Genomic DNA, 144179 nt, shown 5'->3' on the forward strand with positions numbered 1-144179 from the left:
GGAAGAAAGAAAAGAAAAGAAGCCCTTAGCATCCTTTGTCCTGGGGGAGTTGTTGTTCCAGCCCGGAGAGCATTGGAACTAACCTTCTCTTTCTGTGGACACTGGCAGACAAGGTGCCCAGGCAGTACTGGGAACAGATTAGAACACAGACAAGCCAAAAGCTCATTGGAATGAGCAAATGGCAGAGCTTCAGCACATTACACATTACATACTGGGGTCCAAGACCCCCAGTGGGTGCCTGGAACTAGAAAGCTGGATAGTACTGAACCCTCTATGTGTATATTCCATGTTTTTTCCTATACATACATACCTACGGTAAAGTTTACTTTATAAATTAGGCCAAATGCTGTGGTGCACATTGGTAATTCCAGTACTTGGGAGGCTGAGACAGGAAGATTTGGGGTTTGAAGCCAGCCTCAGTAACTTGGGGAGCACTTTAGAAACTTAGTGAGACTCTAAACCAGCAGTGCACAGGATGACCCAGTGAAGAATGCTCTTGAGACTTTATTTCTGATCTCAAAGAGGTGAAAGGGGAGAAAGCAAAAGACCCAGCCTCAGTTTTTAATCTTACTTTTATTGGCGAAGGTATACAAAGTTTAAATTGTCTTTCTTTGAAAAAGAACAAGGGAGTTATGTACCATTTTTAGTAAAGAATTTCAAACACGTCAGTAGCTGGTTATACAAGTTGATCTATAACTCAAAGCTAGAATACCAAGAAACCAAGATAATTTTCTGTTATGCTTGGGGAAAATATTTGCAGCAAGAGCAGAAGTTGATGTCTTCAGACCCAAAGCCAATATTCCAGCTCTCATATACATCCCCAGCTCTATTTTATTTTACTTTTTGTTTTGAAACAGGGCCTTGCTAAGTTTCTGACAGTCTCACTAAATTGTCGAGGCTGGCTTTGAACCTGCAATCCTCCTGTTTCAGCCTCCTAATCACTGGGATTATACATGTGCACCAACGTGCCCGGCTTGGTTTAGGTATTTTCTCTAGCGCTGGTTTTGAAGACATAAATTCCTTCAGTTTCTGTTTGTCATGGAAGCTTCTTATTTCTCAATCTAATTTGATAGAAAGTTTTGCTGGGTAGGTTTACTGATGCACTGGAATTGCACATCACAGTGAGGTTCAGAGTGACAGATGCACGCGTGCACACACGACAGAGTTCTCTTTTGCCCCAGTATTCTTCTCTCTTTGGAGCACTTATCTTCCTACTCAGAAGGGATGCTTTTGTGGCACACTCTGTGTCCTCCCTGTTTTAGAAGGTTCCCTTGCCATCCTCTTTCTTCACTCAGCTGGAACACAGACGCAAATTAACTTCAGAAAGAGATCCTGAGAGGTAAGTGTTCTGCCTCGTGGCTCGTGTGAAATGCCCATGCTCCGCACTCGCAGCTGGTGGATAGGTTGGTTGGGTATGTAAATTTGTTTCAAATTCTCTTTCTCCCAAACTGAAAGAACTCTATGCTCTTGTCGCAGCCAGGGATGTTAATGAGAATGTGGCTTGTCAATTTGCATTCCTCTGTAGGTGGCCTAATTTTTCTCTCTGGAAGTTTTGAGAAACTTTTTTTAGAGTTCTAAAATCTTATGAAGCTGTGTCTAAGTGGGTTATTTTCCCCATTTAGCTTAGTTGGTACTTACAGAGAAAACTGTGAGTGGTAGTGCATGCCTGAAATCCCAGTGTTTGGGAGGCTGGGAAAGGAGAGCAGGTTCAAGGCCAGTCCTGGCAATGTAGCCAGACTCTCAACAACTTAGCGAGACCCTGTTTCCAAATAAAAAAAAATAAAAAGGGCTGGGGTATAGCTCAGAGGTAGAATGCCCCTAGTACTGAAAAAAGAGAGAGAGAAAGAAAGAAAAGGGAAGAAAAGAAAAGAAAAGAAAAGAAAGAAAGAAAGAAAGAAAGAAAGAAAGAAAGAGTTCCCCTATAGCCACCCTGCTCCTCAACATCTAGTGGGCTTCAGTACCCCATTGCCACGACTTGGTGGATCGACATGACAGTACTCACTGTCACACCCTGGAGGCCAGAGGTGTGGACGCAGTTCCACAGGCCACAACTGCAGGGTCTAGGGGAGAATCCCTCCTCGACTCTTCCAGCTTCGGTGGCTGCTTGCTTCCTCCCCAGCTCCAACTGTTGCCTCCAAGGGCACCTCACCTTATCCTTGTCTCCAGGTGGTCAATCTCCTTCCTCTCAAAAAGAAATATGTAGATGAACTTGCAGTGAGGGCCCACCTGGAAAACCTAGACTAATTCCTGTGCGAAGACCATTGATCTAGTCACACGGCAAGACCCTGCTTGTGTTTCACATAACATTTACAGGTTCCAGGGATTAGGCCCTGATATCTCAGGAGAGGGGACATTTTCTAGCCTACTACACAGGTGAAGACACCCTTCTTGCTCTCCTCCCTCCTCCTCTTCCTCCTCCTCCAGCTCCTGGGCATCAAACCCAGAGCCTGGCACATCCTAAGCAAGTGCTCTACCACTTAGCTACATTCCCAGCCCTTGCCCTGTGTTCTTTTGTTTTTAATTCTGAAACAGGGTCTCACTAAGTCACTGAGGGTCTTACTAAATTGCGGGAGCTGGCCTTGAACCTGCAATCCTCCTGTCTCAGCCTCCCAAGCACAAGGATTACAGGCATGCACCACCATGCCCGATTTTGCTCTATGTTCTTAAGGCATGGTTCTAAACATGTCATTTTGGACCAGTAAAATAGTCTTTCGCTCCTTCCAGCTTGTCATTAAAAGTCATCGACCTTATATGAAGAATCTTTCTTCTCTGCCTCTCCCAGAAGCACAGTAGCTCCAGAGGGAGCTAGACCCTGGTTCTGTAGTTTCAGCAGTAGCTCGGGTTGCTGTTTGGGGGGCACATTTCCAAAATATTACTTAATTGTGGATGCATTCTAGCACTATTTCCCAAAATTACACTTTCCAGACACCTCTAATTCAGGAGATTGAGTGATGTCTGGGAATGAACTTTTTTTTCTTTTGGAAACACTGACTCCATCTACAAAGTCCTGAACCAAAAACCCTGGAAATTGAGCTTTCCCTTTCCTGCCTGCTGTGTGTCACTGTTACAGGACTGAATTTTTTATTGTAAGGGTGGGGAAGACAAAAAAGAGCAACCCTGAAAAGTCAACCGCCCTTTCTGTACAGTATCCACTGAAAGGGTCGCTAGCGGGAAAACTTCCAGTTCCGAATGAAACAGTCTGAGGTCTGCTGGGACTTGGCAGGCTTGCGGCTGTCATTAGCTGGGACCTCGTGGGGCCGATGGAGCCCGGCGGGTCCGAGGCTTTTTCGCAGGAGGAGCAGCTTCCGCGAGGAGCGGGGCGGCGCCACTGCAGACGGTGGCCTCGGGTGGGTGGGGAGAGGCTCAGCAGCCCCCCGCGGTAAGTGGCGGCCGCAGCACAGTGCGGGGGCAGGGGGTGAGGACTCGTAGGTATATTTATTCTGGCCGGAGAGCGGGATGCGGGGCTACTCCGGGCTACCGGGGGAACCATCCCGAGTCTGAGCAGGCTTGTTCTTCAGAGAGGACTAAGAACCCAGCACTCGAGTCTGGCCAGGTGAGGGCAGCCGTGGTGCGGTGAACCCGACGCCCTGAAAACCGTGGGGGAGTGTGGAAGTTCCTTTGGGTGCGGAGCGCCGAGTTGGCCTCGGCCGGGAACACTCCAGCTCAGCCCGGGGGTGATGGGGAGGGGGTCAGGTTTAACCCTGGGCTGATGGGGTCTTAGACTCAGCCGGAGGTGATGGGGGCTTAGTTCAGGGTGACGCGGGACGCAGGTTCAGGTTCGGCCGGAGGTGACGGGGGAGCAGCCTCACGCTCGGCTCGAGCTCATGGGGACACAGACCCAGGGTCAGCCCGGCCGGGTGCGCGCTCCGAGCTCCGGTAGGAAGGAGCCGGCAGCCTCGGCGAGCAGCGCTGAGCTGGGGAGACCACAAAGCCCTGCGGTAGGAGGAGCCTCGGGTTGGCCCGCCCACAGAAGGCCCCGCCCCCCTCTCCGCCCGGCCAATCCGCAGAGCCTTTCTCCCCCTCTATTTTCTCCTGTACGAGCTCGAAAGCCGGTGTGAACAGCCTTAAACTCTCTGCAGAGTGCCGGATTCACGCTCTCCAGTAATGCGTGGAGATGCGCCCCGCACGCAGCGCCCCCACCGGGCGAATGCAGATGCAGAAGCCTGGAGTTTGTGGGCGGCAGCAAGGGGCGGACACTGGAAATAGCGGCCTGGGTTGACTCGGGTTACTTCTTGCCAAGAGGCAAACCTGGGGGACTTACGTACTGCACCCACTCAGGCGGCCTGGAATCTCCTATGATCAGGGGAAATGGTTTGTTCAGGGATTGCTCTGCTTCTGTAAAAATGTGGTTATTGATGTGGCATTTATCACAGGTGACTCCGTTTACGTGTTGGTTGGTCCACCGGGGTCCAGTGCAGGATCTCAGTTCAAAACAATGACCTTCCGCGACTCTGTTTAGCAATTCTTTATATCCACCTAGAGACCTGTGTATTTTGCTCCCCTCTAAAAGATACTTGGTTGGGCAGGGAGTGAAAAATCGTTTCCATTGCTGAGTTTCCGCCTCCTTGGTCTGCAGATCTGCGGTGTTCACCGCATGCCTCGCTCCTGGTTGGCAGGTTACCTTTCTTTAGCTTTTTGGCTGTATCAGCTGCCTGTGCTTTAGGGTCAAGCATTGCTTCTCATGGACATGCTTAAGAAAGTTGAAAAAGGACATGCTTAACAAAGCTGAAAAAAAGATACGATCGATCAGTGCATTTGGTGTCAGAAAAGTCAGAAATCTGCCTCCTATATCTTGCATAAATGGACAGGAATATAAGAATGAATTCAAAACATTTCTTAAAGGTCTCTTTTTTAACACGGCAGTTGGAAAGTATCCCCTTGCTTTCCTTTTGACATTATAAAGGCTTTTTTTGTTTAAGGGATCCATATTTTATAGGAGCTGCCAAGGATATTTTCTTTAGTTGAAGTATAGCTCATTTGCTAACCTGAATTCCTTGACATAGAGACCAGGATTATTTATTGCTTTGTTGTTTTCAGGGTAAGCAAACTCTTAGCATTTAAAATTGTTGCTTTTCAAGGATTTACTGTTTTCTGACTATAGTTTTCTAGCAGAGTATAGGTTAAGTAAAGTATGAATTTCTGAGCAGAAAAAATAAATTCACTTAACTGTATTGTTGTTGCTGTCCTGAGGATTGAACCCAGGGACATTCTATCTACCAGACTTTTTTACTTTTTACTTTTAAACAGAGTCCCTCTGAGTTGCTGAGTCTTGCTAAGTTGCTGAAGCTGGCCTTGAACCTGTGATCCTTTTGTCTGGGCCTCCTACACACTGGGATTACAGGTGTATGCCACCACACCTTGCTGTCCTCCAACTTTATACTTAATCCAGATCAAATGCTTAATGGCAAATATTTTTTTAAGTAAAATTAGTTTACTTAGGATTATATGTTTGAAATGTTCTTTCTGATTTTCTGTATTATGTTTTAATAGAGTTGGTATGTTTTGGAGTTTTTCCCTTTGAGAAAAAAGATAATATGAATGATATGTGGTGCCTAGTTTTGGGGCCAGCATTCATTGTGTGTGCCTACATTGATAAGTAAGAGAGCAGATCGAGGAATATAAAATGTCTCCGTCCTTTACCACTGCACTTCTTAGGGGGAGGCTTATACTTAAGGGTTGAGATAGTCCACTCCCCCCCCATTGTTCCCATCAGCCCAGAGCTCAGCCAGGCCATGGTCAGAAAACACACACACATACCACACTTAGGGGAGACAGAGCCTTTTTATGATGTCTAAAAGAGCACCACCGTGGGCCTTTTGGAGCTCCTCCAAGGACCCAGGTTAGGATCCCTGGTCTCACTGGGAAGAGGTCAACTGCCACCGCCCGCCCTCGGCATATACCATATACGAGCGTGACAAATGCTTGTATCACTGGCAAGGTCCAAGGAGGCCACGCCCCGAGGAAGGAGGCGTCATCTCTGGCAGAAATACTCCCTGCTCTTAGATTTCTACTCTAAAAAGCTCCAATGATGTAAAACAGGATCCCAAGAATCAGGACTGTGGGAGAAACTGAGTCCGTGGAAAATTTTCTAGTAATTTGTCTAAGCCTCTAAACACCCTCGACTTTGCTCAAAGATGTAAATCTAGTCAGAATTCAGATACTGTGGAAGCATCCCAACTACCGCAATTACAAATGCAGAATTCCTCCCTATCTTTGACCTTCATTCTAATCATTACAATAGAGCCAAGGGTTAGAGGGAATCTTGACCTTTGCACCTAGTGATAGCACTGCCTGGAGACAGGGTGACACCACCTGGTTAAAATAGCTATGACAGAACAAAAGACATATAATAAAAACTTCATGTTGTTTTTTAGGCCCTGTCTACTAAAATATATTTTAAGTGTTTAATAGGGTGAAGCGTTCAGATGGTATTGCAGACAAAATCCAGCAGACATTCATCGAAATCCTCTAAATCACCATAAACGTACACGATTTCCCTACACCAACTACATGTATGAAAGCTGGAATCTCAGACTTCGTCCCCCATTCAGCTCAAAGGAGGTTGCTAGATAGAGAAGGACATTGGACTAAGCCCTAGGAATAAAAGTTCCAAAAGGGTTAAAGAAAACTCTTAAAAACTGGATTCTTCAAGGGATTTTGGGTGTGATTTTTGTTCTTCTGGAATTTGCCCACTAAAAGCCTCTGCAGCTGCAAGGCCAGAGGGGCTGACTCAGAGCACAAGACCCACCTGTAGGGTCATGGGATTGATTTCAATCGCAAGGACCTGTGATGTCACAGGCCTTACTTTTGTCTGGGAGTATAGCCCAGAGGTAGAAAGCCTCTGCGTTCTACCCCAAGTACCACCAATAAATAAATAGATAAATAAACCATTATGATATCTAATTCCAGAATATTCTCATGACTCCAAAATGAAACACATGCTCCTTAGTCACTCCCATGTAGCTCTCCTGCCCCCAAGCCCTGGACTACCAGCCTACCAGCTGACTTTTAACCTAGAGCAGCACGTGAGCCCTGCCCCTCCCTCCCTCCCTCCCTCCCTCCCTCCCTCCCTCCCTTCCTCCCTCCCTCTCTCTCCCTCTCCCTCACTCCCCCCCTTTCCTCCTCCCCCCCCTTTGCTTTTTTTACTTCCAGTAGGTTGGATCCGGAGTCTGGATCAGAGTGGAGCTGGATTTTGGGGCACTCCTGTACCAGAGGGGCTGTGAACTAAAACAGCACAATGTCCAGCGGGACATGGCAGCCACCAAAGCATCGGATGGATCTTCTGAATGGTCCTGGTCCACCTCTGTGGAGAGAGGTCGGAGAGAGAGTCAAGCTGGGTAGGAGCGAGTTGGAGTGAGAACAAGAATCTAGCCTACGATGTGAGCCCTGGTGCGTCTAAGTCTAGACTGCAGGAGGAACAGTGGAACAGGGATTTTGCGTTGTTCTAGTAGTAGACAAATGTAAAATAATCCTATTATTTTAGTGAAAGCCAAGAAGAAAAGGGAAGGAAGGAGAGAGGGAGGGAGGGGAGGGAGGGAGGAGAGGAAGGAAGGAAGGAATATATTGCAAATAAGTTTGGGTTGAAGGCATCACTTCACATTAGATTCTTTGATCTTTTTAAAATGAAGGGTCCGAGAATCGCCCACCAACCCAAATAACGAAGGACTCACAAGAGATGTAAAATGCAAGTGAGGTTTATTGTGCTGCAGCTCTGTCCCGGCTAGCCAGGGGTCGAGACCCAGACACTATGGTCGAGTTTCCACCCAGGGCTCACTCCACAGTCTGGATTTATAGCCCCAGGAGGGAGTGGTTACAACGTCAGAGCCCACCAAAAGTCTGAGCCCGCCAACCTTAGAATACAACCAATCAGATACAAGGACAAACAAGTACAACCAATAATTTTAAAACATGCATCCACACACATCAGAGCCTGCTAAAGACTGCTTATCTCCCTTATGGTATGTGTTCGTTCCCTAGGGCTGCCTTTCCCACCCACCTTGGCTGGGCCAGGCTTATCTCTGCACTGAGGACTCTGCCTGGAGAGCAGATTAGCATGGCCTTGATGGCTGATCTGGCTCAGAGATATGGGGATCTGGGCCCATGTTCAAAGACCTTGGCCGGCAAGCTGGAGATTAGAGGCTTTGACCTGGTGGGTCCCTTGCCCTGGTCCTTGAATCCTGCAACCTGGGCAGCTGGGCTTATGGATCTTCATTCTGTTTCTAATCCTACCTTACTTCTATATCTTACCTCTATATTCTAATATCTTATTTCTAATCCTAATATGGGAGAAGACTTCTCTAGTTAACTTCTCATGCTGGGGAGGGGGGGAGCGCTCCTTCCAGCCTGCTTTCCAGCACCCCTACAAAAAGAGTAATGTTTTTCTACCCGTTTAGCTTAGAGTGGTTCTTCAGGCTTAATAATAGCAGATGGAAACCTGGCTTAGAAAAACTTTGTGAAGAGAGAAAAACAGAAATTAGCTTTGATTTCCCAGAATTCCTAAAGTTTCTCTTGCTTTTTACTGAGGGGTATCTGTTGTGGTACCATGTACCTGGTAGAGCCCGTGGTGTAGCAACCACCGTAACCCAAACTCTAACACTAACTCTACCCTAAACCTAACCATAACCCTACCCCTACCCCTGACCCTGACCCTAACCCCAACCCTAAATCCTAACACTCTAATTCTAACCCCAAAACTAAGCCTAACATCAACCCGAGCCACACACCCTAATCCCTAACCCTAACATTACCTTAATCCCAACCCACTCCTAATTTTTCCCCTAAATTTTTGCAGGTCTGGGGATGGAACCCAGGGGCATTTGACCTCCAAGCTATACCCCCAGCCCAATTTTTTATTCTTTATTTTGAAAGTTTATTGCTGAGTTGCAGAGGGCCTCACTAAGTAGCTGAGGCTGTCCGTGAATCCCATCCCTAATTTCTACCTCTACCCTGACCTTAACTTTCACTAACCTCACAGAGCAGATCAGTGGCTCCTTTTTCCTTCCTCCAGAATGAATCTTGTTCCTCCTCAGATTTGATGCCTCCATCTTTGAGGTCTTGCCCAATCAACGAAGATGGCACCACCCTCTGGTGGCTTTCAGGTCTCTGTGCCTCTGCCGTGGATGCCACAGGTTCAGGACAAGGCATGCTGAGCCCTCTGGTAGTGGTTGGAACTAACTGCTGGATGCCACAACTTCAGTGAATATGGGCCCCCTCCTGTCTCTCCTGTGAAGAAAAAAATTCAGTATGGCATAAAGTAAAAAGGCCAAAATTCTAGAAATTCAGATTCAAGTGAAACACATTGCCATTGTCTTCCCAAAATTGTGATAGAATATTCAGAAGCCATATCAAATGAAAGAGATGTATATAAAAACCAAACCTAGCCAGGCATGGTGGCACACACATGTAATCCCAGTGCATGGGAGGCTGAGAGAGGAGGATCACAGTTCGCAGACAGCCTCTGCTACTTAGTGAGGCCCTTTGCAAGTCAATGAGATCCTGTTTCAAAATAAAGAATAAAAAAAAAATAGGGCTGGGGGTATAGCTTGGAGGTAGAAAGCCCCTGGGTTCCATCTCTAATAACAGAAATAAAAGAACCAAACCTAAGAAGTCTTTTATTAAAATATGAATACATGTCACTACAGTAACTCAAGATTTCATAGTGATATTTGTAAATAGAAATAATGTAAGGGGGCATTTAAAGCCAGTTTCCTGCAGAAAACAGGGAAAGTAGAGAAACACTAGTGGCAAAAAATGATTAAAAAGAATAAACCAAGCTGGACACAGTGGCCCACGTTTGAAATCTCAGTACTTGGGAGGCTGAGACAGGAGGATCTCTAGACAGGAGGATCTTAGCTACTGAGTGAGGCCTTCTACAGCTTATTGAGATTTTGTTTCAAATAAAGAATAAAGCCTGGCATTGTGGCACACGCTTGTAATTCCAGCATTTGGGAGGCTGAGACAGGAGGATCATGGTTCACAGATAGCCTCAGCTATTTAGTGAGACCCTCCGCAACTTAGTGAGACCCTGTTTTAAAATAAACCCTATTTAAAAATAAAGAATAAAATATAGGGCAGGGGGTGTAGCTTGGAGGTCGAATGCCCCTGGGTTTCAGCCCCAGACCCACAAGAAAAAAAGGCTGGGAACTGTGTATGGTGTCCCATGCTTATAATCCCAGCATTTGGGAGGCTGAGACAGGAAGATCGTGGTTCAAGGACAGCCTCAGCTACTTAGTGATGCCTTCTGCAACTCAGTAAGACCTTGTTTCAAAATAAAGAATTAAAAAATAGGACTGGAGGTGTCACTTGTAGGTAGAATGCCCCTGGGTTCCATCCCCAGTATTGCAAAATAAATAAGGAAAAAAGAGAGAGAGAAAGAAAGAAAGAAAGAATAAATAGACTGAGTGTTTAGTTCAGAGGTAGAATGCACCTGTTTTTTATCCCCAGTACCACAAAAAATAAAAATAAAAAATAGAAACGGGTTGTGGTGGCACATGCTTGTAACCCAGCATTTGGGAAGCTGAGACAGGAGGATCGAGGGTCACAGAAAGCCTCAGCTACTTAGTGAGGCCCTTTGCAACTCTGAGACCCTGTTTCAAAAGAAAGAATTAAAATAGGGCTGGGGTGTAGCTTGGAGGTAGAATGCCCCTGGGCTCCATCCCCAATACTGCAAAGCTTGTAATTCCCGTAATTCCCGCGCTTGGGAGGCAGAGACAGGAGGATGGTGTAGGTTCAAAGCCAGCCTCAGCTACTTAGTGAGGCTCTCAGCAACTCAGTGAGACCCTGTTTCCAAATAAAATATAAAATAGGTCTGGGAGTATAGCCCAGAGGTAGAAAGCCTCTGGGTTCCACCCCCAGTACCCCCCCAAATTAATTAATTAATTAATTAATAATAAAATGGGGCTAGGATGTCACTTGGAGTTTGAATGCCCCTCAAGCCAATTCCAAATACCATACACAAAATAATAAATAAAATATAAAACCAACAAATTATTAAAACATGCACACCTCCCTCTTCAGCTCTGCAACACAAACAGAAGGCTTTTTCCTCATACTTCCCATGTTTTTCTCAACTTTTCCACACCTGCCACCCTTTACTCCAGAAGCTGCTGCGCATCGTGCCGGTATTGGGAACTGTCTTCAAAATGTATTTGAAAATAGCTTTGGTATTAGAAAGTAAGAGCTTGGGTGCATGCAGGCATTCAGACAGGGGAGGAAACTTGTAGAGTTCCAGGAACCAAGGTTGATTAGCAAGAAAATAGAGGGAGCCCAGGGCCTTTGCATTTCAGAGATGACTTCTAGCAGACAGGCTAAGATGTGGGAGGAGGGCACAAGCCTTCAAAAGATACCTGACTTAGATAATCAGGGATACTAACACATTTTGGGGTCTTAAAGATTTGAGCTTACACCTATAGGAAGATTTCTGGTCAGACAAGATGTAAGATAGTGAATCCCCACATCAAAAGACTTGCCCCAGAGAAGAGGCGGGTCTAGTTGGGTCAGAAAAGTATTGGTTGAGCAAGATAAAGGATAATGTATCTTTATAAAAACTGTTCTGAGCTGGGCGTGGTGGCGCACGCTTGTAATCCCCATGCTTGGGAGGCGGAGACAGGGATTGCGCAGGATCAAAGCCAGCCTTGCTGGCTTAAAAGACCCTGTTTCCAAATAAATAAATAAATATGTATATGTATATATATATGTATATGTATATGTATATATGAATGAAAGGTCTGGGAGTGTAGCCCAGAGGTAGAAGGGTTTCCAGGAACCACAGTACACCAAAATAAAAAATAAAATAAAATAAACCCTGTTCTGAGAGACAAGCGTTGTGGCGCACATTTGTAATCCCAGCACTTGGGAAGCAGAGACTAGAGGATAGCAGTTCGCAGACGGCCTCAGCTACTTAGAGAGGCCCTTCTCAACTCAAAAAATATAAAGACTAAAAAGATAGGACCAGAGGTGTAGCTCAGAGGTAGCATGTCCTTGGGTTCCATCCTCAGTACTGAAAAAAAAAAAAAAAGTTACTCTACTACATCCTCCCTTTGGGTGTAGTGCTTTAATCTAATTTCTGTTCCTTCTTTTTGCCTTTGTAATAATAAAATTGCTTAAGCTTACAGCAAAAGAGTTCTGGCTATTCTTTTTTTTTTTTTTTTTTGTGGGTCTGGGGTTGAAACCCAGAGGCGTCTGACATCCGAGCTACACCCCCTGCTCAATTTTCTTTATTCTTTATTTTGAAACAGAGTCTCACTGAGTTGCGGAGGACCTCACTAAGTAGCTGAGGGTTGTCCGCAAACCGCGATCCTCGGGTCTCAGCCTCCCAAATACTGGGATTACCAGCGCGCGCCACCATGCCTGGCTGGCTGTTCTTTTCTAAGATAGCTAAGAACAAGAACCCGTGGCTACTCTCACACCGGTACAGTTTCGCCATACCACCATAACCGCATGTCCCTAGACTGCTCTTGAGGGTACAACAAGTGTCCTGAAACTGGGCTGGTCCTCAGAAGAAAGCCATGGTCCTAAGAAGAACGTTCCAGTTATAAGCAAGATATCCTCGTGTTAAAACAGAACTTACAATGTGAAAAAGGAAGTTCCAGTTCAGAGAAAGAAGTTCCAGTGTTAAGGGAACAGATATGGTCCCCAAAGGAAAGTTTGGTGCTGAGAAAGAAGTTCCAGTTCAGAGAAAGAAGTTCTGGGGATAAGAAGAAATTTACTTAACTTGTTAGGGAAAACATTCTAATCCAGAGAATGAAGCTCAGGGAAAAAATAAAGGTCCAGTGTTAAGAAAAAAATGTTCTAATCTTAAGAAGGAAGTTCTGGTCCTAAGAAAGAGGTTCCAGGCCTATGAAAGAAGTTCCCATAACCCCTGGAAGCTGCACCTGAGGACTCTGAGTAGCATAGCTTGGATTTGTCTCCAAAGGCCTTTCCATAGAATCACAGCTTTCCCGAAGGTCATGTGGGTTGGCACTAATTCTGTAGGCCTTCCTGTAGAACTGCCAAGAAGTGGTACCCAAGGTCTGTGGGTAGTACAGTCTTGTTTTCCTTCCACAGCCTCACCATAAGGCCCCAGAGGACCCTAGGGAATGCAGTCTCATTCTGCTTATGAAAGCCTGACCACAAGGGCCCTCAAGGCTGCCCGTGACTCTGGCTCTACTTCTGCAGGCATTTTCACAAAACACTCTAGGAGCTGACCCCTATGCAACCTGTGAGAAGCATAATCTGCTGCAGCCCCCGCAGCCCTATCCATGGATTTCCCTGGGAGATACAAGCCCAGGACTGTGCATGCTGTGGTCTGGCACTACTCTGGTAGGCCTCACTGCTGAGGACCCTGGAAAAACCCCAGAGGACTCTGGGTGTTGTAGTCTGGCTCTACTTCATGACCCTCACTGCACCGGCTCCAGGGAGAGGCCCTGGGGGACTCTGGGCAGTGTAGTCTGGCTATACTTCGTGGCCCTCAACACAGGGGCCCCTGGGAGCAGCCTCAGAGAACTCTGGGTAGTGCAGTCTAGCTCTACTTCTTGGCCATCACTGCAGAGGACACTGGGAGGGGCCCCAGAGGACTATGGGCAGTGAGCCTGGCTCTACATCTTGGCCCACAAAACAGAGGCACCTAGGAGGAGAAATGTAGTACCGTGGGCACCAGCCAAAGTCCTAACCCTAAGGCTAACACCTAAACCCAACCCTAACTGTAACCCTTAACCCTACCATTAAAACCTAACCTCTAACCCCTAGCCCTAACCTCTAACCCTAACAACCCAACCTTGACACTAACCCTAACCCCTAACTCTTAACTCTAACCCTATCCCCTAACCTTCTAACCCTAACCCTACCCCAACCCTAACTCTAACCCTTAATCATAACACTAATTCTAACCCCCAAACTAAGCCTAATCCCAATTCTAACCAGTGACCCTAACCCCTAACTCTAACCCGTCCCCTTCCCCCTAACCCTAAGCTAAACCACATCCCTAACTTCTACCTCTACCCTTACCCTATCCTTTCACTAACCTCAGAGAGCAGATGAGCGGCTCCTTTTTCAGTACTCTGGAATAAACCTTGGTCCTCCTTGGACTGGGTGCCTCCATCTTTGAGGTCTTGTCCAATCAAGGAAGATGATGCCGCCCTCTGGTGGCTTCCAAGTCTCTGTGCCTCTGCTGTGGATGCCACAGGTTCAGGACAAGGCGTGCTGAGCCCTCTGGTGGCCGTTGGAGCTCAGTGCTGGTGCTACAGATTCAGTGTACATGCACTCCCTCATGCCTTCCTGGGAACCAAACAAGTTCATTACTGTATATAGTGCAGAGGCCAAAATTCTAGGAATTCAAATTCAAATGACGCACACTGTCATTGTTTTCCCACAATTGTGACAGAATGTTGAGAAGCCATATCAAAAGAAGATGTATATTAAAACTAAACATACATGCCGGGCGTGGTGGCGCACGCTTGTAATCCCCGCACTTGGGAGGCTGAGACAGAAGGATCGCACAGGTTCAAAGCCAGCCTCAGCTACTTAGTGAGGCTCTCAGCAACTTAGTGAGACCCTGTTTCCAAATAAAATATAAAATAGGTCTGGGAGTAAAGCCCAGAGGTAGAAAGCCTCTGGGTTCCATCCCCAGCACCACACACAAAAAACTAAACATACAAAACCTTTTGTTAAAGTTATTGAGCAATGCCAGGCATGGTGGAGCATGCTTGTAATCCTAGTATTTGGGAGGCTGAGACAGGAAGATTGCAGTTTTCAGACAGCCTCAGCTATTACTTAGTGAGGCCCTTTGCTACTCAGTGAGACTCTGTTTCAAAATGAAGAATAAAAATAGGGTTAGGGGTATAGCTCAGAGGTAGAATGCCCCCAGGTTCCATCTCAAATACTGCAAAAATAAATAAATAAATAAATAAATAAATAAATAAATGTAAAGATTTTCCTGCAGAAAATAGGAAAATTAGAGAAACACTAGTTGCAGCATGATGATTAAAAAGAATAAGCCAAGTCAGGCATGGTGGCACATGGCTGTAATCCCAGTATTTGGGAGGCTGAGACAGGAAGATCTAAGGTTTGAGACCAGTTTAGTAACTTAGCACTGTTTCAAAATAGAAAATAAAGTAGGTGGGGAGGGGTGTAGCTCATAGGTAGAATATTGCTGGGTTCAATCCCCAATACAACAAAATAAGTTAAAATAGATAAAATGAGAAACCATTTGCATTATTACAAATGATGACTTCAAATATATTTAAAATATAAAATGCCAGGTGTGGTGGTGCATGCTTGTAATCCCAGTACTTGGGAGGCTGAGACAGGAAGATTGCAGGTTCGTGGCCACCCTCAGCTACTTAGTGAAACCCTTTGCAACTTAGTGAGACCCTGTTTCAAAATAAAGAATGAAAAATAGGTCTGGGGGTGTCACACAGGGGTAGAATGCCCCTGAGTTCAATTTCCAGTACCGAAAAAAAAATTATATGTGTGTGTGTGTGTATTTGCTGAAAGTTAAATGATCTAATAATTCTAATATGAAAAGGAAATTTAAATGTCTAATTTCTAGCAGAGAAAATATAATATCCCCTATTGATTCACTTTAGTATTAGAAAATAGTTTTAGTATTGCAGCACATATATATCATCAGTTAGCATAGTAAGAAATGGATTATGTACAAGAAACAATGGTGCATTGTTGTCTTTTCTCTAACAGAGGACAAAGAAACTAAGGAACAAGAAATCCAGAGAGATTGCACACCACAGAAAGCCACGAAGGGAATGAGAACCGCATGATGCTTTCTGTGGTGAGTAGCCTCCAGCTCACTGACATCTTGTTATAAAAGAAAAACAACTTTTGTTAGAGGTGCATGCCTATAATCCCAGTGCTTGGGAGGCTGAGACAGGAGGATCACAGGTTCAAGCCAGCCTCAGCAACTTAATGAGGCCCTATTTTAAAATAAAAATAAAAAAGGGCTGGAGGTATAACTTGGAGGTAGAATGTCCCTGGGTTCAATCCCCAGTACAGGAGGAAAGGAAAGGAAGATACCTTTTAAGATAAAATACCCAAATTATAGTGATGAAATGAGGATAAGTGCTTTTTTGGATATATAAGTTATTCTAACATTATAAACTCCCATGTGCAGGCTTTGGGAAATTCTTTAGAAACCTTAATTATCACTTTCAACAATAGTCACAGTTTGCTAATAAATTTGATTTAGTTTTATTGTTACTCCTATTATAAGTTCCTTTATTATTCTTATACAGATTTTACTTTTTTAAAATATCAGTTTAATACCATAGAATTATAATTTGTTATATTAGATAAAGTCGGGAAAACCAAAATGCTACTTAAAAAGGATAGAACTAGGTTGAATGTAAAATTTCTTAACATAATTAACAAATGAGCAAGATGTGCAGTGTACACCTATAATCCCGGTACTCAAGAGGCTGAGACAGGAGGATGGTTCGAGGCCAGCCTCAGCAATTTAATAAGACCCTGTTGTTTCAAAATAAAACAAGAAAAAAATAAAACAAGAGAATTGGTAGCTCTGACATAGAATGCTCCTGGGTTCATTCCCAAGTACCACACAAGAAAAGAAATAATCAACACAAATGTTTCATGTATTTATGACTGGCCCTCTGTTTTCTTTAGAGCCGAGCAAGAAGGGCCTTTAAATGAGCCCAACAGCCCATCGCACATCTTACCCTGAACACCTACAATGTTCTATCACAGGCTCAGTGCTGGCCCAGCATGACCTGTGGCCCTAAACACCCACTCATTCAGGACACAGTTCAGCAAGGGAGGGATTACCACATCAATTGACCTGCTTTCTCAAAACACAAGACACCTCCACAGAAAGGCCATGAGCCCATGTCCACGCAGACACATTCAAATAGAGGACAATTTTGCGGGGAAGAAGCACTTAGGAAAGAATGGACTTCACTGACCCACCAAATGCTTACATTTGGCTAGCACGAATGCAGTGATCCAATTAAAACGCTGATATGAAGCCAGGCATGGTGTCACATGCATGTAATCCCAGTGCTTGGGAGGCTGAGATAGGATGATCACAGGTTCACAGCCAGCCTCAGACACTTAGTGACACACTCTGCAATTTAGTGAGACTGTGTTTCAAAATAAATAATTTTTTGGGCGTGTGTGTGTGTGTGTGTATGTGTGTGTGAGAGAGAGAGAGAGAGAGAGACAGACAGACAGACAGACATAGAAAGAGAAAACAGGTTCTTGAGCTGAGGTAGCTGAGAATCTCACTACATTACTGAGGCAGTAACCTGTGATCCTCCTGTCTCAGCTCTCCCACTCCCAAATACTGGGATTACAGGTGTGTGCCACCACACCTAGTTTTATTTTTAAATCGGTATGTATGTAAGAACCAAATATAACATCAATGTTGTTGTTACAGCAGTAGTTATATGCAAATTTTCATTATAATAAAATAACTAGTGGTTTTGCTGAATGAAGGCAAAATAATGTAATGTGTGCTTTTTTTGGGGGGGGCAGGTACTGGGGATGAAATATTCTACCACAGAGCTACACCCTGGTCCTATTTTTTACTTTTTTATTTTTTGAAACAGGGTCTTACCAAGTTACAAAGGACCTTGCTAAGTAGCTGAAGTTGTCAGTGAACCGCAATCCTTCAGTCTCCACCTCCTGAATGCTAGGATTACAAGCGTGTACCACCACACCCAGCCTCTGTGCATTTATTTTATTAGACATCCTAAATTATCACATAATCATCAAAACATCCAGACACATATAACTGTAATCCCATTTAATAATCTTGACATTTTGCCAATTTTTATCTTAGGAAAAGTAGAGCCAGGGTCATTCACCTCTGAGCTACACCTTTAGCACCCCCTTTTTTATTTTTTATTTTGAAACAGTTTCTCACTAAATAGCTGAGGCTAGCCAGATTTTTGCAAGTCCAGCCACGGTGGTGGTATACACCTATAAATCCAGCCGATATGCCCCCTCTGTATCTTTCCCCAAGCTCTGAACAGATTAGAAATAGGTCTAAATTGCTTTCATGGTGTGGTTGTAAACACCAAGGACCTTCTTTTTTGTGTGTGTGGTGCTGGGAATACCAGGGGCATTCAACCTCTGGGCTACACCCCCAGCCCTATTTTTTATTCTTTATTTTTTTCTTTTAAAATTTTTTTATTGGTGCATTATATTCAAACATCATATTGGGGTAAGAAACTTGTGTGTACAAACATGTACTCATCGGTGATTTAACCCCTACCTAATTCCCACCCCCTTCCCTCCCTGTCCCTCCCTCCCTTGCTTGGCTTAGTGATTGACTTCGATATGTTTAAGTACATTGTGTGTTTTAGAGATTTTCCTCTTCCCCCCTCCTTTCTCCTCCTTTAGATTGTCTTGTTTGCTCCTCTATAGGATTTCCTCTTTCAAGAGTTCCTCCTATGACCCATTTCTCCCTAACTCTCACATATTAGAGAAAGCATCTGATTTCTTATTTTTTGTGACTGACTAATCTCACTTAGCATAATGTCCTCCAGTTCCATCCATTTCCCTGAAAATGATGTAATTGAGGTTTTTTTGATGGCTGAGTAAAATTCCATTGTGTACATATCCCACAGTTTTGTAGTATATTCATCTGTTGATGGACATCTTGGCTGGTTCCATAGTTTGGCTATGGTGAATTGTGCAGCTATGAACATAGATACACATGCATTAGTTTGGTAGTTTGGTTTCCTATCTTTTGGGTAAAACCCAGAAGTGGTATTGCTGGATCAAATGGTAGATTTGTTCCCATTCTTCTGAGGAGTCTCCATACTGTTTTCCAAAGTGGTTGCACTAATTGGCAATCCCACCAAGAATGTTTTAGAGTTCCCACTTCTCCACATCCTCGCCAACATCTGTTGTTGTTTGTGTTTTGAATGATTGCCATTCTAGTTGGAGTTAGGTGAAATCTCAGGGTAGTTTTGATTTGCATCTCTCTGATTGCCAGTGATGTTGAACTTTTTTTCATGCATTTATTGGCCATTTGAATTTCTTCTTTTGTGAAGTGTCTATTTAGTTCATTTGCCCATTCTGTTATTAGATGCTTTGTTTTCTTAGTGTTGAGTTTCTTGAGTTCTCTGTATATTCTAGATATTAGTCCTCTATCGGTGGTATAGGTGGCAAAAATCTTCTCCCATTCTGTTGGCTCTCAATTGAGGTTCTTGATAGTTTCCTTTGCTGAACAGAAGCTCTTCAGTTTCATGCAATCCCATGTATTGATTCTCCTTTTAATTTATTGTGCCTTTGGGGTCTTGTTGAGGAAATGTTTATCTGTGCCTATGTGTTGTAGTGTTGGACCTATGCCCTCTTCAAGGAGCTTCAAGGTCTCTGGTCTTTAATTTTTCAAGGTCTTTAATTTCCAAGTCTTTGATCCATCATGAGTTGACTTTTGTACAGGGTGAAAAAGTGGGATTAATTTCCAATTTTCTGCATATGGTTAACCAGTTTTGCCAACACCATTTATTCTTTATTTTGAAACAAGGTCTCACTGAGTTGCAGAGAGCCTCACTAAGTAGCTGAGGCTGTCTGTGAACCATGATCCTCCTGTCTTAGCTTCCCAAATGCTGGGATTACAAGCGTGCACCACCACACCCAGCTGGACCTTCATATTTTGAAAGCCAATTTATCACTTTTCTCCATGGGATCTTCAGATCATAAAGGTCTAAAACCCATAACACAGCCAGGCGTGGTGGCGCACGCTTATAATCCCAGCACTTGGGAGGCTGAGACAGGAGAATCACACAGGTTCGAAGCCAGCCTCAGCTACTTATTGAGGCTCTCAGCAACTTAGTAAGACATTGTTTCCAAATAAAGTATAAAACAGGTCTGGGAGTATAGTCCAGAAGTAGAATAGCCCCTGGGTTCCACCCTCAGTACCACAAAAAAATAAAAAATTAAAACCCATAATACTGTTTTCTCCCTCTAGGGCATATGGTGGCTTTTCACTTCATTTTCAAGTGAATGATTTCACTGCTTTGGATTTAGCAAGCTTTGGTCTTGTGTAGTGAGGAAGTCAAATGATTGTGACACGAGACACTGTAATGAGAAGGAATTTTCCCATAAGAAGGCAACTATATTTAAGGAAATTATGTAGTTGGTGTAAATATCCCCAGATATGCACAGTACAAATTTTACTATATTGGTTTTTACTATATGGTTTACTATATGGGTTTCCTTAACATATTTCTTTCCTTTTATTTATTTTAAAATTTTGTACTAGGTTATTGAACCCAGGGTCATTCTACCTCACAGCTACACTTCCAGCCTTTTTTTTTTAAAATAGTCTCACTAAGTTCTTGAGAGTCTTGTTAAGTTGCTAAGGCTGGCCTCAAACCTGCAATTCCCCTGTCCATGCCCAGTATCTGTGTCTCTCTCTCTTTCTCTTTCTCTCTCTCTCTCCCCCGTCTCTCTCTCCCCCCTGTCTCTCTCTTGTGTGTGTGTGTGTCTCTCTCTCTCAGAAATTGAACCCATGGGGCCATGGTGGCACACGCTTGTAATCCCAGCATTTGGGAGGCTGAGACAGGAGGATTGTGGTTCAAGGAAGGACACCCTCAGCTACTTAGTGAGGCCCTCTGCAACTCAGTGAAACCCTGCTTCAAAAAAAAGAATAAAAAATAGGGCTGGGTGTGTCACTTGGTGGTAGAATGCCCTGGGTTCTACTTCTGAGAAACACCCCCACCCAAACCTTTTTACCTTTTTATCTTATTTTGAACAGAGTCTTGCTGTGTTGCTGAGAGCTTTGCTAAGTTGGGGAGGCTAGCCTTGAACTTGTGATCCTCCTGTCTCAACCTATTAAGTACTAGGAATACAGGTGTGTGCCACCACACCCAAATCTTAATAAATTTTCTAGACCTGGAAAGTACCAGAATATAAACATCAGTTTCCATATTGTACTTAAATGTAGGACAAAAGAGTTGGAGAGGGATAACCTGCCAAACCATGAATCCTTTTCTATAATGCTACAATTACAATTATTTCTTCATCTTAATAAAAGTTCTACAGAATGAAAGGAATCCATACCTGGAGACACTGCACTATTCATAAGTACTTTGAAAATGAAAGAGCAGAGTGGTCCAAAAGATCTTAAAATACCATTATCCCTGGGATAAAGACCACTCAAAGGTGGCACTTCATTTGTATCAGCAAGGTCAATACAAAAAGACAGCAGATAGGGAAGTTGCCACACCTAAACAAACAATGTGTAGCATTTTCAAGTCATACTTTAATATTTCTGAGGCTTTTGCTCCATTATAAGTAACCCAGGGCCTCATGCGTGCTAAAAGCACACTCCAAGTCAGGCATGGTGGTGTATGCCTGTACTCCCAGGACTCGGGAGGCAGCTTAGAGACTCTCAGGAAGCTAGTGAGACCCTGTTCCAAAATCAAAAGGGCTGGGGCTATAGCTTGAAGATAAAACACCCCTGGGTTTAATCCTCAGTATCAAAACCAAACCAAAACAAAAGCTAAGATAAAAACAAACAGCTGGGAAATCCCCTAAAGAACATGATGTACATTCACAAACATATCAAAATAAATAATTAAGCCAAACATGAGGAGGGAGGGGGAGGGAATGGGATGAGAATTGTTGGAAAGGGTTAAACAAGTGATATGTACACATATGCCTCTGCCATCATGTACCCAATTAAGATGTATGACTAAATGTACCAATAAAAGTTTTTAAAAAGTAGCCAGACATGGTGGTACATGCTTGTAATCCAGGCATTCAGGAGGCTGAGACAGGAGGATCACGGTTCACAGACAGCCTCAGCTACTTAGTGAGGTCCTTTGCAACTCAGTGAGAACCTGCTTCAAAATAAAGAATAAAGCCAGGTGTGGTGGCACACGCTTGTAATCCCAGCATTTGGGAGGCTGAGACAGGCAGATTGTGCAGGTTCAAAGCCAACCTCAGCTACTTAGTGAGGCTCTTTGCAACTCAGTGAGACCCTATTCCAAAATAAAGACTAAAAAATAGGGCTGGGGGTGTAGCTCAGAGGTAGAATGCCCCGGGGCTTCATCCCCAGTACCGCAGCAACAACAACAACAACAAATTCAAAGTACTTTACTACTGAGCTATTCCACTAGGACTTCTGGATATTTTTTAACTGTGTATTCAGAGTAGTTCATAATTTAAAATACTCTGTGTGCTTAAATTTGTTTTTTTTTTAAAAACTGCTTCTATAAATACAGATACACATGTGTTACTATCATAGTCTGATTTCAATTCCTTTGGGTAGATATCCAGGAGTGGTATAGCTGACCATATGGTAGGTTCATTCCATTCTTTTGAGACCCTCCGCACTGATTTCCAAAGTGGTTGCACTAATTTACAATCACACCAACAATGTATCAGAGTTCCTACCTCTCCACCTCCTCACCAGCACTTATTATTGTTTGTGTTTTTAATGATTTTCATTCTAATTGGGGTTAGGTAAAATCTCAGAGTAGTTTTTTTTTTTTTTGCATCTCTCTAACTGTTGATGATGTTGAATATTTTTGCATATATAATAATAGCCAAACTGTAGAACCTGCCTAAGTGTCCAACAACAGATGAATGGATTACAAAATTATGGGACATAGCTGAGCATGGTGGTGCACACTTGTAATCCCAGCACTTGGGAGGCTGAGATAGAATTGTGCAGGTTTGACGCCAACCTCAGCTACTTAGTGAGGCTCTCAGCAACTTAGTGAGACCCTGTTTCCAAACAAAATATAAAATAGGTCTGGGAATATAGCCCAGAGGTAGAAGGCCCCTAGGTACCATCCCCAGTAATACATGCACACACACAAAAATAAGTAAATAAATAATAAAATTATGGGACATAAACACAATGGAATTCTATTCAGCCACTAAGAACAAAATTATGTCATTTGCAGGGAAATGAATGGAACTGAAGAATATTATGCTAAGTGAGACTAGTCAGTCACAAAAAGTGAAAATTTGGCCAGGCGTGGTGGCACATGATTGTAATCCCCACGCTTGGGAGGCTGAGACAGGAGGATCGCACAGGTTCAAAGCCAGCCTCAACTACTTAGTGAGGCTCTCAGCAACTTAGTGAGACCCTGTTTCCAAATAAAATATTAAAAAAGGGAAAATCTGGATATTTTCCATCATATGTGGAGGCTAGGGGGAATGGGACACAGGAGGAAACCTAGACAAAGGAGAAGAACCCTAATGAAGTGTTGAAGGGCCATAAGGGAAGGAGGTGGAAGGGGGAGGAGACTCGATGAGGAGACACCTCAATGGACATGATGTATATACTCAAACTGCCAGTGCCCGTCAGCGTCATGCAGGTGGGAGGGAGCTGGCTGGGAGATGAGAGGGGCTCACTGGGAGGGGCTCACTGGGTGCTGTGTGTTTGTATGCCTCTCACTCTGAACTTCATCACGATGTATAATCACAATGCACAAAATAAATAAAAACTGCTTCTAGTTCTAAAATTGCAGTTTCTCTTGCATTTTAAGCTACAATGTATAAAACAGTATCTCCTTTCATTTATTTGTTAAAGACGTCTGGAGCACTTATTCCATGCCAGGCCCTGGTCTGGGCACTGGGAGATGTATATAACATGGCCCCATTTGCCCTAACACAAACTCAAAACCCATGCTCCACTGTGTCTATTTAAGAATAGATTTACAACACCAGTGATTTGGTTATAGCGATCCATCTTACCTCACTCTTTCCCTAAATAACCACGGTTCAGTGGTAAGACTAAACTAGAAAGCTTACTGTAAATCTGTGGCCATCAAGGTATTGGTTTTGGAGGACAGACGTATAAATTTGTTGAAAAAAAGAACCATAGACCCACACAATGATGGCCAACTGACTTTTTATTTATTTAGTTAGTTAGTTATTTTTAATTAATTTATTTATTTTGCAGTATGGGGATGGAACCCAGGGGCATTCTACCTCCGACCTATACCCCCAGCCCTATTTTTTAATCTTTATTTTGAAACAGGGTCTCACTAAGTTATGGAGGGCCTCACTAAATAGCTGAGTCTGGCCATGAACCTGGATCCTCCTGTCTCTGCCTCCCAAATGCCGGGATTACAAACTGCATCACCACACCTGGCTTGACTTTTTAAAATAATAGTAAAATACACATGACATATGTAAGGAGATCGGCATGACTCAAGAGACTAGAGACCCCAGAGGCCAGTCCAATTTGGGAAAATTTATTGCAGACAAGGTTAAGCTTAGGGGCTCTTTCACACAGGAGAACAGCAGAACTAAGAGGAAGCAAAAAATATTATATCAAGGGCTCAAGGGACGGGGTAGTGCCTGGTTGGGAGAGCAAGGAAGGAGGTAGTGCCTGGTCCCAGGAACAGCCGGACTCGGTTGCTCACAGGTAGTGCAGGTTGGCCTTGGTGGTCAGTGTTGGAATGTTCTTCTTATGATTGTTTTCTTGTTTTTGGTAACTGCTCCTTAGACTGGGTCCGACTGCCCAGCATTACCATGGTGCAGCTGTGCTTGTGAGACCTACATAGCTGTAGTTGTGAAACCCACTGGGCCCTATGCACCCTCTGACCTAACACTGAATTGAACATCTTAACTATTTTTGTGTTTTTTTCAGTACTGTTAAAGATACTCATGTAGTTGTACAACCTCCACAACTTTTTTATCTTGCAAAATAAACAAAATCCACTAAACAACTCCCATTCCCCCTTCAAAGCCCCTGTCAACAAACATTCTGCTCTTTGTCTCTGCATGTGACAACTCTAGGTATCTCACGGAAGTTAATAATACAGTTTTTGTTTTTTTTGTTTTGTTTTGCGGTACTAGGGATGGAACCCAGGGGCATTCTACCTCCAAGCTACACCCCAGCCCCATTTTTTATTCTTTATTTTGAAACAGGGTCTCACTAAGTTGCAAAAGGCCTCATTGAGTAGCTGAGGCTGTCCACGAACCACAATCCTCCTGTCTCAGCCTCCCAAATGCTGGGATTACAAGTGCGTGCCACCATGCCCAGCCAGTATTTGTTTTTTGTGACTGGCTTATTTCATGTTGTGTAATGTCTACAAGGTTCATCTATGTTGTAGCATGTATCAATTTCCTCCCTTTTAAAGATGAATAATCTTCTGTGGTGTATGTATATCTCACACTTTGTCTGTTCACCCACTGATAGACCCTTGAGGTGCTTCCACATAGACTCTTGGGTGCCTCAGCTACTTAGCAAGGCCCTTCACAACTCAGTGAGACCCTGTTTCAAAAATAAAAAAGACTAGTTGGGCGTGGTGGTGTATGCTTGTAATCCCAGCGCTTGGGAGGCTGAAACTTGAGGATCACATAAGTTCGAAGCCAGCCTCAGCTACTTAATGAGGCTCTCAGAACTCAGTGAGACTCTGTTTCCAAATAAAGTATAAAAAATTGGTCTGGGAGTATAGACCAGAGGTAGAAAAGCCCCTGGGTTCCTCCCTAGTACCACAAAAAACATAAATAAAAATAAAAAGATTTAAGAATAGGGCTGGGAGTGTAGCTTGGAGGTAGAATGCCCCTGTGTTCCATTCCCAGTACCGCAAAAGAGAAATAATAAATAAATAAAATAAAAAGACTAGGGATTGAACCCAGTGGCCTTCTATTTCTGAGATACACCCCCACCCCCTTTTTATTTTAATTTTAAAACAAGATCTCATTAAGTTGCTGAAGGCCTTGCTATGTTGCTGAGGTTGGCCTCAAAACTGTGATCCTCCTGTTTCAGCCTCTATCCAGGTCCAGACAGAGTCTCAGATTAATTCTACATGACTATTACAGAAGAATTAAACCCAATCCTTCACATAGTATTCTATGAAATTGAAAAAGAAAGAATTCTTCCAAATTCCTTCTATAAAATGAGTATTACCTTAATGCAAAATCCTAATAAAGATACCTAAAAAAAGAAAATTCGAAACCAGTGTCTTTGATGAATATCAATGAAAATTCTAAACAAAATACTAATGATACACATTTAAAACCATATTAAGCCAGGCATGTTGATGCATGCTTGTAATGCCAGCATTTGGGAGGCTGAGACCAGAGTTCCTGGGCAGCCTCAGCTACTTAGGGAGGCCCTTTGCAACTCAGTGAGACCCTGTTTCAAAATAAAGAATAAAAAAAAATGGTGCTGGGGGTATAGCTTGGAGGTAAAATGTCCCTTGGTTCCATCCCCTGTACCAAAAAAAAAAAAAATCAACACCAATTCATGTTAAAAAATACTACAGAAGCTGGGCGTGGTGGCGCATGCTTGTAATCCCCATGCTTGGGAGGCTGAGACAGGAGGATTGCACAAGTTCAAAGCCAGCCTCAGCTACTTAGTGAGGCTCTCAGCAACTTAGTGAGACCCTGTTTCCAAATAAAATATAAAATAGGTCTGGGAGTATAGCCCAGAGGTAGAAAGCCCGTGGGTTCCACCCCAGTACCACAAAAAAAAAATAAAAATAAAAATAAAAAATAAAAAATACTACAGAAAATAAAAAAATACTATCAGAATAGGAAAAACTAACCTTAACATCATAAAAGTAATATTCAATAAATCCAAAGACAATATCATATCAAATAGGCGAAAACTATGAGAATTCCCTCTAAAGTCAGAACAAGACAAGGATGCCCATTATCACCACTCCTTTTCAATTTAGTACTTGAGACTCTAGCAAGGGCATTAAGTCCAGAGAGGGAAATAAAAGGAATTCAAATCTGAAAAGAAGAAAGAAATTATCTCTCTGTGCAGATAATATGATCCTATATTTAGGAGACCCCAAAATCTCAAACAGTAGACTTTTAAAGTTGATTAAGAAATTCAGCAAAGTAGTGGGATACAAAATCAATCTACAAAAATCAGTAGCCTTTCTATAAACCAACCATGAATACACTAAGAAAGAAATCTGGGAAAACACTTCCACTCATGATAACCTGAAAAGCAATAAAATACCTAGGAATAAGGCCGGGCGTGGTGGTGCACGCTTGTAATCCCCGCGCTTGGGAGGCGGAGACAGGAGGATCATGCTGGTTCGAAGCCAGCCTTGCTGGCTTAAGAGACTCTGTTTCCACATAAAAATGTTAAAAAATAGGTCTGGGAGTGTAGCCCGTGGGAGTGTATCCCGGAGGTGGAAGGGCTTCCAGGAACCCCAGTACCACCAAAAAAACAAACAAAAAAACAAAAAAACCCTAGGAATAAATCTAACCAAGGAGGTAAAATACCTCTACAATGAAAACTATGAGGCCGGGCGTGGTGGTGCACGCTTGTAATCCCCGCATTTGGGAGGCAGAGACAGGAGGATCGCGCAGGTTCGAAGCCAGCCGCGTGAGCTGGCTTAGGAGACCCTGTTTCCAAATAAAAATGTAAAAATAGGTCTGGGAGTGTAGCCCGGAGGTAGAAGGGCTTCCAGGAACCCCAGTACCACCAAAAAAAAAAAAAAAAAAAAAAAAGAAGAAAAGAAAAGAAAACTATGAAACAAGCCGGGTGTGGTGGTGCACGCTTGTAATCCCAGCATTCCTGAAGCTGAGACTGGAGGATCGCAGTTTGCGGACAGCCTCAGCTATTTAGTAAGGCCCTCTGCAACTCAGTGAGACCCGGTTTCAAAATAAAGAAAAAAAATAGGGCAGGGGGTGTAGCTCGGAGGTTGAATGCCCCTGGGTTCCACTCCCAGACCCGCAAAAAAGAAAAAAGAAAAAAAGAAAACTCTGAAACAATAAAGTGAAATTGAAGAACATTTTGGAAGATGGAAAGATCTCTCATGCTCTTGGATAAGCAAAATAAATATTATCAAAATGGTCATTCTACCAAAATTGTCTATAGATTCAGTAAAATCTCTATGAAAATACCAATGTATCAATACTAATTTTTATATGGGAAAAACTACAGAACCAGAACAAACAAAGCAATTATCAGCAATAAGAACCATGCAGAAGGCATCACAATACCTGACTTCAAATTATATTACACAGCTCTAGTAATAAGCTAGATACTAATAAGTATCTAGCATGATACTGGCACAAAAACAGATACATGGACCAATGGAACAGAATAGAAGATACAGAAATAAATCCACACACTTATAACCAATTGATTTTCAACAAAAGTGCCAAAAACATACTTTGTAGATGCCTTCTTTAACAAATGTTGTTGAGAAAGCTGCTTATCCATTTGTAGAAAAACAGAATTAAATTCCATCCTTTTATCCAGCATAAGAGTCAACTCAAGATGGATCAAAGACCTGAAAATTAGACCAGAGACTTTGAAACTACTAGAGGAGGCATAGATACAACACTCCAACACATAGGTACAGGTAGACACTTTTTCAATTGGATTCCCAAAGCTCAGGCAATTAGAACAAGAATAAATAGGAGGATGTCATTAAACTAAAGAGATTCTGTGCAGCAAAGGAGACCATCAAGAATCATAAAAGAGGAGCTGGCACATGCTTGTAATCCCAGCATTAGGGAGGCTGAGTCCGGAGAATCGTGGTTTTCAGACAGCCTCAGCTACTCAGTGAGGCTCTCTGCAACTTAGTGAGACCCTAAAAATATAGGGCAGGGGGTTTACCTTGGATGTCGAATGTCCCTGGATTCCATCCCCAGTACCACAATAACAATCAAAGATATTGAAACAGCAATAAAGAGCATACCATCAAAGAAAAGCCCAAGACCGATGGTTTCCCAAGTGAATTCTATAAAACCTTTATAGAAGAACTAATACCAATACTCCTCAATCTATTTCGTGAAAAAGAAAAAAACGGGACTCTCCCAAATACATTCTATGAAGCCAAAATCACATTAATACCAAAACCAAATAAAGACAGTTCAAGGAAGGAGAACTACAGGCCTTTATCTTTGATGAATTTGAATGCAAAACTGCTAAACAAAATACTAGCAACATGCATTCAAAACCACATAAAAAAATCATACATCATGACCAGGTATGGTTCATCCCAGGGATGCAAGACTGGTTCAACATACAAAAATCAATCCATGTAATTCATCATATAAACAGAACCAAAGCCGGGCGTGGTGGTGCACGCTTGTAATCCCCGCGCTTGGGAGGCAGAGAACAGGAGGATCACACAGGTTCAAAGCCAGCCTTGCTGGCTTAAAAAACCCTGTTTCTGCCAGGCATGGTGGTGCACCCTTGGCTTTAAGAGACTCTGTTTCCAAATAAAAGGTATAAAATAGTTCTGGGAGTATAGCCCAGAGGTAGAAGGGTTTTCAGAAACCCCCGTACCACGAGAGAGAGAGAGAGAGAGAGAGAGAGAGAGAGAGAGAGAGAGAGAGAGAGAGAGAGGCTCTGTTTCCAAATAAAAATATAAAAATAGGTCTGGGAATATAACCCAGAGGTAGAAGGGTTTCCAGGAACCCCAGTACCACTAAAAAACAAAACAAAACAAAACAAAACAAAAACCAAAGACAAAAATCACATGATCATTTCAAAAGACGCTGAAAAAGCATTTGATAAAATCCAATATCCATTTATAATAAAAGCACTGCAGAGAATTGGAATAGAAGGAACATACCTCAACATCATAAAGGCAATCTACAAAAAGCCCACAGCCAGCATCATATTAAATGGGGAAAAACTTCAAGAATTCCCCCTAAAAACAGGAACAAGACAAGGATGTCCATTATCACCACTTCTCTTCAATATAGTACTTGAGACTCTAATCAGAATAATAAAGCAAGAAAAGGAAATCAAAGGAGTACAAATAGGAAAGGAAGAACTCAAACTTTCATTATTTGCAGATGACATGATACTATATTTAGAAAATACAGCCTGCCCTGCAATGAGGTCAGGTCAGGAGCCAGCGGGCAGGGCCCGGAGCCTGCCCTGCAGCGAGGCCGGATCAGGAGCCTGCTGCAGGGGAGAGGCCCAGTCAGGAGCCAGCGGGCTGGGCCCGGAGCCTGCTGAATGGCAAGGCCGGGTCAGAAGCCAGCGGGCCAGGCCCAGAACCTGCCACACGGCAAGGCCGGGTCAGGAGCCAGGGGTCTGGACCCGGAGCCTGCCGCGCAGCAAGGCTGGGTTTGAAGCCAGCAACACCGAGTCTAAAGCCTGGTGTGTGGCAGGCCTGGAACTGGGGCCTGCTTCACAGGAAAGGGCCAGCGAATTTTTTCAACTGTGTGGCCAGGAAGCAATAAAAGCTACTGCTGCCTCACCTAATCTCTTAGCAGATTGCCAGATCCAAGGGACCTCTATTTAAGAAAAAATTGATTGTGAGTGGATCATCCTGTCAAAGTTACTCACCTTCTGGCTTTCAGGTTTTCAGTAAGTGGGAATAAGTGTGGAGAAATAGAACCTCTAATACATTATTGGTGGGACTGCAAGTTGGTACAGCCACTTTGGAGAACACTATAGAAGACCCTCAGAAGAAAGAACACCAACTTACCATATGATCCAGCAAAACCACCTCTGAGTATCTACCAAAAAGAATGAAAACCAAAACACCAAACTAATGCATGAACAACCATGTTCATAGCTACACAGCCCAACATTATAAAACTGTGGAACCAGCCAAAATGTCCTTCAACAAATGAGTGGATTTCAAAACCATGGGATATGTACACAATGGAATTTTGGGAGAACAAAATTATGGCATTTACAGTGAAATATCACAAAAAATAAGAAATCAGATGCTTTTTTAATGTGCAAAATATTAGGGAGAAATGGGTAACAGGAGGAACTCTAGATGAAGAAGGGATCCTATAGAGGAGCAATGAAGGTGACATATCTGAGGGGATAAGAGGGAGGATAAGGGAAATTCTTTAGAGCACATGATGTACTTAAACATATCAAAGTCAATCAGGAAGCTAAGCATGGGTAGGAGGGAGGGAGAGGGAAGGGGTTAGAGATTGGGTAAGGGCTGATTGGGTGATGTATGCATGTATATATCCACAGATATAAACCACAGGGGTTTTTTTGTGTGTGGTACTGGGGTTCCTGGAAGCCCTTCTACCTCTGGGCTACACTCCCGGATCTATTTTATTTATTTATTTTTATTTGGAAACAGGGTCTCTTAAGCCAGCAAGGCTGGCTTCAAACCTGCGTGATCCTCCTGTCTCTGCCTCCCAAGCACGGGGATTACAAGTGTGCGCCACCACGCCTGGATGTCCACAGGTTTTATTTATCCCATTGAGATGTAAGAATACAATGAACCAATAAAAATTTATTAAAAAAAAGAAAAAAAAAGAAAACGCAAACTCAACCAAAAGGCTTATAGAACTGATCAACAAATACAGCCAAGTGTCTGAATACAAAATCAATCTTAAAAAATCAGAAGCTTTTCTGTACACCAACCATAAATCCACTGGAAAAAAATTCAGAAAATACTTCCACTCAGGATCTCCCACCCCCCCAAAAAAAAAAAAAGGAATAAACTTAACCAAGGAGGGAAAAGATCTCTACAAAAAAAACTATAAGACATTGGAAAAAGATACCGAAGAAGATCTTAGAAGATGGAAAGATCTGCCATGTTCATGGATAGGAAGAATAAATATCATCAAAATGGCCATTCTTCCAAAAGTGCTCTACAAATTCAACGCAATGCCCATTAAATTACCAAGATCATTACTCACAGACATAGAAAAATCAGTCCTTAAATTTATTTGGAACATCAAAAAACCCAGAATAGCCAAAGTAGTTCTCAGCAACAAAAACCATGCAGGAAGAATCACAATACCTGACTTCAAACTATACTATAAAGCCATTGTAATAAAAACAGCATGGTACTGGCACATAGACCAATGGAGCAGAATAGAAGACACAGAAACAAGCCCACACACTTATAGCCAATTGACTTTTGACAAAGGGGCCAAAAACATACACTGGGGAAAAAAAAAGCCTCTTCAACAAATGGTGTTGGAAAAACTGGTTAACCATACGCAGAAAATTAGAAATTAATCCCACTTTTTCACCCTGCAAAAGAGTCAATTCAAGATGGATCAAAGACTTGGAAATTAAACCAGAGACCTTGAAGCTCCTTGAAGAGGGCATAGGTCCAACACTGCAAAACATAGACACAGATAAACACTTTCTCAACAAGACCGCAAAGGCACAACAAATTAAAAGGTGAATCAATATGTGGGATTGTGTGAAACTGAAGAGCTTCTGTTCAGCAAAGGAAACTATCAAGAACCTCAATCGAGAGCCAACAGAATGGGAGAAGATTTTTGCCACCTACATCACTGATAGAGGACTAATATCTAGAATATACAGAGAACTCAAGAAACTCAACACTAAGAAAACAAAGCATCCAATAACAAAATGGGCAAATGAACTAAATAGACACTTCACAAAAGAAGAAATTCAAATGGCCAATAGATGCATGAAAAAAAGTTCAACATCACTGGCAATCAGAGAGAAGCAAATCAAAACTATCCTAAGATTTCACCTAACTCTAACTAGAATGGCAATCATTCAAAACACAAACAACAACAGATGCTGGCGAGGATGTGGAGAAGTGGGAACTCTAAAACATTCTTGGTGGGATTGCAAATTAGTGCAACCACTTTGAAAAACAGTATGGTGAATTCTCAGAAGAATGGGAACAAATCTACCATTTGATCCAGCAATACCACTTCTGGGTATCTACCCAAAAGAAAGGAAACCAAACTACCAAACTAATGCATGTGTATCTATGTTCATAGCTGCACAATTCACCATAGCTAAACTATGGAACCAGGCAAGATGTCCATCATCAGTTGAATGGATTACAAAACGCGGGATATGTACACAATAGAATTTTACTCAGCCATAAAAAAAACACAATTTCAGTATTTACAGCGAAATAGATGGAAGTGGAGGACATTATGCTAAGCAAAAAGTTAGGCCAGGTGTGGTAGCTCATGCTTGTAAACCTAGCATTCGGGAGGCTGAGACCGGAGAATTGCAATTCGCAGACAGCCTCAGCTACTTAGTGAGGCCCTCTGCAACTCAGTGAGACTCGGTTTCAAAATTAAGAATAAAAAATAGGGCAGGGGGTGTAGCTTGGAATTCGAATGCCCCTGGGTTCCATCCTCAGACCCCTCTCCCAAAAAAAAGTTAGCCGGCATGGTGGCACACACTTGTAATCCTTGCGCTTGGGAGGCGGAGACAGGAGGATCACGCAGGTTCAAAGCCGGCCGTGCTGACTTAAGAGACCCTGTTTCCAAATAAAAAAGCATAAAATACATCTAGGAGTGTATCCCAGAGATAGAATGGTTTCCAGGAACCCCAATACCACCAAAAAAAAAAAAAAGTGAGAAATCTTTTCCCTAATATGTGAAAGCTAAGGTGAAATGGGTCATAGGAGGAATTCCAGGTTAAAAAGGAGATCCTATAGAGGAGCAAATAAGGCAGCCTCACTGTGGGGATGGGAGATGGGAGAGGGAAACGCTTTAAAGTGCATGATGTACTTATTCATATCATAGTCAACCACTAAGCCAAGCATGGGAGGGAGTGATGGGGAAGGAGTGGGGTGGGGACATGGTAGGGGCTAGCTGGGTGATGTGTGCACTTATGTCTACACAAGTTTTTTACCCCATTATGATGTATAAATACGATGCACCAATAAAAAAATCTAAAAAGATATGTTAAAAGTAAATAGAAAGCCGGGCATAGTGGCACACGCTTGTAATCCCAGCATTCGGGAGGCTGAGATAGGATCGCAGTTCGCAGACAGCCTCAACTACTTAGTGAGGCCCTCTGCAACTCAGTGAGACCCTGTTTCAAAATAAAGAATAAAAAACAGGGCAGGGGGTGTGGCTCAGAGGTTGAATGCCCCTGGGTTCCATCCTCAGACCTGCAAATGCTGTAGAATGCTCTTGAGATCCATCTCCAGTGCCCCCCCAGAATTAGAAAATAGATAGAAAGGTTGCATTGGGGCTGGGACATATACTCAGTGGCAGAGCACTGCCTTGCAAGCACAACGCCCTATGTTCAACCCTCGTACCACAGAGAAAAGACCAAAACCAAAAACAAAGCAAACAGAAGAAAAAAAAAGACACGTAAGAACAGAAAATAAATAGTTGAATTTCCATTTTGTGAAGCCTAGGTCTTATTCTGGTCTTATCCTAAGTAACTTGTGTTCTTCCCCCATTTTGTAATAATATTTTTTAATTGCCCCAGTCAATACCTTGCCTTCAGAACTAAGATGCTTGGAAACAAGACGAGGAACTGTGTTTTGCAAAACAGATTGCCTTGGAAGATGAGGTGGCCAGAGGTGACCTGCAGAAGATGGAGCAAGAGGAGAGATTAAGAAAAGCAGAACAGAGGGAGAGCTGAGAAGTTAGGCAATCTCCGGGAACGGCCTGTGGGGCAAAAGCATATTCAGAGACCTCGTAAGAGGTTAGACTCCAGCATCCATTCAGGTGAGACTAGACCCTTGTTATGTGGAATTAAAGACTAGGGGAGTCTGGAGCGGGTTGGGAGGGCAGCATCTGGTTTATACTAAGAAAGACAGACACATAAGAAACACACACACACAGCCTGTGGGGTGAAGTTCTGGAAAGGCTCAAGCCCACAATAGAATGCAGACTCCCCCATAACAGCACTAGCCAACCCTGAGAAGTGTATTGGTCCTCCATCTAGGCAGCCCCTCTCCAACAAAGCAGGGGAGAGGAACTCAGTTCATCTATTTGCTCACAGGTGAACATTGCTCATTGTTCTCAAAAAGATGAACTTTTTTTTAATGTGTGGTACTAGTGATTGAATCCAGAGGCATTCTACCATTGAGCTATACCCCCAGCCCTATTTTTAGTTTGAAACAGAGTTTCATTAAATTGCTGAGGGTCTTGTGAAGTTTCTGAGGCTATCCTCAAACCACGATCCTCTTGTCTCAGCCTCCCAAATACTGGGATTATAGGTGTGTGCACATCCGGCTAACAAGATGAGTGTTTATAAAGTGAAGCTGCTAGTCCACAAATCAATGTAAGAAGTACAACAATAGCAAAATCTGTGTGCACAAGCTGGGCAAGGTGGCCCACACGTGTAAGTACTTGGGAGGGCAGCCTCAGAAATTTAGCAAGGCCCTCTGCAATTTAGTGAGATAGTTTCAAATTTAAAAAATAGATAGGGGTGGTGCCCACCCTTAAAATTCCAGTACTTGGGAGGCTGAGATAGGATTGTAGGTTCGCAGCCAGCCTCAGCAGTTTAGTGAGGCCCTCTGCAACTTAGTGAGAAACTGTTTCAAAATTAAAAAAAATAAAATTGAGCTGGGGATGTAGCTCAGGGGTAGAATATCCCTGGGTTCCATCTCTAGTACTACACACACAAAAAAAGACAAATAGAAAGGGCTGGGCGTATAGCTCAGAGGTAGAATGCCCCGGAGTTCCAGCCCTAGTAACACACACACACACACACACACACACACACACACACACACACACACACAGCACAAGATAAAAAGAGACACAAGGAGAGTGGCTGGAAAACCTAAAAATTATAGTAATGCCATCTACGCTGCATTGACCTGCACTTCCCAAACACTCCCTAGAGAACAGGATGGGATCAATCCTAGGCCCTTTCCACCCATCCCTAGAAGCAAGTGAGGAATAAGCACATACTGAAAGCTGTTTTTTTTTTTTTTGTTTTTTTTTGTGTTTTTTTTTTTGGTGGGTCTGGGGATGGAACCCAGAGGCATTTGACCTCCAAGCTACATCCCCTGCCCTGTTTTTATTCTTGATTTTGAAACCAGGTCTCACTAAGTTGCGGACGGACTCACTAAGTAGCTGAGGCTGTCCATGAACCACGATCCTCCAGTCTCAGCCTCCCGAATGCTGGGATTACAAGCGTGTGCCACCATGCCCAGCCCGAAAGCTGTTTTTGTTTTTTGGGGGGTTTTTTTTGGTGGTACCGGGGATGGAACTCTTCTACCTCTGGGCTACATTACCAGACCTATTTTATATTTTATTTGGAAACACGGTCCCATAAGCCAGAGAGGCTGGCTTCAAACCTGTGCAATCCTCCTATCTCCACCTCACAAGCATGGGGATTACAAGTGTGTGCCACCACGCCCAGCCCAAAAGCTGTTTTGAGCCAAGATTTGGAGGTTAAAATCAAACAAATGGGAACGATCCGCTGCCTTGGGAGAAGGGAAACACTACACAAAGGAGACTCCACAGTGCTCAGCAAGTCAGTAGTAAACAGAGAACCCAGCTATGGCTTCATCTGGAGACCCAATGTCCGGAATTTCCTTTCTGCTCAGTGGTTTTCAGAATTCTGCTTGTTGACCACCATAGTTTGGATCTTAACTGTACCCCAAAGGCCCATGTGTTGAAGGCTTGGTCCCCAAGGTGGCATTTTCATGGGTGGGGCCTAGTGGGAGGACCTTAGGCAACTGGGTGTGCTCTTGATTGGACATGGACCCCTATCCCTTCATCTTCCTCTCTTTTGCGCTCTCGCTTGTGATATAAGCAAGCTTGCTCTGTTACATGACCCCATTGCCATACAGTGTCTCAAGTGAAGGCCCAAAGCAATAAACAGGGTTGCCTGATCTGACTGGAACTTCTTAAACTGTGAGCCAAAATACCGCCCCCATGTGATAATGGGAGGATTGAACCCAAGGTCATTCTATCTCTGAGCTACACTGTTAGCCCAATTTATTTATTTATTTTTTTTTTATTTTGAAACAGGTTCTCGCTAGGTTGCTGAGTCTCACTACACTGCGGAGGCTGTCCTCGAACCTGTGATCCTCCTGTCCAGCCTCCCAAGTACAGGGATTACAGGTAGGCGCCACTATGCCCAGCTCCTTTTGCTTTTTTATTTTTGGTGGTACTAGAAATTTTTTTTTTTTCAGAGTAGCCATGAAAAAGCTTTACTGAATAAATTCTACAGGTGGGTCACAGAGCTAGTTAGTTCAGGAGTGCAGTAAAGGAGAGAAAGGGCCAAAAAGAAATGTTACCTACACATTATATCGCTTTATATGTACAGTAATTTGGGTTTTGTGCCACAGCTTAGTATGACTGCACAGGATTGTGTCTGTGGGAAATCTAAAGCTGCAATTTAACAGTTTGAAAGTCTCTGACCACAGCTGGATGGGACAATCACTGTCTCAACATTTGAACATTGTCTTGTTCATAACTAGCTACCTAACATCCCCCCTCATGAGCTGGAGGCCCTGAAATAGTTTAAGGAACATGGTCAAAGGTCCATCTTCTGTAGTTTCTAAGAGCTGAATAGGGATGTAGACACAGCAGGGCCTACTGCTATTGCCGTCTGTCAGGGTTGGGCACATTGGGCCAGGCTAAGCTCCTTCCTGAAGGGTGGGTTGGTCCAACGGTCCCCAGCAGTAATCAACACCCACTGTACAAAGGGGCTGGCATCCAGCCCAAGTCTCATTTGAAGTTTGATAGCCTGAAGTAAAGAAGAAACAAACTTTGTTAGCAGGTTTAGGAGGCAAGGGTGGCACTGGGGATTGAGTCCAGAGGTATTTTTTTTCTGAACTTTACCTCCAACTCTTTTTTTGGTTCTAGGGACTGAACCCAGGGGTGTTCTATCTCTGAACTAACCCCCAGCCCTAACAGGGTCTCACTAGGTTGATGAGCATCTTACTACTGGCTGAGGGTGACCCTCCTGTCCCAGCCTCAAGCACTGGGATGACCACCAATCCTGGCTTACAGTCAATATCTCTTTGCATAGGAATTGTGTGTTTAACATTTAGAAAATTACATATTGGCCGAGGAATAGATATAAAATGCATGGAGGGCCAAAGGAAAGGGAGGGAAGGAGAAGCAGGAAAGTAGATGGAGAAGACATACAAGCCAAGCCTAGGTGTGTTAATATGAGTTGGGAAGGGAGGCGGCTTCCAGAAGGAAGGATCCTCACAGGGAGGGGCACTGTGGTACAAGGGTAGATGGTGCTAGGGATGATTCTGAGGGGACAGTGGCCAGACCCTGAGCCATGCAGGTCATGCTAGTGAGCTGGAGCCTCGTCTTGCATGAAACAGGTTTTAATAGGATTTTTAGTAAAGAACTGAAATCAGCAGATTTTTGTTTTACTTACTTAATTGGTACTGGGATTTAACCCAAAGGCATTCTACCTCCAAGCTACTTCCCTAGCCCTTTTTAATTTTGAAACAAGGTCTCACCAAGTTGCTGAGGCTGGCCTCAAACCTGTGATTCTCCTGTCTTAGCCTCCCAAGTACTGGAATTACAGGTGCGCAACACCATGCCCAACTAGACTTTTGTTTTAGAAAGACCAATTTTAGCCAGGTGTGGTCATAGTACTTGGAGGTTGGGACAGAAGGATTGTAGGTTTGAAGCCAGCCTTAACAACTTAACAAGATCCTCAGCAACTTAATGAGACCCTGTGTCAAAATAAAATAGAGCTGGGGGTATAGCTCAGAGGTAAAATGCCCCTCAGTTTAATCCCAGAACTCTTTTTTTTTTTTTTTTTTTTTGTGTGGTACTGGGGTTCCTGGAAGCCCTTCTACCTCCGGGCTACACTCCCAGACCTATTTTATACTTTAGACCTATTTTATACTTTTTTATTTTTGGAAACAGGGTCTCTTTTAAGCCAGCGCGGCTGGCTTCGAACCAGCCTCCTGTCTCCGCCTCCCAAGCGCAGGGATTACAAGTGTGTGTCACCATGCCTGGCCCAGAACTCTTCAAAATTTAGCAAAAATGAAAGGCCCATTTTGTGTGGATAGACACCAAAGCACTGGGCCATGAGGCCGTGAGTGAAGGCAGTGACAGTGGTGGTGAGCAGGCACAGGATGGGTTGGAATAAGTGGGGCTAGTTGCTGGATTGGATGTGGGAGTGCAAAGCGAGAGGTAGGAAATGAGCAAGGGCAAAGTAAGACTGGACAGCTGATTAGGAGGCGGAGGCTAGGACAGGCTGATCTACAATAGCAATCCTCGCTCGCTTCGGGCATAGAGATCATATCACGCTTATTGCGTGGATGTCAAGACAGCAGGCGGCAGCTGCATGTATTTCCAGGATGTGAAACAGGGAGTAGGAGGGCAAGAGCAGTCCTTTGTTGGCCTGGGTCATCCAGAATTCCACCTTATGTTTGCTCACTTAATCAGATTCTGAATTATACTGGTATATGTAACAGTCTGACATACTTTTTTTCTCAGATGGAAAGTTACATCTGCTTTTGGCTGGATGGGATGCCAGGAATTGAGAAGATTTGGTAAGGACAGTTCTCCATGAAAAATTTAAAGAGCCAATTAAGTGAATCCTCTCAAACAGAACTGACACTTCATGATAAATATAAAAAAAATTCTTTTGTGGCATTAGGGAGTTAAGCCAGGGTGTTCTACCACTGAGCCACTCTCCCGGCACCCCCTTTCTCCTGATGCTGGGGATTAAACCCAGGGATGTTCTACCTCTGAGTTATACTCCCAGCTCCTTATTTTTTATTTGGAAAATAAAGTCTCCCTAAGTTGCTGAAGCTGGCTTGGAACCTGTGATCCTCCTGTTTTAGCCTCCCAAGTACTGGGGTGAGCTGTCACATCCGGTATACACCAGTCCTTTATTACTTTTTGTTTGGAAACAGGGTATAACTAGGTTATTGAGTCTTGCTATGTTGCTGAGGCTGTCCTCAAACCTGTAATCTTCCTGTCTTAGGATCCCAAGTACTGGAATTACTGGCATGTGCCACCCACCACACCTGGCTTATAAAAATTTTTTTGTTAGAAATTTATCTTAAACTAAAATCTATGAAAATAAATTTATTTTAGCACATTCGGTTGTACTTGCAATTATGAACTAGCGCTTCACACAAAACTGAGTGAAATGAGCTGGGCTCTGTGTTGCACGCCTGTTATTCCAGTACCTGGGAAGCTGAGACAGGGTTGCAGGTGTAAGGCTACCACTTCGCATGAGAGACAAGAGGGGTGGAGAGACAGATCGACAAAGACACTCTGAGGAAGTACAGCTTCATAAACTTTGGCCTAGAGTGAGGTATGTCAATGTCACTGTGGAGTTATTTCCCAGTAGACACAGCCAGCGTCAGAAGGCTCCCATACATTACTGAACAAGCCAATTGCGCCATACTATTTTTTCTCAGAGCTGGGGATTGAACCCAGGTACATTCTACCTTTGCACTACAGCCCCAGCCTATTCTATTTTGAAACAGAATCTAAGTGGCTAAGGCTGGCCTAGAATCTGTGATCCTCCTGTTTCAGCTTCCCAAGTATTGGGGTTACAGGTATGTACCACCATGATATGCTCTCACACTTTTTTTTAAAAAAATCCAAATTATATAAAAAGTGGTAAATTGAATAGTAATTTTTTCTTTCTGCTACTTATAAAGTGACCACAAAAAGGAATTTTTAAGGCATTGGAACTATTCTTTATAGTCTTTTGGTGGTAGATACATATCTGTATTCATTTGTCAAAACATGTAAAACTGTACACTACAGCAAACAGTTAACTTGACTGTATGTAAACTAAAGAAGGGTCCCAGGATAGAATACGGCTGTGATAAATGAAGTTATTTATATTATGAATGTCTGATATAACCTCATTAGCTTTTAACACAATGCAATAAACAATTGATGACTTAAAGTTACTTTTATTTAAAAAGGGGCCAGGGAGCAAGAACCCTGAAAATGACTGGGGTATATCTCAGTGTTAGAATTCTTGTCTAACATGCCTGAAGCCCTTGGGCCCGATCCCCAGCACCCCACCCCGCCCCGCCCCACACATACTAACACACACCACACTTTTGTAGTTCTCTGCATCATAGGACCAGACCTCATCACCAATTACAGCATTATATTTTTAGCACTGCATTTTTGTTTGTTTTTGTGATACTGGGGATGGAATCCAGGGGCACTAAACCTCCAAGCTACACCTCTAGTCCTATTTTTTTAGTCTACTATTATTAATATTATTGTTATTATTATTAGTGGTGGTACTGGGGTTTCTGGAAGCCCTTCTACCTCCGGGCTACACTCCCAGACTTATTTTATATTTTTATTTGGAAACAGGGTCTCTTAAGCCAGTGCGTCTGGCTTTGAACCTGCAGGATCCTCCTGTCTCCACCTCCCAAGTGTGGGGACTGCCACCACGCCTGGCGGCGGCTTCTTCTTCTTCTTCTTCTTCAGACCTATTTTTTATATTTTTATTTGGAAACAAGGTCTTTTAAGCCAGTGTGGCTGGCTTCCAACCTGCCTGATCCTCCTATCTCCGCCTCCCAAGCGCGGGGATTACAAGGGTGCGCCACCACACCCGGCCCTTGTCTTTTTTTAAAAAAAAATACAGGGTCTCACTGAGTTGCAAAGGGCCTCACTAAGTAGCTGAGACTGTTCGTGAACCAGGACATGATCCTCCTCTCTGCCTCCTGAATGCTGGGATTACAAGCATGTGCCACCACACCTGGCTAGCACTGCATTTTGTGTGTGTGTGTGGGGGGGGGTTCTGGGGATGGAACCCAGGGGCATTCAACCTCAGAGATACACCTTCTGCCCTACTTTGTATTCATAATTTTGAAACAGGGTCTCATTAAGTTGCAGAGGGCCTCACTAAATAGCTGGGGCTGTCCACTAACCATGATCCTCCTGTCTCAGCATCCCAAATGCTGGGATTACAAGTGTGCACCACCACACCCGGCTTAGCACTGCATTTTAACTGGGATTTTTCACAAAGTGGCATGTGTTGAAGGACAATCAGAAAGGTGACAGGTTCCTGTTGGAATTTTTATTTATTTTTTGCGGTACTGGGGATGGAACCCAGGTGCATTCTACCTCCGAGCTACACCCCCAGCCCTACTTTTTATTCTTTATTTTGAAACAGGGTCTGAGTTGCAAAGGGCCTAAGTAGTAGCTGAGACTGCCCTTGAACTGCAACCCTTCCATCTCAGTCTTCCAAATGCTGGGATTAAAAGCATGCGCCACCACGTCCAGCTTCCTACGTCCAGCTTCCTGTTGGCATCTTAAACAAGAGCTACTAGACATTTCTCTGTAAGTGTGGAAGAAACCAGAATCATCAAAACATGGCTAAAATAGGTAGGAAGTCTTTGGTTCAATAAAAAAATACAAGTTCAAGTAATGTCAGCAATCTGTAAGTGGACTGGGTATGTTTTAACATTCTTTCTCCAGCAACACTGAAGGGTGGAGGACAATCTCCCTGAGCTAACCCAGGAGGAATTTTGGACTATCAGTGCAAGGCCAGAGGCTTCTAAAATCCTGTCTGCTACTGTGGATTAAATTGTCCCCTTGCATGTTTATAATCCCAGCATTTGGGAGGCTGAGACAGGAGGATTGCACAGGTTTGAAGCCAGCCTCAGCTACTTAATGAGGCCCTTTGCAACTCAGTGAGACTCTGTTTCAAACTAAAGAATACAAAATAGGGCTGGCGGTGTTGCTTGGAGGTAGAACGCCCGAGTTCCATCCCCAGTACCACCAAAAAAAAAAAAAAAGGAATAGTGGAGCCAGGCGTGGCGGCACTCTTGTAATCCCAGCATTTGGGAGGCTGAGACAGGAGGATTACGGTTCGAGGACAGCCTCAGCTACTTAATGAGGCCCTCTGCAACTCAGTGAGACCCTATTTCAAAATAAAGAATAAAATATAGGGCTAGGGGTGTAGCTCGGAGGTAGAATACCCCTAGGTTCCATCCCCAGTACCGCAAAAAAAAAAAAAAATATATATATATGGACTGATTGGACTTCATGGGATGTAGTATTCACAAGTTCGTGTGTGTGTGTGTGTGTGTTACTGGAGATTAGGGGCATTCTATCTATGAGGTACACCTCCAGACATACTTTAACTTTATTTTGAAAGAGGGTCTCAATAGATTGATGAGTCTCCCTACTTGCTGAGGCTGTTCTCGAACCTGCTCCTCCCGTCTCAGCTTCCCAAGTACCGGGATTACAAGCGTGCGCCACCACGCCCAGCTCTCAGGAAGTCCTTTCCGGGCCTTACCGTACTTATTTTACAGATGAGGGTCATAGTCACACTGTTGACAAGAACCAGAGCCTCTGGACTGCGTCCAGCGCCTGTGTGTTTTTAAGGCCATGCCCTTCCTAAGCATCCTACGGCCCAGGATGCCCGTCCGGGTTTGGAAAGGAGCGGGTTATTGGCTGTAGAGCATATTCCACTTTCCAGTTCAGAATTCAGGATCTAGGGGCTCTCTGCGTGTCAAGATATACTCACCTTTACTAACTGCGAGGGACATCAAGAATCACTTGTTGGCTTTGAGCCGCCATCCCTACAAAACACTGCCCGCCAGCGCCTCACCGGCGGCGACGCGAGCCCAGGCGGGCTGGGCGATGACGCACTTCCGGCGCGCCGCGCATGCGCCTCGAGGCGGCGGCGCAGGGGGCGCGGCCTGCGGCGGTGGGCGGGGCCTCGGGACGCCGGGCCCCGGCTGACGCCGCGGGGCGCGGGAGACCAGGGTCGGTGCGGGCGCGCGGCGGCTCCTTCAGCTGGCGGCCTCACCTGCGCGCTCGGCTCCGCGGCTCCAGCCCCGGCCGCCCTCTTGGCTCTCGGCGTCGCCGCTGGCGCCGCCTCCCGATCCTCAGGCCGCCGCGGGCCGCGGAGCCCATGAAGGTGCGGGCCCCGCCGCCGCTCCCGCGGCGTCGCCGTTTGCCCGGAGCGCCCCGAGCTGGCTCGGACATGGCGGCGGCCTGAGCGCCGGGCCGCCGCGGGAGCCACAGTGGAAGGCGGCGTCGCTGCCGGAGGCGGGAGCCATGCCGGAGAAGCGCGCCGGCGCGCAGGCCGCGGGCGGCAGCTGGGTAAGCGGGGCGGGGGTCCAGCGGGCGGGGGTCCAGCGGGCGTCGCCGGCCGGGCTGCGCGGGCTCCGAGCGGCCAGGCGAAACTTTAGGCTTCTTGGTCATCGCCTCGGAAGGAGCCGGGCGTGGGACGGTGCGCGTAAGCAGTTTGGGTATTTCTGAGGTCCCCATCGTGTCGGTACAGTTTTGGGGTGCAGGGTCCGCCCAGGCCGACGTGGGCAACCTGCGGGGAGCCCGCGGCACCGCGCGCCCGGCCCCGGGCGGCGCCCCCCTGCGCTTCCGCGTTCTCCCGGCCACCGAGCCGCAGCCGGCGAGGGGAAGCCGCGACCCGAGACCCGCAGGGCCACGCCGCTCTCCTCGGCCGTTTCTTAACTTGAGATGACTTTGACAGCAGCACAGGAAAGCATCGGCTCGCTTGGCCTCGATTCGGCTGAGCAGGCCGGTTAGTAGCGCTCTGAATTCTTACGGTGGCGTTGGAAACGCAGAAGAGCTGTCGTCAACTCTGTTTAGAAAGGCTCTTTGGGGAGGAGGATCCATTCAGGACTAGAAATAAAGTATTATGACTAATACAAACGGACACCATGGAAAAATGTTTTCGAAGAAAAATAGGAATTTTATGAAAAAGATGTAATCAACTTTAGATTCTTTTTTGTTTTGTGGCACTGGGAATTGAACCCAGGGGCAGTCTACTTCTGACCTACACACCCTGCCCTATTTTGTTTTTTAGTTTGGAACAGTCTCCATCGGTTAATGAGAGTTGCGCTGTTTGCTGAGGCTGTCCTAGAACCTGGAATCCTCCTGTCTCAGCCTCCCAAATACTGGGATTACAAGCGTGTGCCAACACACCTGGCTCACCTTTAGATTCTCAAGCTTACATAGCAGATTTTACTTTTAAAGAATGCTAAGTGATTGCAGGTGTATATTTGGTGATTTGAACTCTCAGTAGAGTTGAGAGTATGGTAAAGTAGGAGTAGTAAGTAGGATAGAGGGGACAGAGCTGGTTTCCTATTTTGGCTCTGCCAGAGGCAGTGCAACTTGGGGCAGAGTATTAACTCCGCCGTTTGATGGCTAATCTGTAAAAGCTTTGGGTGCTCCTCATTTCAAAGCTTCTCTTCTCAGAAGAAAGGAAATTTTGTAGAATTTTTTATTCTTTATTTTTGAAAAAGGGTCTCACTGAGTTGCAAAGGGCCTCAGTAATTAGCTGAGGCTGTCTGGGAACCCCAGTTCTTCTGTCTCAGTCTCCCAAATGCTGGGATTACAAGCATGTGCCACAAGGCTGGGCTGGTTTCTCTATTTTGATTAAGTAGAATTGTCATCTTCCAAACCCCTAACAAAATTAGACAGCCAGCTCCTCCTCCAGTCTTCTTTGAATTATTGGACAGTAGTTACTAACCAGTGGCCAAGCTAGTAACCTGAAGAGGTAGATTCATTTATATCTTCTTCTACTCAACAACAGAAGTTACAGCTGCATTTACCAGGCACCGATTTTAGTTTTTCATCCTCTACATTTCTGTGGTTCATTTCCGAGAGAGAGAGAGAAAGAGGTAGGTAGGTAGGTAGGTAGGTAGGTAGATAGATAGAGATACTCGGGACTGAACCTCTGAGCTACACCCCCAACCCCTATTTCTGGCCAGGATGATGAGATGAGAATCTCACTATTTGCTGAGGATGTCCTAGAACCTGTGATCCTCCATCTCAGCCTCCCAAGTCCTGAGATCTCAGGAGTGCACCACTGTACCTGGCTGGCTTCCTCCGCTTTTTTTTTTTTTTTTTTTTTGAAACAGAGTCTCACTAAGTTGCTGAGAGCCTCTCTAAGTAGCTGTGGCTGGCTTTGAACCTGTGCGACCCTCTTGTCTCAGCCTCCCAAACGCTGGGATTACAAGTGTGCGCCACCACGCCCGGCTTCCTCGCATTTTTGACCTGGACTGGGACCATCTCTTTTGAGACACTTGCTTACCTCACCATCATTCTTCCCTCCACGTTGCTGATAAATTGAGCTAACATTTAAATGTGATCATTTGTACTGTCCTAATTTTATTTCATTGGCTCCTGATGCCAGGTGGAAGCATGATTAGCACAAAGATTAGATAAGCATGCTTGGGATTCCAGTTTCCATCTTTATTAAGTGTGTAACTTAGGGTAAATTACATAATCTTTCCACCTCTTATAATAATAGCATTTACCCCATAGGATTGTGGTTGCTGGAAGCTGGCACCTAGTGAGTCCTTAATAAATACTAGGTGTTGTTTTAATATTTTTTGTATATGTGAATTTGGGTGGCCACAATTTATAGGTGACCACTTAACTGTTGCTAAACATATTCCATTCAGAGCGGGGTCTGATGGGGCATGCTTGTAATCTCAGCATTTAGAAGGCTGAGACAGGAGGATCGTAGTTCGTGCAGTCTCAGCCACTTAGGCCCTTTGCAACTCAGTGAGACCCTGTTTCAAAATAAAGAATAAAAAATAGGGCTGGGAGTGTAGCTTGGAGGTAGAATGCCCCTGGGTTCCATCCTCAGTACCACCAAAAAAAAAAATTCCATTCAGCTGGGCAAGGTGTCATGCCTGTAATCCCAGTACTTGGGAGGCTGAGACAAGAGGATTATATCCTGCCTCAGCAATTTAAGGAGACCCTCAACAACTTTGCAAGATCCTGTTTCAAAGTTAACAACTTTTTAAAAGGCATGGATGGGGGTGTATCGCAAAGATAGAATGCCTGAATTCAATCTCCAGTGCAAAAAAAAAAAATTTTTTTTCTTTTTCAGTTCTCTTCCATTTCTTTGTTCCTCACACTCCCCAAGCCCATTTTATTATTTTTTTATGTGGTACTGGGGATGGAACCCAGGGACATTCTACCTCCAAGCCACACCCCCAGACCTATTTTTATTCTTTATCTTGAAACAGAGTCTCACTGAGTTGCAGAGGGCCTCACTAAGTAGCTGAGGCTGCCTGCAAACCTCAATCCTCTTGTCTCAGCTTCCTGAATGCTGGGATTACAAGCGTGCACCGCCATGCCCAGTTCCCTTCTTTTCTTTTATTTTGACATGGTGTCGCTAAATTTTCCGTGCTGGCCTTGAACTTTCAATCCTTTTGTCTTGGCCTTCCAAGTACTGGAATTACATGTTGCATGTGCTTAGAATATAAACTTTTGAGGGCTTTTATTCAAAGAAGTCTACATGAGGTTTACCCCCTATTCTTTCTCCTTTGGATTGTAATGCTAATCCGCTAATTTTGGGCACCTAGTTTTTCCTTGTCTTGGAGTAAACTCTGAATACTGAGTTTTCTTGGTGTATCCTGTACTTGCCGAGATAAGCAGCATGGTCAAGGATTAGTGGTGGTCTGAGTGTATGGAAGCTGGGAAGGCAGTGCATGTTTACACATAGTGCTCCTGTTATATGCCAGTACTCCCATATTTTTTCTGCCTGCAGTTTCTGTTGTCACGTTCAGATTCTGTGTCCTACCAGCTCCCATAATTTGATTTCTTTTTCTTTTCTTTAGTTTTTATTTTTTTATTTTTTTGCGGTACAAGGGATAGAACCCAGGGGCATTTTACCTCTGAGCTACACCCCCAGCCCTATTTTTTAATCTTTATTTTGAAACAGGGTCTCACTGAATTGCAAAGAGCCTCACTAGGTAGCTGAGGTTGTCCATGAACTGTGATCCTCCAGTCTCAGCCTCCCAAATGCTGGGATTACTAGCATGCACCACCACACTCGGCTTCTTTTTATTATTATAGTAGTAGTAGTAGTAATAATAGTAGTAGTAGTAGTAGTAGTAGTAGTACTGGGGTTCCTGGAAGCCCTTCTACTTCCCGGCTACACTCCCAGACACCTATTTTTATATTTTCATTTGGAAACAGGGTCTCTTACACCAGAAAGAAAGGCTGGCTTCGAACCTGCGCGATCCTCCAGTCTCCGTGTCCCAAACGCGGAGATCACTAGCATGTGCCACCACGCCCGGCCCAACTTGTTCTTTTATATGTCATGTTTGTGTGTGTGTGGTAGTGGTGGGGATCAAACCCAGGGGCATTCTACTTCTGAGTAGAATATTTTATTTGGAATATTATATTTTATTTGGAAATAGGTCTTGCTATTTTGCTGAGAGCCTCATTAGCTAAGGTTAGCTTCGAACCTGCAGTTCTCTTGTCTTAGCCTCCCGTGTACTGGGTTTATAGGTGTGCGTGACCACACCTGGTTACTGGTTTTATTTTTATTTTGAGATAGGGTCTTGCTTCTGAGTAGCTTGATGATAAGCATGCACCACCACGCCCTGCTACTTGAGATACTTGATATAAATGGAATCATACTTTATCTTTTTCTCTCTCCTTTCACTTAGCAGAATGTCCTCAAGGCTCATTCATGTGTGGCATGCATCAGAATTTTCTTTGTCTTTAAGGCTGCATAACATTCCATCCAGTGGATATACCATATTTTTGTTTATCCATTCATCAGTTGACTTACACTTGGGTTGCTTCTGCCTTTCAGCTATTGTGAATTAAGCTTCTATGTATATGGGTATACAGATATCTCTGAGACATTGCTTTCTTTCTATTGTTTATATATATATATATATATATATATATATATATATATATATCCCAAAGTGGAATTGGGGGTCATTGAGTAACTGTGTTTTTAATTTTTAAAGGGTCTCTTAATTTGTTTTCCATGATGATGATGCCATTTAACATTTTCACCAGGTTCCAGTTTCTTCACAACCTCGCCCAACATTTGTTATTTTCTGTTTTGTTTTTACTTGATAGTAGTCATCCTGATGAGTTTGAGATAATAACTGGTAGGGTTTTTTTTGTTTTGTTTTGTTTTTTTTTAGTTTCCCAGCAACTAGTGATGTTGGACATCTCATATGTGTCTTGATCATCTGCTTATCTTTGGAAAAATGTCAATTCAGTTCCTTTTTACCAGGTTTTTAATTGAGTTATCTGGTTTTATTGTTTAAGTTGTAAAAGTTCTTTATATATCCTAGGTATTAACCTCTATTAGGGTTTGAATATTTGTCCTCTCTGGAACTCAGGTTGAAACTGGATTGCCACTGCAAAAGTTTTTAAAAGACCATAAGTCATTAGGCCTGGAGTCCTCTGCTTTCATGGATGGATTAGGGCTTTATTGTGAAAATAGGTTCCTTACAGAAGGCTGTTTGGCCTTCTTTTGTCTCTCTTTCTTCTTCCTCTCCTCCTTCTCCCTCTTCCCCTTCCTCTCTGCCTCCCCCCTTTTGTGGTACTGCTGTCATAAAACAGGATAATTTTGTGGGGTTCTTGGCTTCCTTGGTTCAAAGAATTTCAGCACATGCCTGTCAGAGACAAAGACAGAGATTTAATTCAAGAAAAGTAGAGAGACACATTCCAGGGGAAAAGCAGACTACCTCAAGAGCATGATAGAGCATGATAGCAGTCCGTGATCTTTACAGTCCTTTTCTTTAGGGCACCTAGAGACGGGGTGGCTAGGGGCACATGGCACATGGGATGGCAGTCTCCTTCCTTAGAATTTTCAGATTGACAAAAGGTGAAAAATTCCTTTAAGAATCCCAGAGAGTAGAAGCATGGGGGTAAGGGGATGCTGGACAGATGTATGGCCTCCTCTGGGATCTCCTCAGAAATCCAGGCAAGCAGATGGGGTGCAAAGCTTTCGTGTGTGTGTGTGTGTGTGTGTGTGTGTGTGTGTGTGTGTGTGTTTCTAGGCTGGAACCAGGGGTATTCTGTCTCTGATCTGCACCCCATTTCTGTTTTATTTTTTATTTTGAAACAGTCATACTAAGTTGTGGACTAAGGTTGCTGAGGCTGGCTGCAAACCTGTGTTTTGCTACAACCTTTAATGTTTCCTGAGTGTATGATCTTTTTGTCTGCAAACAGGAACAGTTGGACTTCTTTCCAATTGGATGTCTTTTTATTTATTTCACTTACATAAAGTTTTTCTTCTCAAGCAATATGTCTTTATTCCTTACGCTAAAAACTTTAGTGCTCACTGTTTTTATGATGGGCAGTGTACAAATAATCTTTCAAGTAGAATGATAGAAGCATGCCATTTATTCACCTAGGGGGCTGACCTCCATTACACTAGAAAAACCATCATTAGGTTAAAACTCTAGGTCTCTGCAGTTTGTATCCTACAGTAGCCTGTGACAGGCAGATGCAAGACAAGTATAGACCTACAGCTCCTTGTCTTTTTCTATTTGTGGTTTATGTTAAAAAATAATGAGCGTGGTAGCGCACGCTTGTAATCCCAGTATTGGGAGGTTGAGACAAGAGGACCGTGGTTCACTTGGGAGGCTGAGACAAGAGGACCACAGCCTCAGCTACTTAGTGAGGCCCTTTGCAACTCAGTGAGACCCTGTTTCACAATAAAACTAGGGCTGGGGGTGTAGCTCAGAGTAAGAATGCCCCTTGGGTTCCATCCCCAGTACGGGGGCGGGGGGGGGAGCACTGGGGATGGAGGATGGAGCTCAGAGATAAGAGTGCCTATGGGTTCAATCCCCTGTACCACAAAAAAATGGGGGTATCAAAAAATGAACTGAGGAGACAAATCTGGACATCATCTCATTTCTTAAATATGTTAGTGTTATCCCTGAGAGAGGACTTAAAATCTAACTTCAGTACTATTATTACGAGTATAACTCTTTAGTATCATCTAGTATCCAATTCATGTTTTCCATGATTATCTCAAAATTATCTTTTTTACTAGTTTTAGTAAAAATCTAAAGATTACTCTTTGTTTTTGTTTAATATTTATTAAATTTTAATCTCTACACTATATGTTTTTCACTACTTTTTTCCTTTACCTGTACCATTTATTTGTTGAAAGAACAGGCTCATTCATTGCAATTTTTTCTAACTTTTGCTATTTAAAGAGAGAGCAGAAAAAGACATCTTACAAAAGATTCTTCTATGTCACTAATATTTTCTTTTCTTTTATTGCAGTGCCAGGGATGGAACCCAGGGGCATTCTACCTCCAAGCTATACCCCCAGCCCAATTTTTGTATTCTTTATTTTGAAACAGGGTCTCACTGAGTTGCAAAGAGCCTAAGTAGTAGCTGAGGCTGTCTACGGACTGCGATCCTCCTGTCTCAGCCTCCCAAATTCTGGGATTAAAAGCGTGCACCAACGCCCAGCTGCCATTAATATTTTCTTGAGTGCTTGCCTATAAGGGGATAAGAAAATAGCTGTTTGGGATGGATTATTGAACAAAACAGACCCAAACACTTTTCTTTTGTGGCATTTACATTCCATGGGGGGTGAACAATAAGATAAAAACAAGCCATAAAGTTTGTTAGGAATTTTCTAGGACATTACAGGCTTTTGAGCATATCACCCTATACCCATCTCTGATTATGTAACTAAGGAGCCCGTTATGTAGCTAAGGAAGCTTCAGCACTTAAAGAGGCTGTTACTGAGGAAGGCATAATCAGTAAGAGATAATCAGCTCCTGGAAAGTGAATGAAGTCTGTTGAAGGTTTATTCTTACCAACGCTCCTGTGATTTGTATTGATGGGACATGTACAAAGTTTATGATCTTGGCACTTTCTGTGACTGGGGGGGGGGGGAGGCAAATAGAGATAATTACAGAATCAAGTTTGCTCGCTTTTTATGTTTTGTTTTGTCGTTGTATGGTGCTGGTACTAAGCACATACTCCATCACTGAGCTGACATAAGTGGTCTAAAATTTTTATTTTTTCTGTACCATTTTGAGGTAAAGAATTTCTTACATCTCTGCCATTTTTTCATAGTAGCGCTCTTTCTTTTTCAGCTACAAGGCTTTGGCCGGCCAAGTGTTTACCACGCTGCCATTGTCATCTTCCTTGAATTCTTTGCATGGGGCCTGCTAACAACTCCAATGTTGACAGTAAGTATTTCTGTGGGTCCCTTGTTTGTGTGAAGCAGAACGTGCATTTTTAGGCATGCGCCCTGAGGTCTGTAAGCTTTCACATGCGTTTGGGAGTCTCTCTTGAGAGGCATTCATGACCACTTGTGTTTCAGTCTGAGACCCTCCAACAGCAAACACCTCATTAGATATTTCTGGCTAGCATTGTACTCTCAGTGATGCTTCTCTATGAGTGGGCTGTAGATAGTTAGGAAGGTCTTTTGCTATCCTGGAGAGAAGGATTGCAAAACATTGTTGAAGTTTGTGTTTTCTTTATGTGGATGTTAATGGCCTTTGACTTGAAAACATATAAATAGGAGACTGGTAAGTACCTTGTAACAGTGAAAGTAATAATTGTTAAGAATATCTACGGCTTTGGGGAGCTTATCTACAGTCATTTCCGCAGTCTCAGTATTGAATTTCTTGTAAGAATTTGGGTGTTTGATGTATGTAAGCAGTGGGAAGAGAAGTATCAAAAAAATATTGGAGGCAGATTCTCGGTGCCTAGTGACTACTTAACAATTTTAATAAAGACTTCAGAAATTGACCTTAAGTTTCCGTTTTTTAAAAATCGTTGGTGGTTAACTCTTCCCTATCATTATTTTCTCTTACCAGAGAGTTCTTAGAGATAATTTTTATTTTCCAGTTGTGTTTAGAAAATAGGGAAGTTTTGAGGGTAGCTATCAGCCAGTTAGCCTTACATAAGACTTTTTAACAGACCTTTTAAAGTTTTTGAGTCTTCTGGGACAATTAAAATACAGTTTCAAACCGGACATTGTGCTGCACGCTTATAATCCCAGCATTTGGGAGGCTGAGATAGGAGGATTGCAGTTTGAGGACAGCTTCAGCTATTAGTGAGGCCCTTTGGAACTCAGTGAGACCCTGTTTCAAAATAAAGAATAAAAAATAGGGCTGGGTGTGTAGCTCGGAGTAAGAATGCCCTTGCACCACACACACAAAAAAAATAATAATAATACAGTTTCATAGCTGGGCATGGTAGCATATGCTTGTAATTCCAGTACTTAGGAGGCTGAGAAGGGTTCTTGGCCATCTTTAGCAGCTCAATGGGGCCCTCTAAAACTCACTGTGACACTGTTTCAAAATGTTGAATAAAATAGGCCTAGGATAGAATGGGGTAAAATGGTAGCTCAGAAGAAGAATGTCACTGGGTTAGATCCTCCTGCCCCCCCCCCAAATAATCTTTTGTTTTGTTTTCTTTTGGAACTGGAGGTTGAACCTGGAGGCATTCTACCTCCAAGCTGTATCTGCAGCCCTATTTTATTTTTTTTTTAACTTTGAAACAGTCTCACCAAGTTTCTGAGACTGGCCTCAAACCTGTGATCCTTTTGTCTCAGTCTCCCAAATACTGAGATTATAAGCATGTACCACCGTAAAACCCAGCTAAAATACAGGTCAATTAAAATTACAACGCAGGTGGAACGTTGAACTAAAAAATAATGCTGTATCTCTAATCCTCTTTTATTTCTTGCTGTATTGCCGTTTTACTTTATACTTACTAGTTTTTAATTTTTAGTTAATGAGAATAAATGATCCCTATTTTAAGTTCATGAGGTCAGACCTCATGAACTTGAGTCTTGAGTCTTCCCTGAGTCAGTTCAGTTCCATAGGTGCCAGGTCCCTTTTCATCAGCAAATGGATAAGAACGTGTTATTTGATAACGGGGTAAAGGAAAGGGAGAGGACAAAGGAGGAAAAAATGGCAGCTTTGAAACAGGTCATCTGTACTACCAGGGTCAGAAACAGGCCCCACTGCATATAATGCTGCGTGTGTGCTTCTTTCCTCCCTCACAGTAGCTAGTGTACAGCAGGTTTCTCTTATATTTATCAAGGTAAAATCAATCATGATTTGGAAGAGCAAAAAATGCAAATATATTAATACTTTGTGCAGCCTGACTATTGCTGCATTGTGGCAGTAATTAGGATCTGTTTGGAATGGTGTACAGCAACGTACCTTTTAGTCCGTGATTGTTTTCTCCGTGAGATTTGTTGCCTTTTTTCTGTAGCCATTGACAAGCTTAAAACTGTAATTTCAGCCGGGCGTGGTGACGCATGCTTGTAATCCCATCATCTGGGAGGCTGAGACCGGAGGATCGCAGTTCACGGACAGCCTCAGCTATTTCGTGAGGCCCTCCGCAACTCAGAGAGACCTGGTTTCAAAATAAAAGAATAAACAATTGGGCAGGGGGTGTAGCTCGGAGGTCAAATGCCCCTGGCTTCCATCCCCATACCCGCAAAAAAAAAAAAAAAAAAAAAACCCTGTAATTTCTTTATTGAATGCTATCAGAAAAGTCCCCACCCGTAAAGCACTATGTAAGTTTGCCTTAGACAGTGGCCTTACCTTCTAGGAGGAAGAGGAAGAGTTTTTTATATATACAGATGATCTCATTAGCTGGTTGTGGTGGTGCACGCTTGTAATCCTAGTACATGGGATGCTGAGATAGAATCACAGATTCATGGTCAGTCTCAGCTACTTAGGCCCTCTGCAACTTAGTGAGACCCTGTTTCAAAATAAAGAATAAAAGAGATGAGAGTGTGGTGTGGTGGCGCATGCTTGTAATCCCAGCATTTGGGAGGCTGAGACAGGAGGAGCTGGGTTCGCGGCCAGCCTCAGCTATTTAGTGAGGTGCTCCACAACTTTGTGAGATCCTTTTTGAAATTAAAGAATAAAAAAATTGTGCTGGGGGTGTAGCTCAGAGGTAGAATGCCCCTGAGTTCCACCCCCAGAACCACCAAAAAAAAAAAAAAAAAAAAAAAAAAATTGGGGATGAGGGTGTATCTCAGAGGTAGAATGCCTGGGTTCAACCCCCAGTACCACAAATTAATTAATTAATTAATTAATTGAGTGCCTGACCTTTATTGTAAATAAAGTAATTTAAGTGTCTTCAGATATATTTAATTAAAAAATTTTTTTGTACTACCAGGGATTGAACCCAGGGGCATTCTATCTCTGAGCTATATTCCTAGCCTTTTTATTATTTTGAAACAGGGTCTCACTAAATTGTACAGGGCCTTGCTATAAGTTGCTGAGGCTGGTACAAACCTGTGATCTTCCTGTCTCGGCCTCTGAAGAACTAGGATTATAAGCATGTCGGGTCAGAAATATATATAATTTTTTTTCTTTTACTGATACTGGGAATTGAACCCAGAGACATTCTACCTCGAAATTGCATCCCCAGCTCATTTTATTTCTTTTTTGGAAACAAGATCTTACTAGGTTGCTGAGAGCCTTACTGAGTTGCCAAGTGTTGGGATTACAAGCTTGCACCACCGCACCCGGTTTGTAATTAATTCTTTTTTGTTGTTGTTGCAGGTCTGGGGATAGAACCCAGGGACATTTGACCTCCAAGCCACACCCCCTGCCCTATTTTTATTCTTTATTTTGAAACAGGGTCTCACTAAGTAGCTGAGGCTGTCCGCGAACCACGATCCTCTGTTTCAGCCTCCCAAATACTGGGATTACAAGCGTGGGCCACCACGCCCAGCTCTTGTAATTCTTGAAGACTATTGTGGGTTGCTTTGTTTGGTGCAGGTCTGCTGTGTTATGTGGTTTTGTAATGTATGTAGCATTTTAAAACTCTTGGATGATATTTATATATATATAATTTATTTATTTATTTATTTTTACAGTATTGGGGATGGAACCTAGGGGCATTCTACTTCTGAGCTACACCCCCAGCCCTATTTTTTAGTGTTTTTATTTTTGAAACAGGGTCTCACTGAGTTGGGAAGGGCCTCACTAAATAGCGGAGGCTGTCCACAAACCTCAATCCTCCTGTCTCAGCCTCTTGAGTGCTGGGATTACAAGCATGGGCTACCACTCCCGACCTGACATTTATAATTATTTTATGGCTCACTTCTGTTCACTACCATGATTAGCTGTTGGAGGTGGGCAATCCACTCAGCATTCTTGCAGCTGTAATCTAAAAAGAACGACCATGCAACTTCATGGAAAGATTTATTTTCTTATGGTTTTGGGCTCAGTTGATATGAGGCTGAGGACCACAGATCCCAGGTCATGGTGGCAGGTGGGAAGAGGAAGAGCACATGGTATGTGCTCCTTATGGAGCTAGGGGAGGAAGAGCCATTATACAATCCCCAAGGCCAAGCCCCCAGGGATTCACCCCCTCCAGCCACACCCTGCTATCCCAGGCCAGACCCCTGATAAATTCATCACAGTAGATTTATCCATTGTTGGGATTACAACTCTCAGGACTCAGTCAGCTCCATATGTTAATGACCTCTTTAGGTGACATTTTATATCTAACTATAACAGTGAGGAAGATTACATTTTTTGTGTGTGTGGCTTTTGGTGTTTTTCCTCAATTTTTTTTTTTTTTTTTTTGTGTGTGTGTGTGGTACTGGGCTTCCTGGAAGCCCTTCTACTTCCGGGCTACACTCCCAGACCTATTTTATATTTTTGAAACAGGGTCTCTTACGCCAGCACCGCTGGCTTCGAACCTGTGCGATCCTCCTGTCTCCACCTCCCAGGTGCGGGGATTACAAGCGTGCGCCACCACGCCCGGCTTTTTTCCTCAAATTTTGTGCAAAATGGGATAGGAGTGTATTGGTGCTGTGATTGGAATGCTTGTTCCTGCAGTGGCAAGCACCATCTACTACTTACTCAGTACCTTGGTAAGTCAAGCGCCATGGCTTGGTATCTTCTGGCTTCCTATGAGAAGCTGGAAAATCATAGTTTTTCTTTTTTTGTGGGTTTTTTTTTTTTTTTTTAGTTTACACATTGACATTCAAACTTTGGAAAACAGCATGAGTCAGTATTACGTCAGCTGCACTACTGGCTGTAAGGGATGGCTTACAGCCAGGTTTTAGCCAGCTTGCCACTTGTGGTCAGACACCTCTGGTTGCTAGAATGGAAAGCCCTATCCCTTAAAATTTAAAGAAGGGACTGGCCATAGGAGCTCCTGATTGTAAAAGTGAATATTCAGGGGTTTCTTCTTTTAGCAGTAATCTGTGTATATGAGTTTATTTAGCCATTCACCTGCTGAAGGACATGTTGATTGCTTCCAGGTTTGGGCAATTATAAAAGCTACTAAAAAGCGGGGCATAGTGGTGCACACTTGTAATCCAAGTACTTGAAGAGGCTGAGACCAGAGGATCACAGGTTCACGGCCAGCCTTGGCTACTTAGTGAGGCTCTCTACAATTCAGTGAGACAGTTACAAAATAAATCATTTTTTAAAAGGCTGGGGGTGTAGCTGGGAAGTAGAGGTAGAATGACCCTGGGTTCCATCCCCAGTACTGGGAAAAACAAACAAACTGCTGTAGCTGGGCATGGTGGCCGGTGCTTGTCATCTCCGCACTTGGGAGGCAGAAACAGAAGGATCCCACAGGTTCGAAGCCAGCCTCAGCTGGCTTAAGAGACCCTGTTTCCAAATAAAATAGAAAAATAGGTGTGGGAGTGTAGCCCAGAGGTAGAAGCCCCCCCCCCCGGTTCCATCCACAGTACCACACAAAAAAAAACTGCTGTAAACATTTATGAGCAGTTTTTTGTGTAGACAAAAGTTTTTAGCTCCTTTGAGTAAATACCAAGTACACAGTTACTGAATCATATGATGGTAGTATGTTTAGTTTCTTAGGAAACCAACAAACTGCCTTCCATACCGGCTGTGCCATTGTGTATTTGCACTGACAAGGCATGCGTTTCCGTGCTGCACCTCTGCATTGGCATTTGGCAGTGTCGCTGTTCTGGACTTTGGCCACTGCAATATGTGTGCAGGATTTTGGTTTCAGTGTGCATTTTCTGGTGGCATGTGATATACTGCATCTTTTCTTAGGCTTATTTGCCATCTTTTATCTTTTGTAAGGAACCTCTTAAAATCTTTGACTCGCTGGGCATGGCGGCACACACTGCGCTTGGGAGGCTGAAACAGGAGGATCACACTGGTTCGAAGCCAGTGTCAGCTACTCTGAGGCTCTCAGCAACTTAGACCCTGTTTCCAAATAAAATATAAAAAATAGGTCTGGGAGTATAGCCCTAAGGTAGAAAAGTTCCTGAGTTCCACCCGCAGTACCACCAAAAAAGAAAGAAAGAAAAAAAAATCTGCCTCATTTTTTAAATCATGTTGTTGCATTAATAATTCTTTATAAAATTAATTAACACTTTGTTATCTGATATGTGTGTGTGTGTGTGTGTGTGTGTGTGTGTGTGTGTGTGTATATATATATATTCGTGGGGGGTTGGTCTGGGGATGGAAGTCAGGGGAATTCGACCTCTGAGCTATACCCCTTGCCCTGCTTTTTATTCTTTTATTTTGAGACAGGGTCTCACTAAATTGCAGAGGGCCTCACAAAGTAGGTGAGGCTGTCCGCGAACCTTGATCCAGTCTCAGCCTCCCAAATGCTGGGATTACAAGCATGTGCCACCACGCCCAGCTGAATCAGACTTTTTTTTTTTACAGATAATTTTATTTTATTTTTATTTATTTATTTTTTTTGGTGGTACTGGGGGTGGAACCCAGAGGCTTTCTACCTCCGGGGTATACTCCCAGACCTTTTTTATATTTTATTTGGAAACAGGGTCTCAGTAAGTTGCTGAAAGCCTCACTAAGTAGCTGAGGCTGGCTTCGAACCCGTGCGATCCTCCTGTCTCAGCCTCCCAAGCGCGGGGATTACAAGCGTGCGCCACCACGCCCGGCTTTGAATCAGACATTTTTTTTTGCAAATTTGTTTTATCTCAGTTTGTGGCTTTTCTTTATATTCTTTTTAAAGTGTCTTTTAGAGCTGGGCATGGTGGCACACTTGGGAGGCTGAGACAGGAGGATCGCACAGGTTTGAAGCCAGCCTCAGATACTTAGGCTCTCAGCAACTTACTGAGACCCTGTTTCCAAATAAATTATATATTAAAAAAAAAAAGGTCTGGGAATATAGCCCGGAGGTAGAAAGCCTCTGGGTTCCACCCCCAGTATCACAAAATAAAATAAAGTGTCTTTTTTTTTCCTGTGTGTGGTGCTGGTAGGGACATCCTACCTCTGAGCTACATCTCCAGCCCTTAATTTTTATCTGGAAACTAGGTCTTGTTAAGTTCCCAGTGCCTTGCTAAGTTACTGAGGCTGGCTTAGAAATGGCAATCCTCCTATCTCAGCCTCCCAAGTACTGGGATGGCAGGTGTGTACCACCATGCCCAGCTCAGTGTTTTTACAGAACATACGCTTTTTTATTTTTTGGTACTAGGGATGGAACCCGGGTGCATTCTGCCTCCAAGCTACACCCCTAGCCCTATTTTTTAGTCTTTTTGGTTTTTGAAACAGGGTCTCACTGAGTTGCAAAGGGCTTTGCTAAGTAGCCGAGGTTGTCCGGGAACCGCGGTCCTCCTGTGTCCACCTCCTGAATGCTGGTGTGTTCCACCACACCCGACAGAACATACGCTTTTATTTTTTATATTTATTTATTTATTTTTGCAGTATGGGGATGGAACCCAGGGGCATTCTACCTCCACACTACACCCCCTGCCCTACTTTTTATTCTTTGTGTTGAAACTGTCTCACTGAGTTCCAAAGGGCCTAATTAGTAGCTGAGACTGTCCTCGAACTGCTGTCATCCATCTCAGCCTCCCAAACGCTGGGATTACAAGCGTGCACCACCACACCTGGCTTTATTCTTTCTCTTTTAAGACAGGGTCTCACTGAATTGCAAAGGGCTTCACTAAGTAGCTGAGGCTGTCTGCAAACCGCGATCCTTCCATCTCAGACTCCCGAATGCTGGGATTACAACCGTGTGCCACCATACCTGCCTACACTTAATTTTAATGAAATCCATTTTATTACTATTTTATCTGTTTTATTTCACGGATTATGCTTTGGATATTATATTTTTTAAAAGTCATTATCAAATCGAGCATAGTGCACATAGTCTACAATTTTGGCTTCTCAGGAGGGATTTCAGGTGGGAGGATTATAGCCTCCTTGAGAGGGTAAGAAAGGAGAACTGCAAATTTGAGGCCAGCCTGGGCAACTTAGCAAGACCTAATCTCGAAATAAAACTTGAAAAAAGGGTTGGGAATATAGTTTAGTATTAGAGCACGAGGCCCTAGGTTCATTCCCTAGTACCACATTTTTTTTAACAAAAGGAATTCCAGCCAGGCATGGTGGCACACACTTGTAATCCCCGCACTTGGGAGGCTGAGACAGGAGGATCGCACAGGTTTGAAGCCAGCCTCAGCTACTTAGTGAGGCTCTTAGCAACTCAGTGAGACCCTGTTTCCAAATAAAGTATAAAATAGGTCTGGGAGAGTATAGCCTATAAGTAGAAAAGCCCCTGGGTTCCACCCCCATTACCACAAAAAAAAAAAATTTCCAAACACCTCATTTTAAAGTTTGAGGAATTCCAACATTTGAAGTTTGGGAGATATATTTCTGTGTGGCTGGGGGCAGATGGTTGTTTTGTTTTATGTTTGTTTTTTGCTGGTAGTGTCCTTTTTCCTTTTGTATAATGATTTTTTTAAATTTTTTATTGGTGCATTATACTCATACATCATCTTGGGGTAAAAAACTTGTATGTACATACATGTACACATCACCGATTTAACCCCTACCCAATTCCCATCCCATTCCCTCCCCGTCCCTCCTTCCCTTGCTTGGCTGATTATTTTTTATTACATGCTGGTTGTTATATTTGGAAAAAATAGATGTATGGTCAATTTGAAGACTACTTAATGTCCTCTTTAAAAATGACTTTATCTGGGTGTGATGGCACACGCCCAGCTAAATCCTAGCATTCTGGAGGCTGAGACCGGAGGATCGTCGTTCGCAGACAGCCTCAGCTACTTAGTGAGGGTCTTTACAACTCAGTGAGATCCTGTTTCAGAATAAAGAATTAAAAAAAGAGGACTGGGGGTGAGGCTCGGAGGTAGAATGCCTCTGGGTCCAATCCCCAGTACAGAAAAAAAAAAAAAAGTTTCTATTTGGCATCCAGAGGTATGGAAACACTGTAAAGCAAATTTAAGACTTGTAGTTCTCTGGGCTTTGGTATCATGATGTCATGAAACTGGGTCTCCACCTGAATTTGTATAACTTAGTGGCCAAGAATAGCCAAGAACATGTTCATTTTTGGTACAAATATTTTGTGAGAAAAGCAGCTTTTAAGTGGTGGGCTTACCTTTTTGAAATTTTGCCTTAGATATCTGCCTTTCTATACCATTACCTTTTCATGCCTTTATGATTTTTATATCATTAATATTTTATAATTTTTCACTACTTATGTAGCCTACCATTGGCAGTGGCAGAAAATGTTCTTTTTAATTTGCAACTGACCGTTTCGATGTTTGCTTTTCATAGGTTCTACATGAAACATTTCCTCAACACACATTCCTCATGAATGGTCTCATTCAAGGTGTAAAGGTAGGAACAATTTTTGTGTGGTTCATAAATAACCAAAACTAGGAATACTTAGTATTTTAGCACTGGAGGTTTCAGTGAGGGAAATAATTACTTTTTGTTTTGGAGAATAAATTATTTAGTTGGGTTACCAAAGTGAGAATAAAATATAACACAAATACATAAATCATAAGGATGGCTTACTGTTTAAAATAGTGTGAATACTTTATAGGTCTTACTTTGTTTTTATAGGTCTCACTTTTGTTTTATGGACACAGCAGCTCATAAGGGTTCATTTTCGTGTGTGTGTGCTTTTGTTTATGGTACCAGGAATTAAACCCAGGGTTGTTCTCTCTCTCCGAGCAACCCTCCAGCCCTGTTTTATTTTTTATTTTGAAATAGGATCTTGCTAAGTTGCTGATTCTGGCCTCCAAGCTGTGATCTTCCTATCTCAGCCAACCTCCTAAGTACTAGGATTAAAGGTGTGTGCACACCGGGCGTGGTGGCGCACACTTGTAATCCCCTGGAAACAGGAGGATCGCTGGCTTAAAAGACCCCGTTTCCAAACAAAAGTATAAAATAGGTCTGTGAGTGTAGCCTGGAGGTAGAAGGGCTTCCAGGAACCCCAGTACCACAAAAAAATAAAAAATAAAGGTGTATGCACCATGCCCAGTAAGGCTTTAATTTTTATGTGTACCTTTAACTTTGCTGCCTGTCAACATTGTCATCTTAGATAAGAGAATGAGGAAAAAAGAAGCATCAGAATTCAGCCTCGTATTTCATCTTTTGATCAGCTCATGCACAAGCTGTGACAGATCTGAGTTCTCAGCAACTTGAATTCACCTTAATTCATTATTTCAATTTTAATATATGTGTAAATAAGGTGGAATTAATACCGCTTCAGATTGCTTCAGCTTTTCATAAAAGAAAAGATTGAGTTAGATGCATTGATACTTGGAAGTTTGGTAGTCAAAACAACCATCATCAAAATTAAAAGACAAGTAAAAAGATGTTATTTGTAATGTATACAACAAAAAGAGGAAAGTGCTGTCAGAGAAAAGCCATAAGAGGATGACTGATACCTGGCAGGGCCAAGGTAATGAGAGCTGGCAGGTTATAAAAAGAAACTAAAGCCAGGTGTGGAGAGGCTGAGACAGGAGGATAGTGAAGGTTCGAAGCCAGCCTCAGCTGACTTAAGAGACCCTGTTTCCAAATAAAATATAAAATAGGGCTGGGAGTGTAGCCCAGAGGTAGAGGGCCCCTGGGTTCTATCCCCAGTACCACCCAAAAAAAAAAAAAAAGAAAGAAAGAAAAAGAAATTAAAGCCGGGCATGATGGCTCATGCTTGTACTCCCAACACTTGGGAGGCTGAGACAGGAGGATCTCAGTTCGCAGACAGCCTCAGGTACTTGGGCCCTTTGCTACTCAGTGAGACCCTGTTTCAAATTAAGAATAAAAAATAGGGCTGGGGTATAGCTTGGAGGTAGAATGCCCCTGGGTTCTATCCCCAGTACTGCAAAAAACAAAAAAACTTTAAATTGATAAGAACGAATTTATTCATTGTGTGGAAGGAAAGGTCCCTGCCCAGTGCTGATTAGAGCACATCCCCTTTTTATTTTATTGATTGATTGATTGATTGATTGATTGCATGTCTGGAGGTGGAATCCAGGGGCATTTGACTACAAGCTACACCCCCTACCCTATTCTTTATTTTGAAACCAGGTCTCACTGAGTTGCAAAGGGCCTCACTAAGTATCTGAGGCTGTTCATGAACCGCGATCCTCTGGTCTCAGCCCCCTGAATGCTGGGATTACAAGCGTGCGCCACCACGCCCGGCTCACATGGCCTTTTTAAAATGCAATATTTTAAGAGCTGTAAACATACTCGTACAGGGCTGCAACATAGCTCAGTGGTAGAGCACTTGCCTAGCAGCTTGCATAGCACACATGCCTACCTGGGTTTGTTCCCCCCAGCACTACAGAGAGAGAAAGCAGGAGAGGGAGAATATACATATTTTAACAAAGTAATTCCATTTCTAGGAAGTTGTTGTAGGCAAATAGAATAGTTGAGAGGCTCAGTCAGGTAAAGGAGTTTTTAGTTGTAACTGTAAACATGGAAGCAGCAGTGACCTACTCATGCAATCCCAGCTACTTAGGAGGCTGAAATAGGATTGCACGTTCAAGGCCAGCTGAGAATTTGGTGAGACCCTGTCTCAAAAGAAAACAAAAATTGCTGAGGATGCAGCTCAGGGGTAGAGAATCTCAGCATGCCCCCCCCCCCCGAAAAAACATTAACAGCTTAAGAAAAACATGGAAAAAATTAAAACACCATGAAATGTAAAGCATAAACACATTTTGATACAGCCATATGTATGCCATTATAGTTATGCTATTCATTTTTTGGTACTGGGAATTGAACCAAGAGGCATTCTACCTCCAAGCTAAACCCCAGCCCTATATTTTACTTTTTTGTTTTGAAACAGATTGCTAAAAGTCTAAGAAAGTTGCTGAGGCTAGTCTCAAGCCTATAGTCTTGTCTCATTCTCCTAAATCCTGGGATTACAGGTGTTTGCCACCATGCCTGGCTTCGTTCTTTTTTATTTTCATATATATGTGTGTCATATATATACACACACACACACACACACACATACATACATACATATCTGTAGAAAAATTATTAGAAAGGAATTTAGCCAGGCGTGGTGCATGCTTGTAATCCCAGCATTTGGGAGGCTGAGACTGGAGGATCGCTGTTTGCGGACAGCCTCAGCTATTTAGTGAGGCCCTCTGTAACTCAGTGAGACCCTGTTTCGAAATAAAGAATAAAAAATAGGGCAGGGGTTGTAGTTCGGAAGTTGAATGCCCCTGGGTTCCATCCCTGGACCTGCAAAATATAAAAAAAGGAATCTCCAGAAATTTCTTTGTGTTAGCCTTTTGAATCTTATCAGCCCACTGCCTCTGGCCTCCCAAGTCCCTGGTGAGAAGTGTGCTGAGCACCTTCTACAGTCTTTGTCTCTTAATTGATTCTCTCTTGCTTCTTTCAAGATTCTTTTATACTTGTCTTTGAAAGGTTTGATTATAATGAGTATCAGGATGGGTCTCTGAGTTAATTTCAGAATTCATTGAACTGCTTGGATGTTTATATTCATGTCTTCAGTCAAAATTTGGAAGTTCTCAGGCATCATTTGTTCATTTGTTCTCTCTGTTCCCTTCTTGTCACCTTCCTGTACTCCCACCTGCATATTTTACTTGGCTTGATGGTATTTCATGTATCCCTAAGCCTTCTCTCCTCTTCTTTTCTCTCTATAGTGGGGAATTAAACTTGCAGGAGTGTTCTACTCCTTAGCCATCCTTGAAAAGCTGGTCTTTCCCAAGCACTGCTGCATGCACCAAGGGTACGGAGATGAAAAGGACCTCCAACCCTTCAACGCTAATCTCTCCTTTAACCCAGTAGAGAAGGTGAACAAGTAACGAGCATTTGTGATGGAGGGCGGGCATGAGAATAGAAAAGATGTGTACCGGATGGGGAAGTCTGTTTACTCTGCTCCTCCCCGTGGTCCCGCAGGTTTGTTCTTCAGCTGAGAGACTAGGGAGGGGAGGAGTTGCCTCTGGCTCCTCCTAGTCAGAGAGAATGACCAGGAGTTTATTGGTCCAAGTGCGGGAAGGGGAGCAGGCGTAGCTGAGGCCTGTGCAAAGGAGCATGGCATGTTCAGAAAGCTGCGAATACTGCATGTAGCCAAAGCATAGGGTGCATGCCAGAGGCCAGATTTTGGTGAGACCTATTTGTGTGTTTTACAAAGGGCTTTTAAAAACATTATTAAGAAAATTGAGATACATGAAAGTAAAGCGAATATAATGAATGCCCACGTACTTACCACTCCTGTTATTATTTCTCAACATTTTTCTACTCCTCATCTAAAACTGACCCCTCTGCCCCCTTATCTGTAGTATTGATATGAACGTGGCCAGTGGCTGGTAGATCATGGGTACGCAGTAGAGGAGATGTGTTTCTTTTCTTTTGTGTGTATTAATCTGTCTCAGCCTCACCTTTGCTTAGCCTCAGCTCTATTGTTGAAGTTGGGTTGTTTCTCTCTTCCTAAATTCACCATGCAGGGAGAACCTTTGCTTTGACAAAGAATCTTCTTTTCTCCTGGACATTGAATGTGTGTACACTCATCCTTTTTATCCCTGAAATCAGCCCTGTGAGGCATGTGATATGTATTCATGTGAGTGCCTCCACTGCATCAGCTAATACAGAGCCATGTACAGAAGTGATGTGTCATGTGTATTTATTAAGATGAATTTTTAGCTTCTTCCCGTATGCTTGGTGTGTGTTCATCTAGGGCCCCCAACTATGGGTATATAAATTCACATCATATGTCTTTACAAAATTTTTTTTTGGCAAACTATTATTTCTTCTTTCTTTTTTAATAGATGTTTAATTTTTTGTTAAAAACTTTTCCTTTTTTTCTATTGTTTTTGTGGTACTGGGGATTGAACCTAGGGGCTATGTCCAAGCTTACACCTCAAGCCCTATTGTATTATTATTTTGAAACAGGATCTCAATAGGTTGATGAGAGTTTTACCATGTTGCTGAGGCTGTCCTTGAACCTGTGATCCTCCTGTCTCAGTCTCCCAAGTACTGGCATTACAGGCATATGCCACCACACCCAGCTTGTTAGAATTTTATTAAAAATAGCCGTTTATAGCTGGGCGTGGTGGCGCACGCTTGTAATCCCCGCGCTTGGGACGCGGAGACAGGCAGATCGCGAAGGTTCGAAGCCAGCCTCTCTGGTTTAATAGACCCTGTTTCCAAATAAATATAAAATAGGTCTGGGAGTGTAGCCCGGAGGTAGAAGGGTTTCTGGGAACCCCAATACCACACACACACACACACACACACACACACACACACACACACACACACAAATAGCTGTTTATATTTAGTGCTTTGGATTATTCTGTTTGGGGGCCAATAAAATTAATTGAAGCTAATGCATCTAGAAAATAAGAATTACAAGTAATTGGAGGAGCACATTCCAAATCTAACCCTTGCTTTGTTTCTTCAGGGCCTGCTCTCGTTTTTGAGCGCCCCGCTCATCGGCGCTCTTTCCGATGTGTGGGGGAGGAAGCCGTTTCTCCTGGGCACTGTCTTCTTCACCTGCTTTCCTATCCCATTGATGCGGATCAGCCCGTGGTGAGTGACTCAGCCCTTCACGCTTTTAATTACCAGTCTGCTTTGAGTCACATTGATCTCTAATCCAAAAGCCGAAAATCTACAATTTTTTTGAGCACTGACAATTGTCAGAAGTAAATTTTATGGCATCATAAAAAAGATGTGTTTGGAAGTAGCTTGGCGAGGCGATTTTTACTTTGTGCAAAAAGGGATCCTGCCCCCAATATAGTCAGGTGTGTGAGAATAACATGGAGGGAACTTGCTGGGCATTTTGTTTTCAGCGGGGGCTTCTGTACTGTGCTCCTGTTGAGAACACAGCCTCAATCTTTATGCCCTTGGCTGAAGGGGATGCCAGGAGAAGGGTTGGCACTCACAATTTCCAGGAAATGCTATCTTTACAAAAATACAAGCACATATAATGTTACACAATGGCAGTTTTACAAAATGGAAAACTATTCCTTTGATAGAAAAAATCTAATTATATTCTCACAACATGACAGCTCTGATGGTTAATGTACTTAATCTTTGTTTCAGCCAAAGTCATTTAAGATATTGCATAAATTACCTGCACACTATTGTATAAAGCATATATGAAACATTAATTTTCTGTTTAGACTTGGGTACTACCCCCAAGAATCTCATTGTATAAATGCAAATATTTAAAAAGAAAAAAAAAATCTGAAACACTCTGGTCCTAAGTATTTTAGAGATACTCAACTGGTACTTTTATACAGAGCATTCTACAACCATCTCAAGACATTCGTACCTGTGCTTTTATTTGAGCTCTTTGGTAATACCAAAGGCCAGTTCGAGCAGTTGCTGTCTATGCCCATGGGTGAGGAAGACATTAGAGTCAAGTGGGAGGCAACTTTTATTTAAATAATGTCTGGGGGGGGGTACTGGGGTTCCTGGAAGCCCTTCTACCTCTGGGCTACATTCCCAGACCTATTTTTATACTTTTTAAATTTGGAAACAGGGTCTCTTACGCTATTGTGGCTGGCTTCGAACCTGCGCGATCCTTCTGTCTCCGCCTTCCAAGTGCGGGGATTACATTCGTGCACCACCACACCAGCGTTAAATGATGTCTTTGGGCATGGTGGCACACACTTGTAATCCCCTTGTAAACCTCGTGCCTAAGAGGCTGAGACAGGAGGGTCACACAGGTTTGAAGCCAACTTCAGCTACTGAGTGAGGTTCTCAGCAACTGAGTGAGACCCTGTTTCCAAATAAAAGTATAAAAGATAGGTCTGGGAGTATAGCCCGGAGGTAGAAAAGCCCCTGGATTCCACCCCCAGTACCAGTACCACCAAATAAAAAAAAAGCGGGGTGTGGTGACGCACACTTGTAATCCCAGCATTCGGGAGGCTGAGACTAGAGGATCATGGTTTGTGGCCAGCCTCAGCTACTTAGTGAGGCCCTCTGCAACTTAGTGAGACTTGGAGGTTGAATGCCCCTGGGTTTCATCCCAGACCTAATTTTAAAAAAATAAAGATGTCTTTATAGGAAGTTGTTTTGCTGTGATGTCAGTTATAGAAGCTTGGTCCAATGGTGGGCTAACACTCCCTTTGCCTCACCACTGTAGTTTACTTAGCATTGCAAATCTATTGGGTTTTTTTTTTTTTTTTTTTTTTTTGGTCATATCATTGCTTTGGGGCACGAACATGAACATAGTTTGTGTTTTAATAGATAGCAGTCTTTGTGTGTAGTATAGGAGGACTGATAGCCTATTCTGTTTCATAATATACATTAATTTTTTTTTGTGTGTGTGTGTGGTACTGGGGTTCCTGGATACCCTTCTACCTCCAGGCTACACTCCCAGACCTATTTTTATACTTTTTTTAAATTTGGAAACAGGGTCTCTTAAGCCAGCACGGCTGGCTTCGAACCTGCGCGATCCTCCTGTCTCTGCCTCCCAAGCGCTGGGATTACAAGCATGTGCCGCCACGCCCGGCCTATAAATTTAAATTTTAGTTTCCTTTTTCCCCCTTGAATGTGATAAATTTGGAGAGAGTATTTAGCATGTATTCAAAGTCCATTTATTAGCCGGGCGAGGTGGTGCACGCACGCTTGTAATCCCCGCACTTGGGAGGTAGAAACAGGAGGATCGCACGGGTTCAAAGCCAGCCTCAGCTACTTAATGAGGCTCTCAGCAACTTAGTGAGACCCTGTTTCCAAATAAAGTATAAAATAGGTCTGGGAGTATAGCCCAGAGGTAGAAAGCCTCTGGGTTCTACCCCCAGTACCACCAAAGTCTGTTTATTTACCATAGAGGGACTGTCAGTTGTAAATGAACATTGTGTCTGAGTATGAATAGTATACCTAAATATGGAAGCCTTGTTCTGGGGGATTTTGTTTGCTGTTTAGAAAGGGTTAGGAATCAACCAGGGCCACCTTACGAATGCTAGGTGAGCGAGCACTCTACCATTAAACTATATCCTCAGCTTTCTTTTGGTGTTTTTTGTTTTGTTTTTTGTTTTGTTTTTGTGGTACTGGGGGTAGAACCCAGGGGCATTCTACCTCTGAGCTACACCTCCAGCCCTATTTACTTTTTATTTTGAAACAGGATCTCACTAAGTTGCAGAGGGCCTCACTAAATAGCTGAGGCTGGCCTCAAACCCACAATCATCCTGTCTGTGGATTACAAGTGTGTACCACTCGCCTGGCTGGTTTTGGTACTTTTTTTTTTTTTCTTTTTTTTTTTTTTGTGGTACTGGGGTTCCTGGAAACCCTTCTACCTCCGGGCTACACTCCCAGACCCATTTTTAAGTTACTTTCATATTTTTTATTTGGAAACAGGGTCTCTTAGGCCAGTGAGGCTGGCTTTGAACCTGCTCCATCCTCTTGTCTCTGCCTCCCAAGGGTGAGGATTACCAGGCTGCGCCACCACGCCCGGCTTGTTTAGGTTCTTAACAGTATTTATAGGTCTCTTACCTCCCTCCCTTTTTCTTTTCTTTTTTTGCTCATGTGAAAATATTTTCATTTGCTTGTCTGTAGGAATTTCATGTGCACTTTTGGCACATTTTAAAATTTGTTGGGTGTCCGTGATCATTTTATTTTCTACCAGGCAATGAATTTTATAAAATACTTCTTGGGTATTGAATTTTTATGTCCAAGTACATATCATGCTTTTCCAATTAGGGCTTTTTATCATGTCTTTTTGATAGTTTAAAGTCCTTTAATCTGTATATTTGTTGATTAATTGTATTCTTTTTGTCCTTTACAGAATAGGTTCTTGTAATTGCTTGATTTTCTGGGTATATTAATGTCATCTGTAGTTTTACCTTTTTATCTTTTTTTTATGATGATATTGAGCCCAGGGGCAATTTACCTCTACCTCTGAACTATACCCCCAGCCCTATTAAATATTTTTATTTATTTTTATCTATTTAAAATTATTTTTGTTTTTGTTTTTTTCTTTTTCTTTTTTGTTTTGTGGTACTGGGGATGAAACCCAGGTGCATTCTACATCCAAGCTACACCCCAGCCTTGTTTTTTATTCTTTCATTTTCAAACAGGGTCTCAGTGAGTTACAAAGGACCTCACTAAGTAGCTGAGGCTATCCACGAACCCAGACTCTCCTGTCTCAGCCTCCCAAATGCTGGGATTACAAGCGACTGGCTTTTCCTCTTTTTTTCTTTTTCTTTTTTTCTTTTTTTGGTGGGGCATATTACCTCTGAGCTACATCCCCAGCCAGATTTTATTTTTTATTTTGAAACAGGGTCTCACTAAGCTGTGGAGGTCCTTACTAAGTTGCTGAGGCTGGTCGAGAACCCAGATCGTCCTGTCTCAGCCTCCCAAGTACTGGAATTACAAGCATGCACCACCACGCTCAGCACACCGATTTATTTTTATTTTTTTATTTTGAAACAGGGTCTCACTAAGTTGTCAAACTTAACTGACCTTGCTGTAAGTTGTTGAGGCTGGCCTTGAACCTGGGACCCTCCCTTCTAGGCCTCCCAAGTACTGGGATTACAGACTGGCACCATGCCTGCCTCCCGTCAGTTTTTGCACTGCTCACTGATTTTATTACATTTACTGAGTAGTGCAGAGGAACACGATCATTGTGGGCTTATGGGAGGGTCACAATGTTTCATCATTAGGCCTCAGAGTAGTTTTATGTTGAAAATTACTCATTTCTGTTTTATCCAGAGATTTTTTAAATATTTATTTGTGTGTGTGTGTGTGTGTGTGTGGTACTGGGGGTGGAACCCAGGGGCTTTTTTTACATCCGGGCTATACTCCAGACCTATTTTATACTTTATTTGTAAACAGGGTCTAAGTTGCTGAGAGCCTCACTAAGTAGCTGAGGCTGGCTTCAAACCTGTGCGATCCTCCTGCCTCAGCCTCCCAACTGCAGGGATTACAAGCGTGCGCCACCATGTTCGACGGAGACTTTCTTTTTTACAATCAAGATTGGATATAAAACAAGACGGTGGCTTTTTAACATGTATGGAAATTTTTTCTCTTTTAAGAGCTATTAATTTTTTAAATTATATATTAGATTTTCTAATACTGAAACATCGCTACATCCTGAAATAACCCCCAGTTTTTCTTAAGATTGTTCGTGTGTGTGTGTGTGTGTGTGTGTGTGTGTGTGTGTGTGTGTGTGTGTTACTAGAGATTAAACCCAGGGGCATTCTACCTCTGAGTTATATTCCAGTCTTTTTTTTTCTAACTAGAGAGCGAACCCAGGAACATTTTGCCCCAGCCACCACACTGGTCTAACCCAAAGCTCTTTGAAGCTTTTATTCTTTTGGCTACTTTGGAAACTTGCTATATTTAAGACTATAACTTTCGTTTAATTACCTTATTCTTCCCCTTTTTTTGTCTTTCCTTCTATTTTCTCATATTTTAGACCATATGTACCCCTTTGAGCAATGAAAAAAATACTGTGGCTTTTCCTCCTTTCTCTTGATTTTGATTTTTTGTCTTTTTTTTTTTTTTACCTAAAGCTAAGCAATTTGAAGCTTTTATTTTGTTGGCTTCCTTTGAAACTAACTATACCCAACATTATCACTTTTATTCAATCTCTTCGTTCCTTTTTTCTCTTGTTTTTTTTTTTTTTCAGCTTTTAGATTGTAAGTACCCCTTTGAGCAATGACAAAATTGTGTTTTTATTCCTCTCCATCTAGATTTTAAATTTTGCTGTCGTTAATGTACATACATGTGTATTTACTTAGTTTATAAACTTCACCGAATCATTCTGGCCTCATTATGAAATGTATATGTACGGTTTCTCTCCCAGGTAATTAAGATAATCTTCTTTCAGGTGGTATTTTGCGATGATTTCCGTGTCTGGAGTCTTCTCGGTCACGTTCTCGGTGATATTTGCCTATGTAGCTGACATCACTCAGGAGCATGAGCGAAGCACCGCTTATGGATGGGTAAGAGTCGACTCTCTGCTACAGGGAATGGTACTCAGCACCTCGAGGTATTCTGCCTCTGAGCCTATTTTTTCTTTTTCATGAAACAGTCTCACTAAGTTGCTGAGAGCCTCAATAAGGTTCTGAGGCTGACCTCAAACCTGTGATCCTCATAGCTCAGCCTCCCAAGTGCTGGTATTACAAGCATGCACCCCTGTGTCTGGCTCATTTATCCTGTCATCATGGTGAAATTTTTATTTGATTTTTGTTCCATGCTTTCAGCAGGAAAACCATTTCCAAAGCTGTTGTGCTGAGCAGTAGTGCTTTCAAGATTTCTGAGAGTCACCAGAAGCGACCAGGCCTTAATTATCCTGTCGCTCTTGCTCAGCTCCTCATTGTAGAGTGACAGTTCAAGTTAACGCCTGTTCTTGGGCACAGAGAGAAGACTCATTAAAGAACAGAATATAAGATATATAAACCTTTACTGAAACTCCTCTAGTAAACTTAGATAGCGGTAATTCTTTTAGGGCCACAGTAGTGAATAGTCCTATTAATAAGTACATTAGAGATGGGTGGGGTGGTGCATACCTGAAGTCCCAGAGTTTGGGAGTCTGAGACAGAAGGTCACAGGCTCTAGGCAGCCTCGGAAACTAGTGAGACTCTCATCAACCTAGCGAGACCGTATTTCAAAAAGAAAGTAAATTAAAAAAATGATAGGGGCAACTTGGAGGTAGAATTCAATCCACAGTAACACACACACACACACACACACACACACACACACACACACACACACACACACTTGTAGGTTAGCTGTATGTAGTGGCATATGCCTTGTAATCTCTCTACTTGGGAGGCTACTACAGGACGATTTCAGGTTCTAGATAGCCTCAGCAACTTGAGAGGCTCATAGCAACTTAGGAAGACCCTGTTTCCAAGTAAAACTTAGAGATGAGGGTGTAGCTCAGAGGTAATATGTCCCTCTGTGCAGTCTCCAGCATCTATCTATCTATCTATCTATCTCTATCTCTCTCTCTCTCTCTCTCTCTCTCTCTCTCTCTCTCACACACACACACACACACACACACACACACACACACATCAGTAAGAGATATTTTGTGTTGAAGTCATAAAGGGAGTTAAAAAGAAGAAAAAGAAAACTCTAGGTCACTAAACTTAAAGACAGCATTTTACAGAGTTCGCGGCCTCAGTGCATCTGAGAGGGCACAGCAGTCCTCCTTGGCACCTCAGGTCCCTATGCCAGTGAGCCCACAGCGCCCGCACGGGGGACGGTGCTGCTCTCGGAGCTGTTGGTTCGCCGTTGCCCTTTATAAACTTGATCTTCTCAAATAAGGTAGGAAAGCCTGAAGAATAGAAGTGTTGTCATTTCTTTCTTCTGGTACATAGCACATATATGTAAATAGATGAAGAGTTCTCTGTTGTGTCTATTAAGATCTATTCTATGTTTAAACAAGATTTTCTTACTCAACCTATTTATAATTTGGAGACTGAAGAGGCTCAGTGCAGCCTCTGATTATAGGAGCCATGTTCAAGCTTCTCTCTTCTATCTACCTCTCTCTTCTCTTCCCTTCCCTTTCTCTCTCTCTCTCTCTCTCCTTTTTTTGTGGTGCGGAGGATTGAACCTAGGGACATTCTACCTCTTAATTTATAGGATGAAGCAGGGTCCCACTAGGTTGCTGAAGGCCTCACTAAATTGCTGGGGCTGGCTTGGAATCTGTGATCTTCTGGTCTTAATCTCCCAAGTACTGGGATTACACCACCACCCACCCGTCCCCAGGATTCTGACAAAAAGGAAAGTTCCAACCTCTCTCTCAGCAAATCTTTTCTTTTTTTTTTTTTTTTTTTTTTTTTGTCCTTTCTTTTTCTAAGAATATCAGGTGGTTCCCCTTTCCCCCATGCTAATAGTGCAGTGTTTTGGAAAACGAATCAGGCACCATCCCTGAGAAATTGTTGGTTTTATCACCTACTCTGTAGTGATTTTTTCCTGTACCTTTCTCTGTGCATCCCCATTCCCCAGTTAAAGACCAGTGTGAATGCTTCATTTCTGGGGCAGGTTTTTAGTTTTAATTTCCTTTTCTCTCTCCCCCTCTTTCTTCCTTCCTTTCCTTTCTTTCTTTCTTTCTTTCTTTCTTTCTTTCTTTCTTTCTTTCTTTCTTTCTTTCTTAGATTGATTCCCAGGGGCATTCTACTTCTGACTTACATACCCAGTCTTATTTTATTTTTGTGGTACAGGGGATAGAACCCAGGGACATTCTACCTCTGAGCTATACCCCGGCCTTTTTTAATTTTTATTTTGAAACAGGGTTTCACAAAGTTACTGAGAAGTTGCCTAGGCTGGCTTTGAACCTGTTATCTGCCTGTTTCAACTTCCCAAACACTAGGATTATAGGTGTGCATCACCACTCCCAGGTTCTATTTCAGTTTTTATTTGGAGACAGGGTCTTCTTCCTAAGTTTCTGATAGTCATACGAAGTTGCTAAGGCTGGCCTTGAACCTGTAATCCATTTGTCTCGGCCTTGCAAGTTCTGGGATTACAAACATGTACCATCATACCCAGCTTCAGTTTTCTTTTTTCTTGTTTTTCATTTCCTTTTTCTTGTACTGGGGATTAAATCCAGGGTCCTTCTATATCTGAGCTATATCCTCAGCCCTATTTTCTTTTGAAAGAGGGACCCATTAGGTTGCTGAGGTCTTTCTTGAACCTGTGATCCTCCTTTCTCAGTCTCCCGAGTACAGGGATTGTAGGCTTGAGCACCAGTTTTAATTTCTAATGCTATTTCTTTTTTCTTTTTTTTTCTTTTTTTTGCGGGTCTGGGGATGGAACCCAGAGGCATTTGACCTCTGAGCTACATCCCCTGCCCTATTTTTTATTCTTTATTTTGAAACAGGGTCTCACTAAGTTGCAGGGAGCCTCAGTAAGTAGCTGAGGCTGTCGGTGAACCGTGATCCTCCAGTCTCAGTCTCCCGAATGTTGGGATTAGAAGCGTGCGCCACCACGCCCAGCATCTAATGCTATTTTTTTTACTCCCATAGCTCTCCAGGAAATCTCCAGTTAGTTAGAGTTTGTGAATAAATTCTAAATCTGGAATGTGTCACCACGCCTGGCTTTTCTTCCATTCTTAAAATTTTAAACATTCTTTTTTCTGTTCAAAGCCAGGCATGTGAGACTGAAGGTGTGTACGTTTAAGGCCCTTGGTGGAGAGTGAGTTTGTGCTTTCCTGTGCGTGTGCACATCCACCCTGAGTAAGAGGATGCATTCCCACAAATGTGGACCTCAGATTGACAGTGTGCTTTCCTGCAGGTCTCAGCCACCTTTGCAGCTAGTTTGGTGAGCAGCCCAGCCATTGGAGCGTACCTCTCTGCCAGTTACGGAGATAGTCTTGTTGTGCTGGTGGCCACAGTGGTGGCTCTTTTGGACATCTGCTTCATCTTGGTAGCTGTTCCAGAATCTCTGCCAGAGAAAATGAGACCTATTTCCTGGGGAGCCCAGATTTCCTGGAAACAAGCAGACCCATTTGCGGTAAATGAAAACATAAAGATACTATGTTTATAAATACATAAAGCAAGCAAATAAAAAATAGACACGCAGCTTCAAGAATCAGAGCAAATGTTGATTCATTCTCTCTCCAATAAATATAGGAAACTGTGTGTGTGGTGGTGGTGGTATTGAGGACTGAATCCCCCACAGGAATTCTTTCTCTGACCTATGCCTCCAACCCTATTTTAGTTTTATTTTGAAACAGGGACTCACTAAGTTGCAGAGGGCCTCGCTAGGTTGCTGAGACTGGCTTCAAACCTGGGATCCTTCTGTCTCGGCCTTCTGAGTACCGGATTATTAAAAGCATGCACAGCATCACACCTTAATTACAACTAAGGTACTCAGCCCAAGAAAAATCGACACCTAAGCCAATTATAAGGGAAGAGAATAAATGTCCATTTAATTCCTGATGACAATTTACAAAGAAAATTTTTCTTTTTTTTTTCCTCCCCGGTACTGGTGTTGGAACCCAGGGGCATTCTACCTCCAAGCGACATTCCCAACCCTATTTTTTTTTTTTTTTTTTTTTTTTTTTTTTGGTGGTACTGGGGTTCCTGGAAGCCCTTCTACCTCCGGGCTACACTCCCAGACCTATTTTTACATTTTCATTTGGAAACAGGGTCTCCTAAGCCAGCGCGCGCGGCTGGCTTCGAACCTGCGCGATCCTCCTGTCTCTGCCTCCCAAGCGCGGGGATTACAAGCGTGCGCCACCACGCCCGGCATCCCAACCCTATTTTTTAATTCTTTATTTTGAAACAGGGTCTCACTGACTTGTAAAGGGCCGCACTTAGTAGCTGAGGCTGTCTGCGAACTGTGATCCTCCTGTCTCTGCCTCTCAAACTCTGGGATTAAAAGCGTGTGCCACCACGCCCGGCGGTTGTTTTTTTTTATTTTAAAACAGAGTCTGGAGGGCCGGGTGTGGTGGCACATGCTTATAATCCCCGCATTCGGGAGGTTGAGACAGGAGGATCGCAGTTTGCAGCCAGCCTCAGTTACTTAGCGAGGCCCTCTGCAATGTAGTGAGACCCTGCTTCAAAATAAGAATAAAATATAGGGCACAGGGTATAGCTCGGAGGTAGAATGCCCTGGGTTCCATCCCCAGACCTGCAAAAAAAAAAGCAGTCTGGAGCCAGCCATGGTGGTGCATAATTGTAATCCCAGCATTCAGGAGGCTAAAAGAAGGATCACATTTTGCTGGCAGCCTCAGCTACTTAGTGAGGCACTTTGCAACTCAGTGAGACGCTATTTCAAAATAAAGAATACAAAATAGGGCTGGGGGTCTAGCTTGAATGTAGAATGCCCCTGGGTTCCATCCCCAGTACAATTTTAAGAGAGAGAGAGAGAGAGAGAGAGAGAGAGAGAGAGAGAGAGAAAGAGAGAAAGAAAGGACAGAGGACAGAGACAGACTGTCTACTTGCTGAGACTGGCCCCAAATCCCTGACCCTCCTGTCTCAGTCTTTCAGGTTGTGGGATTACAAGCTGCACAACTATGCCTTGCTTGAAACTGTTCTCAAAAGAACTGTGTGTGAGGATAAAATTGAACCAGAAACTTGATATTTTATTTTTGTTGCCCAGTTTTACCTTTTAGGACACACACATAATAAGAAAAGTAACTCATTAGAAACTCTTTCCTAGCCCCTCCTTCCCACACACACCAGTGTCAGACCAGGAAAAAGATGCTTGGAGATAAAAGCAAAAGTGGGCCGTCAGGCCGCTCACTCTCTCATCCCACGGTGACCATGTGATTTCTGTGTGATACAGTCACACAAGAAACTTCTCTGTGGAGCGGCACCCTGTGGCTGGCTTTTGGGACGTCTGTGAGCGTTACTTAGCACGTCAGTGAACTTGTCTAGTGTCCGGTGGGCATCAGGGTCCCAGGATGCATTAGCTGTTCTTGCTATTGCATAAAGATTATAGGATGGGGACCCAGAAGCTCGGCAGCACTCTCCACTCCTTCAGCAGCAATGCGCTTTTTGGTTCTGTTTGGTAATCCTATGTAAATAAGAAGGATTCTTCCACAAGGTAATAATGTTTAAAAAATTTCTTTCTGAGCCAGCACATACTTACTTGTCTACCAGGTTTACAGGCAGATTAAAGACCAACATTTTGAAGAATAGGGTAAATTTATGTGTAGTATAAAACCCTATACTAAATATGACTTTAAAGAAATTCTGTTATCAGTCCAGAGAGAAAAATGATTTTCTTAAAGGCTTTATATAAATACTGGTGGTAGTGCATACCTGTAATCCCAGTACTTTTGAAGCTGAGACAGGAGGATCACAGATTCATGGCTAGCCTCAGCAACTTACTAAGGCCCGCAGAAAGAGACTACCTTTCAAAATTAAAAAAAAAAAATTTAAAAGTCGGGCGTGGTGACACACGCTTGTAATCCCAGCATTTGGGAGGCTGAAACCTGGAGGATCACGGTTCGCAGACAGCCTCAGCAACTTAGTGAGGCCCTCTGCAACTCAGTGAGACCCGGTTTCAAAATAAAGAATAAAAAATAGGGCAGGGGGTGTAGCTCGGAGGTCAAATGTCCCTGGGTTCCATTCCCAAACCCGCAAAAAAAAAAAAAAAAAAAAAAAAAAAAATTAGGAAAGCAGGTATAGCTTAGAAGTAGAATGCAACTGGGTTCAATTTTCAGTCCTATCAAAAATATATGTGGTAGTGCACGCTTGTAATCCCAGCACTTGGGAGGCTGAGGCAGGAGGATCGCACCAGTTTGAAGCCAGCCTCAGCAACTTAGGTTCTCAGCAATTTAGTGAGACCCTGTTTCCAAATAAAGTATAAAATAGGTCTGAGAGTATAGTCTGGAAGTAGAGAGCCCCTGGGTTCCACCCCCAGAATCACACACACAAAAAAATAAAGAACAATATTTTTTTCAGGGTCAGTTTATAGGATGTTTATGGTCTATAATGAATTAACCAGAGTTATTAGTGAAGACAAGCAAATTTTTTTTTAAGACATTTAATTTTTCAAACTTAAGCTTTAGAGCCGGGTGTGGTGGCACACGCTTGTAATCCCCGCATTTGGGAGGCTGAGACAGGAGGATCACACAATTCAAAGCCAGCCTCAGCTACTTAGTGAGGCTTTCAGCAACTTAGTGAGACCCTGTTCCAAATAGAATATAAAAAAGGTCTGGGAGTATAGCCCAGAGGTAGAAAGCCTCTGGGTTTCACCCCCAGTACCACCAAATAATAATAATAATAATAATAATAATAATAATAATAATAAATAATAATAAATAAAACTTAAGCTTTAATATAGCCAGATCTAGTGCCACACACCTGTAAACCCAGTACTTGGGAGACTGAGACTAGAAGATCATGGGTTCGAAACCAGCCTCAGCAACCTAGCAAAACTCTCAGCAGCCTAATGAGACCCTGTTTGTTTCTTTCTTTTTACTCTTCATCTTAATAGATCAAAAACATGGTAGCAGGTAATCCTAGGTCGTTGGTGACATTTGTGTCTGTTGACTGCTTATGTGTTTGCTTTCTGCTCTTTTGCAGTCACTGAAGAAGGTTGGAAAAGACTCCACTGTTTTACTGATCTGCGTCACCGTGTTTCTTTCATACCTTCCTGAAGCTGGGCAGTATTCAAGTTTTTTTCTCTATCTCAGGCAGGTGAGTAATGGGTGTCTATTAGCCTGTGAATGTGAGAAATACCAAAAATTGGAACCTGTCTAAACATAATATGGAGAAACCAACATGTGAACTTGTATTCAGTTATAGATGTCATGGTGGTTCATGCTTACAGTACCAGCTACTTGGCTGAGGCAGGAGGATCACTTGGGATTATTAGTTGGAGACCAGTCTGGGCAACACTTTAAGGCCCTTTCTCCAAAAGTAATAATAAGCGGCCAGGTATAGTGGCCCATGCTTGTAATCCCAGTCCTTGGGAGTCTGAGACAGGATCACAGGTTCGCGGCCAGCCTCAGCTACTTAGGCCCTCCACAACTTAGTGAGATCCTGTTTCAAAATAAAAGAATTTTAAAAAATAGGTCTGGGGGTATAGCTCGGATGTAGAATTCCCCTGGGTTCAATCCCCAGTACTACAAAAAAAATGTAATAATAAAACATAGTGAGGTAGCTACAGTGTAAGATTTATATAGAGAGGATTAGCAGAAATACACTTTACTATAATTAAAACTTTTTTTAAGAGCAGTTTTGGATTCACAAACTGAGGAAAGTGCACACCTTTTCTCCTTCAGCCCCTACTCCCACAGGTCTTTAGCCTCCTCTCTCCTCAAGATCTCAGCACCAGTCCACTTGTTACAAATGCAGCTGTATTGACACATTATTATCACTCAGAATCACAACGGACATCCTAGTTGTTCTTGGTGGCTTACATTCTGTGGGTGTAGATGCCTGCATGATGGCTGCATCCTCATGGTAGTGTCTCCTCTGCCCTGGAGAGGCCCGTTTGTCCTCTCGGCATCCCCAGCGCCCTGGCCTCTGTACTGTCTCCCCAGTGTTGCCTTCCCCAGAACGTTGTGGAGTTGGACTTACCGGCTGCTGTTCTGACACTTAAGGCTGATCCATGTCTTTTCTTGGCTTGATGATTCATTGTTTCAGAGTCCATTTTAGCTTTTTTTATTTTTTTTGTTGCATGAGGATTGAACCCAGAGACATTCTACCCCCCCCCCCCCCCGGCCTGATTTCTTATTCTTTATTTTGAAACAGGGTCTCACTAAGTTGTGGAGGGTCTGTCAGGTTGCTGAGACCGGTCGTGAGCCTGCCAATCCTCCTGTCTCAGCCTGTCAAGCACTGGGATTACAAGCGTGTGCCACCACGCCTCGCTAATTTCCGCATTTGTACGGATGCCTGCGGTCAGAGCATCACATACTGTATGATCCATTGTCTGCAGTGCCCAGTTGACAGATCCACGGACAGGCAGGCTGTTAGGCTGGGAAGAGAGCTCCTTCCCGGTAGGTGCCGTGCTTCCCTGAGGAGTGGTCAAATCTTCTAAACTTGATTTTGCTGATGGTTGCCCAAATCTCTATGTATGCTAAAACCTTTGAATTGGTAAAGTGTCTGCTGTTTAAATTGTTTCCATGAGGCTATTAAAAATATTACTTACAAATACAGACTGAGAATCCCGAAATCTACATTTTAGGGCTCCATTTTTCTTTAGCTGTGTGTAACTAGATAGTAATAAAATATTGTTAATGTCAGCAGCACTAGATTGGAAGTCATCGTTTCCAACCCAGGCACTTTATTACCTAGTTTTTGTTTGTTTGTTTTTGGGAAACGTGGGTGTTACTAGGTGTTTGAGAGTTGCTGAGTCTGTCCTTGACCTTAAAATCCTCCTGTCTCAACCTCCCAACTATTGGGACTGCAGGTGTGCACTACCACATCTGACTACCTAATTGTATGTCTGGGAGTAACATGCTCATTTATAAAACAGAGAAAAATATACGAAATAATTTTAAGGTACTTTTCATGAATTTTACAGGATTTTAATAGAGGGGAAAATATTTACATTTTTAAAACTTGACTTTTTTTTGTATGTAGTATTGAACTTAGGAGCATTCTACCTTTGAGCTATCAGCCCAACCCTATTTTATTTTTATTTTGAAACGGGGTCTCACTAGCTTGAGTCTCAATGTTTGCTGAAGCTGTCCTCAAACCTACGATCCCTCTCTTTCAGCCTAAAGTATTGGAATTACAAGCCTATACCACCACCCCTGGCTAAAACTTGATGTTTAAAGCTTAAAAATTGTAGACTTTTCAGAGCTACTGTTAAGGTCAGAGGCTTAGAAGCCACCTTTGGCTGCTTGCTTATTAGAAGCCGCAGGAAGCACACCTGCCTCCAGGCCATAGCCCACACTCTGATGTGGGAGTCTCAAGTGATCTCCGTCCTTGTGTTGCTCCCCGCCTGGTCTCAGTCTGCATCCATAGTCGACAGGCCCAGGCTTCTCCGGGGATCGCATTCTGTGTTCACAAGCACCAAAACTTGAACATCTTCTTCCGTATTCTCTATTGCATATTTGTCCATTTGGGGGTGGGGATGAAGGGGAGTATGAAGCAGAAGGTATGATATCAGAACAGTGTTTCACAGTTCATTTCATTTTTTTGCTGTACTGGGGATGGAACCCAGAGGTATTTTACCTCTGCGCTAAACCACCAGCCCTATTTTTTATTCTTTATTTATTTTTTAAGGTTTTAAGTTTATTTATTTATTTATTTATTTATTTATTTATTTATTTATTTATTTATTTATTTATTTTTGTGGTACTGGGGTTCCTGGAAGCCCTTCTACCTCCGGGCTACACTCCCAGACCTATTTTTACATATTTTATTTGGAAACAGGGTCTTTTAAGCCAGCACGATCCTCCTGTCTCTGCCTCCCAAGCGCGGGGATTACAAGCATGCGCCACCACGCCCGGCCTCAGCCCTCTTTTTAATTCTTTATTTTGAAACAGGGTCTCACTGGGGTGCAAAGGGCCTCACTAAGTAGCTGAGGCTATCCTCAAATCGTGATCCTCCTGTCTCAGCCTCCCATTTGCTGGGATTACAGGCATTCACCACCTGGCTTTATATTTCACAATTTAAATTGTACCTACTTTTTTTTCACTTTGCGGTACTGTGGATGGAACCCAGGGCATTTTACCTCCAAGCCACACCCCCAACCCTATTTTTTATTTTTTATTTTGAATCATGGTTTCGCTGAGTTGCAGAGGGCCTCACTAATTGAGGCTGTCTGAGAACTATGATCCTCCTGTTTCAGCCTTCCAAATGCTAGAATTACAAGTATGCGCCAACATGCCTGGCTTCCCAATCCTTTTTAAATTTTTATTTTGAAACAAGGTCTAGCTAAAATGCTGAGGCTGTCCTCAAACCTATGATCTTCTTGTCTTTCAAGTACTGGGATTACAGGCATGTGCAACCATACACAGCTTTTTTTTTTTTTTTTTTTTTTGGTCCTGGGATTGAACCCAGAGCCATTCTACATCCAAGTTTTACCCCAAGCCTGGTTTTATTTCTAATTTAGAAACAGGGTCTCACTAAGTTGCTGCAGAGGGCCTTGCTAAATTTAGAGGCTGCTGCCGGGCATGGTGGCGCACGCTTGTAATCCCCGCGCTTGGGAGGCAAAGACAGGAGGATCGCGCAGGTTCGAAGCCAGCCGCGCGCTGGCTTGGGAGACCCTGTTTCCAAATATAAAATGTAAAAATAGGTCTGGGAGTGTAGCCCGGAGGTAGAAGAGCTTCCAGGAACCCCAGTACCACCAAAAAATAAATAAATAAATAAATAAATAAATAAATAAATAAATAAATTTAGAGGCTGCTTTCAACTTGAGAATCCCCTATGTTGACCTTTAAAGTACTGGAATTAAAAGTGTGTGCACCGCCACCCCTGGCTCTTAATTTTTTTTTTTTTTTTTTTTTTTGCGGGTTTTAGGATGGAACCCAGGGGCATTTGACCTCTGAGCTACACCCCCTGCCCTATTTTTTGTTCTTTATTTTGAAACAGGGTCTCACTGAATTGCGAAGGGCCTCACTAGGCTGAGGCTGGCCATGAACCAAGATCCTTCTGTTTCAGCCACCCCGAATGCTGGGATTATAAGCATGTGCCACCACGGCTAGCATTATGGTGATTTCTTTTGTCAGGCTTAAATATAAATTCCTGGTAAAGCGGGTTCAGCATTCAGCACTGCTCTCATTTACCACTGGTTTTCTGAACTTTCCTCAACTATTTTACCCTGTCGTTTTAAGAGACTAACATCTCTCTGTTGTCTTCCCACATTCCCATAGGTCATAGGTTTTGGATCCGTTAAAATTGCAGCATTCATAGCTATGGTAGGAATTCTGTCTATTGTGGCTCAGGTGAGTGTCATTTCATCTTTACTTTAAAGTTTTTTTATTTAATTTTATCCTGATAACCACAGATTCCCAAGAAACCACATATCCAAGTCCAGAGAGATTCTGAACTGCTGCCTCAGCCTGAGCCCCTGCGCTGGCGTGTCCTGTCCAGTTAGAGCACAGCCTCAAGTCCAAGAAGCTGTGACATGTCCCACACGCCGCTCCTTTTTAATAGAATATTGAGGTCAGGATTTAGGGGGGATTTTGTACAGCTTTCAATAGAAAATTTGTTGTAACCTTTGCCGGTTCTTCTGTTTACTTTTAAAACAATGAAAATTGTAAGTAATTATAATCCCTTAGCCAAAAATTAACCAAGAAAGTGTTGCCGAGTTGTTAGTGATGAGAAGTAGAAATGAATAGCAGTTTGTAGCTCCAGCACTTGGAGACCTGAGACAGAAGGGATGCTGATGCAGAGCCAGCCTCAGCACCTCAGTGAGGCCGCAGAAACCTAGAACAGAAGGGATGCTGATGCAGAGCCAGCCTCAGCACCTCAGTGAGGCCGCAGAAACCTAGAACAGAAGGGATGCTGATGCAGAGCCAGCCTCAGCACCTCAGTGAGGCCGCAGAAACCTAGAACAGAAGGGATGCTGATGCAGAGCCAGCCTCAGCACCTCAGTGAGGCCGCAGAAACCTAGAGACTGCCGCAAAATAAAATAAAGCTGGGTTTGGTGGTGCATGTCTGTGGTCCTCGTACTTGGAAGGCTGAGGCAGGCGGAGCATAGGTTTGAGGACAGCCTAGCAATAGACTCTCATCGATCTAGTGAAACTCTGTTTCTTTTCTTTTTTCTTTTTTCCAGGTCTAGGGATAAAACCCAGGGGCATTTGACCTCCGAGCTACACCCCCTGCCCTATTTTTTATTCTTTATTTTGAAACAGGGTCTCACTAAATTGCAGAGGGCCTCACTAAGTAGCTGAGGCTGTCCACGAACCATGATCCTCCAATCTCAGTCTCCTGAATGCTGGGATTATAACCATGTGCCACCATGCCCAGCTTAGACCCTGTTTAAAAAATAAAGTAAGGCTGGAGGTAAAATGCCCCTGGGTTAATTTGTCCAATACCTAAAAAATGGGAAGGAGCTGGGTGTGGTGGCACACATTTGTAATTCCAGCATTTGGGTAGCAGAGACTGGAGAAGTGTGGTATGCGGACAGCCTCAGCTACTTAGCAAGGCCCTTCGCAACTCAGTGCGACTGTGTTTCAAAAAATAAAAAAAAGACTAAAAAATAGGGTTGGAGGTGTGGCTCATAGGTACCATGCCCCTGGGTTTCATCCCTGGTACTGCAAAAAAAAGGGGGATTGGGATGTAGCTCAGAGGAAGAATGTCCCTGAGTTTGCTACCTGGGACCACAAAAGAGGGATTTAGCTGATTATATATTTGTTACAATTAACTTATACCAATCCTAACCTTGTGGAACTGTTAACCTCCACTTCTGCAAGTGTAGAGCAGTGGGTGCTACACATCCATAGTTAGTGCGTGGCATTTCTCCAGAGAGACTGAGATGTCCCTCTCTCGATCTTTGTAACTGCTACACCGCTGTTAAGACCTTTTGGGAGGTTCTGGAAAACACCAGGTGGTTGATAGGCTTCTCAGGGAGGAAGGCAAAGGCCCAGAACCTCAGGTTAGCCCTGGAGCTCCTGAAACTTCACTCCTGCAGAGATAGCCCAGTACTGTCAGCCTTGGCTCACAGGCGGGCAGTCACCCTTAGAGGTACGGGCAAGTGGGCTTCACCCAGAGCTATGTTCAGACTGTTTGTGCGGTTTTTCAGGATTGCTTCCTTTTACTTTGCAGACAGTCTTTCTTAGCATCTTGATGAGATCATTGGGGAATAAAAATACTGTCCTCCTTGGCTTGGGCTTCCAGATTCTCCAGTTGGCCTGGTATGGCTTTGGATCACAGGACTGGTAAGCCGCACCCTTAGATTGCGTGAGTTAACAGACAAGTATGTCTTAGAGGAGCTTGGGCTGGTTGAGCGTGAGGAGAAGCCAGTGTTAATTTCACTGGATTTTATATTCAACTTTGCAAAAACCTTTAGATTTTAAGTTGGGGAAGGGTGAACCTAGATAATTCCATAAAAGATTATCTTCGATCTTGTAGCAGTGCCTGTAATCCCAGTACTTGGAAGGGATGCTGAGATAGGAGGATCATAGGTAGAATTGCCTTATTTCAACAGGCTTTCACTAAATCTTTTTGTGGAGGGTGGATATTGGAGATTGAACCCAGAGGTATTTTGCCTCTAAGCTATACCCACAAGCCTTTTTACAGTTTATTTATTTTTCATTTTTTATTTTATTTTTACTTTATTTATCTTTTTTTAAAATTTTTTTGTGGCCGGGCGTGGTGGCGCACGCTTGTAATCCCAGCATTTGGGAGGCTGAGACCGGAGGATCGCGGTTCGCGGACAGCCTCAGCTACTTAGTGAGGCCCTTTGCAACTCAGTGAGACCCGGTTTCAAAATAAAGAATAAAAAATAGGGCAGGGGGTGTAGCTCGGAGGTCAAATGCCCCTGAGTTCCATTCCCAGACCCGGGAAAAAAAAAAAATTTTTTTTTTTGTGGTACTGAGGGTGGAACCCAGGGCCTTTTCTACCTCTAGGCTATACTCCCAGACCTATTTTATACTTTATTGGGAAACAGGGTCTCACTAAGTTGCTGAGAACCTCACTAAGTAGCTGAGGCTGTCTACAAACAGAGACTCTCCTGTCTGAGCCTCCCAAATGCTGGGATTACAAGCGTGTGCCAGCACGCCCAGCTCTACATTTTATTTTGAAACAGGGTCTCAGTAAGTTGCTGAGACTGGTTTCTAACCTGCCACCCTCCTATCTCAGCCCCCCAAGTTCTGGGATTACAGACTAGTTCACTGTGTTTTCCTCTTCTCTCAGCCCTTCAATACTGTGTGTGTGTGTGTGTGTGTGTGTGTGTGTGTGTGTGTGTGTGTGTGTGTGTGTGTGTTACTAGAACCCAGGGCATTCTACCTCTGAGCTACACCCCCAGCCCAATTTTTTATTCTTTACTTTGAAACAGGGTCTCAGTGAGTTGCGAAGGACCTCACTAAGTAGCTGAGACTGTCTGAAAACCTGGACCTTCCTGTCTCAGCCTCCCGAATGCTGGGATTACAAGTGTGCACCACCACACCCGGCTTACTTATTTTCTTTAATTGGGGTATTGGGGGTTGAACCCAGGGGTATTTTACTTCTGAGCTACATGCTCAACCCTATTTCTTTATTCTTTATTTTTGAAATAGGGTCTCACTAAGTACTAGACAGCCTCACTAAGTAGCTGAGGCTGGCCACAAACCTGTGATCCTCCTGTCTCAGCCTCCCAAGTAGTGGGATTACAAAGGTGCCACCACCCCTGGCCTGTTTACTTTTTAAACACATTTATCAGCTTGTTTATGGATAGCACATACAGTCAAAACAACAACAAAAAAAAAAAAAAGGAAAGATGACTTATTCTGGCATGCTTCATTGCCATAATTAACTAATGACTTTAGGCAGTAAACTAACCTTGCCTTGTGAAATAAAAAGGGAAAAATTAGCCGGGCGTGGTGGTCCACGCTTGTAATACCAGCATTCAAGAGGCTGAGACAGGAGGATGGCGGTTCATGGCCAGCAGTTACTTAGTGAGGCCCTTTGCCACTCAGTGAGACCGGTTCAAAATAAAGAAAAAAAAATAGGCCTGGGGGTGTAGCTCGGAGGTAGAATGCCCCTGGTTTTCATCCCCATTACCACACACAAAAAAAGGAAAATATTATGCTAAATTCTATTTTGTTATGTTGCAAGATTCCCTCTCTGATTGTTTGCCAAATATTGTTTTCATTTTATTTACTTACTTTAAAAAAAAGAGCCGGGCGTGGTGGCGCACACTTGTAATCCCAGCATTCGGGAGGCTGAGACCAGAGGATCACAGTTCACAGACAGCCTCAGCTACTGAGTGAGGCCCTCTGCAACTCAGTGCAGAGGTTTCAGAATGAAACCCGGTTTCAAAATAATAAAAAAAAAAAATAGGGCAGGGGGTGTGGCTCAGAGGTTAGATGCCCCTGGGTTCCATCCCTAGACCCGCCAAAAAAAAAAAAAAAAATGGTACTGGAGATTGAATACAGGGGCATAAAAACTCTGAGCTATAAGCATAGCCCTTTTTTGTTTAAACCAGGGTCTTGCAAAATTGCTGAGGCTGGCCTCCCTTCAATCCTACTATTTCAGCCTCTCGAGGACTGGGACTAGAGGTGTGCACCCCTCTGCCCGGCTTAGTCTCCTCACTCTGCACCATAAGTGGAGAACTGAGCTTGAGAAACTGGAGATGCTTTAGTGGCCACAGGCTGGTTCTGAATGAACTCATGATTTCATTTGAGCCACTCAGTTCTTTGTGACTTTTTACCTAGATTAATTTGGTTGATTCTTCTTTTTGATTTGGGTCCTATGATCTTCTGTGTAGTAGCTGATTTAGTCAGAACTTTTGCAGAGTTAAAAAGCCTTTGTTATCATGAAGGGCTTTTCATTTTCAGTAAGGACCACCCTCAAGTGGAGATAGCCCACAGGTCACAATTACAAGTGGGCCATTGCTCACACTGCACGGTGATTCGCACACAGACTTCTTCATTGACAGGTGGTAATAGGGAGACCAGGGAGAAGGAAAAACTTTGAAGAAAGCAAAGTTAAAGTAGGGAAACAGCACTTTCCCAGACCTTCTATGCCCAGCCCAGCCCAGCCTATGAAGTGATTGATATTAACAATGTGACGTGCAGCCTTCCGGGTTAAAAAGAAAACCTTTGTTTCTTTTTATTTTTCTTCTTTTTTGGTGCTGGGGGTTGAACCCAGGGGCATTCTACCTCCAAGCTACGCCCCCCGTCAGATTTTTTACTCTTAATTTTGAAATGGGGTCTTACTAAGTTGCGGAGAGCCTCACTAAGTAGCTAGGGTATCTGCAAACCCAGATCCTCCAATCTCAGCCTCCCAAGTACTGGGATTACAAGCCTGCACCACCATGCCTGGCTAGAAATTCATTTTTAAAAATAAAACTGTGCATGAGAAACCAAAAGGTGCTTGTAGTTTGCCACTGCTTGTGTTCTGAACCCTGAGCTCCTTGGGGGCCTGACTGAAGCCTGTCTTGTTGCAGGATGATGTGGGCAGCGGGGACTGTGGCCGCCATGTCCAGCATCACGTTCCCGGCAATCAGTGCGCTTGTCTCTCGGAACGCAGAGTCGGATCAGCAAGGTGGGTTGCGGGCCTTCCTGCCAGGAGCATGCAGCTCGCTCTCCACGTACGCCAGAGGCGCGGCCCTGGGAGCTCTCCTGGAGGAGCACCCCTGTGTACTTTGCCCGACACACATGGAAGTTCCATTTTCCTCCCTGCTTTGATCTTCATCTCATTCATTTAAAATGGTATCCAGCCGGGTGTGGTGACGCACGCTTGTAATCCTCGCACTTGGGAGGCTGAGACAGGAGTATCGCGGTTTGAGGACAGCCTCAGCTGCTACTTAGTGAGGTCCTTTGAAACTCAGTGAGACCCTGTTTCAAAATAAAGAATAAAAAATGGGGCTGGGGGTGTGCCTTGAAGGTAGAATGCCCCTGGGTTCCATCCCAAGTACCTCACACACACACACACACACACACAAAGGTATCCAGCAGTTTAGAGTACTAAGAATTAAAGACAAAATTATTCTTTTTTTTTTTCCAGTTTTGACTTCTTTTTAGCTATTACCATCAGAATTAACAAGACTATTTACCTTTAAATAGTTATCTATTAAATAATGTTAGATAGCAGTGAGTGATTTAATGACAAAAATTATTTAATATAGAGTAATTCAAAGTCTATGAGCTTAATGTAGGAAACTGTTCTTTGGTAGGATAAGAAAAATCTGTGTGGTTGGGTAAAAGTCAGAGGTGAAGTATGTTTACAACTGTTATGTGGAAAGTTGACTTTATCCATTCTTCCTGCGCCTCTGCTTCCTATCCACAAGTCTACCAGAAGAATTGATCATTTTCCATCCCTGTCTCCTGGAATCAGGAAGTAGGAAGTTTTTAGAGGGAATTTTGAAAATGCCTAAGAGCCCTTTGAACGTTTCAGTAAAAGCCAGGCATAGTGGCGCATCCTTGTAATCCCAGCATTTGGGAGGCTGAGACAGGAGGATCATGTTTTACCGCCAGCCTCAGCTTCTTAGGAAGGCCCTCCACAACTTATTAAGGCTCTGTTTCAAAATAAGGAATAAAAAATAGGGCTGGGGTTGTCAGTCGGAGGTAGAATGCCCCTGGGTTCCATCCCCAGTACCTCAAAAAAAAAAAAAAAAAGGTTTCAGTAAAAACCTCAAATAGAAACAATAGTTTATTTATTGCACTTATTTTTCCAAATCAGGAATTAGCGATCTTACTCATATTTATTTTTAAATAGTGCCACTTGAAGACCACAAGTACTGCGTGCCACACCTCGCTGCTAACTTGACTGTGTTCTAGAGTATAGTGTCTAGAGCTGTTCATGGAAGACTCTTGTCTTTAGGGCATGAGGATTTTGGGGGGGAAGGGCTTTGTTTATGCTTATACTTTTCAATTCAGATGTTTCTAAATAATCTGCTTATTACTTGGCCGGCTGAGACATGGGAATCACAGGTTTGAGGCCAGCCTCAGCAACTTAGTGAAACCCTCAGCAACTTAGCAGAAGTTTCCCTTTTCTTCTCCTTCCCAAACTTGCCCTATTTTTTTATCCTTTTTTTTTTTTTTTTTTTTTGGTGGTACTTGGGGGTGGAACCCAGAGGCTTTCTACCTCCGGGCTATACTCCCAGACCCACTTAATATTTTATTTGAAAACAGGGTCTCACTAAGTTGCTGAGAGCCTCACTAAGTAGCTGAGGCTGGCTTCGAACCTGTGCGGTCCTCCTGTCTCAGCCTCCCAAGCGCGGGGATTACAAGCGTGCGCCACCACTCCCAGCTTTTTTATTCTTTTTTTTTGCAGGTCTGGGGATGGAACCCAGGGGCATTCATCCTACAAGCTACATCCCCTGCCCTATTTTTTATTCTTTATTTTGAAACAGGGTCTCACTAAGTTGTGGAGGGCCTCACTAAGTAGCTGAGGCTGTCTGCGAACCGCAATCCTCCTGTTTCAGGCTTCCAAATGCTGGGATTACAAGTGTGTGCCACCATGCCCGGCTTTTATTTTTTATTTTGAAACAGGGTCTTATTCTTAAGTAGGTGAGGCTGGCCTTGAACCACAGTCCTTTGGTCTCAGCCTGCCAGGATCACAAGCATGCGCCACCATGCCCAGCTTCTTCCTTTTTTTTTTTTTAAACTTCCTTCTCCCCCATCTCCCACCATTCTTTTTTTTTTTTTTTTTTTTTTTTTTTTTTTGTGGCCTGGTCAGATTGAAGCCAAAGGCATTCTATCTTCGAGTTCTATGCCCAGCTCAATTTTATTTTTTACTTGGAAGCAGGGTCTTGCTAGTTTGATAAGGGTTTCACTACTTGCTGAGGCTGTCCTCAAACCTATGATTTTGTTGCAGCCTCCCAAGTACTGAGATTACAGGCCTGTACCACCATGCCTGGCTTTTTTTATTTTTTATCATCTTTCTTTCCTCCCTTTCTTTCAGCCTGCCTTCCTTTCTTTCATTGAAAGAGGCATTTTACTTCTGAGCTACAACCCTAGCACTTTTTTTATTTTCTTAGTTTTCACATTATTACTATTATTATTATTTGCAGTACTGGGGATAGAACCCAGGGGCATTCTACCTTCGAGCTACACCCCCAGCCCTATTTTTTATTCTTTATTTTGAAACAGTCTCACTGAGTTTCAAAGGGCCTCACTAAGTAGTAGCTGAGGCTGGCCACAAACCATGATCCTCCTGTCTCAGCCTCCTAATACTGGGATTACAAGCGTGGGCCACCACTCGTGGCTATTACAGGATCTCACCAGTTTCTGAGGCTGTGCTCAAACCTGTGATCCTTTTGTCTCGGCCTCCCAAGTACTGAGATTATAGGTGTGCACCACCATAATAAGCTTAGACCCTATTTCCAAATGAAAAAGGACTGAGGGTGTTGCTTAGAGGTAGAACATCCCTGGGTTCTATCCTCACTATCACATACATATATGCATACATATATACATAACACATATCTAATATTTACTTAAAAATTATTGAAACACATTCTTTTAGGCCAAGTTATATTTGCCCACCCCCTTTTATTTTGTGGTACCGGAGATTGAACTCAGGGCATTCTACCATTGAGCTACACCCCCAACCCTTTTTATTTTGAGGCAGGGTTTTACTAAGGATCCTGCTTAGCTTTGAACTTGCCGGTCCTCCTCTCTCAACCTCCCATGTACTGGGATTATAGATAAGCACCACTGCTCCTAGCCTGTTTTTACTTAGAGAAATATCCATATCATATGGTTCAAGCTTATTTTTTACCTTCCATGTTAACAGAGTTATTTAGAAATCAGCACTTCTAGAATCTTTCCATGTAGGTCTTTGTTTGGTTGGTTGGTTTTGGTACTGGGGATGGAACCCAGGGGCTATATGCCTCCTGGCTATACTCCCAGACCTACTTTATACTTTATTTGGAAATGGAATCTCACTAAGTTGCTGAGAGCCTCACTAAGTAGCTGAGGCTGGCTTTGAGCCTGTGCGATCCTCCTGTCTCAGCCTCCCAAGTATTGCGATTATAAGTATGTGCCACCACGCCCAGTTTAGTGAAACCATTCCAAAATAAAATATTAATTAGGACTGGCATTGTAGCCCTGGGTTCAATCCCTCGTACAAATAAAAGGGAAAAAATGAGTAGAGAAATCTCAGTCCACGCAAGAGTGGAAATGCCTAAAATGGGAAAGCCTATTTTGTATTTTAGTTCCCACTTATAGACGGAACTAACTGATGTGGGGAATTCCACTCCAAAGGATTTCAGGTCCAGAAACTGAAATCACTGTGGTGTGAGGAGTCATTGACTGACGGGGCAGGTGAAGCCGGGACGCATCTGTGTGTGAGTGATGGGAGATGGTGGCAGGATTTTTCTTTTTATTTATTTTATTTTTGGTGGTACTGGGATTAGAACCCAGGGGCTTTTCTACCTCCGGGCTATACTCCCAGACCTATTTTATACAGGGTCTCACTAAGTTGCTGAGAGCCTCACCAGCGCAGGGATTACAAGCGTGTGCCACCACGCCCGGTGGCAGAATCTTCTAATCAGTTCTCCTACACTTTACATGTCAGTTTGTAAGAGCAAGACTGTTAAGCTCCACGTCTTGAGACACTGTTCCAAACAACTGACTCCCTTTGTTCTGATTTAGGAGTTGCTCAAGGGATCGTAACTGGAATAAGAGGACTGTGCAATGGCCTGGGGCCAGCACTGTATGGCTTTATATTCTACATGTTCCACGTGGAACTGACAGAGTTGGGCCCTGAGTTGAATTCTAACAGTGATGCCCTCCAGGTAATTTGGTAATGTCTACTTTGTAACATTGATTGTGTCCAGTTACAGCAAAATTTTTTGATGTTAAACTTGGAGAGTATCCTTACTTGTATATCACTATTTTCGTTGGGGGGGGGGGTTGGTTTTTTGTTTGTTTTTTTGTTTTGTTTTGTTCTGGTGATACTGGGGATGGAACCCTTCTACCTCCAGGCTACACTCCCAGACCTGTTTTATATTTTTATTTGGAAATAGCGAATGTGTGTGATCCTCCTGTCCCTGCCTCCCAAGCACGGGGATTACAAGCGTGCGCCACCATGCCCGGCTGTATATCACTATTTTGTTTGACAGCAGTAAATTTTTTGCTTATTGCTTCCTGGGATAATTTCTGAGATTTTTTTTCTTTTTTCTTTCTTTTTTTTTTTTTTTTTTTTGTGTTGCTGTGGATTGAAATGAGGAGCATTCTACCTCTGGGCTACACCCCCAGCCCCCAGCCCTGTTTTATTTTATATTTGGATACAGGGTCTTGCTAAGTTGTTCACAGCCTCGCTGAGTTGCTGAGGGTGTCCTCGATCTTCTGATTCTTCTGTCTCAGCCTCCCAAGTGGGATTACAGGCATGCACCACCATGCCCAACCAATTTCAGAAATTTAATACCTTATGTGAAAGCTTTGTCTTAACTTTTTCAGATTTTTACCTGTTCAGTCACTAATCAGAATGTTATTTCCTGAGCTGGGTGTTCACACCTTTAATCTCAGTACTTGGGAGGCTGAGACAGGAAGATCACAAGTTCACAACCTGCCTCAGGATTTAGCAAAATCTTCAGCAACTTAGTAAAACCATGTTTCAAAATAAAGTAGGGCTGAGGGTGTATCTCAGATGTAGAATGCCCCTGGGTACTATCCCCAGCAACCCCTCCCTCCAAAAAAGAGTGCTATTTCCTGGCTAAGCCCAGGCTGAATAGGAAATGTCCTTAAAATCCAAGTAAAAGTTGAAGTGTTTTTTCTATCATTTCTTTGAAAAGAGATACTCAGTATAGATTTATGTACAAACCCGAAATTAATGTTTATGTATAAAGTGCATGGTGTAAGTCCAAGGACAAGATCACAGAGAAGCAGCTATTGCTAATACGTAGGCTCACAAGTTGGGTTACGCTGTCCAGAAGTTGTAAAGCGGTAACCCAGCCAGGCATAGTGGTGCACGCTTGTAATCCCTGCACTTGGGAGGCTGAGACAGGAAGATCGCACAGGTTCGAAGCCAGCCTCAGCTACTTAGTGAGGCTTTCAGCAACTTAGTGAGACCCTGTTTCCAAATAAAATATAAAAAAAAGTCTGGGAGTATAGCCTGGAGGTAGAAAGCCTCTGGGTTCCACCCCCAGTACTGCCAAAAAAAAGAAAGAAAAGCAGTAACCAGTAGTTCTTTGCCTTATTCTTGAATGCCAAGTGTTGTTGGGATTCACCTAGACATTTAGTGAAATACTTCCTTAGGAGATAATGACTCATTTTTTAGTGGTGAGTTTTCAGGGCATTCAAGACTAATTTTGGAGTAAAAAGACTAACCAAATTCTTTGTCTTCACTTGTCTCCCACACCCATCAGGGAGCTGCCGTCCCAGGCCCACCGTTTTTATTTGGAGCATTTATAGTTCTTATATCTTTTCTGGTTGCCTTATTCATCCCTGGGTACCGTAAAGCCAGCATGGTTCAGAAACACAGCAGCAGCAGCAGCGGCAGCCTGCCCACCGCCCCCGAGCAGGGCGGCGAGGAGGACATCGAGCCACTGCTGCAGGACAGCAGCATCTGGGAGCTCTCCTCCGAGGAGCCCGGGAGCCAGTGCACTGAGCTGTGAGTGCGCAGAGGATTCTGGAGACGCCGTTTGGACACCCGAGGAGGAGCTACGCCGTGCCAGCCGCACGCTCCAGGCCAGGGCTCATAAGTGACTTCCTCCGTCCCTTCCCTCCTCCTGCCCCTGTCCTTTCATTCTTTTGCTTTATTTGTACATAAGAACAAGGTAAGGTTTGAAATACTTCCCTGCAACTAATGTGCAAGGCTCAAAGTTATCTGGATTCTACCCTTTGAAGCTCAAATAGACAGGTTTTTTTTAATATCCGGTGTTACGACAGCAGTCTTTTCATGCCCTTCTTGGTAGCAGGTGGTTTGTGTTGGAACTGCCACCTTGGGCAGGACTTCAGGTGAAGAATCAATCCCTTGTTACTTGTTTCCTTCGTCTTACGAGTGCATGCTCCTCGTTAGTCCACAGGTGTTGATGAGTGGCCGTCGGTGAAAGTCACTCAGTATCAGGGATCCACTGCCTTTGTCCAAAGGCCAAATGAAGACCTAGTTTTACTCTTTATTTTCTCTGCGTTCAATGCTTGTCTAAAATATTAACAGTGTCGATCAGTCACCTTTACCAGGTGAAGAAAGTCTTTCAAATTCAAATCATGTTGAACTAGAAACTCAAACCCCTGGACCTCGTGTCCTGGAAGAAGGAAATCTTGCAGATTCCAATCATGTATAACTAGCAACTCAGATTCAAGATGATTTAACAGGAAAAAAAGATCTATCGAGCCCAGCACAGTCCTATCATGTGCCTGCGGCCCTGGCCCTGGGAAGGCTGGGCCGGGAGGAATGCTCGCTCCAGGACAGCCCGGGCGAGGTAGCGAGGCCACCTCCAAGACGAGAAGAGCGGCATTGTAGTGGCAACAGAGGAAATGGAGGGTGCTTATAAGAAAAAATTAAGAATTTGGACATTCCTAAGAGAAGAGATTTAGAACATGAATAATTAGTGTCTTTGTGCCCGGGTTTAGTTCATAGTCCTTCACTGTTTGATCTTTGCCGTGTCTCCAGTTCCTACTTCACAGTCTCGCCCGCCGTTCATCACACTCCTGCCTTAACTGCGGCGTAGTGCAGATGTTTGCAGTTAATCTTCCTTCTCAGTCTGTCTGTCTGACTTCTGAATTTCATGGAAATACGCACATCAGATTCCTTTCCACGCTATGAGGGTTATTGAAGCTCAAGTCTCACGATAAGTGTCTTGCTAATTTTTGCAATGTTTTATGGACAAAGAAAACTTTACAGATTTCTATGTATTTTGCTGCACAGTAAATGGACCATTAACTAAGGCCTACCTTTAACAGAGCACTCCTTTGAAAGTTTTATAGGTGTGAAATATAATATGTAGATATTTGTAAGGGTTTTAATTTTTTTGACGGGGTGCTGTGTAAATCTTGTATTTATAAATGTAATGAAGGTATTGACAGAAAAAATATATACAACTTTTATAAAGGATTGTGTATTGACTGAATACATTTAAGAGAAAATATATTTTGAAACTTGTTCTGCCATGAATAGAGATAACATATCTTTTTACTATGCTGTTGGTTTTTAGGTTAAGCTTCCTAATGTATAATAAATTTGCAATGGATACTTTTATGTCTTGTGCTTTTTAAACAAATTTTGTCATTGTTCTTTTGGGTTCTATTTTAGGTAGCTTTCTGCTTAATTGAGTTGTTGGTCCTTAACCTAATACAAAAGATAGACGTTTTCAAGAAAAAATTTAATAAAGTTTTTTCTAAACCTTTTATTAAAAACAAACCATCATAACATTTATTTTTAAAAAGCAGAGATAGAAAAGATAATCCATAGCAGCATTGTTCATAATAACTAAAACTAGGGGAAACCCCAAGTGTTGTTATTTCTCAAGTTTCAACTATTTTATCCCTTTTGATTCCATATAAATTTTAGTTTTGGCTTTTTCTTTTTGTGGTCCTGGGGGTGGAACCCAGGAGCTTTTCTACCTCTGGGCTACACTCCCAGACCCGTTTTATACTTTATTTGGAGACAGGGTCTCACTAAGTACTGAGAGCCTCACTGAGTAGCTGAGGCTACCTTCGACCTGTGCGATCCTCCTGTCTCAGCCTCCCAGGCCCGGGGATTACAAGCATGCGCCACCACGCCCAGCTTGGCTTTTTCATTTCTGTCACGTAAAAAAATGGTTGTTGCCGGGCGTGGTGGCGCACGCTTGTAATACCTGCGTTTGGGAGGCTGAGACAGGAGGGTTGCACAGGTTCGAAGCCAGCCTCAGCTACTTAGTGAGGCTCTCAGCAACTTAGACCCTGTTTCCAAATAAAATAGAAAAAAGGTCTAGGAATATAGCCCAGAGGAAGAAAGCCCCTGGTTTCCACTCCCACTACCACCAAAAAAAAAATGGTTGTTGGAGCTGGGCATGGTGGCGCACACTTGTAATCCCTGTGCTTGGGAGGCTGAGTCAGGATCGTGCAGGCTCAAAGCCAGGAGACCCTGTTTCCAAATAAAAATAAAATAGGTAGCCCGGAGGTAGAAGGCTTTCCAGGAACCCCAGTACCACCAAACCCCGAGTTCGATCTCAGTAACACACCAGTAAACAAATAGGATTTTTTTAAATGCATTTACTGCATCGATTGAGATGGCTGAACAGGTATGGGATTTTCCTCTATGTCAGGTATTTATTTTCATGTTTTATGTCAGGTATTTTATTTTCATCTGCCTTTGCTGAGATAGAGTCCACTTGATCACAATACTGTTGCAGGGTGCTTAGTCCCAGAGACAAAGAACACCATGTCTGGAGTTTGAAAGCAGGATACTTTATTCACTGGTGAAGGTTCAGTAAGCAAAGCTTTCAGATCTAAGTGAACAAAGAACATGTGAATTCTTATGCCCTCGGTCCCCTGATTTTGAGAGGGGAGGGAGGTAAGAATGATTTTACCTAGCTTAAGCAAAAGAACAGAAGCAGGATAGCCGCTAACATCACTTTCTCATCTCGTTTCACAGATGCCCTAGGGAGACCGCTTATGTTAGGGGGGCTGGTACAGGACTGTACTTGAAGCGGTCTAGGGAAGCCCGGCCTGTTTTGTGTTTTATCACTAGAGCTTTGTGCTTTTTATCTGGGGATGGGGGGTGTGGTGAAGAAGCCTTTTAATTTGTGAGCTTCTAGCCAAAATTGGCTCCAAGGACCCAGCCAGGCTACTGCCTCAGTACATAAAACTTCCATGTAGTCTGTAGCCATACACGATGTGGTGCGTGCCCGTAATCCCAGCTACTTTAGGAGGATTGCAAAGCCAACCTGGACTATTTAACAAGACCCTGGCTCAAAAATACAAACTTGAAGCTGGGCATGGTGGCACACACCTGTAATCCTAGTACTTGGGAGGCTGAGACAGAGATCACAGGTCCGAGGACAGCCTCAGCAAGTACTGAAACTCATCAATCTAGCGAGACCCCATTTCAAAATAAACTAGGGCTGGGGGTAGAGCTCAGAAGTAAAATGCCCCTGGGTTCAATCCCCAATGCCACACACAATAACATAATAATGTAAGTCTGAACGATTTTTTTTCTGGTACTGGGGAATGAACCCATGAGCATTCTCTAAACCAATTTCATTTTTTATTTTGAACAGGTTCAAAGTTGCTAAAGCTAGCCTCGAACCAGCAGTCTTCCTGTCTCCAGTCTTCCAAGTACTAGGATTATGGCTGTGTACTGCCAGGACCAGCTGGAGCAGTGTGGTTTGTGTGTGCATGTGTGTAGCTGTGTTTGGTACAGGGAACTGAACCCAGAAGTATTCTACTGCCAAGCTACACCCGTGCTGTCCCTTATTATTTTTTATTATTAATATACTGGGTATATTTTTTGTTTTGAAACAGGGTCACGGTAAGTTGCTGAGTCTAAGTTGCTGATGCTGGCCTCGAACCTGCAATCCTCCTGTTTCAGCCTCCTAAATACTGGGATCATAAGGCATGCACCACCATGGCTGGCTCATTTTCATATCAATAATTTTGGTAACTTAAAAACCAAAGGGGCCAGGCATGGTGGTGCACGCTTGTAATCCCCGCGCTTGGGAGCTGAGACAGGAGGATCACATGGGTTCGAAGACAGCCTTGGCTACTTAGTGAGGCCCTCTGCAACTTAGTGAGACCTTGTTTCAAAATAAATAAATAGGGCAGGGGATGTAGCTCGGAGGTCAAATGCCTCTGAGTTCTATCTCCAAACTTGCAAAAAACCCCAAAGGGCTGGGCATAGTGGCACATGCTTCTAATCCCAGTACTTGGGAGGCTGAGACAGGTAGTTCACAGGTTCAGCTACTTAGTGAGGCCCTCTGCAACTTACTGAGATCCTGTTTCAAAATAAAGATTAAAAAATAGGGCTGGGGTATAGCTCAGAGGTAGAATGCCTTGGGTTCAATTGACAGTACTATCAAAAATAAAAATAAAAATAAAAACCACATAATTTTGGTACTTTAGACTCCTTAGGTAGGAACAGCCATCTCAATGAACTAAAAAGGTATAAGAAAATATTAAACATTTACTTTTTGGAAGGCAAAGGAAAGGTACCAAAATAAACTAACTACAGAAATAAGATTGATATTGTCTGGAATTTTGGGTTATTACAAAGAGGTGTTAGCTAATCTTTCTTTGTGTGTGTGTGTGGGGGGGGGTACTGGGGGTGGAAACCAGGGGCTTTTCTACCTCCAGGCTATACTCCCAGATCTATTTCATTTTATTAATTTTTTTTTTTTTTTTTTTTTTTTTTTTTTTTAGTGGTACTGGGGGTGGAACCCAGAGGCTTTCTACATCCAGGGCTATACTCCCAGACCTATTTTATATTGTATTTGGAAACAAACAGGGTCTCACCAAATTGCTGGGAGCCTAAGTTGCTGAGGCTGGCTTTGAACCTGTGCGATCCTCCTGTCTCAGCCTCCCAAGTGCTGGAATTACAAACGTGCACAACTATGCCCGGCAGCTAATCTTTTTAAAAATATTTCTATTGGTACACTGGAATCATGAGGCTCAGAGTCATAGAAAGATACATGCACATAGCACTTGCTTTCCTCTGGGTCCACCTCGCCCCCCCACCCCGCTTTCTCACACTGTAACACTGGTAGAGACAAACCTCACTGTGAACACAGGATTATCTGCAGTTTCCGTCCGCGGTCTCCCCTTGCCCCTCCCTTTCCACGCCCCCTGTTGAACTGAAGTTCTCTGATGCCCCTTTCTCCCAAGCTTCATGAGTGAAAACACACTTCCCTTTCTGTGAATGGCTAACCTCAGCATCATATTCTCAAACCCCCCCCCCCCGTTTCCTGGAAATGACCCTGCAGCACAATTTACAATGTCCAAACTCCACGGCTGTCCACCCCAGGTGTCAACAGAACATTATGGTATATACACACAGTGGAATTCTACTCAACCGTAAAAAATAACACAGCTTGTCATCCCAGCATCGGAGAGGCTGAGACCGGAGGATCACAGTTCGCGGACAGCCTCAGCTTAGTGAGGCCCTCTGCAACTCAGTGAGACCCTGTTTCAAAATAAAGAATAGAAAATAGGGCAGGGGGTGTAGCTCGGAGGTCGAATCCCCTTGGGTTCCACCCCCAGACCCACAAAATAAAAAACAAAACTAACACGCATCGTTTGCAGAATGATATTAGCTAATTCATATACTGAGCAAGAGTCTGGGAAAGTTTTTGGGAAATGCATGAGACCAAAGAGACAAATGCTAGAATTCACATCTTTCTCATCAATTTCCACCATCCTAAATCCTAAAAGTTTCCCCTAGAAATAAGGCTGAAGAAACACACAAACCTTCACAGAAACTACATCACAATTTCAAGTAATCTCAGTACAAATTGAGCAAAGGCATCAAGGGGTAGCTGAGGGTCCTCACTTGGTCACTTGTGGGAAGCAAAGGATATCTCCACAAAAAGATCATCCGCCTGGCACACTAATGGACCATGGATATGAGGATTCGTTTTCACTGTGGACCTGAAGTGACCAACTCCTGTCTTGACTTCAGTGTCCTTTCAGAGGCTGAGATAATAAAAACTTTTCTCATTAGTCATTACAAAAAGTTTCGAGCAAGATTAAATAGCTTTGCTACCCAGGGCATGAAAAATTCAATATCCCTGAATACGTACAGCTCGGTACCCAAAACATGAAATGAGAAAGAGTGCAAATCACCTTTCTGAACTTTTATTTTCTTTTTGGTACCAGATTGAACCCAGGGGCATTCCACATCTGAGTTATACCCCCAGCTCTATTTTCCTTTTAAACATGGTCTTCCTAGAGTGATCAGTTTCACTACTTGTTCAGGTGGTCCTCCTGTTTTGGCTTCCCAAGTACTAGGGTTGCAGGTGTGCACCACCACACCCAGCTGTGTCTGGCTTTTGGATCTCTGCTACTGTCTGCGGGGACCTGACAATGTCAGTTACCCAAGAATACCCGTGACACGGCGCTTCAACACTCTCTCCAAAGTATCCCCTGAGGCCTGGAAGGGACACCAGCCCTATGGCCTGGAGATTCACAACCCCTGACCGGCTCGCAGGCCTTGTCCTCCTCTGGCTTCTCAGATTGTAAACTGTCGTTTCTTTGTGTTCCCACATCTTGGTTGTGGTGTTGGGTACCTTATTCCCCCGTATTAGACTTCTGAGGTCTACCGAGTTGACTTGTGAATTGTGGCTTCCAGTTTGGGGCTTTTCCACAGTTACTGCACGCATGAGGTTTCTATTTCGTATGGATTTTTTGGTGTTTCGTGAGATTTGATTTGATGGTAAAGGCCTTTCCACATTCAGCACACAAGTATGGTTTCTCTCCTGTGTGAATTCGATAATGCTCAAGGAGTTGTGATCTCTTAATGAAAGATTTCCCACAATCGCTGCACTCGTAGGGCTTCTCTCCGGTGTGAATTCTTCTGTGTCTATTCAGATGTGACTTCTGGATGAAGGACTTCCCACATTCCACACAAATGTAGGGTTTTTCTCCTGTGTGGATCCTCTGATGCGTCCTCAGTGTTGACTTCCTGGCAAAGCCTTTCCCACATTCGCTGCACTCGTGGTGTCTTTCCCCAGTGTGAGACTGCTGATGTATGTGGAGGCCTGACTTCCGAGTGAAGGCTTTCCCGCAGTCCCCACACTGATGGGGCTTCTCTCCAGTGTGGATTTTCTGGTGTGTGAAGAGATTCGATCTGTCGGTGAAGGCCTTCCCGCATTCCGCACACCTGTAGGGCTTCTCTCCTCTGTGGATTTGCTGATGTACGTGGAGTTGGGATTTCTTAGTGAAGGCCTTCCCACATTCGCTGCAGTCATAGGGTTTCTCTCCGGTATGAATTCTCTCGTGGGTTATAAAATGCGACTTGTGGCAGAAGGCCTTCCCACAGTCTTTGCAAACATAGGGCTTCTCTCCACTGTGGATTCTTTGGTGCGTACTTAGTGTTGACTTCTGAATGAACGCTTTCCCGCACTCGTGGCATTCGTGTTGTCTCTCGCCAGTATGACATTTCTGATGGATCCTGAGCCGTGACTTCCAGACGAATGACTTTCCACAGTCAGCACACTTATAGGGCTTTTCTCCAGTGTGGAGCTTTTGGTGTTTAATGAGATTGGACCTGTCAGTAAAGGCCTTCCCACATTCGGTACACATGTAGGGTCTCTCTCCGGTATGAATTTTCTGGTGTATTACGAGATTTGTCTTGTGGGTGAAGACCTTCCCACATTCTGAGCATATAAAAGGGGTCTCCCCTGTGTGGATCCGTTGGTGCACGTGAAGTTGTGATGTCTTCATAAAGGCCTTCCCACACTCACTGCACTCATAAGGTCTCTCTCCAGTATGAATTCTTCTGTGTGTGATAAAATGTGACCTCCTGATAAAGGCCTTCCCACAGTCAGTACATGCATAAGGTTTTTCTCCTGTATGAATTTTCCGGTGTACACTTAGTGTTGATTTCCTTGTGAAGGCTTTTCCGCATTCCGTACATTCAAACCCTTTCCCTCCGGTGTGAATTTTGTCATGGACACTGAGGTTTGAATTAGGTGAGGTCTTCCCGCGTTCACTGCTGTCATCGGGGTTTTCTCCCGTGTGGTTTCTCTGGCCTCTGAACAGACCAGACTTTTTGGCTCTCCCATCCTCACTGTGTTTACAGTGATTTTCTGCATTATGAGTTTTCTGATGGCTTGACTTGAGGGGAAACGCCTTCCCAAGCTTGGTACACATACAGGATTTCTCTTTCGTACACACCCTCTGAGGCACAGGCAGTCGGGGCTTCTGAGTGAGGACGCTCTTGGGCTTGCCGGGCCCATGCTGTTCTTCTTTAGTATAAATGTTCTCGTGTGCAAAGAGGTGTGACTTCTGAGTGAAAACTTTTACGCAGTCAGAAAACAAACGAAGGTTCTCCTCAGTATGAACTTCCTGATGCTGACTGAGAGCTGGCTTGTGACCCAGAAGCTCCCTTTCACAGGCATCCACTTCCGCCGGAGAATTCAAATATGAAAATAAGTCCGCACACCTGATAATCTCATTGAGACTTTCTGTGGCACTGTATTTACTTTGATTAGATAAGCCTGCACCAGGTTTCAGATTCTTTCCAAAGGAGTCACTGTGATGGGGTCCTTTTTTTGAAGGAAAGAGGAGTGCGTTCACAAGGGCTGTTTTTCCTGTGTCCTCACGTCCACAGCCCCGCTCGTTAGCTAGCATGGCCTTCGTGGTGCGGAAGGAAACATGACCTGCAGGTTTGTTGTCCTGGCTTCTCTCAAGCTGCCCACTTTGTCTATCATCTTTCCTCAAGTTTTCTAAATCAGAATCAAGGTCATCTCTTATGAAGAGATGAATTCTCTCACACTGGAAAGAAACCTCTTCAGGGAGTCCCTGTTGTAAAATCTCAAAACCAATAGCCCCATCTGAAAAGAAAGGAAAGGGAGAACTGACACAAAGAGCTAGTAATGGATGACAGAAAGATTGATTCACTGAATTAATTCAGGGTGACTACAGGTACATACAAATAGGGAAAATAAAATAACCATATAGAGGTGCATTACTTTCGTATATAATACACAGAATATACAGTAATGGAAATGACATACTCTTTACCTCAATAGCATCTGGATGCGCTGCTCTGACATTTCAACTTTACACAGCCCTGTAACATTAGTTATTATCATGCCTATTTTATTGTTCATTTATTTATTTATTTTTGTTGGTACTACAAATGTAACCCAGAGGCTTTCTACCTCCAGGTTATACTCCCAGACCTATTTTCAATTTTATTTGGAAACAGGGTCTCACTAAGTTACTGAGAGCCTCACTAAGTAGCTGAGACTGGCTTCGAACCTGTGCGATCCTCCTGTCTCAGCCTCCCAAGCACGGGGATTACAAGCGCGCACCACCACGCCCGGCTTATTTTTTAACCTTAAAAAAAAAAAATTCTTCTGGTATTGGGGATTGAACTCAGGGGCATTCTACCTCTAAGTTATCCCCCCTGGCCAGCCCTTTTATTTATTTATCTATTTAATTTTTGTGATACTGGGAAATTGAACCCATTGGTGTTCTACCTCTGAGGTACACTGCAAGTCTTATTTTTATTTTTTACTTTGAAACAGGGCCTCAAAAAGTTGTTGAAGACCTCACTAAGTTGTGGAGGCTGATCTAAAAGATGTGATTCTGCTGTTTTAGCCTCGTAGGACAGGGATTGGGCAAGTGCCACCGCACCTGTCTCGGGCAGTGCTGCGCTTCTTTTTTTTTGGCGAGGTATTGGAGGTTGAACCCAGAAGCATTCTAAGCATACTTAGAATGTTATAGAATATTATAACTATAGTTATAGTTATCTTCATAACTATAAGAGCTATGCTGCCAGTCCTTTTATTTTTATATTTATTCATTTATTTATTGGTACTGGGGATGGAACCCAGGGGCATTCTACCACCAAGCTACACCCCCAGTCCTATTTTATTTATTTATGTATTTGGAAACAAGGTCTCAGTGGGTTGCAAATGGCCTCACTAAGTAGCTAAGGCTGGCCACAAATCGCGATCTTCACACTGGCTTTTATTTTTATTTTTAAACAGGGTCTCTCTAAGTTGATAACAGACAAGCACCAGCTGTTTAATTTTTTTTTTTTTTAAATTAGGGTCTCACTAAGTTGCTGAGACTGATGTAAAGCCTTTAATCATCTTGACTCAGCCTCCCAAGTACTGGAATTAACAGGCATGTGCCACCATACCTGGCTCCAAAAAGATTTTAGAGAGGGCAGATATATAAGTGTTTGAATGCCAAAGAAAATAATCTACAAACTTGGTGGAGGTAGAAAGAACAAAAATTTTCTATGGAAAGAGAAAAAAAGCAAGAAGGCATGATCCTAGGTGATGTAGGGTAGGATGTGTCCAAAGCAGTGGTAATTATAGCACATTCCCTCCTAAGAAGGCAGGTGAAGGCGGCACTGGAACGGGGAGAGGCCTTAAAGGGGGATCACGTTCAGATATCTAAGGGACCAGTGTCGCCTCTTTCCAAGCAGCTCTAAAACTGCATAATGTCAGCAGAAAAGTCCTATCAATACCACTTCAGAGCCGGCTGTGGTGGCGCACGCTTGTAATCCCAGCATTCGGGAGGCTGAGACCTGGAGGATCATGGTTCACGGACAGCCTCAACTACTTAGTGAGGCCCTCTGCAACTCAGTGAGACCCGGTTTCAAAATAAAGAATAAAAAATAGGGCAGGGGGTGTAGTGTAGCTCAGAGGTCAAATGCCCCTGGGTTCCATCCCCAGATCCGCAAAAAAAAGAAAAGAAAAAAGAAAATACCACTTCAAAGTAGCCAGCCTCAGCCAGGCGTGGTGGCGCACTTGCAACCCCAGCATTTGGGAGGCTGAGACAGGAGGATCCAGGTTCAAGTTCAGCCTCAGCTACTTAGTGAGGCCCTTGCAAATCAGTGAAACCTTGTTTCAAAATAAAGAATAAAAAATAGGGCTGGAGGTGTCACTCAGAAGTAGAATGCCCCTGGGCTCCAACCCGTAAAAAACAAAACAAAAAATAAAACAGTAACAACAAAAAAAACAAGTGGCTGGCCTGTCCCGCACACCTGTAGGTCCGGCTGTCCTCTATGCTCTCGGTTCTGGTTCCCAACTCACCTCGACAGCTCGGAGTTGAAATCTCACCATCCAAAATACCCGGCTCTTCTCCTTGCCCCGAGGTGAAGATGACTTCCAGTCTGGGAACTGGACACCCTATTGACAGGAAACAACAGAGGACTTGGTGTCAGAGGCCCGGCGGCGATGCACGCTACATGCCTTCCAGAACTTCAGTGTGATCGGGGTATATCCAAGAGACATTATTAAGAATATGGAAGAAAATAAAAGACAAGCCCAGTGCTCAGCCCCGACGCTCTGCAGTCTCTGGAGTCCCACATGTCTCAGGAAAACCAGACCTCTGCAGTTCTCCTGAGGACGGAGCGCCGCAGAGCCTGGCCTGCCGTGCGGGCTGTGCTCACCCACTGAGATCAGGTTGGAGTAGTTCTCCAGCATCACATCCCTGTACAGGCGTCTCTGGGTAAGGCTCAGCTGCTGCCACTCCTCTGTGCTGAAGTCCACGGTGACGTCTGTGAAGGACACTGCGCCCTGGAAAAGCAGAGGCCCACTCAGAAGGGAAGTGTCAAGACTGCAGCACGGGAAGAAGATATTTAGAACCTTCTTAAAATCCATTTAATATAATGTGTGAGTTCCTACTAAACACCTGTATGTGTGTGTGTGGGAATGGAGGGTACTACGGATTGAACCCAGGGGCATTCTACCTCTGAGCTAAACACCCACCCCTATTTGATTCTTTACTTTGAAACAGGGCCTTACTAAGAATCAGAGAGCCTAGCTACACTGGTGAGGAGGGTTGCAAACCTACAATTCTACCAGCCTTAGAAGTACTGGGATTATAAGCGTGTGCCACCATGCCTAGCTATATTGTTATTTTAAAGGAGAAAAAAGGGCCGGCGTGGTGGCGCACGCTTGTAATCCCAGCATTCTGGAGGCTGAGACCAGAGGATCGTGGTTCTTGGACAGCCTCATCTACTCAGGCCCTCCGCAACTTAGTGAGACCCTGTTTCAAGATAAAGAATAAAAAAATAGGGCAGAGGATGTAGCTTGGAGGTCAAATGCCCTTGGGTTCCATCCTCAGACCCGCAAAATAAATAAATAAATAAATAAATAAATAAATAAATAGGATATCTTGTTAAAATTATTAGCTCAGCTACTTAGTGAGGCCCTTCACAACTCAGTGAGACCCTGTTTCAAAAATAGAGAATAAAAAATTGGGCAAGAGTTGTAGCTCGGAGGTCAAATGCCTCTGGGTTCCATCCCAGACCCGCAAAAAAAAAAAAAAAAAAAAAAAAAAATTAGTAGTCCTTTTGTGGTCTGAATAATATTAATCTTTTATAAAATCTGTGTGCTTGCTACATAGAAAGAAGCTGTGATGATATATCAAGCTGTGTAAATATGACTTCTGCAGACTTTTATATGCATGACATATTCCAAAAATAGCTCATAGAAAGAAGAAAACAAGCCAGGCATGGTGGTGCAGGACTGTAATCTCCGTATTTTGGAGGCTGAGACAGGAGACTGCAGGTGGTACTAAATTTATATGCACACCAAACCTGTCCGTGCCGGTGAGTAGGGTTCTATTGAGTACATTATCCTGTCAGCATCTCTCTCTAAAGATCTAACAAAAGAGCTATCAAAAGTACTGGGATGGTGACACACACCTGTAATCCCATTACTTGGGAGGCTGAGACAGGATTGCAGGTTCAAGGACAGCCTCAGCAAGTAGTAAGATTCTCATCAACCTTGTGAGACCCTGTTTCAAAAATAAAAATAAGCCGAGCGTGGTGGCGCACGCTTGTCATCCCCGCGCTTGGGAGGCGGAGACAGGAGGATCGCGCAGGTTTGAAGCCAGCTGCGCGCGCTGGCTTAGGAGACCCTGTTTCCAAATTTAAAAAATGTAAAAATAGGTCTGGAGGTAGACCTGGAAGTAGCCCGGAGGTAGAAGGGCTTCCAGGAACCCCAGTACCACCAAAAAAATAAAAAAATAAAATAAAAAAATAAAAAAACAAAAATAAAATAGCGCTAGGGGTGTAGCTTGGAGGTAGAATGCCCCTGGATTCAAGATCCAGTACCAGAAAGGAGGGAGGGATTGGGAAACGTCATGGCTCCCCTCCCCAGTGACTGATGACGCCATCCCCTGACTTATCCTGCTCTGGGATGTCGGACTTGACGGGAGGCAGCGAGACTTCCCATAAGGGCGGGCGGGCTGCAGTGTCTGGAGCGGAGCCTCACTTTTCTCCAGCCCTTTTCTGGACACTTTGCATTAAACAAGATCCTACCGTGGCCGCACATGCAGGTTTTCTGGCTCTTTACACTGAGCTAAAAGACCCACAGCAAAACATAAACCATGACATCAGTTCTTGGGAGGCTGGCACAGCAGGAGAGGACGTTCAAGGCCAGCCTCGGAAAGTAGTGAGAGGCCCATCGCCTAGGGAGAGCGCCTTTCAAAAACTAAAGGCGGTGCGGGATGAGCCCGGAGGTAGAAGTACCACAAAAGAAAAAGAAAAAGCTTTGAACAGTTTACTGACCAAAGGAGTGAAGACCGGACACCTGGCACCTGTGAGTCTGAGGAAGCCCCAACTCAAGGACAACGCCGATGAGTCCTGAGTCTCCTGACGAACCCACGCAGCCCTGAAGAACGACTCTTAAGAGATTCGATTCCTTTGTTTGGGGAGAATCCAGGGTTTGATTTTGAACTTTTTTTTTTTTTGGCAGTAGTAGGGATTGAACCCAGGGCATTCTACCTCTGAGCTACCCCCATAGCCCTATTTTTTATTCATTATTTATTTTTTATTATTTATTTATTTATTTAAATTAACTAATTTTTTTTTTTTCGGGTCTGGGGATGGAACCCAGGGGCATTTGACCTCTGAGCTACACTCCCTGCCCTATTTTTTATTCTTTATTTTGAAACCGGGTCTCACTGAGTTGCGAAGGGCCTCACTAAGTAGCTGAGGCTGTCTGCGAACCGCAATCCTCCTGTCTCAGCCTCCCGAATGCTCGGATTACAAGCGTGCGCCACCACGCCCGGCTTTTTATTCATTCTTTAAAACAGGGTCTCACCAAGTTGCGGAGGACCTCACTAAGAAGCTGAGGCTGGCCAGGAATCTGCCATCCTCCTGACTCAGCCTCCCAAGTACTGGGTTTACAAGCATGCACCACCATGTTCAGCTCAATTCTGGACTCTGAAGTTAATGTCTTCTCTGGTTTTCTAGAAAATCAATACATTTCTTTTTGCTTCTTCCCAAAGGCTTATCTCAGTTATTTTATTTAGCAAACTGGGGAAAGTACCAGCATGGGCTACAGAAGCTCACACGCTCACATCTACTTCCCAAAACTGACATGAGCTGAGGGCCTCGTCTGCATTTCTCTCAAGTCAGGTTTAATTTCTCTGAACTTGTTCATCTTACTCTATGGAGTGTCCGGTGCTTCTTAACATCTCCCAGGGAACTAAAATAAAGCAACAAATTGATGAAGTAAGAACTCACCAGGGACTTGCTCATTTTGGGCTCTTCTAGGAAAGGAGTAGAGATCTGAGAAATGAGATGGACAGAGGTACAGATGAGCGCAAGAAGTGTGCCAGCCTCACAGACGCACACACACACACTGTGTAGCCTACACACTCATGACCGAAAATTTTACTTCTAGAACCACATCATTAAAAAAATTATCCCAAGCCGGGCGTGGTGGCGCACGCTTGTAATCCCAGCATTTGGGAGGCTGAGACCTGGAGGATCGCAGTTCGAGGACAGCCTCAGCTACTTAGTGGGGCCCTTCATAACTCAGTGAGACCCTGTTTCAAAATAAAGAATGAAAAATAGGGTTGGGGTAGAGCTCGGAGGTAGAATGCCCCTGGGTTCCATCCCCAGTGCCACAAAAACAACAACAAAAACCAAAAAATTATCCCACATTGCACAAAGTCTTAAAAGGCAGGAATTTTCCTACAACATGACCAAATAACAAAGAAAGGCTAGAAACAATATGAAATAAAGACTATTGCAGAATATTTCTATCTTTATATGAAGAAAAATATTAAAGGAATATTCCAAATATAAGTAAAACAAATTCGAAGAGAAATATTGACTAGAAAAAAACAACTCGGCAAAAATTCTTGGAAGAAATATCTAATTATAGCCTGGTGCAGATTATAGGAACACACATATTATGTCAGTACTTGGGAGGCTGAAACAGGAGGACCACAGTTTCAAGGCCAGCCTTAGGAACCTAGCAAGAGCCTGTTTCAAAATTTTAAAAAAAATGGAAAAAAAAAAGGGCTGTAGATGTAACTTTGTAGTAAAATGCCTGAGTTCAATCCCCAGTAACAAACAAAAAAGATATATAAGTCTATGACTATAAAATAGCTTTATATAACTATAAAAAGACTATAAAACTATAAAAACATGGTTTTATAGAACTATAAAAAAAGGACCATGTGCCAGGCATGTGGCACATGTTTATAATCCCAGTAGTCAGGAGCTGAGACAGAAGGATTGCAGGTTCGAGGACAGCCTCCGCAAGTAGTGAAATGCTCATTAACCTAGCAAGACCCTGTTTCGAAATAAAAATAAAAAACAGGGCTGGGGGTGCAGCTGAGAGGTTGAAAGCCCCTGGGTTCCACGCCCAGCACCTCACCAAAGGAGGCGCATGTGATAATGAGGCCAGAGAAGACTAATAAAGTCTTCTGGCAAACGCTTCTAATCATCTCAGGGAAAAACAGTTGTGTGGAGTGCAGAACAGAAACTTTATCAATCCGATAAGGTTATGAAAAGGAAAAAGAAGCCGGGCGTGGTGGGCACGCTTGTCATCCCAGCATTCGGGAGGCTGAGACCAGAGGATCGCGGTTCACGGCCAGCCTCAGCTACTACTTAGCGAGGCCCTTTGCAACTTGGTGAGACCCTGTTTCAAAATAAAGAATAAAAAATAGGGCAGGGGGTGTAGCTTGGAGGTCAAATGCCCCGGGTTCCATCCCCAGACCCGCAAAAAAAAAAAAAAGCAAGCATATGCCGAGCAGGCACCAGGGCGCACACTTTGGGAGGCTGACTGTAGGGTGGAAGGCAGGCTCAGAAACCTGGTGAGATCTTGTTTCCAAACAAATAAAACAGGGATAGGGGGTTTAGCTCAGAGGTAGAAACCTGAGTTTAATCACCATTGTTAGAAAAAAAAAAATCTTCTTTTTGGGAAGAGGAGGAGAAAAAGGAATCCTATAGTATTGGCAGACAACAAGTGAAACATAGAAAATGCACTAACCCCCGTGCTTGGGAGGCTGAGACAGGAGGATTGCACGGGTTCGACGCCAGCCTCAGCTACTTAGTGAGGCTCTCAGCAACTTAGTGAGACCCTGTTTCCAAATAAAATATAAAAAAAGTCTGGGAGTATAGCCCGGAGGTAGGAAGCCTCTGGGTTCCAGCCCCAGTACCACCAAACAACAACAACAACAACAACAACAACAACAACAACAACAACAACGAAAATGCACTAACCATTAGCTGTATGCATGATCCTCTCTTGGACACACAGAAATTAAATAGCCAAACCCGCTCAAAAACAAAAAACAAAACCCTTCCCAAATAATAAAATAAAACACAAAAAACGACAAGGTCAACTGTTAAAGTGGTCTTATTTTATTTTTTTAGTACTGAGGATTTAGCCCAGGGGTTTATCTCTGAGTTAGACCTCCAGCCCTATTTTATTTATTATTCTGTATTGTTTTTATTATTCTGTAATCCCAGATATGACATCAAAACACATATATTTGGTAGTGCTGGAATTTAACTCAGGGGCATTCTACCTCTGAGGTACATTCCCAGACCAATTTCATTTTTTACTTGGAAACAGGGTCTCACTAAGTTGCTGAGAGCCTTGCTAAATATTTGATTGAGGCTGATCTTGAACTGGTGACTCTCCTGTCTCAGTCTCCCCTCCCAAGTACACCTGGCTTTTTTATTTTTTATTGTTATTATTTTTTTGTGGTCCTGGGGATTGAAACCAGGGGCATTCTATCTCCAAGCAACAACCCCAGCCATATTTTTTATTTTATTTTTCTGTGGCACTGGGGATGGAACTCAAGGGCATTGTAACTCCGAGCTACACTCCCTGCCCTAATTTTTAAGTCTTTTTATTTTTGAAACAAGGTCTTGCTGAGTTGCAAAGGGCCTCTCTAAGTAGCTGAGGCTATCCGTGAACCGCGATCCTCCAGTCTCAGCCTACTGAATACTGGAATTACAAGTGTGCACCACCACGCTGGGCTGTGCTTTATTTTTGAAACAGGGTCTAAGTTGTGGAGGACCTAAGTAGCTGAAGCTGGACGCAAACCTTCGATCCTCCTGTCTCAGTCTCCCAAGTACTGGCAAGCACACCCGGCTTTCAAAAGCAGAGTTTTTAAGAGTACTCGCCTAACATGTACAAGGCCCTGGGTTCAATCTCCAGCACCACATAAACAAAAACCGCACGATAGTCAGTAGGAAGTGAGGAAATTGGCAAGTTACACAAATAGACAATAAAATGAGGTCAGGGCTGGTGGGTCTCTTCTAACCCTTCACTCATGGAGAGACTGAATGTGAATCTGCCCTTCCCTTAAGGGTAGGGGGAAACAACTATTGCTCAAAAGAGCGCCACAGGAAGGGAACAGGGGGTCTCAGCTCAGTCCTTGAGGCTCTCCAGCTTCCAGGAAGTGATAAGAGCTTTCCGGGCGCTAATAAAGGACTCCTGTTCAAATCCGACCAGGAACTCAGCAGACTGTTGTGTCCTGACGGTCCACTGCACTGAGTCAGTCTGCACTCCAGGTCTTCTGCGGAGCTCCCCCCCGGCAGCTAACAAATGTCCTGTTTCAAAGCTGACATCTTCCTTCTTCCCTTCGTCTTGTTCTCTCCCTTCCCTTCTCCCTCTGTTAACGAATAACATTATCTGTTCACTGACCTAAAGAATGAAGGCTGGCACCCAGAGGTCTGAAGAGGAATCAAGTCAAGGACTTCGTGGTCGTGACTTGTGTCATCCTGAAAAGCACACCTGCAGGGGCCAGAAAGGTGGCTCTTAAAGGGACACCCCACCCTCTGTGAAGGCAGGATCAGACAAATTCCCTGATCCCAATAAATTTTATTTTCCCTTCTTCCCAGGGACGTATCTATCCCAGTCATTTGATTAGGCAAACTGAGGCGAGTTCCCAACGTCTGGTACTTAAATTAAGTACTTAAATTACTTAATTTAATGACTTAAATTATGGGCAGCAGTAACGTCAACAAGATCATGAATAGTCGATACAGATCGGGAAGCATCCCTCGACTGCCCCGCGGGGCTGCGCCCACCCCCGTCTACAGGACCGGCCCTGCCTGGAGGGAGCCCCACCGTGCCCGTGCGAACCACGTCGCCCAGAGATGCCATTACCGACCTTTAACACCGGCCCTATTCCCAGACCTGATTATAAATCTTCAGTCTCTCTCGGAAGCCCTCCTGGCTCCCGTGACGTCACTTCCATGCACCGTGACGTCACGGCAGAGGGGGTGGCAGCGCAGGCTCTGGGGTCGGCGCATGCTCAGAGGGCGGTGCAGGCTCAGGGGTCCGCGCATGCTCAGAGGGCGGTGCAGACTCAGGGGTCGGCGCATGCTCAGAGGGCGGTGCAGGCTCAGGGGTCGGCGCATGCTCAGAGGGCGGTGCAGGCTCAGGGGTCGGCTCATGCTCAGAGGGCGGTGCAGGCTCAGGGGTCGGCGCATGCTCAGAGGGCGGTGCAGGCTCAGGGGTCGGCGCATGCTCAGAGGGCGGTGCAGGCTCAGGGGTCGGCTCATGCTCAGAGGGCGGTGCAGGCTCAGGGGTCGGCGCATGCTCAGAGGGCGGTGCAGGCTCAGGGGTCGGCGCATGCTCAGAGGGCGGTGCAGGCTCAGGGGTCGGCTCATGCTCAGAGGGCGGCGCTTGTTCAGGGGGCCGCGCAGACTCAGGGGTCGGCGCATGCTCAGAGGGCGGTGCGGGCTCAGGGGGCGGTACTTGCTCAGGGGGCGTGGTGCCCAGCCAAGGCGCCCTGTGCACACGCCCTCCCCTGGTACCGGGGTCGTTGGGGTTCTCGAGGACAGGAAAGGAGAAGGGGAGCGGGCGAATGGGGCGCAGAGAACCCTGTTGGGAGGAAGCCGTGGGCTGCAGGCAGAACAGCGACCCCGCCGGGGGGCAGGCGCCGCGAGCGCGCGGAGACTCGCTCTACTTCGGCACGTCCTCGGGGACCGCCCGGGGGCAGAATCGGCCCTCATTGCCCCCCATCGCCGCCACCAGGAAGGCTGTGGGGCGCACCGGACCTGACCAGGCCCCTTGACCAGGGACCTATCCAGGCAGGCTGCCCGGGGCAAAGGGCTCGGCGCGCTGCGTGAAACACGCGTTTTTAAGGCAGCAGTAAATTTGTAATCCCAGCACTTTGGAAGGCTGAGACAGCAAAATCGCAGGTTTGCGGCCAGCTTCTTCAGCTCCTTAGTGAAGTTCTCAGCAACTGTGAGACCCTGTTTCAAAATAAAGAATGAAACTTAGGGCGGAGGGTGTAGCTCGGAGGTACAATGTCCAAGTTCCATCCACATGTGCACATTAAATTTGTATGTCTGATCTGATTTCCCTTTTGCTAAATTTCCTTACCTCCATCCAGAACCCATTCTGCTTTTAATGGCTCCTGTGATTAGATTGGGTTTACCTACAATCTTTGTCTTAAAATCTATATCCTTCATCCTATCTACAAAGTTCTTTTAGTATCTAATATAGTCACAATAATTATTTCTATTGCTTTTTCTTTTCTCTTTTTTTTTTTTTTTTTTTTTTTTTTTGTGGTACTGGGGCTTTTCTACCTCCGGGCTGTACTTCCAGACCTATTTTATACTTTATTTGGAAACAGGGTCTCACTAAGTTGCTGAGAGCCTCACTCAGTAGCTGAGGCTGGCTTCGAACCTGCGCGATTCTCCTGTTTCAGCCTCCCAAGTGCTGGGATTACAAGTATGAGCCACCACACCCAGCTGTTATTTTTCTATTCTGTTCTGTTGACCTACTTGATTATCTTTATGCTGATTCACTAGTACAAAACTTTAGTTTTATAGGTCCTAAAATTAGATTATGTAAGTCTTCTAACTTTGTACATTTCATTGAAACTTGCTTTTTCGTATGAATGTAATACACCAATAAAAAATTTTTTAAAAAAGAAAATTGCTTTGACTTTTCTAAATCTTTTGCATTCTATTCTCAGGTGAAATTTAAAAATAGCTGGTTCATTTCTAAATGAAATGCTATGGGTGGGTATGGTGAGGTACATTCTTAATCCCAGTACTTGGGAAGCTGAGACAGGAGGATCACAGGTTCGTGGTCAGCCTCAGATACTTAGGCTCTCCACAACTTAGTGAGAATCTGCTTCAAAAATAAAGAATAAAAAAAAAAATAGGGCTAGGGGTGTATATCTTGCAGGTAGAATGCCCCTGGGTTCAATCCCCAGTACAAAAAAAAAAAAAAAAAAAAAAAATCCTTCTGAGATATTAACTGGAGACACACTGATTCTATGTCTGGCAGAATTGTTAGGTTAATAATAATGGGCTTTCTTCCAACCCACGAACATTTTTTTTTTTTTTGGGTGGGTCTGGAGATGGAAGCAAGGGGCATTCGACCTTCGAGCTAAAGCCTCGCCCTATTTATTTATTTATTTATTTATTTATTTATTTATTTATTGGTACTGGGGGTGGAACCCAGGGGCTTTCTACCTCGGGGATGTACCCCGAGACCTATTTTCTATTTTATTTGGAAACAGGGTCTCACTAAGTTGCCAAGAGCCTCACTAAGTAGCTAGGCTGGCTTCAAACCTGTGCGATCCTCCTGTCTCAGCCTCCCAAGCACCGGTATTACAAGCGTATGTCACCACGCCCGGCTATTCTTTATTTTTTGAAACCAGGTCTCACTAAGTTACAGAGGGCCTCACTTAGTAGCTGAGGCTATCTGCAAACAGAGAACCTCTGGTCTCAGCCTCCTGAATGCTGGGATTACAAGTGTGTGCCACCACGCCTGGCTGCCACGAACATTCTTATGGACTGAACTTTGTCTCACAAAATTCTATAGGCTCCAACGTAGCTAGAAGAGGTTTAAAATAGGGTCTGTCGGGGTCAATTAATGTTAAATGAGGGCCCTATCCTATAAGACTTTTGGCCTTTTTTTTTTATGGTGCTCGGGTTTGAACCCAGGAACATTTTATTTCCCAGGTAAACCCTCAGCCCTATTTTATTTTTTATTTTGAAACAGGTCTTGCTAAGTTGCTGAGGCTATCCACAAATCTTGGACACTTCTGTCTCAACATCTCAACTATTGGGATTTACAGGTGTATGCCACAATACATGGGTGGCTAGGACTAGTGGTTTTTGTTTTTTTTTTTTTTTTTTTTTTTGTGTGTGTGTGTGTGTGTGTTACTGAGGATGGAACCCAGGGGCCTCGACATTCAAGCTACACCCCAAACCTTATTTTTATTCTTTATTTTGAAACCGGGTCCCACTGAGTTGAAAAGGGCCTCACTAAGTAGCTGAGGCTGTCCGTGAACCGCGATCCTCCTGTCTCAGCCTCCCAAATGCTGGGATTACAAGCGTGCACCACCAGGCCGGGCTTATTTATGTATTTTTGTGTGTAGTATTTGGGATAAAACCCAGGGGAAATCTACATCAGAACTACAAGCACAGCCCTTTTAATTTTTTGAAGCGGGGTCTTGTTAGATGGCTGAAGCTGGCCTGGAACCCGTGATTGTCCTGTCTCAGTCTCCCACGCACTAGGATCACAGATGTGCGCCACAATGAGTCAGCTGTTCCAAGGTCACGATGACCCTGGGTGTAATGAGATGCTGACTAAGCAAGGAGGGGAACAGAGCCAGGTTATTTCCACCAAACGTAAACTCTAAGGAACACTTGCTTGTGGACTCTGCACTCACCTGACTAGTACTTTGTCTCAAGGTCCACCGCAGTTGTGACTTTTCTAATCAATCTTCTCTTTTTTCAAAGGGATAAAAGTCTGCACTCTAGAATGAAAGTCTCCCTGTGTGTGTGACCTCTCCCCCCTTTTTTTTTTTTTGCTGGATCTGGGGGTGGAACCCAGGGGCATTCAACTTGAGCTACACCCCTGCCCTATTTTATTGTTGTTTTTTTTTTTTTTTTGCAGGTCTGGGGATGGAACCCAGGGGCATTCGATCTCCGAGCTATACCCCTGCCCTATTTTTTATTCTTTATTTTGAAACTGGGTCTCACTGAGTTGCAGAGGGCCTCACTAAGTAGCTGAGGCTGGCCGAGAACCGTGATCCTCCGGTCTCAGCCTCCTGAATGCTGGGATTACAAGTGTGGGCACCACACCCGGCTCCCTTTCATTTTTTCACTTGTTTCTTCTAATACTTGCACACTGGTACAGTTTAGACTTAAAATGTGCGGTGGAGTCAGGCGTGGTGGTGGATCCCTGTAATCTATTACTTGGGAGGCTGAGACAGGAATGCAGGTTCAAGGCTCTAGGCCCTCAGCAACTTAGCAAGACCCTATTTCCAACTAAGAAATAAAATAGGGATAGAGGTGGAGCTCAGCTTTGGAGGCCGCCATGCTGCCGGTGGGTGCCTGGGGTGGGGACGGTACAGCTTGACCCCACATGCACTGGCTCTGCTCAAGCTGCACACCTGGTGCCAAAATCCTCTCTGACCTCTTCTCTGATTCTTGCCAGAATGCCCTAAGCCTGTTGCCCTGGCTCCTGCTGGGCCGCCCGTGTACAGTGGACTGCATTTTGTATTTATGCATGAGCTGACATATCCATCTATAAGAAGCAAGTAAGTCTTCTTTCTTCTAACGCGTGTGTGTCAGGTGTTTGGACCAGTGTGAGAATGCAGACTAAAATACATATGTAAAATTTGTTTTGGAGCCGGGCATAGTGGCGCACGCTTGTAATCCCAGCATTCAGGAGGCTGAGACCAGAGGATCGCGGTTCGTGGACAGCTACTTAGTGAAGCCCTCTGCAACTTATTAAGACCCGGTTTCAAAATAAATAATAAAATAATTGGGCAGGGGGTGTAGTTCAGAGGTCAAATGCCTCTGCATCCCCAGACCCGCAAAAAAAAAAAAAAAAAAAAAAAAAAAATGTTTTGGCATCTGCTTCTTTGAGGACCCACACTCTCACTAGGGTTTGGGGAAAGGTAGTTTTAGATGTGTAATTCATTGTCTTAATGTAGAAGTCACATTTTTTTTTTTTTTTTTTTTTGGTGGTACTGGGGTTCCTGGAAACCCTTCTACCTCCGGGCTACACTCCCAGACCTATTTTTACATTTTCATTTTGGAAACAGGGTCTCCTAAGCCAGCGCGCGCGGCTGGCTTCGAACCTGCGCGATCCTCCTGTCTCTGCCTCCCAAGCGCGGGGATTACAAGCGTGCGCCACCACGCCCGGCTCACATGTTTTATATATACATGTATGTATGTATGTATGTATGTATGTATAGGGCATTATGCTTTCGAGCTACACCCCCAGTCCTATCTTTTTATTTTATTTTATTTTATTTTTTTTTTGGTACTGGGGTTCCTGGAAGCCCTTCTACCTCCGGGCTACACTCCCAGACCTATTTTTACATTTTTATTTGGAAACAGGGTCTCCTAAGCCAGCGCGCGGGGCTGGCTTCGAACCTGCGCGATCCTCCTGTCTCTGCCTCCCAAGCGCGGGGATTACAAGCGTGCGCCACCACGCCCGGCACTCTTTTTATTTTTTTGAAACAGGGTCTCACTGAGTAGCGAAGGGCCTCGCTAAGTAGCTGAGGCTGTCCTTGGATCATGATCCTCCAGTCTCTGCCTCCCGAATGTTGGGATTACAAGCATGCGCTAACATGCCTGGCTACATTATATGATTTCAGGTTTCATTAAACTCCAGAATTTCTTCCAACAAATACATATTTTGGGAGGCTGCAATAGGAGAACTGCAGTTCGCAGCCAGCCTCAGCTACTTAGCAACCCAGTGAGACCCTGTTTCAAAATAAAGAATAAAAAAATGGGGCTGGGAGGGTGTCGCTCGGATGTAGAATGCCCCAGGTTACATCCCCAGGAACACAAAAACAAATACATACTTGACAGAGTTCGTTTATTGTTTTGATTTACTGAAACTTAAAATAGCCCATCAAATCACCCAGGAAAATTCAGATAGCAGAAATATATAAATGTCCATTTTTTAAGGTCTGAAATCAGTTTTAAATGGCTATAAATGATATATTCACAAAGACATATACACGCAAACACGATCCTATTAAATCACTTCTACTTTCTGTAATAAAGAACTCAAAAATAGAAATAAACTTTGTGGTGCTGAGGTAACAACATAACCTTCCCCAACATGAATGCATAGGTGCTAAGGTTAAGTGAATATTCCATGAGGTCTCTAGTCCATTAATTCCACTTGAATTGTAACCCAAAAGCAGCGTATTAGACATGAACCTGCAGGAAATGACCTCAGAGTGTCCGTGTACATCCACGTAGGAGACAGGGTCGTCATGAAAAGGCTGCTGAACCACACTGGTCATCACATCCTATGATTCTGCTGTTGTTGGCAGTACACAAACATAAACAGTCTTCATATTCAAAGTCTTCATGGGTACGTCTTCTGTGATTTCTAGAATGAAAAGAAAGATTTTTTTTTATTTTTGTAGTAATTGGGATGGAACCCAGGAACATTCTACCTCTGAGCTACACCTCCAGCCCTATTTTATATACTTTATTTTGAAAGAGTATCATACTGAATTGCAGAGGCCCTCAGTAAGTAGCTGAGGCTGTCCTTGAGCCACGATCCTTCTGTCTCAGTCTCTCAAATGCTGGGATTATAAGCATGCGCCACCACGCCTGGCTTCAAAAAATGTTTTAAAATATCAATATTCTATCTATTGATATTATGGATGAAGTCACTCAGATATTACGTGCGAATATTTTAGAAATGTGCCGTCGGCCCGGTGTGGTGGTGCACGCTTGTAATCCCAGTATTGGGAGGCTGAGACAGGAGGATTGCAGGTTTGTGACCAGCCTCAGCAACTTACTGAGACACTGTTTCAAAATAAATGAAAAAGTAAAAATGGGGCTGGGGGTATAGCTCAGAGTTAGAATGCCTGTCAGTTCACTCTCCAGGACCAAAAAGAAAAAAGAAATGCTAACTGACTATGTAGTAACAAATTTGGCTTCATGCTAAGAAAGGTTTGACTTTTCCTCCAGATCCTGGGGGAACCCCTACAGCCATGGAATTTCCTGACGTCTTTGCTACTCATGGTGGGTACCTGACCACACACACCAGTTTATACTAATGCGCTGTCTCAGGACAGAGTCACTCACAAGATTAAGGGTGGTGGCTCTGGGTCACCAGGACAAGAATCAATCATACCCTCAGTGACCACCGACGACCCCTGGACACTCAGGTTTTGGGGAGCCCGCCAGCTAGCACCACCCTATGCTGTCAGGTTCCTGGGGATGGGTGAAGGGGGAGCACTGATCGCGGCTCCAGAGCAGAGAATGGCCTGAGGCCGCTCACTTGGGTCCCGCCCAGCTTCGGCCCAGTAATCTCTTTCTTGGCCAATTCGAATGAATCCTTTCCCTGTAGCTTTGGGTGCACTACTGGAAGACGCCCTCACCTCATAGAATGGCTGAATAGAGGCACCAGGTAAGACGCCTCCCCCGTATCTACAGAAAAGTTACAGAAGTAGCATCAACCCAGCAGCTCAGACACAGGGTTTCTAAGTAAAACTTCCTATAAGTGGAAGAACAGCTCTCCGGGGTAGGGAAGGAGGAGCACATGAAAAACGAGTCTGAGACACACACACTGCTAAGCTGGAAGGAGAACAGAAAGTTAACACTGAGGAGTCACGTCAAAGGATACGATCCGAGAGGATCGAGGAGGAAAACTTTTGAGTAACAGTCTAACTCAGAGCCGGCACAGTGGTGCATGCTTGCAATCCCAATACTTGGGAAGCTTAGTTAGACAGGAGGATCACAGGTTCATGGCCAGCCTCAGTAATTTAGTAAGGCCCTGTTTCCACGTAAAAAAATGAAATAGGGCCGGACACGGTGATGCCTGTAATCCCAGTACTTGAGAGACCGAGGACAGGAAGATCAGGATTTGCGGCCAGCCTCAGCTTAGTGAGGAATTCCTCAACTTAGTGAGACCCTGTTACCAAATAAAGAATAAAAAATTGAGATGGGGGTGTATCTTGGAAGTAGAATGCCCCTGGGTTAAATACCCAGTATAAAAAAAAAATAGAGCTGGGGACATAGCTCAGAGGTGGAATGCCCCTGGGTTCAATCCCGTGTAACACCCACCTCCAAAAATACCCACTGAATTTATAGAGAAAGAACGAGCTTCCTCTAAATTAGCTTATTCTAGGAAGTAGTTCTGTATATGAAAGTACTCTCAAAGCTGCTTCCTTATGATCAATGTAGGATTTGGAGATGATACTTAAGAATCCAGAGGAGACAGCAAAATGACCTCCCAGAGTTCAGGGTCTTTCTAATTTACCAAGTTATTAATATTTTATGAAGATTATTATGGAAGGAAAATCATAATGGGGATGAGAACATAACTGGAAAAGCACACTGGCCTGGAATGAGGCCGAGCGTTGTGATGCTCTTGGGTGTGATCCTAACCTCGATGCTCCTACCTACTAATTTCTTGCCTACCTAACCCCAGGGAAGAAAAGAGGTAGTGAGACCGTGCAGTCAGGACCTGGTCAGCGGTGCTCAGGACCTCCTCCTGCACCTGCTCTGCCTTCCAGATGTCGTCCACGAGTCTCCCACTCTCCCTCCACCAAACCTGGCTGTTCCATCTTGGTGTGGCCACAAGCCTGGCGTGGGGGCGCACACCTGATGCCAGGACTTGGGGGGCCGAAACAGGAGGAGCACGGGTTTTAGGCCCCCCTGAGAAACTAGAAGACCCTCAGCAACTTAGTGAGACCATTTCAAAATAAAAAGGCCGGGGTGTGGGGGTGCACCCTCTGGGTACCACGCTCCTGGATTCAATCCTCAGGTAAACACAACCATCTGTAAAGGTAGATCCCTGTTGTATGGTCCAATAAGAAAATGCACGTGAGCATGCATTATGAACTGAAAAGGGAGGTGACTATGATGTCAACGTGATTCTTAGAGCAGAGGTTAATTTTAGGGTGAGCCAATATGCGAGTTTATGTAGAAGAACATATTTTTATTTCTAAAACAAAAAGTACTTATCACTTTAATTAACATTATTAAGCCGGGCATGGTGGCGCACGCTTGTAATCCCTGCGCTTGGGAGGCTGAGACAGGAGGATCGCACCGGTTTGAAGCCAGCCTCAGCTGGCTTAAGAGACCCTGTTTCCAAATAAAATATAAAATAGGGCTGGGAGTGTAGCCTGGAGGTAGAAGGCCCCTGTGTTCCATCCCCAGTACCACCAAAAATAAATAAATAAATAAATAACATTATTATTCTTGGGATTGAGCGCCAGGACATCATACCTCTGCCCTTTTTATGTTGTTTCTTTGTGGTACTGAGGATGGAACCCAGAGGCACCCAACCTCTGAGCTATACTCCCAGCTCTACTGTTTATTCTTTATCTATTTATTTATTTGCGGGTCTGGAGATGGAACTCAGGGCCATTCGACCTCCAAGCTACACCCCCTGCCCTATTTTCATTTTTTTTTTCAGGTCTGAGGATGGAACCCAGGGGGGGCATTTGACCTCCGAGCTACACCCCCTGCCCTATTTTATTCTTTATTTTGACACCGGGTCTCACTGAGTTGCAGAGGGCCTCACTAAGTAGCTGAGGCTGTCTTCAAACCACAATCCTCTGGTCTCAACCTCCCTAATGCTGGGATCGAAAGCGTGCGCCACCAAGCCCAGCTTTAATTTTTTTCATCTTTAAACAAGGTCCTCTTAATTGCTGAGGCCCTTGCTAAGTTCCTGAGGCTGGACTCAAACCTGCAACCAGATTACAGGCATGCAACACCACACCTGGCTTCAATTATACCAGTAATAATTATTATTATTTATGGCACTAGGGATTGAATCCAGGGTCATTCTAACTCTGAGCTACATTCCCAGCACTAATTTATTTTTATTTTAAAAGAGGGCTTCCCTAGGTTAAGAGTCTCAGGCTATCCTCGAACCAGTAATGTTCATGTCTCAGCCTCCCAAGTTCTCGGATTATAGGCACACAACATCATTTTTGTGGTGATGAGGACTGAACCCAGGGGGATTCTACCTCCTAACTGCATCCCTAGCCCAATTTTATTTTTATTTTGAAACAGGGTCTCACTAGTTTGAGGAGAGTTTTCACCACGTGCTGAGGCTGTCCTTGAACCTGTGATCCTCCTGTCTCAGCCTCCCAAGGACTAGGATTACAAACATGTGCCACCACTCCTGGCTTTCAATTAATTTTTTTTTTTTATGCAGGTCTGGGAATGGAACCCAGGGGCATTCGACCTCCGAGCTACACCCCCTGCCCTATCTTTATTTTGAAACCGGGTCTCACTGAGTTGCAGAGGGCCTCACTAAGTGGCTGAGGCTGGCAGAGAACCACAATCCTCCAGTCTCAGCCTCCCGAATGCTGGGATTACAAGTGTGCGCCACTAAAAATTATATTGTGGTCAATTTTGGGGGATATATATAAAAAATGATACAGTAAGAAGTATAATCTCTCACAAACATAATCTATAGATGAATAAATCAAGATTTTAAGGAAAAAAACTTACGGTCCATAATGTCCTCACCTTGTGTTTGAGTCTCATTCAAAAACAACTTTAGCTTCCTGCTCCGAAGGCCAAACACCTTGGCTGCTTCAGACAGAAGGCCTTGGTGGGTTAGTCCATTCTGTCCAAGGGGGTTTTCAAGTAGAAGGGTGCCCACTTTTCCCATTAAACACTCTACAGAAGGAAAAACAAAGGGTAAATTCCTGAGAGCTCAACTTCTAACACAAGCGGCGACGACAGACAGCTCCAGTGGGCTGTGCGGAAGGCTTCCGTGGCTGCAGTGGGCACAGGAGCGGGTATTTAACGGCCAGAGGCACAGTATACACAAAAACAGCCTTGAATGGTCAGAGGTGAAAGAGAAAGGGAAAAAGAAAAACTGACTTATCTAAAAGCCAGTAGCTTGGAGAATGGATATTCAATGCACAGCCAAGGACTTCAGCAAATATAAGGACTTCAGCAAATATGTGTACAATAAGAATCCTAGTATATGAGGAAAAGAGAGATCTAGACCATCGATTAAGCCATCGAGGTATACAAGTTTTCAGAACATTTATCAATTTAGAAAAAAGGCAAAAATATAAAATGAAATGTTGTTTCATTTAGTTGCAATTTTTACCTAGATTATTTATTTCATTTCCCAAGCATGCCAGATAAATGAGGGCTTTTTCTATATAAGCACCATTTTAAAAAAAGGCCATTGGTGCTCCCAGAAGCAGCCTGTGAGTCTAAACTGTCAATGACTACCTTGTGTGTACAAGAAACGCCTCGCACACTGACGGAAATCTGAAGAGCCTGGCGGCGGGAGAGGCACCTACCTTGTGGCTCTGCGTTGAGGAGCTGCAGGTTGATGTACCCGCAGAGAAGAGCAGGAGGACCGTTGGTGAGACAGGGAGCGGACCCCGCAGTCACGCAAAGTGTTTTTCCACTAAGACTCAGTAAGTTGGTTTGGTTTTGTATTTCTAAAAAGAACAATTCTGTTAGTTCATCACTTTTTCCTACTTCACTATTAAGCCACCATGATCTTTTTACAGTAATGCTTTTTATTTCATCTATCAAAGCATGCTGCCTTTTCCATAACTCCAATCTGTAATGACATTCAAATAGTGGGAGGTAATTTTTTTGGTCTTGGGAAATTGCACATACACGGGCAAGCTCACTACCACTGAAGCAAATGGCATAATACCCATAACTTAAAATTTAAGTCAAATTATTTTCTCTTTTAATATTTTCTTTGTATATTGTAGCTCCCTTATAATTTCATTCTGTATCTCAAATTTCACCATTAAAATCTTATATTTGAAAAGTGAAAATTATAGTCAGAAAATAAGTTATGATTCATCCCCCCCCCTTTTTTTAATTTTTTTTTTTTTTTTTTTTGCGGGTCTGAGGATGGAACCCAGGGGCATTTGATCTCTGAGCTACACCCCCTGCCCTATTTTTTGTTCTTTATTTTGAAACCGGGTCTCACTGAGTTGCAGAGGGCCTCACTAAGTAGCTGAGGCTGTCCGCGAACCACGATCCTCCAGGTCTCAGCCTCTCAAATGCTGGGATTACAAGCGTGCGCCACCATGCCCGGCTCCTTTTTTTTTAATTGTTGTGGTACTAAGGACTTAATGAACTGAAGGTTTTATTTCCAAGATACACTCTCAGCTCTATTTCATTTTTTATTTTATTATTATTATTTTTTATTTTATTTTTTATTTTTGGTGGTACTGGGGTTCCTGGAGGCCCTTGTACCTCAGGCTACACTCCCAGACCTATTTTATACTTTTGGAAACAGGGTCTCTTACGCCAGCATGGCTGGCTTCAAACCTGTGCCATCCTCCTGTCTTCGCCTCCCAAGCGCGGGGATGACAAGTGTGCGCCACCACTCCTGGCCATCATTTCTTATTTTGGAACAGGGTCTTGCTAGGTTGCTGAGGTCTTGCTAAGTTGTTAAGGCTGTCTGTCTTCAAACCTGCAATCTGCCATTCTCAGCCTCCCAAGCACGGGGATTGCAGGCACCAGGCCTGGTTATCAGTGACAATTCTTTAAATGCACTCCAGTTGCTGATTTAGTAAGATCTGGTATGATGTTCACATTTGATAAAGTTAGGACTCCCCATGACACTGAACCTTGAAATTTATCAGATGGCTAATACATATAGGTCAGATCAGAACCTTGGCCTCCTAATAAACCCAGGGTTTTTAGCCATATGCATAAAGAGGAGGCACAAGGATACGATGGAGACGGGGCCTGCTAAGGAGCAGGCATTAAGAAAAACTGAAAGGAGCCAGGGCGGCGGTGCACCACCTGTTTCAAATATAAAATAAAATGCCCTGGCTTCATCAATCCACCTGAGGTAAAAAGACAGACATCCTCTCATTTTCCACATACCTGTTTCTCCAAGGAAGACAGACAGCTCTGTACTGTTAACACCGAAAATACTAGCAACAGCACTCTTTAGCTTTAAAAGGTCCAACCTATTGTCACCTTTTGGATTTTCCAGAAGCAACACTCCACCTGCAAAACACCACAAAAAATAATCTCATTCAGAAAAGTAACACTTAAAATGAACGCGTTAAATTTAGAGGAAAAGTCAAAGGTAAGCAATGGGTTCACGCCCTAGTGTGTGTTTAGTTGTTAAAGGACACACTACCCTTGTGTTCTGGCAATCCCCAGCAGAGGTGGTTAAGGGATAAGGCTCTGTTCTTCTGCATTCAACTCTTTGTATTTATAGCCCCCACCCCTTTTTTTTTTGTGGTACTGGGGATAGAACCCGGAGGCCTTCTACCTCTGGGCTATACTCCCAAACCTATTTTATATTTTATTTGGAAACAGGGTCTCACTAAGTTGCTGAGAGCCTCACTAAGTAGCCGAGGCTGGCTTCGAACCTGTGCAACCCTCCTGTCTCAGCCTCCCAAGCGCGGGGATTACAAGCGTGCGCCACTTGGAAATCTCCAAGGCATAGGCTAAATAAAAATATCCCTGATCATTACCTTACTTTTTGGCAGTACTGGTGATCGAACCCAGGGGCATTCTACCTCTAAGCTACACCCCCTATTCCTACTTTATTCTTTCTTTTGAAATAGGGTCTCACTAAGTTGCAGAGGCCTCACTAACTAGCTGAGACTGGCCTCAAACCTGTGATCCACCCATTTTAGCCTCCCAAGCTCTGAGATTACAAAGTGTGTGCCACCATGTCTGGCTGATCCTCATCTTTTTTGTTGTCCCTGTTTAATAGTGGGGACTGAACCTAGGGGCATTTTACCTTCAAAATGCACTTCCAATCCGTTTTATTTTTTATTTTGAAACAAGGTTGGACTAGGCTGCTATCCTGAGAGTATTGCTATGTTGCTGAGGCTACACTCAGCATCTCAACTACAGAGATTACAGGTGTGGGTCGTCACTTTAAACCAGGTATAATGGCATACACTTGTAATTCCAGTATTTGGGAGGCTGAGACAGGAGGATGGCAAGTTCACAGCCAGCCTGAGTTACTTAGTGAGGCCCTCTGCAATGTAGACTGTTTCAAAATAAAGAATAAAAAATAAGGCTGGTGGTGGTGGGGTGTGGCTCAGAGGTAGAATGCCCCTGGGTTCAATCCTCAGTACCGCCAAATTTTAAAAAAGGAAAAAAATTTACATTGAGATAATTACAATTACATGAAGTTACAGAAAATGAAAGAGATATCATGGACCATTATCCAGTTTTTCCCAAATGTAACACCTTACAAAACAAAAGTACAGCAGGCATGGTGGTGCACCTATAATCCCCGTACTTGCGGCTGAACCAGGAGCATTGCAGATGAGGCCAACCTCAGCAACGAGACTCAGCAATCTAGCAAGACCCTGTTTAAAAACAAAAAGTAAAAAGGGTGGGGTGCAGTTTGGAGGCAGAATGCCTGGGATTTGGCTCTTAGTTCCACAGGGCAAGGAAGATATTCTCAAGATCTTATTTAAACTGGGTGCCGGCTGAGTTCTAAATTCTGATATACTGAATTCTGCTGTGCTCTTGGCTAAAATATAGCAATTACTGTCTAAAGATTTTCTGTCTTGAGCTAGCACTATATACAACTTTGTAGTAGTAGAGCACTTGCCTAAAAATATGTAAGGTCCTGGGTTCAGTCCCCAATACCTCAAAAAAAGTCTGTTTAGTAGGTTGCCCAACTTGTCCAGAGCAGCAGGCCTTTGAGGCTTTGTTTGTTTGTTTGTTCTTTTAACCATTTCCACGCTGCCGACCTCTTCGGCTCCAAGTGTGGGACCTATGTGGGAAGGCAGCAAGTCCAGGGCACTCAGCACTGTCAGCACTACTGTGCTGCTGGGTTTCAAGCTTCCTCGCTGGTCTGCTTCCTTCCCTCTGTGAGAGGCTTAAAGTGTACTCTGGTATAATGTAAAGGGTGCTTGAGGTTCTCAGTGGGAGGAATTGGGAAAAGTACATCTACTCGTAAGTGCATTCACTTTGATGTCAATTAAAAAGTAAAGGTTATGCAGTTTTACAAATTCCCTTATGAGAGCATTCAAGATTTCCAGAGGTTTAACTAAAACTGCCACACAGCCATAGAATTCCTCACTCTTACCTTGTTCATTGCCATTTGCACAAAGCTTAAGATTAACATATGCACAAGCAGGACCAGGCAGGGATGATCCTCTGGTGAGTGTGATCTCCAGTTCAGAGCCCTTCAGCTTGAGAGCAAAGAAAAGCATGATTAACGCAGCATCTGGCCAGAGCCACCACCATCAAGTAACGCGCTGGTTCTTAGCAAGAGCATTAGCTCCTAAAAAGCCAATGAAGGTATTTCCATTCTCCTTCCTTTTATCCTCTTCTTTTTTGTTGGTACTGAACCCAAGAGCATTCTACTTCAAGCTACACCCTCAGCCCTTTTTGTGTTTCAAAACAGGGTCTCCTTAGGTCGCTGAGAGTTCTGCTAAGCTGGAGAGGCTGTATTTGAACATGCCCCATACGTTGGTAACTGTTCGAGTTTTGGAAAAAACTGGCCCACATGGTCATTCCATCTCCTCGCAAATCTTGCACACTCCCGGCGTCCTTTGCCAGAGCTGCTGTGAGGACTGCTCTGCTTCCCATTCCCCTCTTCTCTTCTGGACTCTTTCTGACCGTACCCACAACCATCCAGACAGAGCATTATTTTATTTACAGGTTATTATACCAATCTCTTCTAAGGACTGGAATATGAAGATGTGACTGTTAGCTTAAATGGAACCGAATATGAAATCTTTTAGTAGTTCAAAGAAATTTAGAACTCACTTGTGTTTTTTCTTGAATAAGGATATTATCTGACACAGGAACTGGATATGACTTCAAGGGAGCTTTTATGGTGGCAAATATGAATTCCGTGTGGCTTTCAATAACATTGTTCAGGTACCTCGCTTCAGACTTTGCATCATAATACACTGTAATTTCATCAGTTGGAGCCAGATTGCACTGAAATCACACATGGAAGCATAGTTAGGCAAAGCTTAGGGTCCTGCTGAACAATGACAGGCATGGAAGGGCATGCCTGCTCACCCTCGCTCAGGTGACCTGTAAGACTGCACCACAGCGCACATTTGCATCACGGTCCTCTACCCACTTTAGGGGGAGGCAGGGCAAGTGCCCTCCCAGCACAACCAGCCCCTCAGGAATGTTGCAATGAAGCAATGACCAAGGCCACTCACAAAGCGCTGAAGGGAACAGGGCTCCCAAACCCATTTTCCACTGGAGTGGCCTCCCAAGCCCTGACTCATGGGTCTGAGTCTCGGGCCCAGGAAGAGGGTGTGTGGGAGCCCTCCTAGCTGTCCAGGTCTCCTCGGGTACAGCTTCCTGACTCACCGGCAAGGGCCGGGAGGCCCCTCAGCGCTGTAGGCAAGGCTCTGTGAGGCTTCTTCACCTCCTCAAGGAGGAAAAACCACACCACTGTGCACACCCAGCAACCCTCTGAGCTAAGCACCCTGTCGCCTGGCTACATGTATGCCTTCCTCAGAGACTCACTCATTTCCGGTTACTTTCTGCACCAGGGAGAGACCTATCCAGATGATTTTGTGGAAGCACAAGGGAACGAAGGATAGAAAGGGGTAATAGCTGGCTGGATGCCTCATGGTCAGAGAAAGAACAGATGAGAATGAGCAGGGAGGGGAAGAGACCTATTTTCCCTGCAAAGGATCTGAATGAACAGCAAATCACTGAACCATCACCTCCTGAACACTAATTTATACAGCCTGTCACTCTGATCCTCCCAACAAGTGCAGAACAACATGTCCTTGACCTGACAAACTGACCTTCTTTCGAAGTTTCTGGATCCGATTGATGACCTCCCGAGCCATCCCTTCATCCACCATCGACTGGTCAGGGGTGACATCTAAGAGAACCAAAGCCTGGGAAGGAACAGAGCACACCACGCAAAGGGTAAGAGCGCACTGCTTTCAAACGCAGCAAGCATGCTGTCTAACAAAGCCGGGAACACTTCAGTGGCAGAGTGCTTGCCTAGGAGGTGTAAGGCCCTGGACCTGCACTGCCATGCATGACAAAACCCACACACCACAAACTAACAAAACATGGACCCCCAACCCCAAACAGCTTGCAGACTCTGCAGAGAGCATTTCCTAATGACCTCCATTCCCACAAATTTTGGCCTGGAGGTTTCCTTTAACTTATTTCCACTTAATGATTTACCCAGACAGAATACTAAGACTTGGCTTCCTATTTTGTGTCTATGACACTCATTCCTTGAAGAGTTTATTTTTGTGAAACCCAACACGTAGAACAAGTACAGGCAAACCCCACAAATGTCTATTTATGCCTTCATTAAAAATACAGGTTAAGGGTCTATCATAGAGAAATTTTTTATTTATTTATTTTGGTGGTACTGGGGTTCCTGGAAGCCCTTCTACCTCCAGGCTAAACACCCAGACCTATTTTTTTTGGGGGGGAGGGGTAGTACTGGGAATGGAACCCAGGGGCCTTTTACCTCCGGGCTATAATCCCAGACCTATTTTGTATTTTATTTGAAAACAGGGTCTCTTAAGCCAGCATGGCTGGCCTTCGAACCTGCACGATCCTCCTGTCTCCGCCTCCCAAGCGCGGGGATTACAAGCGTGCGCCACCACGCGCGGCAATGAAGAGAAATTTAAGAGCCAGACTAAAATGAACAACGGGACAAGCTGTCCACAGTCAGGAAAGACAATACCTTCTCTGTAATCTTCGTAAAGGACCTTCTGGGGAACAAAACAGTTAAGTACCTGAGCATCTGCATGCGCTTCAAACTGCCCAGTGCCACCCGAAGCCTGCTCGAAGGTGTACATGAGGCGGATGTCTTCCTCGTGCAGCTCGTGGCCTTCTACAATGATGCTTCCTGGGGAGAAGCAGATGCCATGAGCCCCTCCTGTTTGAGCTGCCCAGGTATGGGTATATCGTGCCCCTTTCTGATGAAAATTTCAGAGCAGTAGAGCTGAAAAGGCTGAGAGAGATCATTTCCCCAACTCCTGGCACTGTTGTACCACGGATGTGACAAGTTTTCAGTGGACACTATGCCGCCTTAAAGAGAGTTAAAGTCACCACGAATGGCTCCCACCAGGTCTAGAGTGACAACTAAGCTGAGGAGATACACCAAGGGGGAGGCCCTGCCTACACATAGAGCAGACGATGAGAAACAGCCCGCACAGTGAATGTGGCCGTGGGCCACTCCTCACTGGGCAGTGAGGCGCTGAGTGCTGAGACCATGCCTGGCCAGGCTTGGCAGAAAAGTGTGGGCAGCTGCTGATGGCATTTCCCCTTCAGAGAAGACCAGCGTCGTCACCTATGATTATCTCTGTAGGCTTCAAGCACATCTTTAAGTTACGACCCTGTGTTCTAAACTGTTCTGCTTTCTGTCAGGGCAGAATAGCTCATTCAGAAACCAGGGTTTTGAAATGCCAAGTTTTTAGTTTCAAGGTGGTTTCTTTCAGGAATTTTTGATGTTTTAGCTACCTGGTCGAATGATGCAGATTTGTGACGTGAAGGCTGATCAAAACATCTTCGAATCTAGTATTTTAATTTGAATTAGTAATGAATGACAAGTTTTAGCTGCTGAATTTTTATGTTAATTCTATCTAAAAATCTGGAGACTCACAGGGGCATTTCTTCAGTTTCTATAACCACTCCTCTGACTCCTGGGTCCTTAAATCTCTGTTTGGATCACCTTTCAGCTTCAAAGGGGGCCCAATTAAAAGCATCTTGGGTGCCAGGGAGGCTGCGGGATGTCAAGTAGCAGTATCCAGCCAAGTCTGACTGCAATCATGGCAGGGCTGCAAACCCTGGGCACTCTGAGGGATAGGGAGAGTGTATGAAGATTATTTTCTTACTTGCCCCTTTTCCTTCAAAACACATATCAAAACCATGATTAATGTGTGCATCACCGATGCCTATCAGTGCTGTGAGAATGAAGACAAGTGTGACTTACTCAACTCTCTACTGCTCCTTAAAAATACTGACAAGAAGGAATTCAGTGGAGCTCAAATAAGAGATCAAGACAGAGATTCTGAGCCAGGCACAGTAGCGCACACTTGTAATCCTAGTACTTGGGAAGCAGAGACAAGAAGATCATAGTTTCACGGCCAGCCTCAGCAACATAGTCAGGCCTTCCGAACATAGTAAGACCTTGTTTTAAAACACAAAATAAGCAGGCGTGGTATAATCCCTGCGCTTGGGAGGCTAAGACAGGAGGACTGCATAGGTTTGAAGCCAGCCTCAGCTACTAAGTGAGGCTCTTAGCAACTTAGTGAGACCCTGTTTCAAAATAAAGTATAAAATAAGTTGGGAGCATTAACCCGGAGGTAGAAAGCCCCTCGGTTCTACCCCCAGTACCACACACACACACACACACACACACACACACATACACACACACACACAAACACACAAAAAAAAGCCAGGCATGGAGGCACAAACTTGTAATCCCCACTTTTGGGAGGCGGAAACAGGAGGATCGCGCAGGTTAGAAGCCAGCCTTGCTGGCTTAAGAGACCCTGTTTCCAAATAAAAAAGGTCTGGGAGTGTAGCTTGGAGGTAGAAGGGTTTCCAGGAACCCCAGTACCACCAGAAAAAAAAAAAAAAAAAGAAAAAAAGAAAAAAGGCAACACATGGCTAGGCATGGTGACACATGCCTGTGATCCCAGTTCTGGGGAGGCTGAGACAGTAGGATCGTGGTTCACAGACAGCCTCAGCTACTTACTGAGGCCCTCTGCAACTCAGTGAGACCATGTCTCAAAATAAAGAATAAAAAATTGGGCAGGGAGTGTAGCTCGGAGGTCAAATGCCCCTCTGGATTCCATCCCCAGACCCGAAAAAAAAAAAAAAAAAAAAAAAAGAATGTGCTGGTAAAAACCTCCCTTGGCCTGAAACGGGCACAACACCCACCGCTCTTCTGGAACTGCTCCAGCGCCTCGCTGCCCAGCTGCTTGATGGCCATCATCACAGTCTTAAAGGCTCCCTTCAGGCGCTTCCCCAGGACCATGTGATCCGGTTCTGCCCTTAGCCGAACGCCGTATTTGTTTTTATCCGTAGATAGAGTAACTTTTCGAACATTCAGTTCCTGTTGTGAGAACCAAAGAAAAGAAAATGTGAGAAATGAAAACATGTGCAACAAAAAGACACGCTGGTGAGTATGCTGGGCAGCACTATCCATGACAGCCGAAGGAGCAGAATAAAAATTTAAACGTGTATCAACTGTGAATGAATAAAAATGTGATTTATCAAGCAACAGAGAGTGAATGAATATTACAATATGAACGACCCATGGAAATATGCCAAGTTATATAACCTAAATACAAGACCACGAATATTTTAGGATTGTCATTCTCTCCTGTGGGGACAGAGCCGGACATGGTGGTGCAGGTTGGCAATCCCAGTTCTTGAGGGGCTGACACTGCAGGATCACAGGTTCTGGCCAGTCTTAGCAACCTAGTGAGACACTGCTTTAAAATAAAAGAACAAAACAGGGCTGGGGTGGAGCTTGGAGGTAGAATGTCTCTGGGTTCTGTCCTGAGTAGCACTCCCTGCACACAAATAGCTATACAATGATGTGTGTGGTAGAGCTCTTGCTTAGCACCTGCACACATACAGGTACCAGAGTCAGAAGCCAGGGACTTCTACCTCGGAGGCACACCTCCAGCCCGTTTTGCTTTGAAACAGTCTCACGAGGTTGCTGTGGGTCCACTACATTCCTAAAGCTTGTCTCCAACATGGGATCCTCCCCTCAACGCCTCCCAGGTACTGAGATTACAGGCATATGCTGTCACACCTGGTTCTTGGCCACTTTAAAAATGATTTTTATTTTGAGACAGGATCTTACTGAATTTCTGCAGCTGGCCTCAAACCTGTGATATCCCTGTTTGAGCCTCCCAACTACTGTGATTATAGGCATGTGTTAGTATGACCGGCCAAACCTCCATAAATATATTTATGGTATCAAAAAGTGCTTTTTGTAAGGCTTTCTTTTGATACTGGGGGTTGAACACAGGGCTTAAGAGACCCTGTTTCCAAATAATAGGTCTGAAGTATAGCCCAGAGGTACAAAGCCTCTGGGTTCCACCCCCAGCACCACAAAAAAAAAAAAAAAAAAAAAAGATAAGAAACAGGGCTGAGGGTGGGAGTATAGGTCAGAGGAAGAGCACCCCGGGTTCAATCCCCAGTACCATCAAAAAACCCAAAAAGAAACACACATGTGCACACGCACGCACGTGCACACACACACACACTCACTTCAGACTTTTAAATTCTAAAATTCTCAGTCTCTAATATTTGTCTGGAATTCTTAATAAATTTGAAACCAAATAGAGAAATTACTATTTCTTCCAATAATGTATTTAGCACTACCTGAAAAAAGAATGAAAATAAAAATAAAAAAGACTAAAATTGAAATGAGAAGCAGGACTGGGAATACCTCAGTAACAGAGTGTGCAGAGCATGTATAAGGCATGGGGATATATGTATATGTGAACAAACACACACACACACACACACACACACACACACACACACACACACACCTTTAGTTGTGCTAGGGATTGATTAAACCTAAGTCTTCTTACATTCTAGACAGGCGTTGTAGAAACTAAGTTACATTCATAGTTCCATCATTTTAAAACAGGAAATAAAACTCAAGAGACTAAAAACTATAAACTTTCACCCATGGGTTCAGTCCTCAGTCCTAATTTGAAGTTTAGGCCAGAGGCTGAATATCCTGGGTCTAATTCCCAGTACCATTAAAAAGAAAATAACCCACAAAAGATATACTTGAGTTAAAAAGTCAGTTAAAGGAGCCAGGCGTGGTGGCACACGCTTGTAATCCCAGCATTTGGGAGGCTGAGACTGGAGGATCACGGTTCGCGGACAGGCTCAGCTACTTAGTGAGGCCCTTTGCAACTTAGTGAGACCCTATTTCAAAATAAAGAATAAAAAATAGGGCAAGGGGTGTAGCTCGGAGGTCAAATGCCCCTGGGTTCCCAAACCCACACACACACACACAAAAAGGTCAGTTAAAGACTCGCTCCTTAACCTTATGTATAAATAAATAAACCAAGGAGCCGTGTTTATGTGAGTGTACAGGAAACACATACACACCCCTGTGTATCTATGAAGAAACCAAACAGCATCCCCCAGGGGAAGTGAGAGTCCTGGGAGGGTGGACGAGGGACCTGTCTTTTACTGGGCACAGACCATTCTAGTGCTTTACCTAGAACACTGTGCAGTTACTTGAAATGCACAGCACTGGAATAAACAAAGGTTTAATATCAAAAGTACTCTGGGGCAAATATGAAAGGTAAAGAAACTCAACGATCTGGAAATATTTTTTAAAGACTTATTATCACAAGGCATGGTGGTACGTGACTGTAATCCCAGCATTCAGGAGGCTGAGACCAAAGGATCGTGGTTTGCAAACAGCCTCAGCTACTTAGTGAGGCCCTTTACAACTTAGTGAGACCCAGTTTCAAAATAAAGAATAAAAAATAGGGCTGGAGGTGCAGCTCAGAGGTAGAATGCCTCTGGGTTCCATCTCGAGTACCACACACACACACACACAAAATAAATAAAATAAAATAAAAACTAAAGACTTACTATTATATATTATGAAAACTCAAGATGATTCCATTTGTAAGGTTTCATGGGGAGTTATACTTGCTATGTGTGTACTGATTTACAAAAGGAAAAGAACTTCAATGAGGAATATTCATCAAAATAATCTTCAAAGAAAAAAAACTATCTGAATCCAAAATGGAAGTAATTTCCTTACCTCAAGGATATACTTTTCCAAAGACTTGATATCATTAAGAGCTTCTGGATCCTGATGGATAACCACAATTTCTTTCAAAGGATACTAAGAGAAAAAAGGAGAGAAACGTTTAAGAAGCCAATGCTTTACCCAGAACGAAAATAGGACAGTGAGTGTTCATCTGGATCTTAATATACAGGCTGGTTAATCTGAGCTAATACCTTCACTGTGGAAAAAAAAAAAAAAAAATCATGATTGTAGAATGTTCATCTGGATCTTAATATACAGGCTGGTTAATCTGAGCTAATACCTTCACTGTGAAAAAAAAAAAAAAAAAATCACGATTGTAGAAAACTCTCCACATTAAGAAAGCATTCCCAAGACATAAAATCTAAGTAGGATTTCATACCTTTATAGGTATTGTCTTGCGGTCTCGGATCACTCGCCCGAGTTCAATCACAGACTGCATTCTGGATACTGCGCTCTCGGTTTTCTTGTCAATCAGTTCCTCTCTGATTTGTAGAGGTAGACAGAAATTAGATTTAAAAGGTGAGATCCAGAAGGCATGCTTAGCTGAGAGAAATGGTAACCAAAGAAGGGAACGGGTAGCTCGGCAGCCCCGTGGTGTGTGGGGAAGACAACCACCTGGCCGTGCCTCAGGGCACACACACTGAGCTCCCGGGGGTTCTCCAGGGGCGCCCACACGCCTCCTGCCCCCGCTCTACAGAGGGGCTGCACTGGGCACCCCACCTACTGTATACTGAAGTGGGTCCCACTCTGCCGCTTGAAGAGCAGCTCACATCAGCTTAGGTGAGAAGAGGGGCTCGGACGGGATGGGGCAGAAAAATTCTTTCTCTATTGCTTCCCCAAGAGCTTGGGTCCCCACATGCTCTGCCAACGCTCTTTCCCATGTATTTATCTGTTGTACTGATTCCTACCGAACACGAGGCAACATGAGGTAGTGGATGCTGAGTGTGTCTTTGTCTTGAACTGAAGCAGGGTCGATGAGCAGCTTTAGATTCTGGTACATCAATTCAGTGAGGAATGGTGTGTAAGGCGCCTGTGCGAGAGTATTCATAGATTGCCATCATCCAATTTCACACTGAGAAACAGCAACTAAATATTTTAAGGTGATATTAATACACAGACATGGGCATGAGGTCACTAAATATGTCCTATGAAAGAACAAATTCAGTGTTCATCAAGCATAGAAGTAGGGCTACAGGCCGCAGAGCTCAAACACCACCAGATCACTAGAAAGTGTCCGAACACTAGGATCTATGACCAAGTGCCAGTCAACTCAATATGCACTGAAGAGCCCAATGCTCAGAAATCTTGTCTCCAATTGGGAAAACACCACCTGCCTCACAGGATGCACAAGAACGGGGCCGGGCAAGACAGGCACCAGGCACAGGACCTCATACAAGGCAGGGCTCCTTGAGTAAGGTTAGAGTGGGTGGGAGGCCTGTAACATTACACTGGAACAGCAGAACTGAATACGGGAAATTAAAGCTGGCGCTTTCTCATCTGAGTAACATTTAATTCATATTTTAAGTGATAGGCACGCATTTCAATTACTTGCACATTTTTCTATGTTAAATTAAGGAAGTTGCTTGTGGTGTATTTGTTCCACTAGATGAGCTTAGGAACAATCCACAGCAAGACAAGGTATGTCTTAGCTCCAACTCTAGAGCCTTGGTTGACAAGGCTCTTGACCTGGACGCTCCTACCAAAGATATTAAGATCCTAGTATTTCTTAGCCCTTTTTCGACATAAATGAGCTAACAAGCTTTCTGAGAAGAAACTGGGGATGTCCGCTGTCTTAAAACTTTTCTACCACGCAGAGGTCAGCAGAAGAGCCCTGCACGCTGTCCGCCAGCCAGGGTTTGGGAAGGGGCCTCGCATCTCACCATCAGTCTGCACAGAGAGAGCAGAACACTGAACAAGGTCTCCAGGGCCATGACACAATCCTCCATCCCATTTTCACCCTGGTGAATAAAAACAAAACAAACATTAAACAGCTAAAACAAAACAACAACAAATCAGCATGTTATAGAAATAGATAAAATCTTACTGAGCAGGGCACAGTGGCTCATGTTTGCAATCCCAGTACTTTGTAGGCTCAGACAAGAACATCACAGGTTCAAAACCAGCCTCAAAAACTTAGTGAGACCTTCAGAAACTTAGCAAGACCCTGTTTCCAAATAAGAAATAAATCAGGGCTAGAGTCTAAGCTGGAGGTAGGATGTCCCAGGGTTTAATCCCCAGCAGCAAAAAGAAAATGAAGTTTATTAAAAAGCTGCAACCCATGCCGGGCGTGGTGGCGCACACTTGTAATCCCCGTGCTTGGGAGGCAGAGACAGGAGGATCGCGCAGGTTCGAAGCTAGCCACGCGCGCTGGCTTAAGAGACCCTGTTTCCAAAAATAAAAAAGTATAAAATAGGTCTGGGAGTGTAGCCCGAGGTAGAAGGGCTTCCAGGAACCCAAGTACCACCAAAATAAAAAGCTGCAACCCACAGAGAACACAAGAGACAAAATAAGAAACGGCCGTGGCCACTGGCCACCTTGAGGCCAAGCACACAGAGAGTGGCTCTGTCACTGGGTAAAGACTGACTCTGAAGGCTGAGGTAGAAAACAGTCACATGCAGCACACAGAAACAGCAGCCAACAGAAAACCTGAGGGGACAGTTAGGTATTATCTATTCTGTTATTTGCTTTATTTATTTATTTATTTATGTTGTGATACTGGGAATTGAACCCAGAGGCATTCTACCTTACAAGCCCTACCCTCAGCCCTTTTTTATTCTTTGAGACAGTCTCACCAAAAAACAAAATATAGGCCATGTGTTCTTAAAGGAATTATACTAATTCACTGTAGGAAAAACAAAGATAATAATAAAAAGGAAAATCCACCATAATCTAGTTACCCAGAGATGACTACTATAAACATTTTAATGTAGGTCTTCTAGATTTGTGTCTACGTATATATACCCACATAAATGTGTTTAATAAGCCAGACATGGTGGCACGTGCTTGTAATCCCAGTACTTGGAGGCTGAGACAGGAGGATCACAGGTTCGTGGCCATCCTCAGCTACTAAGTGAGGCAGGCCCTCTGCAATTTAACAAAACCCTGTCTCAAACCAAAAACAAAACAAAAATAGGGATAGGGGTATAGCTCACAGGCAGAATGTTCCTGGTTTCAATCCCTAGCACTACACACACACACACACACACACACACACACACACACACACACGTGTTTATGTTTAAATTTTTTTTTTTTTTTTGCAGTACTGGGAATGGAAACCAGGAATATTCTACCCTGAACTACATCCCCAGCCCTATTTATTTCTTCCTTTCTTCCTTCCTTGTGTGTGGTACTGGGGGTGGAACCTAAGGACTTTCTACCTCCAGGCTGTACTCCCAGACCTATTTTATATTTTATTTGGAAACAGGGTCCCACTAAGTAGCTAAGGCTGCCCGCAAACCGCGGTCCTCTGGTCTCTCGCCTCCTGAATGCTGGGATTACAAGTGTGCGCCATCACGCCTGGCTGCTGACATATCCAATACCCAGACCCGCAAAAAATAAATAAAAAAATAAAAATAATAAAAATATATTATTAATAATAAATTATTAAATAACTAACACAGGACCAAGGCACTGTGGTGCCCTCAGCTAGTGGCCTGCACTGAGGGCACTCTCATTCCCTGCCTAGTCCCACCATTATTTCTATACAAGGCCTAAGTCCTGAGCCTAGGGCACATGTTACACTCATCGTTAGCCCCCAACAGCTACAAAAGCATTTTGACTACAACAAATACTTAATAAATCATCATCTAGGGGTAGAAACAAGGAAGTACCTCTCTCAAGATCAGAGTCGTATCTAGGAATATTTGCAGAATTCTGAAAGATCTGCTCAGTTTAGTAGTATGCGGACCTCGACACATTCTCCTCAACGACATACTCACAGTTGTATTGTGAAAAATGCAAAATGACTTTTAGAAATTATGGGTTCCTATCAAATGGCAATCTATCCAGTTAATAGGCAGTGTAACTCCTGAACATGTTCCCTTTCCTTTTGGCTGTTTTCATTTTCTTTCAACCCTCATCTCTAATACACTTTGCTTTTCTCAAAAGCACTTACCTTTAACCTTCTGCGATTCATTCTAACATACCAGTTGGTCAGAACATCTACAAACTTGACCAGCCGAGGTACCACAGTATAAAGCCTATAAGCTAAAAGTAAGAGAAACAGTCAGGCAGCCCTCATCAGGCTTTGGGGCAGGAGGGTGCTGAACACCCAAGAACAAGCATCCCTTCTATCCAGAGGGCTCGACATACTAAGGACACATAAAAATCATAATAAAGCAATTACAAGTGGCTCATTTATTGAGGATGTACACATGGTCAAGGTATTTAGTGTCTACACAAAACCACCCAACGAGAAAAAACAAAACCTCCCGTCTGTGTCGCTCAGCATCTAGGCTGCCCACGCATACTCTGAGAAGCATGGTGCAGGAGGAAATGTAACAGAACAGTGCCAACAGAGGCTCAGATCGCTAAAGGAAATGATTTAACTTCTCAGAATATCCTCTATGTTCAGAAAGGAAAACAGTTAAATGCAAAGAGGACAATTATAGAGACAAAACAGTCCTTATTCTTAGATGACCCACCTGCCATTTCGGTCTCAAAGAATCCCAGGAGTGACTGCATGAAGGACAGGATCCACCGGTCTGTGATGTTGGGGCTCTCTCTAACCGTGTTCTCATTGTAGAGGAATTCCATTTCTTCTTCCTACAGACAGTTAACATTCACATGCATGATGGAGAAACTACTAGAGAGAAATAAACACTATAAATCACTAACACCAAAGGTAGCAGCAACAAAAAACCCCAAACCCTGTCACCAGGCCATCTAAACTTCCGATAGCTACCAATAGTATCGTGATAAGCACCACCTCAGGACATTAGGTCTTCAATTAACAGGGTAAAATGAAGATAGCTTGTTAAAAAAAAAAAACCAACACCAACTTCTCTGCACAAAAGGGTGATTCTGAATCCAGACATTTGAAAATCATGTGGCACTGCTTTCAGGAAAGAAGGACAATAAAACGTTCTATGACTGAATGGATGAAGATACATACTGAAGCCAGGCATGGGGGCACACGCTTGTAATCCCAGTACTTGGGAGGCTGAGACATGAGAATTGCAGATTCGAGGACAGTTTCAGAAAACAGTGAGACTTTCATTAACCTAGTGAGGCTATGTTTCAAAATAAATATCGTGTGGAGGGTGCAGCTTGGAGATAAATGTCCCTGGTTTCAATCCCCAGTGCCATCACAAAAAGAAGAAAAAAACCTGAAAGTGCGCAACCATGCCCAGCTGCAGTGTTTTCTTTGTAATCCTGTCATTAGCTACCTCGTGAGGCTCCGTTCCAAAATAAAAAATAAAATATAGGGGTGGGAGTGTAGTTCAGGGGTAGACTGCCCCTGGGTTCCATCCCCAGTACTGCAAACAAAACAAAAACAACAGCAAAGAGAACAATGCTAGGAGCCCAGAAAACACCTGCTTCCTCAAATCCCAGAGGATTTGTACCATAGCACCCCTGGGTGGTGGGCTGTGTCCTCATTAACAGAAGCAACTGAGCCCAATGCACTGGCAGCCAGGGTGAGTGACCTACCCACTGGCCCTCCAGTGAGCGGATCTGTTCAAACAGGAGCCTCATGCATTCACTAGCAGGAACCGACAAACAGGACAACCTGTCACTGCCAGGTCTCAGCCCACTGCACCACACATGGCCTTTCTTGACCCCCTTCTCAAGTGGCTGGCCCGACCCCAGGCTCTGCCCTTTGCCAGCTGCCCCACTCGCTCCAACAGCAGCTGGCTCCTTCACAGTCCCCTCTGGTTCTCTGCTTCACAGGTTCCAGGAGGGGAGTGGGTCTCACTAGACACAGCATCCCGGATGGGCACCAGAACTGGCTTACGTAACGGCTAGGATATAACTCTTCTACAGGTGAGGCCCAAGCCCTCCAGAGGAGCCCAGATCCCTGATGCACCTTCACGTTCATGGCACCCTGACTTGAGACAGCAGGATGGCGGCCCCACTGTCCAGCACGGAGCGCCGACCTCGCAGAGTTCGCCAACGCAGCCGCCTGCAGTCCGTACCTTGTGCAGCCTGAAGACATTCTGGATGAAGAAGCGGTACGCATTGTACCACGGGAGCAGCACATCCTTCAGGACGTCCCTCACACCCTCCTCCTTAAAGCGGAGATTTTCTGCCCTCACCACAGGGGAGTTGATCAGATATAATCTACAAGAGGGGAATATTTACATCAGAAAGTTATGTAGATGGAAAACCAAATGTTATTACTTGACATAACAAGGGCAAAATTAAAATACACATTTTTCTAAAAAAGGGGAAAACCATGCTTGGCCATACATCGCTGAGTGATGGTATCCAGCTGCCGGCTTGGGTGTGAGGATGCTGAATAAGAATCTAAGTCCCTTTCAACTTGAATATGCGGTTTCAGTGATTATCACTATTTCAAAAAATAGCTTGAATTTCCCTGAAACCTCTTTAATATTACCTTATTTACTCTTTTATAAATATCTCATATGGTTAAGTACAAAATTAAAATAAATGATGAAAGAGAATTCTAATGCCAACAAGATAAGGAGCCCAGAAAAGAGGCAAGGTTTCAGCAACCTACAACTAGCCTGGGAAAGCCCAGAATGCTCCTGAAATCCAACACAGGTTGAGTTCCTTAAAAAGGCCTCTAGGTTTGAAAATGTTATGATTACATAGAAAACTCTTTTGAGTTTAAAATCAACAACTTAAACAATATAAATTTTCACATAGTAGAGATCTATGTCTAAAGAGATAATTATAAACCAAATATAAAAATCCTGACTAATAGATAAGGAGAAATACACACAAGTAAAAGCACTGCTCTGTACCTGAGGGCATCAGCACCATACTTATGGATGATCTCAACTGGATCTGGATAATTCTTTTTTCGTTTGCTCATTTTTTGGCCATCACTTGTAATACAAAAAGTAGATAAATTAAGTAAACAACACAGTGAATATGTCTACACGGATAGAGATGTCTACAAATAGGAACACATAAATACACTGGCTCTTGTCCCTCATGTATTAGGGAGAAGAAAACAAAAATTCAACATTTTAGGACTATTGCAGAGGCCTGTAAGTACAAAGAATCTCACAAATGCTAAGTCAACCTTATCTACATATAACACTACTGATATCGCTAGTAGCATTGTGCAGCTGGTGGCATCATAATGTACTCCTACTCTTTCTTAGAAGAGCTTGGACCTAAGGAGTCACAAAAGTAAAGGGTGAAGAACTCCACAGGTGGGGGGGAAGGGGAAAGAGATAGATTTACCTACTCATTTATTTTATTGTGGGTGTGGTGCTGGGGGTTGAACCCAGGGATTTTCCACTCTCTACTAAACCCCCAGCCCTGTTTTGTTCTTTATTTTGAAATAAGGTCTTGCTAATTTACTGTGCACCTGTGATCCTCCTGTCTCAGCCTGCCGAGGACTGAGATCCTGGGCACAGGCCACCATGTCTGACTTAGAGCTGGATTTTAATGTTCCTAAACCCCTCGTTGAGAGAAAACAGGGTGAGGTGCAACCAGGATGTGGCTGCTTTAAAGAGACAAGAACTTCCCGGCTTAAGGATAAAGGACACGGCAACTGGAACAAGTCACTACACAGAAGAAGTGCACCTGCCTGGCCAGGACAAGCCCGTTCACAATCACGTTCTTGAAAGGCGGCTGTCCAAAGAGGGCTGTGGCCAGCACCAGCAGGGTGTAAAACCTGGAAAGGAAAAAAATATCAGCTAAGATTAGGAAGTACAGGAAAAACATCGTTACTAGGTTGATTTTTTTTTGGGGGGGGGCACCATAGTGTGGATTAAACACAGGGGCATTCTGCCTCCAAGCTCCACCACCAGCCCTATATTTTATTCTTTATTTTGAAACAGGGTCTCACTAAGCTGTAGAGGGCCTCACTAAGTAGCTGAGGCTGGCTGCAAACCGCGATCTTCCTGTCTCAGCCTCTCGAATGCTGGGAGTACAAGAGTGCGCCACCATGCCTGGCCTGAGTTTCTATTTTTGATATATACTTCTGTCAAACACAGAATGTGACAGTTGTTGGTCCCAGTAACACATAAGACCTATGTGGGAAGGGTTGCAAAGTATGAGATGCCTGGAATGCACCAAGGTTCAAATGAGTGCCTCCATTTGCAACCCAAAATTTGCCTCAAAACAGAGGCCTGTGGTGATGTGCCGACCCTCCCTTCTGCTGCCAGGACCTACTGAAATTGAGAAATGAAAGCGTGTGCACAAGACCCACAGGACGAGCAATGTAATGAGAAAATGCTTCCACTCTGTCAAATACTAAGCATCTCGTTCATCACAGCTACGGAGCTGGGCCCTTCAGAGAACACTTACCTCTTGCCACAGGGGTTAAGGCTATGGCTGATTTAAAATGTCCCCCAGAGTTCATGTGCTAAGCCTTGTAGCCATGTCCAGGGACACAACGAGATGGGGGAAGGGTCCCTGGAACAATGTGGGGACAGTGTTTCCCTGGCCAGGCCACTGCAGCTGTCCTTTTCTCTCTCCCCTGCCGCCCTGAGCTGACAAGCTCTCATACTCTGCTCCTGCTGTGAGGTTGGGAACCTGTAGCTATGGCTCCTGCTTAGAAACCAGTCTACCATGTACTTAAGTCTCCAGGCTCGAAAGCAAATAACAACTCTTCTGCCTGTGTGTTTTGTGTGTCAGGGGTCTGGATCTCATGGGGAGAATGCTGACTGTAACAGTGATGCTCTTGGGCACCTGCATACTTCTGCCATCCTGGGAGGTGTTCGGATGCCAGTAAAGCTGTCCTGGCGTGATTTTCCTGTGCCTCTCTGACCTCATTCTGCTGTCTAAGGAGGGATGAAATCCTATCACCCTGACCTGACCCTGTACTCTAGGAACCTGCACTGATGAGACCAGACCACAACACGGTATGAATTCATCCACACAGCCCATTCAGTTCCAAAGGGGCAGTCCAGACCACAGGGAAGGAGAAGGGGCCAGGGAGCACATAAAGACTAGAATATGGCCAGACGAGCAAACTCTCCCCAAACAAGCAGCAATCTAAAACAACACAACGTAGAGCACCAAGGCGTAATGAAATGATTGCTA

At 43.9% G+C, this 144179-nt stretch overlaps 2 protein-coding genes across 2 annotated transcripts in view; one reads left to right on the forward strand and one right to left on the reverse strand.

Annotated features, from left to right (window-relative positions):
- Positions 1-43569: 43569 nt before the first annotated feature.
- On the forward strand, positions 43570-94019 carry MFSD14B (major facilitator superfamily domain containing 14B; the record flags this gene model as incomplete). Its single annotated transcript, XM_080708601.1, has 12 exons — positions 43570-43614; positions 51369-51464; positions 60792-60854; positions 65902-66029; positions 71278-71392; positions 74694-74912; positions 78440-78553; positions 82684-82755; positions 84581-84693; positions 87903-88000; positions 92056-92198; positions 93771-94019. 12 exons carry the CDS (start codon positions 43570-43572, stop codon positions 94017-94019), a joined length of 1455 nt encoding a protein of 484 aa, XP_080564727.1.
- Positions 94020-118569: 24550 nt separating this feature from the next.
- The window catches only part of IARS1 (isoleucyl-tRNA synthetase 1), a gene marked incomplete at its 3' end in the record, with an annotated part of 47776 nt that continues 22166 nt past the window's right edge, over positions 118570-144179 (reverse strand). Inside the window, exons 16-33 of the mRNA XM_080708464.1 lie at positions 142720-142806; positions 141923-142006; positions 141131-141275; positions 139640-139760; positions 139111-139202; positions 136874-136951; positions 135902-136023; positions 135373-135475; positions 134985-135068; positions 132110-132284; positions 129955-130067; positions 128995-129090; positions 127985-128161; positions 127299-127404; positions 125117-125242; positions 123556-123699; positions 122762-122914; positions 118570-118652 (exon numbers count right to left, since the gene is read on the reverse strand). Coding sequence (XP_080564590.1) covers positions 118570-118652; positions 122762-122914; positions 123556-123699; positions 125117-125242; positions 127299-127404; positions 127985-128161; positions 128995-129090; positions 129955-130067; positions 132110-132284; positions 134985-135068; positions 135373-135475; positions 135902-136023; positions 136874-136951; positions 139111-139202; positions 139640-139760; positions 141131-141275; positions 141923-142006; positions 142720-142806 — 2089 coding nt within the window. The remainder of the gene's footprint in view (positions 118653-122761; positions 122915-123555; positions 123700-125116; positions 125243-127298; positions 127405-127984; positions 128162-128994; positions 129091-129954; positions 130068-132109; positions 132285-134984; positions 135069-135372; positions 135476-135901; positions 136024-136873; positions 136952-139110; positions 139203-139639; positions 139761-141130; positions 141276-141922; positions 142007-142719; positions 142807-144179) is intronic.

This window comes from Muscardinus avellanarius (assembly GCF_963383645.1).
Source record: "Muscardinus avellanarius genome assembly, chromosome: 13".
Lineage (NCBI taxonomy): Eukaryota > Metazoa > Chordata > Mammalia > Rodentia > Gliridae > Muscardinus > Muscardinus avellanarius.